General features: G+C 40.6%; 10 protein-coding genes and 2 long non-coding RNA genes across 13 annotated transcripts; 5 read left to right on the top strand and 7 right to left on the bottom strand.

Annotated features, from left to right (window-relative positions):
• Positions 1–3,787: 3,787 nt before the first annotated feature.
• prox2 (prospero homeobox 2) lies at positions 3,788–16,604 on the bottom strand. The gene is made up of 5 exons (XM_008400285.3): positions 16,334–16,604; positions 13,424–14,991; positions 9,087–9,194; positions 7,657–7,851; positions 3,788–4,923 (listed from the first exon to the last, which is right to left on the bottom strand). Exons 2-5 carry the CDS (start codon positions 14,969–14,971, stop codon positions 4,756–4,758), a joined length of 2,019 nt encoding a protein of 672 aa, XP_008398507.2. The 5' UTR covers positions 14,972–14,991; positions 16,334–16,604; the 3' UTR covers positions 3,788–4,755.
• Positions 16,605–18,248: 1,644 nt separating this feature from the next.
• dlst (dihydrolipoamide S-succinyltransferase) lies at positions 18,249–29,283 on the top strand. The gene is made up of 15 exons (XM_008400290.3): positions 18,249–18,405; positions 19,255–19,288; positions 19,371–19,410; positions 19,682–19,743; positions 19,845–19,919; positions 19,997–20,052; positions 20,638–20,746; positions 22,469–22,630; positions 22,805–22,890; positions 22,989–23,086; positions 25,868–25,998; positions 26,400–26,473; positions 26,549–26,632; positions 26,728–26,895; positions 28,600–29,283. The coding sequence occupies exons 1-15, from the start codon at positions 18,343–18,345 to the stop codon at positions 28,732–28,734; spliced, it is 1,377 nt and encodes a 458-aa protein (XP_008398512.2). The 5' UTR covers positions 18,249–18,342; the 3' UTR covers positions 28,735–29,283.
• A 526-nt stretch (positions 29,284–29,809) lies between these two features.
• rps6kl1 (ribosomal protein S6 kinase-like 1) lies at positions 29,810–38,495 on the bottom strand. 2 transcript variants are annotated; one of them, XM_008400289.3, is made up of 12 exons: positions 38,361–38,495; positions 37,064–37,183; positions 36,723–36,897; positions 36,382–36,506; positions 35,883–35,975; positions 34,890–34,937; positions 33,820–33,952; positions 32,337–33,740; positions 31,732–31,821; positions 31,510–31,592; positions 31,347–31,442; positions 29,810–30,959 (listed from the first exon to the last, which is right to left on the bottom strand). In XM_008400289.3, the coding sequence occupies exons 3-12, from the start codon at positions 36,856–36,858 to the stop codon at positions 30,849–30,851; spliced, it is 2,319 nt and encodes a 772-aa protein (XP_008398511.2). In that variant the 5' UTR covers positions 36,859–36,897; positions 37,064–37,183; positions 38,361–38,495; the 3' UTR covers positions 29,810–30,848. The 2 variants fall into 2 exon arrangements, with proteins under 2 accessions (XP_008398511.2, XP_081459364.1); XM_081603238.1 differs by lacking the exon at positions 34,890–34,937.
• A 1,244-nt stretch (positions 38,496–39,739) lies between these two features.
• On the bottom strand, positions 39,740–42,316 carry olfm4.2 (olfactomedin 4, tandem duplicate 2). Its single transcript, XM_008400288.3, has 5 exons — positions 42,257–42,316; positions 42,006–42,173; positions 41,707–41,919; positions 41,356–41,497; positions 39,740–40,666 (listed from the first exon to the last, which is right to left on the bottom strand). The coding sequence occupies exons 1-5, from the start codon at positions 42,314–42,316 to the stop codon at positions 39,870–39,872; spliced, it is 1,380 nt and encodes a 459-aa protein (XP_008398510.1). The 3' UTR covers positions 39,740–39,869.
• Positions 42,317–44,354: 2,038 nt separating this feature from the next.
• Positions 44,355–46,920, bottom strand: olfm4.1 (olfactomedin 4, tandem duplicate 1). Its single transcript, XM_008400291.3, has 5 exons — positions 46,629–46,920; positions 46,372–46,539; positions 45,619–45,831; positions 45,383–45,530; positions 44,355–45,305 (listed from the first exon to the last, which is right to left on the bottom strand). Exons 1-5 carry the CDS (start codon positions 46,908–46,910, stop codon positions 44,473–44,475), a joined length of 1,644 nt encoding a protein of 547 aa, XP_008398513.2. The 5' UTR covers positions 46,911–46,920; the 3' UTR covers positions 44,355–44,472.
• Positions 46,921–47,170: 250 nt separating this feature from the next.
• On the top strand, positions 47,171–50,611 carry LOC103459062 (uncharacterized). The gene is made up of 4 exons (XR_532665.2): positions 47,171–47,557; positions 47,707–47,869; positions 49,886–50,023; positions 50,176–50,611. It is a non-coding gene; the product is annotated as an uncharacterized LOC103459062 (long non-coding RNA).
• Positions 50,612–93,805: 43,194 nt separating this feature from the next.
• On the top strand, positions 93,806–94,589 carry LOC145550046 (uncharacterized). Its single transcript, XR_014085896.1, has 3 exons — positions 93,806–93,926; positions 94,013–94,077; positions 94,176–94,589. It is a non-coding gene; the product is annotated as an uncharacterized LOC145550046 (long non-coding RNA).
• Positions 94,590–99,081: 4,492 nt separating this feature from the next.
• lrrc74a (leucine rich repeat containing 74A) lies at positions 99,082–105,970 on the bottom strand. Its single transcript, XM_008399337.3, has 13 exons — positions 105,131–105,970; positions 104,100–104,275; positions 103,917–104,024; positions 103,747–103,840; positions 103,578–103,627; positions 103,417–103,498; positions 103,248–103,333; positions 102,976–103,170; positions 102,802–102,897; positions 102,007–102,150; positions 101,732–101,836; positions 101,295–101,380; positions 99,082–100,804 (listed from the first exon to the last, which is right to left on the bottom strand). Exons 1-13 carry the CDS (start codon positions 105,237–105,239, stop codon positions 100,195–100,197), a joined length of 1,941 nt encoding a protein of 646 aa, XP_008397559.1. The 5' UTR covers positions 105,240–105,970; the 3' UTR covers positions 99,082–100,194.
• A 435-nt stretch (positions 105,971–106,405) lies between these two features.
• On the top strand, positions 106,406–110,859 carry angel1 (angel homolog 1 (Drosophila)). Its single transcript, XM_008399333.3, has 10 exons — positions 106,406–106,531; positions 106,992–107,705; positions 108,211–108,437; positions 108,524–108,593; positions 108,685–109,127; positions 109,225–109,360; positions 109,462–109,572; positions 110,024–110,057; positions 110,231–110,394; positions 110,481–110,859. The coding sequence occupies exons 1-10, from the start codon at positions 106,441–106,443 to the stop codon at positions 110,639–110,641; spliced, it is 2,151 nt and encodes a 716-aa protein (XP_008397555.1). The 5' UTR covers positions 106,406–106,440; the 3' UTR covers positions 110,642–110,859.
• Positions 110,860–112,656: 1,797 nt separating this feature from the next.
• vash1 (vasohibin 1) lies at positions 112,657–119,401 on the bottom strand. Its single transcript, XM_008399339.3, has 7 exons — positions 118,517–119,401; positions 116,986–117,074; positions 116,642–116,698; positions 116,229–116,303; positions 115,430–115,811; positions 114,441–114,550; positions 112,657–114,005 (listed from the first exon to the last, which is right to left on the bottom strand). The coding sequence occupies exons 1-7, from the start codon at positions 118,730–118,732 to the stop codon at positions 113,936–113,938; spliced, it is 999 nt and encodes a 332-aa protein (XP_008397561.1). The 5' UTR covers positions 118,733–119,401; the 3' UTR covers positions 112,657–113,935.
• A 629-nt stretch (positions 119,402–120,030) lies between these two features.
• Positions 120,031–123,223, bottom strand: fcf1 (FCF1 rRNA-processing protein). Its single transcript, XM_008399341.3, has 8 exons — positions 123,102–123,223; positions 122,018–122,082; positions 121,820–121,891; positions 121,584–121,732; positions 121,393–121,465; positions 121,215–121,302; positions 120,364–120,458; positions 120,031–120,279 (listed from the first exon to the last, which is right to left on the bottom strand). The coding sequence occupies exons 1-8, from the start codon at positions 123,102–123,104 to the stop codon at positions 120,231–120,233; spliced, it is 594 nt and encodes a 197-aa protein (XP_008397563.1). The 5' UTR covers positions 123,105–123,223; the 3' UTR covers positions 120,031–120,230.
• Positions 123,134–136,901, top strand: arel1 (apoptosis resistant E3 ubiquitin protein ligase 1). Its single transcript, XM_008399340.3, has 22 exons — positions 123,134–123,240; positions 123,848–124,063; positions 125,323–125,491; positions 126,789–127,009; positions 127,531–127,602; positions 127,755–127,981; positions 128,669–128,906; positions 129,018–129,187; positions 129,363–129,543; positions 129,621–129,865; positions 129,964–130,041; positions 130,117–130,258; positions 130,355–130,476; positions 130,605–130,680; positions 131,103–131,212; positions 131,315–131,494; positions 131,762–131,887; positions 132,859–132,988; positions 133,095–133,153; positions 133,269–133,358; positions 133,460–133,635; positions 134,916–136,901. Exons 2-22 carry the CDS (start codon positions 123,916–123,918, stop codon positions 135,016–135,018), a joined length of 3,063 nt encoding a protein of 1,020 aa, XP_008397562.1. The 5' UTR covers positions 123,134–123,240; positions 123,848–123,915; the 3' UTR covers positions 135,019–136,901.
• Positions 136,902–140,290: the final 3,389 nt, after the last annotated feature.

The raw sequence follows: 140,290 nt of genomic DNA, 5'->3' as shown, positions 1-140,290 counted from the left end.
GAAAGTAACTGGTAGTAAATACACAATTTTTTTGTCATAATGACACTTATTGATAATAAAATCAAAGATCAATAAGGGAAGGTAGTTGTGCTTCATTTTATAGATGTAAATTCCGATGGTAGCTCTATGGCAGCATGAAAACATGTGCTGCACTAATTGTGGTATTTGAATTTAGGCACCTTTTCATGCTACTGTTTATTTGTAATCATTTTCCTGAAGGCAAAATTTCACAAGCTGGTATTTAAGTCGTTACTCACCTGCTTTGAGTCTACCACAGCTTTCACACTAACATCCAATCAGACTTTGTGCATCTCATACTTCCTCTGGCTGAGACAGACTTTCTCCTTTTGATTTCTCTGTTGTTTTCTCCGCAAATAACCTTATAGACCCGATGTAGAACTTGTTGGAGAATTTTCTTGCCAGTCGTCTTTGACTCAGTGTTGGCTGTCATGTTAAAAATGACTCAAAATATGTCTTGGATAGTTCCACTACGTCTGCCATTATAAAATGTGTGTTTGTCAGAGGTTTGTTCTTCATTTCAATTAATTTTCGAATGGGATGAGGAGCCAAATATCTTAGATATCCTTCCACAAGTTGCTATAATATCAACCCATTCTTTCAGACAGAACAAGCTGAGTCAGGTTTGCAGGCAGCCTTTCTCTCACACAACTTTTAGCTCTGCAATAGGGAACTTGAATTTGATGCTTCAAAATTAAAAATATTTAACAATTCAGTTTCTGAAACAGACATTTCTGAGTGTTATTTAATGTACCAGGTCTTCTAACAATAAACATGCTTTTTGAACATCAGTCTGTGGATGAATGGGAGATGCTGCTGCTGCTGTGTGGTACAGGATATGATACTTTATAATCTACATACCCCTGGTGGCAGTCTTGGTGCCACCCCGAAGCCTCTTTCTCCCTGGCGGGCCCCCAGTCCTGACCTTGCCCGCTGGCGGAGGAGGGGGGGCATCTCCCATTAAAACGCCGCTTTGTGATAAGGCCATTTCTTTTCCTTCAGCATCCCTTTAATGTCATCCCTGAAATATGAAGTCATTAAGCGATATTAAAACAGTGCTGACAAACTAATTAACAGAAGACATTATACGGGATGGGCTCGATTAATCCGCTTTAATTGCTCTTTTAAATGGGGGCTCCAATTAAAATTAATAAAGATTTACTGGTGATCACTCCAAACTACACTAAGAAGTGGTTGTCTGAAGGGCACCCTAAAGTCAGTGGCCTCCATTCTCAAGTTACATTCCCTCTTTGCTCTCGGCGCCCTCCCAGTTGCACAAACAGGAGCAAATCTATGAGCAATGAGATTAAAGCAGCATGTCATCCCAGTGCCCCCAGTCCCACAGCTTGCATTGTGCTGGGCTCAGTGGTGTTTGATCCGGCCTTTGTCTTTCTGGGACCCTGATAAGAAGACACCAGCTCATTTCAAATCTATAAATGTGGCACAACACATAATTACTGTAATGACCATGGCTCCTAAATATGTATAATGTGAAGATCTGAACACACAACATCCAATAGTAAAGTTATATACAAATTTACATTTTAAAAATTGGCTGCAGAAAGAATCTAAAACCATACTTGCAAGCTTTAAACTTAAACATGCATGACAATGAAGCTGCATTACAACAAAGATTCACTAGATGATGCTGTTACTCTTCTGTGAATATGTCCAAGCGTTCGCTTCTTGCACCAATGCAAACTATCAACATATTTCATATTGTGAATTTCAAAAAGGTCAAACAAGTAAAAAGAGCATCTGCCCAAACTGTTTTTCTTTTAATTTAGTCCGTTGCCTTTTACTTTTAATTTCATCTTCATTACAAAGGATGCTCTGTTTTATCAGAGAACCTCTAATGCAGAACATAATTTCATATCGTGCTGGAGGCAGTCGAACAACTGAAGGCAACGTTATTTGTTTTCTTTCATTATATCAGAGGTGACCAAGTTCTTGTTCAGAAAATGTCACACAACAAATTAATTCAAGCTAAGCACTTTGGTTCAATCAGAGGCATTTTAATTGGGTTGGAGAATGTAAATCAATTTGCTGAAGAAGACTGATGTAATTGAAAAGAAATGTCTATTAAAAGATTACTGAGGTTTATTTGTCTCCAGTCTTTGTCATCTGCTGGTCCAACCAATGTTTTAATTTCCTTAATGTTATCATTTCTGATGTAATTGGTGCTTGGGTGCCTAACAGCTTTTTTTAAATTAAATGTTTGGGGATAGGTGGTGATGAAACAGTGCACTTTAGCAGAACTACTCCATCCTGTGCATGCGCTAAAGTTTGCTTTATTTTATGTGTAGTCTTTTGGTAGAAATTTCAATTACATCTTTGCAGAGCAGGCCCAAAATTAAACTGGACCCTAACCAGAATTTGATTTAAGAACCCTCTTGCAGATCACACTGGTAGTCACCACAGCATCAGCCACTTCATTTGTTTGCACATTGTGCATTAAGTGTGCCTTGTAAAGATATTGACACTGAACTTTTTCACACTTTATCACCTAACAACCACGAACCACAAAGTGGAAAGAAAATGACGCATGGCTTTCAACGTTTCTTACAAATCAAGGCCTAGAAAGTGACATACTATGCAGAGCAGCTTTTCACTGCAAATACAGCTCTCAGTATTTTTTTCATATGTCCCTACCAGCTTTGAACATTTACAGACTAAAATTCTTGCCAATTCTTCCTTGCAAAAGAGAAGAAGTTCTTTGATTAATCCATTCCAGAACATGAATCTGATTTAATCTAAACCATTTTAATGTATCTCTTTCTTTAGGTTTAGGGTCATTATCCAACTGGAAGCTGAACCTCCTACTCAGCCTCAAATGTTTCATGGCTTCTAACAGGTTCTATACCTGGGATTGTCCTATGTGTCACGCTTCCCATCAGTTCTGACTACCTCTTCTTCGTCCTATCTGTATTATTGTGATTTAAATGTGATGCGCAATGTTAGTTTTCCGAAACCAAAAGCTTGTAAATGAAAGAGAAATTTTAAACTAGAATTCATGTGAGTTTTGTAAGATTGAATGAGCTGTAGTTATCTCCCCCTTCACACCTGCGCCGTGGATCTCTGCAGCTCCTTCAGAGTGCCTCTTGGATGCTTCTCTGATTTATGCTGTCCTACATGCTGCAATATTTGACCATGTCTTGTTAGGGTTGCACGTGATGCTATTTGTTCACTAATGTTCTCTAACAAACCTATTATAGCTTCAGAGAACAGATGGATTTGTATATAGAATAAATAGCACACAGAGATGGACTCTGATTACTAATTAGATGACTTGAATGAAGGTAGGTGCACTTGTACAAACACACTAAGAACTTTCTCTATTTTTACTGGCAAAAAGATCTGAAAACATGTATGAGTTCCCTTGTATGAGTTCACATTTGGGTACTATCTTAAGATGCTCTTTCATCAAAATACATTAAGGTGTATGGAGATATTTTTTAAATAAGAAAATATAAAAACACGCGTGAAAGCATTTGCAAGGTATACAAATATGAAAGCAGAGTTATTTATCTCAGATTGATACAAGTAAGTTTTGTTATCATCTTATTCATTTTGTTGAGCCGTCAATATTGTTGCTCTTGAGACTCTCGCAAATACTATATGTGCTTCAGGTGCAAAAAAGGCTTTTCATGTTGCGCAAGTTACCCTATGTACAAACATATAAAGAAAATTACACTAAATGTTTGTACTTACTTAAGTATTTGGAAGTTTGAGTCTAGAAAAACATATTTTTCATGTAAGAAAATAAAAAAATAAATAAAATCTGTGCTAGGTTGCTGCTTAACTGTGGTGTGGGTTTCAAACAAGCCGGAGCCTGGAAGAAAGAGCCATTGGGGTTCTGGAATTTTGCTTTGGTGGCACAACTGCGATATGAGGTCACCTCGGGCATTAGTCATGAGGAGGGAATGCATTGTGGCTGTTTTTAAGACATGGCGGCCGTCCACATCCGCAGCGGCCGCACAATGAATGCAGGCCTTAGAAAGTTGACTTGAATTGGCTCCGGTGAACAATGTGAACGGCATAGTTCGGGGAATGTTTAACAGCTGGCGGTTGGACGTGGATTAGAGGTACCTTAGGGGAACAGCAGCGGCACTCGTGACGCCTTTTCAGGCAAAAATAAAACCTTTAAATATGTGCTCATCTGAATATTCCTCAAAATGAAACTATAGCATTATTCTTGCTTTATAACTTAGTGCATCTTTAATTTCAGTAAAATCATCCAGTAAAATGCCTGTTTGCGAAATATGATTGTTCTGTACAAGACAAGAGTTTTACCTTCACACATCATTTGCATTTAATCAATAAAACACTAAACAGACGGGCTAATAATGTACAGACAGAACATTAATAAATTATGCAACAGAAAAACAGCACTGCATGTTTCTTTACACAAGATGCAGAGCTTTGGAATAAAATTGAAACCAAACTATTATCCATATTGACTGGTAAAAATCTACATAATGAATGATTACATCTTTGCATTTTGTTTACACAGCTACAAACACACAAACCGTCAAAACAAAAAAGCAAACATTATCTTTTTTAAAATTATTTTCTAATTTTAAGAAAGCAGAGCATAACATTTCACATTAGGGATCCATTTCCTCTGAAATCTCTTTTAAACTATATTTCACCTCACTAAATTACACTACAAGAAATGAACTAACACCGTCAAGTAACAAATCAAAATACATCTGTACAATTTTCCAAAACACAAATCTATAAGTAGGAAGATGTCTTGAACTCCTCTGGGATTTCGCTGTCGAGCTTACAGATCACCTTGTAAATAGCCTTTTTCCACGAGGAGTCTGAATCTTTGGTGGCAGAGATGGCGTTGTAAAACTCATGAAGGGTGATTTCAGCGACCTCCAGGAACCTGTCGGGAACCTAGAATACAAAACCAAAGCAGGTTAAATTATGAGTGGATCTCAGCGTTGAAGAAGCTTTTATGTAAAGCTTTGCTACAAAACTGACTCATATTTGCTTCTCCTAAATATGTGAAATGAGGACCTGTAGAGCATTTCTTCAAACACTCAAGCTGATGAAAGGGAGCTTTTCTCTTTGTTCTCTGAGCAGATACTACAAAAGCAACACAGCAATCATTAACCTTCAATTGTAAGTCTCTTTCATTATAAACTCTTGTTTTCTTGAACCTAAAGTAACTACCATTAAGGTCTAAGAGTTTATGCTTAGCTTAAAGCAACAAAACACAGCAATAAATAACCACTCTGACACGCCTAAATAAAAATCCAGGACAATATACTGCCTCCAGGGTTTATTTAATTGATAGTCTCTGTGTATGTAACACAGCAGACCAAATGGCTGTTGAGACTCTGGAGGAGCTGCAGAGATTCACAGCGAAGGTCGATTAACATGTTGGCAGGATATATGCAAAAGAAAAAAAAAAGAGAAAAGTCAAATGACGTCTTGCCTCAAAAAGTCTATCAGACACAGCACACACGTGGATGAAACTGCTCTGCTTACAACAAACTAAAGCTGAACTCTTTGGCTGAGATGTAAAGGAAAATGGATGCTGTACATTTCTCTGAAAATACATTTCTCCTGGTTAAACACTGTGGTTGTAGCATCTTGCCATACAGATTCTCCTCTTCTGCAAGGGCAGAGAACCATTTAGGGAGCTACATGCAGGGGGATCCTTGAAGAAAAGCAGTTAAAATGTGAAAAAGGCTTGATAGTAGGGAAGATGTTACCAACAATATAATGGTTTATAATGGAGTATAGTAATAGTGTATACATGTGTTAGAGAGGCCCTATCAAAGTCCATAACAAAATCCAAGTGAGAGCCTGGATCAGCACTTGAAAAATGACATTTACAGTCATGTGATGTACCAAATTACTTTAGAGTCTTGCAGCTATTATGTCATGTAAAGGTACAAAATATTGATTTAGAGGGACTGAATGTATTTGCAAGTCACACTTTTTTTTCAATTCTATTTGTAAAGAATGTTGAAAATGTATAAAGATCTAAGTGTGTGTATCCTGATCAAAGCATGGTTTATGATGAGTGAAACAAATCAAATATTGTGTTTGGTTATCGTTGCGGTAGGACAACAACTACTACAACAGAATCCGTTAAAGTTTAGATGCAAAGGATGATGGGAGAAAACCTCAACTCAGCACTTGTTTCCCGTCCGCTTGTCAGTTCAGACAACACTTGTTTGCATAAGTTATTTTTCTTTCCCCTCATCTCCTGACACAAAAGCATCCCTGGGAAAGGAATGTCTTGGTCCCAAGGTAAAGAAAACGCTCCCATCCCTTTCCCACCACACAGCCTTCTCCCTCGGAATCCACAGCATCTTTCTCAGCATTCCGCATCAGTAGCAATCTCTGCCCCACTCAGGCGTGCGGGCCCTCTAATCCTGAGTTGTTTTAGCAGGATTTTGTGGCTTCCTCTTCCCACAGTTTGATAAAGCGTCACTCTGGAGTTTAGATAATGCCAATAAAGGCTGGCCAGCCACAGGTGCAGTGTGACACAAATAGGTCAGGAACACAGTCAAACATGTGCACAGACATGCGACCAATGCAGTAAAGACTGATTTATGTTTATATTCCTTGAACCTTTTCACATGAACAAGCTAGAATTTATTAGTGAAATTTTAAGTTATAGACCAACATAAAGTTGGTCGGATTTGCTTCAGTCAACAGTAACCAGTTGAAGTGGGAGGAATGTGATAAATATGTTCAAACATTTTTTTTTTTTTTTTGCTAATAAAACTCTGAAAAGTGTGGTATGCCTTTGTATTCAGCTTTCTTTAATATAATACTCCTTAAAATCTATTGCAACTAACTGCCTTCACGGATACCTGCAGGGATCTACAGCAAAAACAGGACAGCTATTAGTGATGTAATCTACAATCTGGCCTTAATGGAAGAGAAGAAGAAAGTTATTCTTGAAAGAACAAAAAGCTTTCAGAAGCTGGAAACTAAATATGCAGCCAGAGTTATGGAGTGGATAGATCAATGCATGTTCATGAAGTAGAATCCAAGTTTGTTTTGAAATTTCAGTTCTTTTATGTGTAAAGATGGTAAAAATATGCCCCAGAGGACTTTCAGCTGTCTTGCAGTAAAAAGTGGATATACATAAAATATTCATTGGGAAATGTAGATCCTTGCCACACACTTCTAAATTTATTTGTGTATTTCTCCTTCCACTTGGTAATCATGCACTACATTGTGTTGCTATTTGATGCATATGTACATGTTTGGTCACATGTACTTCTTCAAATGTTGCTTCATCTAACCATTTTCTGTGCTTTAAGGTCACACAGGGGGTGGGGTTGCAGAGATCCAGGGAAGTCCCTCTCAGAGACAACACAGGGACAAATAAGACAAATAACCATGCTGACATAATCACACATATGTTCAGTGTAGAATCTTCAGTTAACCTAATTTTCATGTTTCAGGACTGTGAAAAGGACTTAAAAGTACCAGAGAAATCAAGCATTCAAATGCAAAAGCCTCAAGATTTAACCTTAAAGCTTCATTCTATAGGTGCTAACCACTATTTAATATTTTGAAGAAAAACAACAATTGGACAACAAACAGTCATACACGAGAAACCACAACATAACTGTGTGATGGCGGGTGAGTGGCACCTACGTGAAAATCGTTGGCTTTGTTGTAGTGCATGTTCAGTGCCCGGAAGAGCTCAGAGTCCCTGCTGACCGTAATATCTTTGACGTCGCAGACGCCTTCAGCGATGGCCTGGCGTGCAAACTTCTCCATCTGGATGTAGTAGAACTCCCTGAAGTTACTGAACCATTTGATCAGCTGAGAGGTGATGCAGCGATTGAACTGGGAAATTAACAAAAAATAAATAAAAAATTGGGCGGGGGGGTGAAGTAACAAATTAATTTGCCTGCGCTGCAACAGAAAGTCTCGCACTAACAAGTCTTTTAAGTTGGAGTGTGGCACTCTGAAATTTAAAGCTGCAAAATAAATTGAAAATGTAGCTTATTTGTTCAGATTAAATGTGTAAAACATTTTTCAAATTGTACACGAAAGTCTTCAGCATAGGTTTGCACAATTATTAGATTCACCGTAGTTGGAGGACAACATGCCACCAAACGGTCAGTCAGAGTGTAATATTAATTGCTCAGATCTTTTCCCACCAATGAATGAAACAACATCTGTCAGGGTTGTGTTTTTAAACTCAATCTTGACATTAGTCTTGTTATTCTATCTCATCATCCAGAAAGACAAGAAAAAAAAAACGCCTAAGGGCTGGGCAGGCATCAAAGACGCGTCTTCTGTCTGCTGTGGCGGATGAGAAAGCAGCAGCACATAAGGATAGAAGGAAGCTTCCCTCTCATTGACTCGGCTGATAGGATGGAATCAGACACTGGGATTATGTGCCCTTTTGTCCGGTGCCACTTCCCACCACTGGATTGCAAGCAAGGAGGAGACGTTCGCAGGGCTGCAGTACCAGCAGCACCAGCAGCATCCCCCCCTTCTGACCCGAGGGTCAGCGCAGACTGAGGGGCCGGGGCCCGCGTCGGCTCAGAGATCCCAGAGATGAGATAGAATAGGTAATGGGAGAGATGGCTGGAAGATGTTTTTGAGGAGATTTGAAGGAGATGGTCCAGGTAAAATGGAGGAAGACAAAAAAAACTCACTGAAGATGACAGAAAACTGAAAGAAAATATCAAAAAGGCCTAAAAAAAAAACACAGGATGTTGTGTTTAGTACCAGATTGCCGCCTCGTCGCATCTGCAAAGGTCTCTAATACCAACTCTGTGTTGACACTCAATAGCAATGCCTTGCCTAGAGAGTCCTTTGTCACTCCATTTGCTGACTGGAGAGGCTTTTTTTCCAAGAGAGAATGCCCCTGTATCTCCCTCTGCCCCCAGGACAAACTAGCAGATCAGCGGCTTTGTTATTTAAACCCTCTGCGCTTTTTGTCTCTCTCCTCCGACACACTGCTGATTATTTCTATCACAAACACACGCTGACAGGTAGACACTGGAGGTTAAATAGCAGGACAACAATTCTGTACATCTACCTTTTTTTTCTACTTGTAAGCATTTTACCTTGACGTCAGGGAAGAAGGTTTTCAGCACATTGGAGCTCGGGTAGCGGGTGTAGAAGAACATGAGCTTCGCCTTCTTCAGATGACTCGGAGTGAGGCCCTCCTGGATGTTCAAGTTGGTGTTAAGGAAAACCCACAATTAAAATCAACGACAGGACCCAGCGCAAAGTGATAGTGGACCGGAGGATCGTGTTGCCTCCATCTTGGGTCAAATTGGATTTCGCTAAAGAACAGCTCGGCATTAACTTGGAAGTCAATAATGACCCTAACTTGAGCTTATTGGCAAAACAGAATTACAAATTAGATTAGGGATTTTTAATTAGAGAGCCAAGCACTTCATGCCTAGGAGTTAAGACAGCTTGTGTTGAAATGTTTTGAAAGGAGATACTGATTGTTAGATTCAAGCGGGGAGGGGGATTTTAAGACAGCATATGTTGCTGGGGTTTTTTTTATTAAATAAAGTGGCCAAAATGTCAGCATGCAGACCATACAGTGCCTCGCAAAAAAGTATTTCTGTCGCTATGTTTTATTTTAACAAGATACAAAAATCAAGCTTCTGTCTTTTACAGTTTTTTTAATGATTGACCGATACAAAGCAGTGCATAATTTTGACATTTAACATTTGAACAAATAAAGAAACATGAAATTTGTATTGTTCATATGTGCTTATGATAACTAAAAATCTAATTTGATAGTTATCTAAGCAATAAATAAAGCAATTGATATCTAAGTCACCCAATTAGTCCGTTAGTCTAAATTAGTACAATTTAATTTCAACATAAATCCAGATTTTCTTCGAAGGCCTCTGAGGTTTGGTAGACAACATTAGAGAACAAACAGCGTCATGAAGCTCAAGACGGACAGGGATAAAGTTGTGGAGAAATTGAAGCAAGTTTAGGTTATAAAACAATATCTGAAGTCTTCAGTATTTGACAGAGTTCTGTTCAGTACATCAGTCAGAAGTGGAAAGAGTTTGAATGTCCTAGTCAAAGTCGAGACCCAAATTCAAAAGGTTTTCTGAGGCAAGACTTGAAAATTGATGACCTCAGACACTCTCCATTCAATCTGACTGAGCTGGAACTATTTTCTCATATTTACCCCAATAAAACAACTTTGCCTTAAACATGGCACGAGTTCAAGGGATATGAAATCTTTTGCAAGGCACCATATTTGCCAAATCCCGTCTTTCCTTGTGTTATTTATTGAAGGTAGGCATGACACATGAAGACAGACTAAGGATTTAAAAAGTTACTCTTTTAAATTGTGATTTAAAATCTTTTTAAAGAGATGCCAGACTGAGTAACACAAAACAGAGTAAAACAGAACTGTACCTCCGCAATTTCCAGCTGCACACTGCTGGTCAGCTGTCAGTGAAAACGCCATTGTCTGTTTTCTACACTTATAAAAAACTGAAATGTTTAAAATTTTGAATTTTTTGGCCATAAAACACTTTGGTAGTGATGTTGTGGACATTAAATGGAGCCAAACAAAACTCTTCTTGAGGCTACTCTGCTTTAATACTACAGCGTACAAGCTAATCAATCAGATATAACCTGATTAAATAACCAGATAAAAAACAGATTGTTAGACTTGTATTTGTGTTCAATAAAGATCATTATAAAAAATTGAGCTAAATTTAGCATATAGGCAGTTGGAATATTTATTGAGATGGCTGTTTTAAATAAAATTAATTAAATGATATATTTTTTATTTAATCTTAACATTAATTTTGATGTTTATTCTATTATACTGTGATAGTTGTTACTCAAAATTAACATATCATGATTGTCACAGATCTATTAAAGGTGAGTGCCTAATTCAATGTAGTTAATTAAACAATGCAAATAAAACACATGCAATTCTATCAGAAGTTCTTCTCCTGGAGGTGATTCTGACCATTTCCTATGTAGTTCACTGCCTTTAGGTCATAATATCTCTTATCGGGTCACAACACCTCACATTTATAAGGGAACCATGCCTTTGAAATAAGGAAGTATGGATGAAAGATTTATGTGGCATTGTTCAAAGAGGAGCAGAGCTCTTTGCACTGTAAAGATAAAGTGAATCCTAAGAGGCATCACGCAATATACCTCTCTAAATCCTTGGCAATACGACCATAGACCAAACTCATCACCTCTGGGATTATATTGAAGAAAATGTATTTTATTTTTGAGGAGACTTTAAGAAATGTCTTTTCCTGTGATCATGGAGTTCATGTAAATGGTCACACAAGTAACACAGCAAAACAAGCATGTTCTTCTTTTCCACAACACTAACTCTGTTATTTTCTTCTCAATTTCCATCAAATGTATTCAACAACAAATGCTCAAGACAAGAGCTCAAGTGCAACGGTTGGGAAGCACTTGTGGTTTCCACCAGCACTCACATGTGACCTTTTAGATGCACCCCTATCACTCTGATGATGGAGAAATAGATCCTGCACCTTTTCAAGTCTGAGGGAAAAAAAACTGATGCTTCCTGAAACAGAGACCGAAGCTTTCTCTGCCTTTGAAAAATTGGCTTTTGTTCCCGGCAATTCTTATCAAAGCCTTGTATTCCTTTTTATTTGTCTTTCTCTAGACTTAAAGTCATTACTCTGCTCAGATTAAAGAAGATGCTATAATTTTCTGTGGGGTTAGCAAGATCAAAGGGAAAATTCTCCTTGAAGTTTGTTGCTGGAACTGCCCACGTTGAAGTGAACCTCGACCAGCAATTGTTCAAATGGATGCACTAAAAGAATAGAAAGCCTAGTCTAAATAAAGGGAAAATATTGTGCATATGGAATTTTCTAATGTATGTTCTCCTATGTAAACAGGTGGCATCAAGATCTCCAAACGGCAACCATGTAAAACAAAATATGTTGATGGAAAGCCATGCCGTTTGGTGAAATTATTTTTTAAAAAAAGTAGCTTTACAATTGTAACCGCAATAATTCACATAAAAAACCAAAAATATGACTATGTTTGTATTTTTTGCTGAATTTTAAAAAAGTGAAATAAGGTACTATCTGGTGCCTGACAGAAAAATTTCTGCATCCTGAAAATGTTCACATTTCATCACAACACAAGGAAGAAGAGTTAATTATGGGTGAATAACAATTGCAAAAAATTGTTATTCACCCATAACAAATGTAATGTGCATTTATTTTCAAACCCTCTTAATAGCGATTTCCCACAATAAAAGTCAGTAGAACCAATGTTCTATAGAAGCCACCTAATTAATTCATATCCTCCAAATGATTACAATTAAATCTCAGAATACATCCAGCTGTTACGTGATGGTTTCACTGGTTTGTTGTGGAACATTGGTGAACAAACAGCATCACGACAACCAGCAAAAACAGCAGACAGGCCCAGGAGGACGTGGTGGAGAACTGTAAGCAGAGCTGGGTTATTAAAAAAAAATCTGAAGCTTTGAACATCACACAGTGTTCATTTCATTCCATCATCTGAGACTAAAAAGTGTACGACACATCTGCAAAGCATACCAAGACATGGCAGTGCACCAAACTGACAGGTTGAGCAAGAGGAAAAGTGATCAAACAAGCAGCAAAAATTGATCAAAGAAGCAGTAAAGAGGGAACTCTGGATGAGCTGCAGGGATCCACAGCTCAGGTAAGGCAATCTGACAGCTCAACCATTAAATAAACTTATATAGTGCTTTTCCAGTCATTTTGACTACTCAAAGCACATTCACAAACGTTCACGCATTTATAAACCAATATGCAGATTGATAGTCAACTTTCGGCTAAGTGCCTTGCCCACGGGCACATCAAACTTACAACCTTCTGATTACATGACTGTAACCATTGAGTCACAGTCACCCAAATGGGTTGTCTCTAATCCAACTTTATGGCAGAGTATCATTAATAAAACTATTGTTGAAAGCAAACTGTAAGACATCCGGTCCAGTTCTAAATCCAATTAACTTGAATCTGCTGCTAACAGATACTCTAAACTGATTTGACAGAGTTTGAGCTCTAACAAATAAGAAAAAGTGTAAGTCTCACTTTTTCTTCATTCAGAACTCATGTCTCTATGAAACTCAAAGTCATAGAGACAGAAGTTAAAAGAAGGTCCAGCAAGAGAGGTTGTATATGAATCAATACTACAGTTTACAGTTGTCTATTTTTTTCTCATTTAAAATCTATCTTTTACTTTCATTTTAGACACTGATTTTTAAAGTGAATATTACAAAAAGTCCCATTCAATATTTTTAAAAATTGTGGTTATGTGAAGAAATGTAAAAAGGTTCAAGGGGTGTGAATACCTTTGCAAGACACTGTAAATCAAGAAACTTAAAGCTGCTCTAGTTCAACCTTCTGGAAACAAAGGATATATTGAGAGACATGTAGGGGTTTCGTTCAGCCAGGCTCTGCAGTTCACCGCTCTCCATCTTGACATGGGGCAGACAAAGACCATCAACTCCCACCGCTCCCATGGAGGAGGGGCGATGGTGGTGGCCGAAGTGACTGGATGTCACCTTGGATCTCATTGTGACCGCGTCCCAGGACAGGTCCACCGAGTCCGGGGAGGTCCTGTCCATTGAAGGGGGCATGCAGGGGAGAGCGCCAAAGTTGGAGTGGGGCCCGTACTTGAGGAGGTGCTCCAGGATGTGGCTCTCGTGGAGAGGGGGTGTGTAGCTGAACTGGAAAGGTGTTTGATGAACGGGGAACGGCCTTTTCACTGTTGGAGTGACAGAGCTCACTTGGGTCGCTGGGGGCTTGCGGACAACTAGTGAAAGTGCTTCTGTCTGGTCCTGTGAGGTTTGAGCCTCCGAGCTCTCACAGAGCTCTGACGATCTGGATTTTGATATCTCTTCGGCTTGGGAGTGATCAGGGGCCAAGCTCTTCCTGTCTGCACCCAGGCTGATCTGCAGCTCTGGTGTAGAGCACACACGCTGCTGGGGGGATATGTCCATGTCTGTGGAGGAGGACACCTTCTTGAAAACCCTGTCGATGCAATCATTAACAGCTTTGGAGAGCTCCTGCTTCAAGGTTTCCTGAAGGTTCTGACTTTCTCTTTGGTGCATCAGGTAACTATCAGCTTTGATTCTGTCATTACAGTTTGCCATTGCTGTACTGTTGTTTGTCTCCAAATGCTCTTCGGGGCTTATGTAGCATACGTCTGTGCTATTTCCTATGATGTCATGCTCTGAATCAGTTCCTCCGGCTTCTCTCGCAACAAATTCTGGATCTTCTTGGCTGTAGACTTGCAGAAACTTTTCCTGGAGTTGACGCAGAAGCCTTTGCATGCTGTGCAGCTGCTCTTTCAGCTTGTGGCATTCCTCTTCCTTGGTGTTGCAGTTATCATTGCAGCTGCTTCCAGGCTTTCTGTTCATCTGCCATTCCATGGTACTGTGCTCTTGATGCTGAGGCAACCTTTGCTTACGTTTGTTCTCCCTGCACGATTCTCTGGCCTCCCTCATTTCTCGGGCATCTGTGTCGCACCGCTCCCCATCACAGTGCTGCCTGCTGTTGGGAGAGCCAGCCATGACTCTAATAATGTTCTCCACTCTAGCTCTCTTGGCTTGCAGGTGATCGGGCAAAGGGTGATCTCCTTCTGGGCTGACTCCTGTGGAGACATGATCGCTCAGGGAAACGGCCTCAACTGTGCTGTCCTTCGAGGAGACGCTGCTCTCGTCCTCTTGGCCAGAATCAGCAGTAGCCACAGAATTAGAGAGGTAAAAATGGTTGTCATCCATTGTCCTTTTGTTGTGAATCGTCTTCCTGAGGAGCTGAGAGATGATGGATCCGTTTGAGTAGGCGGCCAGCGGATCTTCGTGCATGTTTCTACGGAAGCAGGGCAAAATTACCTCAGGTTTGTCGTCCTCTAGGCAACTTTCACTGGAGCTGTGCATGGTCTGGTCAGGAAGACTGAGGTTCATGTTCACTGCCGATCGTCACACTGCAAATGTCAAAGAATTTGAATGGACAAGATGAAAATAATTGAAAAATGGGTTGCATTAACAAAAACATTTTTCACATCATATACATACAGTTTCATTGTTCTTCACTCCTTTGTCATTTTTATATTCCCTTACCCCACTTTGTAATTCAAAAACTCTCCACAGCCTTTAAATACAAAATTATCTGCATGCATTGTATTTTTGTACGGCAGGCTCATTCATCTTTGTGCAACATGCAATCTGAAAGAGTGTGTAAAACACTTTAAATTTCTTCAATTTAGCAAAGAAAAGTAAGAAATTACTAAATACCTTAAATAAAGGAATGTTAGAATTTTTTCATTCTGAGTTTGTTATAGTGGTTTACAGAAAGAAGCAAAGAAGGGCTCTCACGAGAGCCTAAGACCACACATTCAACACAGCAGCAAGAAGTGTCTAAATTATGAGATATAAATGAATTTACTTATTTATTTATTAAGTAGATTGATTGATTGTTTTTTTTTCAGAAAGTTGTGATGAAAAGCTCTATGTCCATATAACAAATACGTATGGAAACTTTTTTAATGGTAATAGGGGAAAAAAATTCTAAATTATTTTGAAACATCAATGTCGGAACTTCTGTATAATAAATTATATTGTATCTTATTTTTAATGGATTCAACTGAAAGATGCAATTTATTTTATTGATTGCCCAAAAAATAGCAATATTGAATTATAAATTAAGATATCTCATTTTATTTAGACTAATGTAAGAAAATCAGCCTGTCTTGCTAACAGCAGTAAACAAAATGTGAGATTTAAAGCAAGCTTTAGTGATAGGTGTTATGTTATTATTCCTATTATTCCTATTATTATTATTATTACTTGCAGGAGCAGAAGCAACAGGTTAATGACTCTAACATAATATAATATTGGAATTAATTCTAATTGAAGATTAGGTGTAGTAAAAGTATTATTTTTTTGTTGACGTATCAGAAGGCTAATAATACTAATATGTATAAAATTTTAAATTGAAGTTCAGCTGCAGAAAATTTGAAACGTTTCAATAGAAAATACGCAAAAAATCTGCCAAGAAAATTCCAATGACTGTTTTAAAAAAAAGTGATTTCAAATGGACAGCAAAACTAAATTCATAAGTTCAAAAAGTAAACACGTCTAGTTTATAGAAATCTTATAAACTAGTGCCAACATTTTCAGTACAAATAACATAGAACAACGATAGTAATAAAAAGCACGGAATTACAAGAAGGAAGCGAAGAGAGTTGCATGCAACCACTTTACCATAGTTATTCGTGTGTACAGCCTAACCGGGGTTGGTTCACAGCGGCGCTGATCGGACCTTACCTGTTGCGCTGGGACTTGCTGCCGAGCTGACGGCCTGCGCAGACTGCGAGTTGGCTGCGGGGAGTGCGGCGGAATCGATGCATCAAAGCCGGGGCGTGGCCATGCAGACACAGGGAGGTGGTCTGAGGGTCGCATCAACCAGAAGATACTCCTGCCCCTGAGATATATGACTGGGGTTGTTTTAGAAATGACGGACTGAGATCTGATGATAAAACTTCAAATAAATGAGTCGATGTGCACAAACTTATTTAATATCCTCCGTTAATATTTATCAAGCTGAAAAGTCATGTGAAAGAGACTCAAATAGAGTCATGTGTGTAAAATATAATATAGGTTACTTTGTATTATTATTTTTTTTAAATATGTAAATAAAGAAAACAATACTTGAAAAATAAATGTAAACAATATTGAAGTTGTGTATTCAATGTTAGACAGGAAAGATGAATTGGAAAAGCAGGTATTCTAAATGAAACATGCAGCTTTCTCTTTTCTTTTAGCATAAAATAATTTCGCAATCAATTCATCAAACCAAACAGTTTTAAAAAGTATATTGCTATTTAAGTCAACTGTACTGTGAAAAATAATCTTTACACTCTGGACTTTGATATACTTTGCACTTTTAAAAAACGTAATGCTGGCATTACGTTTTTCTTTCAAGAACTAAATAGCTCCAGGCCTAATCATACAGCTCAATGATATTCATGTGGCCCAATAAGAGTCAATATAATACAACTCATAATTTGTGGCAAGTCTGAAAAATGTATGTTCACAGATGCTCTGGATCTGAGCAACAACTTTTCTTTTTTTTAATTAAATTCAGACTCTATATGTGTAAAGCTATAAGATATAACCTGAAAAGACTTGCTAAGTGTAATCCTTCACAATTAAGCAGTGCTTTATGTTAATCTATCCCATAAAATCTATCTTTTAAGTCTGTAGCAGTATGTTGCAAATTCGAAAAAAAAAAAAAAAAAGCTAAATGGGAGGTAACACAATTATTTGTACCCCTCATGGTGGTAACATACTCCACTACTTTAGTTCTGATTTATTGTTTTTGTAGACTTCTGTTTATAATTTTTGTCTCTGGAGTAGCTAGAAGTAGCTCTGTCGTGCAACTAGAAGGATTTTTGCATTACTCTTTTACTTTTGGACAGTTGTAATAATGCTTAAGCTTGGCAACAAGATATTGCAACTGTGATTGCCCAATTAGCACCTCAAAAGCTCAAATAATGCCTGAAATAGGACACAATGAAGGCATCCATGAAGGAGACTTCATGGATGCCGAGCAGGACTGAAGAAATGAAAGAAAAGGAGGAAGTTCAAATAATCTCTTCTGTTGTTCTGAGCAAAAATCATCTTTTCTACTCCAACGTCTCCCTGCCGGGCAATCATACAGCCAAAGGGATGGCAAAACCAAATGAGGTGTCTAGGAGTGATTGTCTATAGCCGATGGTATAATTAAGAACATGTTACTGTGGAATACTGTTTTTGCTATTGCCTGATATGGAGCTGTTAGCATGTCATTTCACCAAGTCTTCAGTCAGAGGCCTCTTGTTGTCAGACTGACTGCTACTGCAGAAATTGCCCACTGAATCACCGTCAACAACTCTTTGAAGCTACTTGGATGATATGAGTTATGACAACATTTAATAACTCTTGGGGACATAAATAACAAAAAAGTATTCCGTTTCAATTTAAATTCAATACTTGTGAAACGCAATGAAGCAGTGACATGTACAATTTTATAATGTTACTTAACAATAGGCTAATCATTATTTATTTATTTTCAATCCGCTAAGTATATTTTTACAGATTACTAGCTGATTGTTATTTGTAGGTATTAAACATAATTTAGTTTGGAAATGGTCAGCTTTTCGCCCTGTCCCCCCTTCAGCCTGAGAACTTGGTTTATCCCACGCAGCTTCCTAGACTCTTGCCCGCGCCCAGTCTGTCTCATCGGTGTGACCGGAGTTCCTCTTCCGCTGACAGCCTGCTGTCACACAGCTACCATGTTATCCCATTCCCGGTGTCTCACCAGGAATTTCGGCCGCTCCCTCTCTGCCATCCGCCAGGTAGGTACAAAATTGACCAACTTTGGTCGCTGCTTAGCTCTACTTGCTTCTGGCTGCTGAAAAACCGCAGCTTCTGTGCGCTCAGCTCTATATCTGCTAGCATTAGCATTAGCTGCCCCCGCTTTAGGCCACGGCTAGGCCGGAACATTGCGAGCCAAGGACAGGGTGACACTTGTCAGCACAAACCAATACTGCAAACCTCATTAATATGTGGATATCAACACTGGAGATGTTTGACTTGGATATTTAATGTTCATGTGAGGTAGTTTTATTATATTCTCGCATCCCTGTGGAACATGCTAGTAATCCAAAGCTAAAAAGTACTCTATTGTTGGCTAATGCACTTAGCTGTCATTAGGCTGAGGTCATATTGTGAATGAACGCGAATTTTTTGAATATTTGGGCAATTTTCCAACTAATGTGTAAGTGTGACCGGCGACATTGTAAACTCGTCAGTTTCAGTCCAGGCTTATTGCCGGCGTGTTTATAGTTCCACACATATACTCAGGATTTAATGCAGTTGTTCGAACTTAAACATTCTTTTGCATTTATTGATAAGGTCTCCATATTAAACTTACATTTAATATGAAACTACTTAGAAAAACCTATTGCATAGTAATAATATCGATTGTGTCAAAGGTCAAAGTTAACCTGTAAAAGTGACTTTTGACCCGCAGCACGTCACTTCTATCCTGTCTTGCACTGTAGTCCCCAGTCTTCTGAGGAAGATTTCTGAATGCAATCAGTGTTGCACATTTGTATATGTTTTTAAAGCTGTGGCATGCAGACATAGTATTGATCACATGTATAAGTTTCAGGTATTTTGACTAGATTGTATCTTTTTTGCAGGGAAACGATGTGTTAGCTCGTCGGGCCACTGCAGGTATGCTTTGTTATTGCTTGAACCATAGGCTGACCACATACATGCAAGATGTTGTTTACATGGTTTTTCTATTTATTTTCAGTTCTATCAGCTTGCCATCCTATAACTGTAAACAACAATGTGTAAGTACATACTCTCTCTATAATAGGGATGTACTGTCAAAGTCATGAACATGTTGGATATGACAGATATGCCTTGGAGGGGGCCATATTTCATTGAGTAATATTTGGCTGCTAACCATGCAGTCCTAAATCTATTTTTATGTCAGACTGACAAACAATCATTCAGTAGTGACTCTCAATTTGTAAACTAATTTAAAGATTAATGATATTCTATTTAAATGAGAACTGTAGAGTTGTGCCTACACTCATTCTTGTTTTTCTTCCTCATCAGACCATATAATCCCCGTTCCAGTGTCTTCCAAATCCAGTACTTCAGGACATCTGCAGCTTACAGTATGCAATCTGTTTGTCCACCAGTTTTAAACTTATCTGAACATAAAATGCAATGGTTGATGTATAAAGATAATCCTTTTCCTTTTGACTTTACTCCGTAGGAGATGAAGTTATCACAGTCAAGACTCCTGCATTTGCAGAGTCTGTCACAGAGGGGGATGTAAGGTGGGAGAAAGGTAACACCTCTGAGAAGACTATTTTACTCACTTTTCAGAGGTTGTCAGACGCTAATGCAAAGATATGTGTTCCACAGCTGTTGGAGACTCTGTCTCTGAGGATGAGGTGGTGTGTGAAATCGAAACAGATAAGGTAAATTTCAAGTAAAGGAATTTACTTTTGATTCTTTGCGATTTCTGTTAAGGTCATGTTATAAATCTGCAAATTTGTACTTCACTTTACAAGTTCTGTTTTGTAGGTGTAATGAACTCCTGAGCAAACTTTTTGACACTCAAGAATCCTTGCATCAATTTGGTAGGAACCAAATCAGGGCTTCTATTGGCATTTTTGTCTTGCAACACCTCAAAAAGAATTGTACTTTACTTTGATCAAAAATCATGATTTGTTTCATACCATTTAATATATTAAACACTTTAAGGACTCTAAAACACATGTAGAGTGATAAATCAAACAAGAGAAAATCTTATAAAGCTGCCCTTTTGTTATTTATAAATTGCAGGAAAAAAGCCTTTCGGCTTGTTTGAGTGTCAAATACAATTTGACTGAAGTGGAAGTGACCAAAAATAGTTTTTTCTGTTACACGCTTTATTTAAAATATGATGGATACTGTAATATGTCCCCAAACAAATCGTGTCGGTATGCATTTATTTATGTACTATTAGTGAATTTTTTTTCTTGGTTTTTGTTTTAATTTTTGAGTATATGTCATCCTTTCAGACATCAGTACAGGTCCCCTCTCCTGCTACTGGAGTGATACAGGAGCTTTTGGTCCCAGATGGGGGGAAGGTCGAAGGAGGAACACCACTTTTCAAGCTTAAAAAAGGAGGTATGGAAATCCAGGCTTATAAAGAGTCTGATCCTACAAAAAGAATTATAAATTGAATTTCACTTTTAGAATATAAAAACATCTGTTTTTATGCCTGTTCTTACTAGATTACATTTAAATTTAAGCTCTGAAGAAAATAATAGTATTTTTTGGGAAATATCAGTTATATTACTCAGCACGAGCCTCTTTGTCATGCAAGATTATGTGTTTAATAAACGGGATGGAATAAAACCTGGGTCACCATTAGATATTCATAGTATGTTGGTCTATAAAAATACCACGCTGTCATATTACCTCAGAAATTTAATTTGGCTATATGTAACATGATCTAATAGCTTTTTTTGTTTTGCAATTGGAGATATTTCCAGAACACCTCATGTGTTTCTTATAAGAGATGAAAAGTTTAGTAGTAGAGGTGTGCCGATCGATCGGCCACCAATGATAATCGGACGATTTCCGTGAAAAAGTGTATAATCGATGATCGCCGATCACTGTCTCTTGATGCCGATCATTTGCGTCTCATTTCGCAGCCTGCCTGTGCAGCTGGTCTCCTCTTTCCTTCACACTGCGCAAACGCGCAGCAACAAATCCTAAGCAGTGTGGAACTATAACGCACTGAGTGAATGGGGAAGTTTACGTGTTGCAGCGGAAAATTATCTAGGGATCCGGAGTGAAGCACGTCAAAATGCATCAACACGACGAATCTAATTGCAGCGGAAAATTACCTACGGGTCCGGGGTGAAGCACGTCAAAATGCATCAACACGACGAATCTATAATGGCATAAAAACAATGCCATACTTAACGGAGTTTGGCTACATCGAGGCTCACTGCAGTAAAAAAAGACATATGGAGCGAACAGATAGCAGGTAAAGGAGCGCACAGTTACAAACACTCACCCGGATTAGCATGACGGTCAGAAAGCTAAACAAATAACCCGCAAAATTATTTAAGTCTTCGAGCTGCGATGTAAGACGCTGGTTCTGCTCTCGCTGTTAAACCGCTGCTACGCTACAGGTAATATTAGACAGACGGAGCGCCGCTTCTGCTCCACCTGGTAGTGACTCTCACACCGAACCTCTGCTTAAAGCTGCAGCATCTAACTTAAAAAAGTACATTTTATGCTCTGCCTGGTGAATGACAGTAATCAGCAACAAGTGAGGGAGGGGCCAGCTTTAAATCCAGGGTCTTCAGTGAAACCTGGAACTGGCCCATATCATAATTGTTATGAATTGTACGAAGAGTCTTAAACTTAACTGAAAACCAATTAAATTGACATAGTGGTATACACCTTAAGGCAGGGGTGTCAAACTCCAGTCCTCAAGGGTCACTGCCCTGCAACTTAGATGTGCCTCTGCTGCACCACACCTGAATAGAATAATTAGGTCATTGGCAAGGCTCTGGAGAACTGAGGAGGTAATTAAGTCATTTGATTCAGGTGTTTTGTACCTGTGGCACATCTAAAAACTGCAGGACAGCGGCCCTTCAGGACTGGAGTTTGACACCCCTGCCTTAAGGTATTACTCAAGTCAACGTAACTTGGGTGCGAAATTGCATTTGTTGTAGGACATAGATGTAAACACTGATCTTAAAAAACGGCTTAAATTTAATGCACTCTCCTTTTTTTTCTTTTTTTTTTTCCCTATGTATATTTTTTGTTGTTTGAAACATGCAGGAACCGTCTTATAGCATCTGCCTTCACTTTTTCTCTGTGCCCCTTTAGCTGGGGCTGCTCAGGCTCCAGAATCTCCAAAAGCTGCTGCGGCCCCTCCACCACCTTCTGCTGCTCCAACTCCCCCACCTCCTCCCTCCACCGTGGGGCCCATTCCCACCACCATGCCCCCCGTGCCACCTGTGCCAGCACATGCTATGGACACCAAACCAGGTTAGTTGTCATCGGACAGACGGTCCGTGTCATGTGAGAACTCATTTGCCTGACATCTGCGTTTGTGTCCTCCAGCTTACACAACTAATTGCTTTGCATCGTTTTGGTCAGCGTCTTTTTTTGCCATCTACGTCTGGAGGTGCTGACTGCTTCATTGTTTTTCTTGTCTTGAAGTTTCAGTCATCAAACCCACTGCTGTTCCAGCTGTGCCAGCAGCCCACGCAGAGGGAGGAGCTAAAGCAGCAAGGACAGAGAGCAGAGTAAAGATCACTTTGATATTTTATTTTATATGAAATCTTTTAGGTTAATGATGTTTTCTATAAAAAATGTTTTCTGTGGTGTTTCTTTCTTTTTGTAGGTTAAGATGAACCGCATGAGACTAAGAATTGCCCAGAGGCTGAAGGAAGCTCAAAACACCTGTGCTATGTTGACTACGTTTAATGAGGTCGATATGAGGTAGGAAATTCTCAATTAGTTGACCTACATTATTAAACCCTCAAAGCTATTTTGGATTATATGTGAAATGCGCTCTGCTGCTTACCGAGTACTGATTGGAAAAAGTCAACTTTTAATTCTTAAAAGATTCACACATCCTGGTTTCTGTGCAAATCTGCTTTTTGGTCATTTGTATTTATTCAGACTTCCTGTCTAAGTGCGGTTTGCATGCCCCCCTGTTAAAAGGCACAACAACACTTCCACAAATGGTTATAGATTGGAATCTGCCCAATAAAAAAAGCTTTTTGAAACCCAATATCCTCTTAAACACTGGAATGTAAATATTTGGTCATAATTTCATCTAAAACGAAGATAAGAATTGTTAAAACAGGTTTTATTAATTTACAAGGAAGCGTTAGTGTCTGCACTTGCCCCCCGTGCTGAAGAGGACACTTTGAGGATTTCTTTCTCCCCGCAAATGTGTGGTGTCGGCTTTCGGCTATTCAGGGTTTTCTGTGTATCCTAATTGGATTGACATTGACGGTCTGGAGGAAGACTTCCCAGTCCTGGGCTCATCTGGAGCCGAAGGAACTGGTCGGAACAGGAGGCGGGACCATCTGCAGAGGCCCGCAGAGACCTGCGCTCTGAGTGGAAGAGCTGCCTGCACTGATATGGGCTTTTATGACAGCCCAATAAGATTTACAGGCTCTAGAAAGTGAAGATTTTTATCGCTTCTTCTCTCCTTTCTCGGAGAGTCTGTGTCTTGGGAGGGGCTAATTATGTTAGCGGAGAAACCCTAGAGCTACAACAGGGTTAGAGACAGGAAAACAAACAATTAAAAAGAGAGATACAAGAGAGAAATGAGCAATACAGAAACAATTAGTAGAACAACTTCAATAGATGTATACCTCACTCTCTTCAGCACCATTATCAAAAAATAGAACCTTTGTCCAGATTTAATACTTAAATGTATTTCCAAATTATTTAAGAGCTTTAAACATCCATTGTTATTTAGGGAAAAAGTTTACATCAACATTTAATTTGAATAATTGAACCTCATTTAGATTTATTAGAAAAGAAGGTCATATGCAATTGAAACTAGAAGTTTCCACAAACTGAATAAAGACATACAGCTTTTTTCCTCATCATCTGAACTGTAATCAGACCGAAGTTACTTGTTAGGTTAGTTAGAATTACCTAAATTATTTCTATTGGCTACATGCCTCAGTGATGAGAGAATATGTCAGATTTGTCATCAAAATCAGAAGTGGTAAATGGTTTGTACTTGCATAGCTCTTCATCTAGTCCAGAGGACTCCAAAGCGATTTCACTCCTAATGCCACACCTGGAACACACTGCTTTCTTGCTTGACACGATGGGAAAGTCAAAGAAAATTAATCAGCAAAGGCATAAGGAAGAGAACTGTGGAGCTTCACCAGTCTGATTCATCCTTGGGTACAATGTCCAGATTCTTGACTGTGCTGCATTCATCTGTTCAGTTATATACATGATAGGAAAGTCCAACCATCACACTGATGAAATGAATATGAAACTGTTTGGTCGTAATGACCATTGTTATATTTGATGGAAAAAGAGGGACTTGTGTAAGCCCAGCTATGATGCAAAGGAGAGGCAGCATTATTTTGTGTGTCCGTTTTGCTGTAGGAGATGCTGGCACACTTCATAAAATGGATGGCATTATGTGGAAATATTGAAGCAACATCTAACAACATCAGCCAGGAAGTTATATCTTGGGCACAAATGATTTGTCCAAACGGACAATAACCCAAAGCAAATAGCCAAACTGCTTGCAAATGGCTTAAGGACATCAAATTTGTTGAGGCCAGTTCAAAGTCCTGATCTCAGTTCTATGGAGAAGTTGTGGGTAGATCTGAAAATGAATGTGGGAGCGAAGTAGCCTTCAAATGTGACTCAGTTCCTCCAGTTGTGTCAGGAGGAATGGGTCAGAACTGCAGCAAACTGTCATGAGAGGCATTTGGAAAGAAACTGGAAACATCATTACTGTGGCATTGAACAAATAGAAATAATTTTGGTAATTCTAACTGAATTATTGACTGTTCTATAACAACAGATTCCATGCAAGTTTTGGTCTGATTTAACTTCAAACTGAAAAAAAAAATAAAAATTATTAGGTTTATGTAAACATCTGGTTTTAGATGTATTCCATGCATTTACTGCTGTTATTTTTTGATTATGGGGTAAAGGTAATGTTAAAAAAAAATCAAGCTATCTGAAATTTAGAATATCTCATATTACCAATTAAAAATCAGGACTTTTAATTCAGAAATGTCAGCCTGTTGGAAGTAAGTTCATATCCTCTGCAGTTTATGCACCAATTCCTTCCTTCTGCATTATTGAGGCGTGGTAGAAAGGAAACTTAAGGAAGGTTTGTAGGTTTTAGCTCATCTAGTATTGCTCATCTTCCCCTAATAATAATCACAAACTGTGGAAATATCACATTGTTTTCCTTCCACTTAACTTTCCATTTTGAATACAGGCATAGCTTGGCCAGAATGGAACATTTCTGTTCACAAGAACTAATACAGTAGTCTAATTACACTTTTTGAATTGAATTATTTAAATAATATAGCTTTTTTTATGCAATATTACATTTTCAGATGCACTTTAATCTTCACATGTAAAATCTTTACGTGAACATTTATACGTTTCAAGATTTCATTCCCACTTTTATTCACATATTTGCAAAGACTCCTTTCCTTTTCAGGCTTCATCGTTGTCTTAATGCTGTGTTTCACTGTGACTTCCGCTTCATTTCCGCAGTAACATCAGCGAGATGAGGAAGGCTTACAAAGATGCTTTTCTGAAAAAACACAACATCAAGCTGGGCTTCATGTCTGCGTTTGTGAAGGCTGCCGCCTACGCTCTAGTTGACCAACCTGCTGTCAACGCAGGTACAGAATTAAACCTTTCAAGACTAGGAAACCGTAACGTTGTGGTGGATGTTTCACTCTGTCTTTGCACGTTTGGTTTCAAGGCGGGCCAAGTGTGTGTGTGGTGAAGAAAAAGATTTAAGTTTCATTGCCCGACCTCAAAACCAACTCCTAACTTATTTTCTTCCCCTAGACTACCCTGACCTATTTAGATAGACCACAGTGAAACTAGGGTGGGACGTGTTGCTGCCTTTTAAAGATCTATAATAGTCTGCGGCGTTGATTACCCACAACTTTTGACTTGCATGTGAGAGCGAGTGGTTTACAAGAAAATAGCTTTACCTTGATGGAACTGAAGCGAGAACTTGTAATTTATCCTGGACAAGAGATTTCTGTAACATTCATGTTATTTGTGTTTCCAGTGATTGATGACACAACCAAAGAGATCGTATACAGGGACTATGTTGACATCAGTGTTGCAGTAGCAACACCAAAGGTAAGAGAAGTGGAGCTTATTGTGTTAAAATACCTGCTTCAGAAGTAAAAGGTGTACTATATTTTTTTTTGTCAGGGATTGGTGGTTCCTGTAATACGAAATGTGGAGGAAATGAACTTTACTGATATTGAGAAAGCAATCAATTTGTTGGGAGAAAAGGTACGATTTCGTATCACTTCATTATTAAGCAGTTTTCTGACTCACTTTTGATTTATTTAATGTATTTATTTATTTTTTAAATCCTACATTCACAGGCGCGTAAAAACGAACTAGCTGTTGAAGACATGGATGGAGGCACCTTCACCATCAGCAACGGTGGCGTGTTTGGCTCCTTGTTCGGCACACCTATAATCAACCCACCTCAGTCTGCTATTCTGGGCATGCATGGCATCTTTGATAGACCTGTTGCAGTAGGTGGCAAGGTTGGTATTTAAATTCCTGTTAAAGATGCACCGCAAAGTTGGCGGTTTTCACACTTGATCAATGGCTAGAAATGTGCCACACCACACGCAGGTCATGCAAACAGCCCTTCAACTTGGCGTGGAAGTCATTGCTGAGACAAGTTAGCTGGCCATTTTCAGTAAAACTAAGGTTTAAATTGTATTGTCTGCAGAGGCTTCTTAGGTTTTCCTTAAGTAACTAATTTTAAAAACTAAATCTGAGCTTCAGCAAATGACAGAAGCTGACTATATCACAGCACAGTTTCTCCATTTTATCTGATTCTGTTGTTGATTGAGGCTGTATTTCTCAAATAGGAACAAGACCTTTTTTTTTCTTTTTTTCTCCAGTAGTTCTTTTTATTCATGTTAGAATGAGAAACAATCTTCCTGTCACTAGGTGGCAGCAGTGCTCAAAGTAAACAGGCCGTCTTTGAAATAGAATAAGGTAACCAATTTTGTGTCCCAGTTTCTCTAAAAATCACAGACTGAGTAGACTTGAATAAATGTTACAACAATTTTCAAATTCAGTTTAACCCAATTTGCAAGACTCAGTTTAACCCAATTTGCAAGACTTCAAATAATAAAATAAGCAACAACTTAAGTTGCTGCAGCTCATTTTATAAAATTTGTTGTGACAATTAGGTGCATAACAGAATAACTAAGGACCACTGGAATAGAGAAATGTTGAGGCTTTTGGTGATGTCAGAGCTGAGGTTTAGCTCGCTCACAGGGATCCGCTCTTTCCAATTGTGCGATAACATGGGTGAAAGTTGTGATAACCATATAAGTCAGTGTCAAATTTATTTACACAGCACATTTAAAAGCATCAGTTGACCAAAGTGTTTTACTATTACAACCGAAATTATAAGATAGCATAGCTCACTCATGCAAAATAATATAACGGTCCAGGCCAGGTTTTCTGACTTATGATGAATAAGTAAACGGTGTTCATTTCTTTCTGCTTGGTGTTCATGACAACGCTAAGCTCCAGATGATGATTGGTTACTATTAGCTACTGCTACTATTAGCTACGTGTACTGGGAGAAATACAAAATTCCTTATTTCCATCTCAACACAGTTTAATGAAATAAACAGCAAATGTTTCAAAATATATTAGACACAGCCTTAATTTATTGCAGTCCAGGCAATTGTTCATAATGCACATACTGCAAGCTGCAGTATTATGATAATGATACATTTTTTTATATATATTTTAGTTATAAGTTTCAGTTAGTAATTCCGCAGCCTGCCTGTGCAGCTGGTCTCCTCTTTCCTTCACACTGCGCAAACGCGCAGCAACAAATCCTAAGCGATGTGGAACTATAGTTTGATCGATTGAGCTGAAATCTATGCAGTTAGATATGATTAAAATGGGAAGAAGTAAAACAAATTTGATTTCACCAAATCTTCAAAAACAAATTTAGTATTCAGGGTTCCTGAGGTGAAATCTGAATCTTAGAATCTGATTTCTGTCTAAAATCAGAAATCTGTCTGATTGTAAATGGAAATCAGACAGAAATCTGTTTCATCAGATTTTTAAAAAACATCAGTAACCAGAAATCAGCCACAAAGTCTTTGTTTAGTGCATCTAATTCCAGTGGCACCTATTTAAAACTAAAATTTCTCAGATTTTTATTGACATAACTGAAAAAAAAGACTCCAAAATGTATGTATTCTTTTGCGTAGGTGGAGATCCGTCCCATGATGTATGTCGCTTTGACATACGATCATCGTCTCATCGATGGAAGAGAGGCCGTCACTTTCCTGCGTAAGATCAAGTCTGTGGTGGAGGACCCCAGGGTGCTCCTCCTCGACATGTGAGCCTCTGTCAACTCTGGGCCCACTAAACCAACCCCACGCCAACAGCGGCTGTACACACGTAAAAAAAAAAAAAACTTTACCATAACTGCAGTTAATGTATTGTTGTCTTGGTTAACTAGGGGAAAAAAAGGTTTGTTTTGAAAAGTTAAATTGTGAATGGACATTTGTAAGACCAGCTGGGCTGCACGGTTTGGCACTGGGCTCTGTGGTTTCAGGTGCTGGTCTCTTGATCAAAGAAACAAAAAATAAATATTCTATAACTTGTTCGCCAAATGTCATTTTCTACGCAATTTAATAAAATCCAGTTGTTGTGAGATGACAAGCAAGTAAATATGCAACTGCATAGAATTTTATTATTGTGGTTGAGAGATGAACAATGAGCACATATTGGGCTAGAAAACAAGGAACACTATGTTTTAAAAATCTCCAAAGTGAAGGAATCCTCAGAGATTTTATGCCATCTAGTTCATGAAAATCTCTTTTTGCTGTGTGACATAGACTATTTAAGAGAAAAGGAAAGTTTTAAACAATAAAAACTTCATTACCCCACTGCTGGTTATCTGCTGGATGATTTTCGTGGATAATTGTTGAATGTTTAATCTGTGGACATGAACTACAATTAACAAAAGGAAAAAAAATAAAAATTAGTTATTCTGCTTTAAAATGGTGCTCAGACGTTAACTCGTTTGACAAGCTCTGACGGTTTGTAGATTTTGCAAGTGTTTCCAGGTATGTCCCATTATGCTGACTATAGTTATAGAAAGGACAATGCAGCTCAAAACATGAATGTTCTCATTTAATGTGCCATGATTGTAGAAAGAAAACTGAACAAATTGATAAGTTTGTAAAACTGGAATCAAATGTTTTGGCTGCTTTCTCTCCAGCAACTGAGAAAAATGTTTCCAACCACAAAAATAATCTTAATGTGGATATTAGCATTTAAATTCCAGTTAGATTTTTATCTAGTTCTCTTGAAGCAAAAAAATAAAACATAGATTGCTTTATCCTGTGATGGCTTCTTTCATTGTTACATTAAGTTATTTTCCTGTCAACAATGATTAAAATCCATCCACAATTTTGATTTAAAGGGGATTTTATTCACATGCATGGCGATTATGAAGATATGTAAAACTTAATTATCAAAATTGCATTAAAACACATCCGAGTTCCCGTGGGATAAAAGTAAATCTGTGCCTTTATTTAAGGAACACAGTGCCTTGGAAAAGCATCATATTTTTCACATTTCCCCACATTCCAACCAAAAATTAATATACATGAGAAAATCGAACACGGATAAGTGCTTAGCAAAGTTGTGGTCGGTAGAAGATACATTTTTCCCCCTGATGGTGGTGGCAGCATCATGCTGGGGTGATGCTTTTCTTTCTCTTGGACAGAGAAACTAGTCAGAGTTAATGGGAAGACTGATGCAGCTAAACACAGGATCATTCTGGAAGAAAACTTATTAGAGGTGTAAAACATTTCAGATTGGCGTGAATGTTCACCTTTCATCAGGACAACGGTAACGGATCCAGAGCCGCAATGGAGTGGTTCAGATCAGGGGCACCAAGTCTGGTCCTTGAAAATTACTACGAGGCATATTTTAGGTAAATCCCTTCCCCAACACACCCGAATCAAATACATACTTGGTTACCAAGCTTGTTCAGAGCTAAATGACATGTTGATGAGGGAACTAAATCTTATGATTTATGTTTTTGTTGAAAACGTTAATGGTATAAAAAGTTTCCTGATAGTAGCTCTTGGAAGACTGGACCCAGGTTGTCCTGGTTTTGATCAAAGCCTATTTTCCATATGTTTATAGAATAAAGATGGTGTTCAGGGAGTTGAACATCAGTGCACTTCATATTCAAAGATTAAAATCTTGCAATTGTTTTGGAAACTGCTACTTTGAGTCACCCACATAAAATTCCAGTAACATGTTTGTAATGCGACAAAACTCAAGAGGTATGAATACTTTTGCAAGGCACTGGGTATTCCCAACCTTTGTTCAACCGTTTCTTTGGGAAGCTCCTGTAAAATTGCAGGATGTTTCAATCCAGCTGATCTGGTTTTTTTTTGTGTGTAAGTCCAGTATGGCACAAACGATGGGAGGTCTGCTAGCAGGACAGAGCTTTCCAGGAGACTCCGCTGAAGAAGGGGTGGCATTTGATGTCGCTCACTCCTCCACCTCCAGAACCCAAACGATAACCTGCATCAAACTGAAGCAGCTATAGAGAGAGAAAAAAAGAGTCAGTTACACATTTTCTTTTTGTAGAACCTTACAAAACTGTTCATGTAGTTTAAACTTAAGCTCTGAGCTGGAAGGTTGAAGATAACATTAGAGGTGGTGCAGCATTTTGAACTGGGACAGACAACACCAAACACAGAGTTAAAAATGGTTTTGATGAAAGCATATTTATGTTGGAATGGTCTAGTCAAATCCTGATCTAAATCCAACTAAGAATCTATGGCAAGACTTTAAAATTACTGAAAACAATGATCAAATATTTTAAGTCCCTAAATGTTCAAAGCTGGAATCTACATCTCTGTGTTATAGTCCGAATAAAATAGATCAATGTTTGTGGTGGGGTGTGAATACTTTTTTGAACTCTAACCTCAGTGAGCAGAGATGCAGCCGCAGCACTTAGGTGGTCAGGGATGAGCAGCTGGGTGTGGGAATGGATTCCCGCTGGATGGAGCTGCCAAAGGGGCTGGAGGAGCAGGAAAGATCTTTAGCTACGGAAACCAGTTTCACTACTTTCATTGCGTTCATCTCACCATTCCTGTTAGAAGTTCAAAGAGCAAAGCCCCTAGACTCCACCAGTCACAAGCCTCTGTAATCCTCGACACTCCTCCGATTTCTGGGAACGCACATTGTGCTGGGTTTAGTTATGCCCATGTTTAACATTCCTTCAGAAATCTCCGGTACCACCGGCTTGTTGCCACTAGATGGCAGGTAAGACTAAGGAGCCTGGAGCTTGAGGTGATGTGTGTGTTTACCTGGAGCACAGTACATCTGCTCCATGGCTTTGGAGCTAATCTCAGACTGAACCTCACTCCACTGGCTGAAAAACGTCAGACACACCTTTCCTGTGAAAACATGTCACTTAGTTAAACTTCACATTTCATTTTGTGCAGACTTGAAGTGGACATTCAAGTTTACACACCACTGTTAGAACGCCACGTTATTGGGATGTAAACAGTGAGACTCAGGTGATTACTTCTCAGAAATGTTTTCCTTGTTTAATGTGTCCTATAATTGTAAGAATTTAATTGAAAACCCAAGAACTGGAGATTAAAGTTTTCCAATCTCCCAGCCAGAGATCAAACCCGTTTCTGATTTAATATCTTTGGCAAGATATTCAAGACTGGTCTGAGTTTAAAGTGTTTTTGTAAACAAGAGTGGGCAAATAAAAAAAATCAACACGGGCTTCACCAAAAATATTAGTTCAAGTATGCACACAGTTTGCTGTTCAACTGTGTTGCACATGTCAAAGGTCACATTAAAGTTAGGGAAAGTTCTGAAATAATTTATCTGGGTCTCATTTTTTTACATCACTTAAACCTGGTCATTTGACAGTGGTGTGAAGACTTGTTGGTCTTACCGTTGCTGGTGAGCAAAATGTTCCTCGGGTTGAGATCCCGACACAAGACGCCTTGCTCGTGCAGACTCTCCAGGGCCAACAGAATCTGCGCCCCCCACACACGCACCTCCCCTTCTGGAAGCCCCCAGTAGCTCTGCAAGGCCTTCTCTGCAGGCCTGGAGGTTGTGGCAGGGAAACGTGGCAGGTGACACCAGCCGTCCACCTCAATGATCTGGTCTTCTTCATGCCTCTCTGGTCCCTCCGTGTTCTTTCTGTCGCTGTGGGATGTGGCTCCCAGTGGGTCGGGAGAGAACCAGCTTACATATGATTCCGCTTTTAGGTTCTTCGCTCCAGGACTCAGTACCTCACACGCCACTTCTATACCCTGTTTTCCACCTGTGGGATAATTGTCTCTTTTTTGACATACTCCTGATGACTCCACCTGTGTATTAACGCTTCCGTGGAAAAGAGAAGCAGGAAAATCACGAGAACTTTCCGAGATGATGGTTGTGTCCGCATGGTCAGAAAATACTGCTCTGTCCGTACTCCTGATGACTATCATTCCATTTCTTTCTTCCACTGGACTGCTTTCTTGCTTTGACTCTGCATTTATCTCTTCAGAACTTCCAGCAACAAAAGATCCCTGATGAGAGCCATTCGTTTCCCATGATGCCCTGCCACGGATTTGGGTTTGGCAATGGAGAGGGAGATGCAGAATGGCAGGAGAGGAACTCAAAGCGTCTTTTTGACTTTTAGGAGGTTCTGTTCTTTTAAACGAAATCTGATTTGTCTGAGGTGTTGCTCTTTGCAAATTAGTGCCAGTCACTGCATAGAGGTTGGTTTTGTTATAGCTGTGTGTTGGGTCCGCAGCTTTCCAGGCTGCCTCAAAGTCCCTACTGCACTCTACGAGTCCCATTCCAGCCTTCTTTTTATGGAGATCTGACATGACATCGAGAGCTTGGCTGACACGGGCACAAGAGAGAGGAAGAGCTGGCTTTTCCTGAGCTTTGTTGGAATGCAAATACAAACTAGGGGCTGGTGGATGGATGTGGGTGTTGACCTCTGTCCTCGTGAGGCCGGAGAGCAGCGTCTGCTGATCCAGCTTGGTGTAAAACGACGCGGCCGATCGGGTGTTCTGGAGACAACCGGTCTCCTCTATGTAGGAGTGAGTCCCGCAGCTTTCCAGCCGCTGCTGAGTCTCGTCCCATGAGTTTGGGAAGTCTGTATCCGGACTCTCGTCAGTCAGTTTGCGAGGAATCGCTGCTGCTGTGCTCCTGCCGTTGTGCTGGTAGTCTCTGCTGATTTCAGGTGAGGTGTGGCTTGTCTTCAGCTTGACGTTGTGGTGCCCAGAGGTGAAGCACGGGTCTGGGTGTTCCCTGGCTTTCTCACTTCTAAGTTTGTGCAACTTGGAGAAAAGCCTCCCACCTAGGAAAAGAAAGAAAGTTTTCCTTTATGCTTTTGATGTTTCTTGTAAGAAATACAGGGCCAGACGTAGCCACTTTACCCTTGACATGCTCCAGATGCAGGTACACAGCATCCTCACTGACATAATACCGCAGCAGCTTCACCATGTAGGGCACACCTTGAGGAATAATGGTTGTTTGGTCTCTGCTCTCCCAGCTCGATTTGACTAGGCTCTGTGAAAGCGCACACGTGTAATGATTTATTTAGACAATTACTTTTAGATACATTCTGGCTCATCCCTTTGGAAGTGTCTGACAGCAGCGTCTTGTCAAGGTATTAAAACCACGTCAGCTTTTTCACATTGTGTTACATTACAACCACAGAGCTCAATGTGTTGTATTGGAGTAGTGGAAGATACAAGATAGTGCAAAGCTGTGAAGACGAAGGAAAGTTAGACACAGTTTTTATTTCTTTTATCAACAAAAAGTTTAAAAATTAACATAAATTTTCAACTTTTGCCACAGATTTCACATTGGACTTTGTTTCTGACTTTACCTCTGAAGTTTTCACAGTACAGCTGTAGTTCTACTGAGTTTAAATTACACATAGGTGGAGTCTTTTTAATATTTAAGTGACTTCTGAAGGCAATCGGTTGCGCTAAAGTGGAAGGAGCACAAAAAGGTTCAATACAAATGTTAGGTCATGCTTTCCAGATCAATAATTGTAAAAAAAAAAACAAACGTTGAAACCATGTCTTACTTTCCTTCCACCCCACAATTATGCACAGTTTTGTGTTGGTCTGTCACATGAAACATCAATGAAATACTCTAAAGGTTTTGGTTGTATGAAAAGAAGGAAAATGACAAAGGTATTGATACTTTTGTAGGGCAATGTAACTATTACTTTAGCTGAAATATAAGTTGCACTTGCACCGTTTCAAATCATGAGAGCTCTCTAGCAGATTGATGCTGAGCAATGATGATGGAGAAAGGATGGAAAGTTTCCATCGACTGCTTTGATTACAGGAACAGGCCTGCTGCCAGGTGAAAACCTCTCATCATGTCCAATAATCAGCGGAAAGATGCTAGCAAATGAATATGTAGGTTTTATGTGGCGTATTGAAGTGGATGTGATCATTTATCGGCTTTTAATTCAGTAGAGCATCCTTACCTTTACAACAAACGTCTCTTTGTTGACCATGCTTTGCACAATCAGGACCTTTGGAATGAAAAATGCAACGTTCTCAAGCTTACACAGAAAAGCAGGTTGATTGTTGCAATTTTTTTTTTAAGTGCAGTGGATAATTCAAAACTTCATTATGTCGAGCTACAGCTCCCCTTCAGAGATTTTGGCCCTGTGGAAAGGACGTGACATTTCATTTCCGTATTAAATAACTGTTCCAACATTATTGGTGCTTCATCTATTAGCACTTTGAATACCAATACAGTGACCGTTCTTACTCTGTCACTCTTAAAATGAGAAAAACAAGAGAACGTTCAATTCAAGGTGGGCAGATTTTTTAAATAAAATCCTCAAACCTTTACCCTTTAACGATAAAGGTTTGCTTTTTCCCACCTCCAGGATCAGAGACTGTTGCTATGGTGAGATGAGAGCAGATTTGGGCTTTTCAGTTACAACCACTTTAGATGGGTCTGATGTGAAACAAAGGATGATCCTTCATCGTCACTGTTAAGTATGCTGGAGTATCTTTGATGCTGTGGGCCTATTACTATTCCAAAGGCTCTGGTTACCTTGTTGCACAAAATGGCTTCAAGGACTCTCTAAAGTACCAAACAGTTCTAAACAAAAGAAATCTGGTGGCCTTTACCAGAACACTCAAAAGGAAGTATTTTAGCAGATTGGTATCCAAAACACACAGTTAAATCAAAAGACAAGGTTCACTAGATGCAGAAATAAGCTTCTTCTGTCCGTTTGGCAAAGGAAGGTTGTTAATTAGCAGGACTGCCAGTCATGGGGAGCCAATAATTTCATAAACAAATAATTATTTAATGTGAGACTTGTTTTTCCCAAGAATGTACTCAAATTTATTTTTTTTTTTTGCACATCTCCACCTGGGGTCACAATCAAAGTTTTAAAGCTACACCGCAGTACTTAAGTAAACTATTTTGTTGTAATGGTTTACAGTGAGAGAATGACAATTACCTTATCACTGATTCCCACCACTTTACACATTTCCAGATCCTCTACTGGAGAACTCAGGTGTCGGATCGGGCGAAATCTCAGACTGCTGTAGCCCTGGGAATCAAACCCACAGATAAGACAGCAATGCCTTGATTGGACAATGGAAATGCTTGTTTAAATGCAAAAATCATGTGATTGAAGTAGCTTTGCGCTTTGAATTACCCTGTAAGATGTGAATGAGGCCATACAAATAATTTTGCCTTTCCTAATTTTAATTTATTCTGTGTATTTTCTGTTAAGATATTGCAAACATCAAAATATGTCTACGGGTGTCTGCAGCTCCCCTTAGCTTAATCTATTGAGGTAAAGGGTTTTAGATTCCTTAATTAAATCTGATGAAGGCAAGTTTTCAAACATTATATGAGACTCAGAGGTACTGCAGTGCTTTGCAGTACCTCTGAGTGTCTGCAGCTTATCATCAGGTTCTTTGTTGATAAGCTACTCAAGATGGTTAACTTACCCCTAAATGAGTGCCTCCTTTTCCTAGGTTATCCTGCAGATGGGTTATAAAGATTTCTTCGGCTCGCTTCAGATACTGGGTTGTCTTCCTCTTCACAGCCTCCCTCCTATCTTTGTTTGGGTCCACTATTGAAGAAGCACAATGTTGTGTTACCAATAAAAAATAAATAAAAAACCTTGCTATCTTACTATGTGGGGAAAAAAGCTTAACCATCAAATCAATCTGTGCTTAGCATTTGCCTTCTGACTTCCTGCTCTTTTTTTATGTCACTGTCACATGCCGGCCTTGTGAAAACCCGGTTATTCCTATCCCCGGCTGAATGATTCATGCCATCTACTCACACTGAACTCCATTCAGCAGCAAGTCCACTCCGTTCTTGTAGTAACTGAAGGCCGCCTCGTAGTCTTCGTTGACCTCGCTGTCCAAAGCCATTCGGATCTGCTTGGCAGCTTCCACCAGGTAATCTCTCTTTGCCATCTCTGAGATTCTTCTGGGTCTCTCAAGGTCCAGATGGGCCTGTTCACAGCGCAGATAGTTGGACATTGGTGCGGACACATTAAGACATGAACGACCTGTCTAATTAAAACCCAAACTGAAAATGACAGTGTAGCGGCTGTAAGTGAAATATAACAGAGGAGTTCTGTTTTTACAGACTATTCAATCACCATAAACTGGTCGTCACCTTTGCTCCTCCGTCTTCTTATCAGCAGTAGGAAACATCTTTGTCTGTTGTCACCGTGTTCTGTGCGTTTCGGCCCCCAGAGACATCAGGGCTCGGGTCTGTGTTGCAAGGCATGATCATCTGAGCCAGGGGAAACAAACGGTTAACGTCTCAAGCAGAACAGGAAGTGAAAATAGGCATGTGTCTTCTATTTTGGACGAAGAGAAAGAAAAAGAAGAGCATATGTTAAAGGCAGCGAGAAATGACACATGACAGCTGGATTAGGTTAAATCTGCATGGTGAAATTATTGAGGCACATGTCTTACACATCAATCTGACAGCATGCAACAAATGCACGAGAGCTACATCATAGCCATGTAAATTTCTAGTCAGTAACACACAAGTCATTTGAAATAGATCATGCATGAGGTCTCTTTCATATACTGCCTTGCCAAACATAGTCATATCTTTAAATTTCCATATATTTTTCATGCTACCACAACAAATCTCAGGGTATTTTTGAGGGTATTATAGAAGGTTCATCTCCCAGCAGGAAACATATGACCACAGATAGATTGGTTTAGATCTAAACAAATTAAATCTAAACCTAGCAGCCTAGTCAAAGTCCAGACCTGAATGAAATCGAGAGTATGTGGCAAAAAAAAATTATGTTTACAGATGCTATCCATCCAGACTTTTCAAACATGAACTATTTTGTAAATAAATGACTAAAGAATTTAGTCTCTGAATGTTGGAAACTAATAGAAACATACACCAAAAGACTTGGATCTGAAACTTTTGCAAATCTTGATACTGCAAAGTATTTACTAAGAGGGCCTGAACAAATTTGCACCCCACATTTTCATTTGCAAAACACAAAAGGCATCCACTTCACAAATGTCCACAACAAATTTTTAGTCAGTCACCTTAAATTCTCAATAAAATCTATTAAATCTTGGAGGTGTAACAAAATGTGACAAAGTGCCAGAAGTACTTTTGCAAGGCACTCTGCGTGGCATTGTGGGCTACGGCTAAAAGAGCACTGTATGAAATATTGTCGGTTTTCTCACAATGCTTTAACCACAACTGAGCCCCCTGGCATCTCACATGCAGACATTCAGTCTCTGTCATCAGAGCAGAACATTTTCAGCGACATGAGGAAACACAAAAAGCCATCTTAAGTGTCCTCCATCAGTATCCATCATCCCTTCAACATGGGCTTTCACAGCCAGTGAGCTAGCAATGTATCATCATCCATAATTACACTAAAACAACAGAAGACAAGTGTGCATGCAGATATAAGACAGAGTGTACTTACTGTAATGTAAGCATGGCCTGGGCTCTGCGACCCAACAGCAGCATCAGCACCAGAAGCGACCCGGATCATCAGCAGTAGGAACATACTCATCCTGCTGAGCAGGAGAGGAGGAGGGAGCTCAGCCGAGGCTGCTGATTGGCTGAGCATGATGTCATTTAAGGGTACCATTTCACACAAGGCACTCGCTTCTCCCCACTCCTCATCATAGACGGTGAAAGATTTAAAGAGACAGCGCTGCTTTGAGTGTGTAGACTGAAGAGACCATTTCAGCTCTGATTTATTGTAACAATGGAGTTCAGTGTTCACCCTGTAATCCCACCGCTAACTTGAAATAATAGTTACCATGTTTGGCTTTTCTCTGCTGTGGATTTTGGGATTTACTCCCCCCACCCCATCCTACTTAAATATAAGCATCAGTGCTCAGTACCAGAGGGAGTCAGGCTCCAACTAACAGCACAAAGAGGAGTCACCCCCAACCACGCATGAATCCTATGGGAGGGCAGGTTTACAGAAGGGGGTTAGGCACAGCAGCATGACTCTGAAATCTGATCCTCCAACCTTAGCCACAAAAATACAAGGATGCTCAATCTCAAATGAATCCTTCAGCGACTGTTTTTGTGTCATATGAAGACTTCTCCCTTTAATTAGAATAAAAACAGACATTTATCACGTCTGAATTTACTTGAGAAACAACAACCACAGCAGACTATCAGCAAGAGAGATATTTTTCAATGTGTTCATCACATTAGATGGAGACTGTTTCATGGGACACCTCTGATTTGATTATCATGTGTCATGCATTTTGGTTCTAAATAGTTACAATATTATCTGTGGCATAAAACATAACCCCAGATCTCTGTCATGTTAACCTGTTTCATCTCACCAACCACATTTTGCAGACTAAAAAAAGTCTTTCTCTAGAAGGGAAGCAAGAAAATCAAGAATTTCATCTTGATTTGTGTTTTTAATGTGTAAATGATGAGGAATTTGAGTCCTCTTATATTTAAATGATCAGTGTATCACAGATGAGATTGTACTCTCCATTCAAAAAACAATTTTTTTTGGTCATATGCACGTTTAATACATTGTTATTGGATTTATTAACCAATGGATTTGAAGTAATGTTTAATCTTTAATCATTCATTTGAAACATCCTAATAAAAATGCTGTTACTGTTTTTGTTTAATTTTCCCTTTAAAAAAATTATATTTAGCAGAGTGCAAATATAAATTTTATAATTTTGTTTTAATTTCAGTTAAATCTAAAGAAAACAATTGACTAATTCTGGATTTGTGCAGTTGTAAAAAAGCCTAAATGGGTCACCTTTCCCATGCAACAGATGACAAATATAACATACAGAACACAACTGACAAAATGTGGATGCTTCAGTTTGATTTATTCAGGAAATGGCAGGGGAAAATCAATAAAGGTTTTATAGAGATCTAAGGACTAAAAGTGGCTGGAGATCACTTGTATCAATCACAATACGAGGATCGAACCCATGTTGAATCACTCTTTGTTAAATTTCACATTGTACGACACATAATAGCCATTGTTGTACATGTAGAGCTTCTGATCAGAGGGGTTGTAGTCCAGGTTGCTGTATGACTCCTGGAACTTCTTGAATTGGATGCTGAGGTTTCTCTCCTGCTTGGTCTTGGTGTCGTAAGCGTAGAAGATCTCCTCAGTGTTGATATCCACCGTCCTGGTGGCATACATCACTCCGCAGACCATGAAAGCATTGCCAGCCGACTGTTTGTACACACCAGTATGCCACGTATTCTCAATGCCAAAAGACTTTTCATCGATTTTAGCAATGACGATTTTCCCCTTGTTCTCATCTGAAGCATATATTACCCACAAGCCTGTTTCATCGGTTGCAAAGTCCAGGTTCTGACTGTCCGAGTAAGAATAAGAGAAACTTGTGCTTGCGTCAGAAATCACTCTGTAGTCATACTTGGAAGAGGTCAGGTTAAATTTGGTCATGCTGAATGGGGAGTTGTGCTGGTAATAAATGGAATTACTGTGCACTATGTAATTGTTGCCAACACCCACCCAATCCGATGGAAGGGTAATGCGTTTGAAGTTCTTCCTCAGGAGCAAATTTTCATAGTTGGTGTAAAAGTAAAAGTCGTAGACACCTCCAGGACTGGTGTACGCGCCGTAGAAGTGCAAGTTCTCATAACCTCGGATGGGCTTGGAGTCTTTCCCCCAGCCACCGTACACATAACTTGAACTGAGATGACCATTGAACTGCACCACCAATGGATTGCTGAAGCTTAAGATTCCCGTGTGATTGCAGTTTCCTGAAAAAAAAAAACACACACACAAAGGATGTTGGCAATGCTGCTCCATCTCAGTAAATTAGAATATAAAAAGAAGCTTATTTCAGAAATTCAAGTAGTGTTTTATTTGATCATTACTGTTACAGTAAAAGAAAATCTAAGAATATTTAAATTTTAAGTAGAACCACTATGAACGGGTTTTTTAACAGAATTGCTTTACTGAAAAATGTAGGACACGCAAGAGAAACTATTTCATTAATGAGTGTCTCTTAAATGAAATCTTGCTTCGTGCGCCGTGGCACGGAAGAGACAATGATGAGGCCTAATTGTCCCTGCTGTTTGTAAACTTTTTTACACACAGTTTTTCCTCCCACTCAACATAATAAACTTTGAATCGACACTTTGAGAACTGCCAGCCTCCTCAGCAATGACCTTTATCTCGTTCTCTCCTGCTGGACACTGCATTAAAAATTATTTTTAATTTGATCATACTTTAGATAATGTTTTAATTTTCTCAGGAACTGAAACTTTTCGTGACCTGCAAGCAATAACTGTCAAAACTAACGGAAATGAGAGGTTAAAATATTTCTTGATATAATAATAGCAATATGATGGACGTTTTCTGAATCAATAATGATATTATCTACAAATATGCATTTTTATCTGTTGAAGTGCAAATTGTTATTGATCGTGTTAGGCAGAACTCTTACCGATATCTGGTTTGATTAGATCTTGGTCCTTCTGACACTCCTCTAGTTTCATCTGCAGCTTGGCAAACTGATGTCGGATCACCTCCAGGTTGCTCTTGTCGTAAGTCTCCAGCTGGTTCACAAGGAGCGTCATGTTGTGGATCTGGGGACAGAACAAGAATAAAACGACAATTACATGTGGGAAGGAAATCTACCAAAGGGTGTCAGGTCTTGAGAGGCGCATTTCAATACAAAGGTTGCTGGTTGCAATCCAACATTCAATCCTTTTGTAGATTTATTTGTAAGATGTTAAAGGACGCAATATCTATGTATCGTGAGAATCTTAGAAAATGTTTTCAATTTGTGTTTTACCTCAATGTACAGACTGTTGAACAGGGGTGAAGAAGAGTTGAGGGAGTCTTTGAGCTGAGACACCAGCGCCTCAAACTCTCTGAGTTCAATCCTGAGCATCTCAAAGTCCAGCTTGATGTAATCATCAGGACTGCTTTCCAGGATGGTCAATCTTGCCTCCAGTTGCTTCAGTTCTTCAAGATAGATCACCAGTTTGCCCAAGTACTTCACCATCTGAAAAAGACAAGATCAGCTATAATATGATTTAATCGTATTGCACGGTTCTAGGTTTTATTCTTCATGCTATTCCCTAAACACACCTTATTCTTCTGGATTTCCACCTCCAGGATCAGATCTTTGCTGACTTGCTGCATGTGCTCAACGCGGTCTGCGGGGAAGGTGGTGTCAGGGAGGAAAACATGGCAGACGCACTGGCCAGACGAATCCACAGAAGTCGTCACATTTCCAGACTCCCAGTCTTGCACTGGCTAAAAATGAATTTGAAATTTACATTCCTTAGAATAACCACAAATTACGCCATGAAGACATCATAGTAATAAAGATTACTTACTATCCAGGCCAAAGCAGGACTAAAGACGCAGAGGAGCAGAACCAGAACCGACAGCATCATGACCCACCTCACCTCTCAAATGCCTCTTCAGACTTTGTTGGAGTTTTTAAAGACTGCTCATATCAGATTGTCGTGAACACCTTCTCTCTTCACATGGCTATTACTGGACTCAGCATTCAAGTAGATGCTCATTTACAAGCGGCCTGTGATCGTCTTTGTTTACACATGATGTAGTAAAGTCTTGGGAATCCAGAGTATAGGACCCAAATAGGATGTGGATGAGAAAATCACCACATGTGGATGAGAAAATCCCCACATGTGGTGATATCATAAAACACTTTTTATGACTCCTTCAATGAACTGAGTATTTGTATTTGCATTTGGTGGAGCAAAGACGTGTTTAGACAGCATTAGTTAATTTCTAGACGTAGATTGTGTTAGTGTTCCTGTTTGCTTCCTCAGACAGGTGGTTATTTGCCAGTGCAGGGTTAGAACTGAACATGGAGACCGATTTGGTCATCTGTCATGACAGCTAAAACTTTTTATGGCCTGTTTATTGAAGCATCACCTCAGAAAGTTTCAGTCTGATTGTCAGTATTTAGCTTTTTATAAAATGTGTGGTTCAGTTTGCAATTTCAAAAATGTAACTCAGAGAAAGAAAAATAAAACTTTGTTCACTGTATAGCTTTAATGTACTGCATAATTTTATTTGTGCAAAGCCAGATTTAATTACAAAAAAAAGAATTCAAAACTAATGCCATTTTAAACATAATAAACTTTGACGTGTTTTTTTTGTTTCCTAGCAAATCAATCAATCATTCAAGTTTATTTTAATAGCTCATTTCAGCAACATCAAATTTGTTTCTGTACTCAGTGGCTGATGATGTGCAAAATTGTGATACTGTAACTTCGGTTTAATCAGAAATTATTCCATTAGATGCTTTAATTATTTATTATGTCATTTTAGCTGGCATAGTTGGGTATTATTGGTAAACTTGACTTCTTTTTTTCCTTAAAGCTATAATATGCAACTTTTACACACACACAAAAAAAAGGGTTTTTAAATATTTGTTTAAACTGCCACCATGTCGTAACAGTATAATATGATACATAATCTGTGAAAAAATGAGGCTCCTCCACTTCCTCCCTGAGCTACTACTGCCATCTGAAGAAATTCACCCCTCCCAATTTGTCCCGACCAAAAGCAACCAATCAGAGCCGAGAAAGGGTCTCAGGGGCTGTCAATCAATGTCGCATACACGCTGCTAAAATGTACTAATGGCAAAGAAACTACTGACCTTTGGCATTTTGTTGAGGCACTAACTATTGCTATTAAAGAGTTTTTTCAAATTTGCTCAAATTTATAATTTAATTTATATATTTGTTAATTTATTTAATTTATCAAAATCCCTTCAAAATGTAGCCTTTTAATGTTTTCTTTTGGGTATATATTTATTTTTGATTAAATGTAAAACTACTCATTTTCATATACAGTTTGAAAAAATAAAATTTTTGATGACTATACACAATAAAAAGTCCAAATTGATGTTGCTACTGATCTTTGATACTACCAAACTCAGATTATACCACTTTAAAAAAATTCTATAGACATATGATGCAAAAAAAAAACTTACTTAGTGGGAGAAACATTAATGGATTTTAGAAAATATCTGATGCAAGGTGGGAAGTGAATTTAATAGCTTTCCTGAAGACAATTTGGAAAGAAAATGGTTATAATATTAGTATAATATTTCTTTGATACATTTTTTAAACAGCATTTTTGTTTGCCAAAGGCACCCATGGCAAGAACAAAAGTCAAAGGACACTTGAAGGTCCAATTAGCTTATTAATTTTTATGTTTTGAATGTTTCTATTGATCTGTGTTGGTGCAACATTTATGATACAAATTTATTTTGCCTTCACAACAGGCCTTAACTTACACCTTAAACTGTTGCATAAGTGTTGTTGATAAAATTTAAATTACCAAACATTTATTTGGTTTCATTTGATTTTGAGTTAATTTTATAAATTATTGGTCTTACTTGTAGATAGCAGAAAACCAAAAATGAACAGTTGAATAACCAAACAACACAACACCTTTTGGATGCTTCAAATCATTTATTAGCAGTGAAGAAAGGGGATGGTACAAGAAAAACGAGAAAAAGAAAATCATTAATCATTCATATCAGATTTCTCTATGAAGGAGAGAAAATGATTTAAGTCGCCAGTAACATGGGTGGTGCCACTGTGGCTTCAACTGTGTTGTTAAACCAGAGATGGTAGCTCACATAGTAACCATCGTTGTACATGTAGAGCTTCTGGTCAGTAGGATTATAATCCAGGTTTGTATACCTGTTTTGAAACCTTTCAAAGGTAATGCTAATGTAGCTCTCCTGTTTAGTTTTAGTGTTGTATTTGTAAAATATCTCTTCAGTTAGGGTGTCCACTGTTCTGACTGCATAAAAAACACCACAGATCATGAAGGCATTAGTAACACCTGGCTTATAAACACTGGTCAGCCATTCCTCCTCAATCCCAAAGGAGGCCTCGTTTATTCTAGCTATGACCACCCGACCCCCGGACTCTTCAGTAGCATAGGTCACCCACAAGCCTGTTTCATCTGCAGCAAAGTCAAAGTTCTGATTTGGGGAGCTGCTGTATGAGAACTTGGAGGAGGCCTTGGAAACCACCCTGGACTCATATTTCATGGTGGTGAAATTCAGTTTAGCTAGTCCGAATGGGCTGCTTAACTGATAATACAGAGTGTTATCACGCATTATAATGTTGTTCCCGTTACCATAATAACTACTGGACAAGGTGTGATGGAGAAAAGGGGTTCTCAGAATAAGGTTCTTGTAGTTAGTGTAGAACCGGATGTCCGTCATGGAAGTGGAACTGTAACCAGCGTACCAGTACATGGACTCTCTGTCAGAAATAGGGTTTGAATCTTTCCCCCAGCCTCCATAATAGTAGCCAGCACTTAGATGGGTATTCAGATGGCTCACCACAGGCTTGCTGACCCTCAGTAGGCCAGAGTTAGCACAAGAACCTGAAGAGAAAGTGGATAGTCAGTTAAATAAGTTTAGTGATTGTTTCCACCTCATGTGACTGTGTGAATCAGCTCACCGATGTTGGGGTTGAAGAGCTCCTGGTGGCGTCTCTCACATTCCTCGAGCTGAAGCTGCACCTCTATGTACTCTCTGCGAGTTGAAAGCACCAAATTCTTGTCATAGGTCTTCTCCAGCCTGTCCAGGGTGGCCAACATGACAGTTACCTGTAAGATAACACATGCTTTTGAGTTAGTCAAAGACTGAAATTTTTTTTCCGGGTGACCTTCTGTGTGTCTACGGCGGATGACTCACCTGTACATGCAGGGACTCAATGACAGCGACTGAAGCATTGATTGAGAGTTGCAGCTCTACAATCAGAGCCTCTACTTGTTTAATCTGCACATTTATCTCTTCAAAGTCGGCTTCATTGTAGTCATCAGGATTCGTCTCCATAGATTCGATTTCCACCGTCAGCTTTATGATCTTTTCTGCATACTGTGTAATCTTAAGTTCATATTCCTCCAGCTGAAAATAACAGATTTAAATGCAAATTTAGGGATTCTTCTTGTTCATCACTATTAAGTTACAGTGCTTTTCAAAAGCATCCATACACCTAACTTAAAGTAATAACAGCTGCAAATCCTTTTAGTTATGTTTTTACCAGCTTTGTACATTTAGACTCAAGTCTTTGTCCATTTGTTTTGATAAATAAATCAAGCTCCAAGTCTGGATGAAGTGCATCCATTCCAGATACACAGGAATGGACTATGATTGGGGCATAACTTTGTAGCTCTGGCTATATTGTCCAGCTTGGATGAACCTTTACGCCAGTCTCAAGGCTTTTGCATCCTCTGACATGTTTTCTTCCAGTTATTTGACCGCCACACTCTTCATATTTATATTTGTAAAAATCTTTGAAAAGGTTGTGTCCTTATCCTTCCAGTTCACAATAATCCCTACTTTCAGTTGGTTTAGCTTATAAAATCCAAACTAAATACATTAACATTTGAGATGTGAATATATTCACAAGATCTTGGTTAACACATCGCACATATTCCTTAGTACCTTGCCCATTTGCAGTTCCAGCTTGTTTGAGATCTCCACAGCGGCCTGCTCCACCACCACCAAATCACCGACAGGAAAGATTGAAGTGGGCAGGAAGGCATTGCAGGTGCACCTCTCCTGACCTCCTGTCTGATTCCTTAAACTCTCTGCACTCCACAGGCCAACACCCTGAGATGAGGAATGAAGGAAACAGAGATCATCTCATGTCTAAATCAAGGAATGTACAAAAAATGATTTCAAAGTCCTGCCATACATACCCCCATGGCCACGGTGGAGCTCAGCAGTGCTGCGAGTATTAGAGTCTTGATCATTTTGCAGTCTGGGTCGTTGTGGTTGAGGTGGCTTGTTCTCCACCATTTATATAGACTATTGGAAGCCACTCCTGGATGCAACACCTGCCACAGTTCACAGCATTGTTGTCCCAGGCTGGTGACAGAATATGCACCTCTTGTCAGGTTTAGCACCCGGGTAATAAAATAATCAGATGTTTGCAGAAAATTATCCCTGTGCATGTGTTGGTGTCCCACAGAGGAGAACATGAATAGTGTACATACAGTAAAAGCAAAAAAGTGAAAAGATATTGTTGAGTAAATATGCAAGTTTATTTATAAAGCGCATTAAACATGATTCCAATTTAATAAAATATATAAATATAAAAAGTAATAATTACAGACATCATAAGTGTTGTATTTCATAATATGATATTTTATTTGGTTAAAAATCTGCATAAAACAGTTTTATTTTGTCAGCAGCTAAAACGGTTAAGTGTGAGTAAAAACTCTTATTTTGAAACGTCACATTGATGTGTAACCCATGTGACTAGCTCCAGCCAACCGGATTGCTATGTTCTCTGGCGCCAGAAGAAGAAGCAGAGAGCGCAAAGAAGAAGCAAAGAACGAAAAAGCACAGAGAGTTAAGCTGCGAACGAGAGAAAGATAAGGGAAATCGACGATTAAAAACATTTTTTCAATTTTTGGAGAAGGAGCGTTCGGCATTTTTTCAACCTGACTGCGTTCAGGATTGTGTTATATGTTACAGAACTGGACTTGGAGAGTTAAAAGGTGTATTTTATTTTCTGAGAAGAACGTATTTGTAAAGTATTTTTATTTAGTTGAAACGGAAAGCTAAAGTAGCGCATTTATGTTGTTTCATGTTCAAAAACTGTGGAAGTAACGGATGAGCAGAGGTGGGTGAAGCACGCCCCACCCCCCTCCCCCACCCCCCACACACACCCGCACACAATGTTCAACCGCCAAATCGGCGAGTATATTACTTTATTCAGTACCAATCAGAGTTAAATGAACTTTTGTTATGCTTTGTTGGTTATTAAACCAGGCCTTTCAAGTTCTGCTGGACATTGGACCAGGAAATTCCGAGTCGATTGCTGAGTTGGATTCCGCTAGTGAGAAACAAGATGGCGAGCCGTAACCCAGGAGCCCTGTAACCGTCTATAGCAGGAGCTACGCCCTCTGCTGGATACTGCAAATCATCCAAACTGGTATGACCTGCCCATGTTTCCTGCTGAAGTAGCACTGGATTCAGAGAAACGGGATTAACCCTTCAGGATAATGAGAGAAAAGACATCGATTTGAAGCACAAGTTATCCGGTCTTTTGCTGGATTGTGTCTGTTGTGTTTTATTGTTTTTTTTCCCTCTTTGTACCACATTCAATGTCTGGAATGTAAAATGTGTGGAATGTAAAATTGTTTGTTGGGTTTAAATTAGAAATAAATGGTTAAAACAGGAAATTAAAAACGTCTTAAAAGAACATTAAACTAAAATAGATTAATAGATTAAAACAAACTGTAAATTAAATAGATTAACAGTATCGACTGACCTTAAATAGAACTATAACCTAGGTTTAAATAAATAGTAACCTTCAATACCTAGCAATAGGTTTAAATTTCAAAGAAGGGATTAAATAAATTATTCTGAAAGAACAGGGAAACTTTTGTATTGAATTTGTGTCATTGTATGTCAACTGTTTGTATAATTGTTGTCTATTTTCTTTTCTACAAATTAATAAGCCGGCAGTTTAAACTTATTTTCTGGTCTGTGGTCATTGATACACTTGGACTTCTCCCGTAGCCGAACCTAGCACTGGTCCTATTCTGAGTTCTAGTACTGTAATCACATCGTAAGTGTTACACACAGATCTTACCTTTCTTTAAACTTGCCTTCCAAGTGACGCTAAAAGTTGGACAAAGTCCCCACCATCTGTGAAAGCGAAGTGCTGCTGATTTTACATGTCGATTTATGCAGCGCTATTACATTACTGACGAATAGACAGACGTCTTCTCCCGCTCAGAGGAAACCACTGCACATTTCTTGGAGCTCCGCGTGCGAGTAAAGGGGGAGGCAATGGGTGACAACAGATGCGTAAGTCACGTTATTGCTTGGATTTTACGGCGCCATCTTAAGTCCCTGAACTTTACATTCTAATGGGTAAAAAGCGCAATGCAACTTGGGTGTAATGAGTAACGTGACAGTTTTGTAGAAATGTGAAGTAGAAAGTACAGATACTGTAAAATGTAGTGGAGTAAAAGTAGAAAGTATCCATTATTAAATCCACTCAAGTAAAGTACAGATACACAAAAATTGTACTTAAGTACAGTAATGAAGTACTTATACTTCCCACCACTGGTGCCAGAGTCAACGCAGCTCAACGCCATTTAACCACTAGCAACAGAAACAGACAACTGAAGCCACAGGTACTCACGACTGCAGTTTCCCAGATGATATCGGCTCAGGCAGCTGGTTTCACGTCAACTAAACTACACCAACACATTCTCACTGCCATCACAAGCCCTGCGGTTAATCTTAAGCATGACCAAGCAAGCCAGCACATTTAGTACTACACCTGAGAGTGCCGAGGATACCACCCTGTGTCAAAGACAAGTTAAGCTACTATGAACTATTTCTGATATTATGAACTATTTCCGGTGTATTAAACTTGACTGACCGGTTAGCATGGTCAACCATAGGGTTGCCACCTTTCTTAAATTAAAATAAGGGATGCCCACCATAGTACGTCGTCCTACTCGTAGTGGGACGTTCGCTGCAGTGATAGACATTTAGTAACACTTTATTTGATTGGGGGGGATAAGACTGACATGACACTCATAAACATCAGTAAGTCTTCATAAATATGGCTGTTGTCATAAAATGTCATTCGGTAAATCATGACACTTTTAATACAAAGTTGACATTATTCAAAATGTCTTCGTTATGACAACTTGTCATTAACTAGACAAAATTATCTTTGTTATGACAACTTGACATTAATCAAGAAACATGTCATAAATATGTCATAATAGTAGTCATAATGATTTAATTGTTATTACACCATCAAAAGCCTTAACAAAACAGCGATTAATATTCCCACTACCTGAAATAAAGCAAAACAAGTAGGGCCAACAATAAAGATTTCATTAAGCTTTATTACACTGTCAAATGATTCAAGTTCTCCAAGTTGTCAACGTTCTTGTTCTAACCTCACGTCTTCTCATCTCAGGTTTGACCGAGTCCGGGACCAGTCCAGCCCGCTAGCAGGGATCTGGATCTCCTCGCCCTGGGTGTCCTGACGCAGCGAGCATCACCAAGTTGGCTTCCCTCTCTCTCTGCTTCCCCGGGCAGACATTCTTCGGACCCCGTAAGCCCAGCACGTTATTCCCCAAGCTCTGCCAGCCTTGTATACTCACCTCTCCAGATCTGTCCTGATCAAGAGGACCAGGACCGGCTGTAGGCTGGTAGACTCTGTAAGGCTTGTAAAACATTTTTTTTCCTTGTGTCACTGATGTTTAGGATCCAACAGACATGTGTGAAGCTGAAATCGGTGGAAGAGAGTTTACAAGCAGCACAAGCCAGCAGCTCCACCATGGAGAAGACGGTTGGGTGATTCTCACGAACATGGCGCAACTTATAGCAAAAATAAATTGTATACACACAAAAAGACACCTTCTTTATAAAATAGAATCTAATTTTATTTTTCAATGTAAAATTGTAACCTCTATGCATATTTTTTTAAGGTATTTTTAGACATTTTAGTCTGACTTTGAGGAAATAAATTCATTACCGTAGCACAATTTTGATGAAGAAATATGAAACCACAAAAACATTTTTACACTTTTTTTGGACACCAAGTCACAAAGGAGAATGTACCAACAAAGAATAGTCATTAATAACAAAATGTATTATTTTAATGTACACAATTATTTCATTACCGTGACATGAATACAATTTTTAAATTCAATTTTGGTTCTAATTTTGTGTTAAATCATTAAATTGAAAAAACAACACAACCATGATATAAAGAGTCTGACCATTTCATTGAGGAATTAAAAAGATCATGTAAATATTTTATTAATTCAAGATAAATTATCATAGAATGAGCATAGCGGTAATGAAAAATTGAATGTCTAATGAATAAGAATATTTAGGTAATGAACACTTTATAACTACACTAACATTTAACTACACATAAATAATAAATTTGTTAACCCTAACAAAACATACATCTGCAAATTAAACATTTGACCAACATTGAGCCATGGAAACAAACCCACAACTATTTTTCATCTCCGCTTATTGCTTGGATTGAAGGTTGGGCAATTGGACGGATTCATCAATCCTTGACAATAGGCTATGTCCTTCACTGGTTGGTCGTTTTTTTGTTTTTTTTATATCTAAGGGTGATTTATTTATTTAGGTGGCTCGGGCATCCTAACCAGATGACACAATATGACACAATAAAATGTGAATTATGATCAAAAGTGCTTCTCAAATTGATCAGAAAGATCCATAATCCCATGAAAACAACTAGATATTAAATACTTAATAAATTTTACCAATATTAAAATGAAGTGCTTCCATCTTTGTGCTTCAATCCGCGGTGGTCTCGTCCCTGAAAAGATAACACCCTGGGTGTTTGCCCATATTGCTCATGTCAAAAACTATCACTGCACCATTAAACAGGAATTGATGCAACGCCCTGACTGTAAATAATACTCAACTATGAACACTGACCAGGAAGCAACAAAGAAGTAACCAAGCACAAGGTGCTCACCGTGACTGTTTTCACCCTCTTTCCCGCTACATGAACGAAAACAATCATTGAGGGGGAGGGAGAGTAACAGAAACACGTTATTGCTTGGATTTTAATCGGTGCATTTTACATCCACCAAAAACAATGATGTTAACAATAAACTGGACAGTATGCTATACGTTTAGTGATATTTTCACATAGTGATGGGTAGATGAGGCGTCATGTATCGTTTCGACACAGCAAAACTGTCGATACTGTCACTCAATACTGACACCTGCTGGACATTAAAAATTCCTTCAGGCAACGTAGTGACTGCTCTGGAGCAGAAAAGTGCCATCTTGGAGCAGATAAACACTGCCCTAGAAACACACTGACCTGGAGGAGATAAACACTGCCCTGCAGCAGGAAAGCACAGTTTTGGAGCAGATAAACTCTGCCTTGAACAGAAAAACACTGCCCTAGAGACAGAAAACATTGCCCTAGAGAAGAAGACTGCTCTGTAGCAGAAAACCACAGTTTTGGAGCAGATAAACACTGCCCTGGAGCAGGAAAACACTGCCCTCGGGAAAGAAGATTACTTTGGAGCAGAAAAGTTCCATCTTGGAGCAGATAAACACTGCCCTAGAGATGAAGACCGCTCTGGAATAGAAAAGCACAGTTTTGGAGCAGATAAACTCTGCCTTGGAGCAGATAAACACTGCCCTAGAGCAGGAAAACACTGCCCTCGGGAAAGAAAAGATCACTTTGGAGCAGAAAAGTGCCATCTTGGAGCAGATAAACACTGCCCTGGAGCAGAAAAACACAGCACTAGAGAAGGAGAAGACTGCTCTGGAACAGAAAAGTGCCATCTTGGAGCAGATAAACACTGCCCTAGAAATGGAAAACACTGCCCTAGAGAAGGAGAAGACTGCTTTGGAGCAGAAAAGCACAGTTTTGGAGCAGATAAACACTGCCCTAGAGAAGGAGAAGACTGCTGTGGAGCAGAAAAGCACAGTTTTGGAGCAGATAAACTGCCCTGGAACAGGAAAACACTGCCCTAAAGACAGAAAACATTGCCCTAGAGAAGAAGACTGCTCTGTAGCAGAAAACCACAGCTTTGGAGCAGATAAACACTGCAATGAAGCAGGAAAACACTTCCCTCGGGAAAGAAAATCCCTTTGGAGCAGAAAAGTGCCATCTTGGAGCAGATAAACATTGCCCTGAAGCAGGAAAACACTGCCCTCGGGAAAGAGAAGATCACGTTGGAGCAGAAAAGTGCCATCTTGGAGCAGATAAACACTGCCCTAGAAACGGAAAACATTGCCCTAGAGAAGGAGAAGACCGCTCTGGAACAGAAGAGCAAAGTTTTGGAGCAGATACACACTGCCCTGGAGCAGATAAACACTGCCATTGAGTAGGAAAACACTGCATTAGAGAAGGAGAAGACCTCTCTGGAGCAGAAAAGTGCCATCTTGGAGCAGATACACACTGCCCTGGAGGAGATAAACACTGCCCTGCAGCAGATAAACACTGCCCTAGAGAAGGAGAAGACCGCTCTGGAACAGAATAGCACAGTTTTGGAGCAGATAAACACTGCCCTAGAGAAGGAGAAGACTGCTTTGGAGCAGAAAAGCACAGTTTTGGAGCAGATAAACTCTGCCTTGAACAGAAAAACACTGCCCTAGAGACAGAAAACATTACCCTAGAGAAGGAGAAGACCGCTCTGGAACAGAAGAGCACAGTTTTGGAGTAGATACACACTGCCCTAGAGAAGGAGAAGACTGCTGTGGAGCAGAAAAGCACAGTTTTGGAGCAGATGAACTCTCTTGGAACAGGAAAACACTGCCCTAGAGACAGAAAACTTTGCCCTAGAGAAGAAGACTGCTCTGTAGCAGAAAACCACAGTTTTGGAGCAGATAAACACTGCCCTAGAGCAGGAAAACACTGCCCTTGAGAAAGAGAAGATCACTTTGGATCAGAAAAGCGCCATCTTAGAGCAGATAAACACTGCCATGGAGCAGGAAAATACTGCACTAGAGAAGGTGAAGACTGCTCTGGAGCAGAAAAGTGCCATCTTGGAGCAGATAAACACTGCCCTAGAGAAGGAGAAGACTGCTGTGGAGCAGAAAAGCACAGTTTTGGAGCAGATAAACAATGCCCTAGAGAAGGAGAAGACTGCTGTGGAGCAGAAAAGCACAGTTTTGGAGCAGATAAACTCTGCCTTGGAGCAGATAAACACTGCCCTAGAGCAGGAAAACACTGCCCTCGGGAAAGAAAAGATCACTTTGGAGCAGAAAAGTGCCATCTTGGAGCAGATAAACACTGCCCTGGAGCAGAAAAACACTGCACTAGAGAAGGAGAAGACTGCTCTGGAGCAGAAAAGTGCCATCTTGGAGCAGATAAACACTGCCCTAGAAATGGAAAACATTGCCCTAGAGAAGGAGAAGACTGCTCTGGAGCAGAAAAGCACAGTTTTGGAGCAGATAAACACTGCCCTAGAGAAGGAGAAGACTGCTGTGGAGCAGAAAAGCACAGTTTTGGAGCAGATAAACTGCCCTGGAACAGGAAAACACTGCCCTAAAGACAGAAAACATTGCCCTAGAGAAGAAGACTGCTCTGTAGCAGAAAACCACAGCTTTGGAGCAGATAAACACTGCAATGAAGCAGGAAAACACTTCCCTCGGGAAAGAAAATCCCTTTGGAGCAGAAAAGTGCCATCTTGGAGCAGATAAACATTGCCCTGAAGCAGGAAAACACTGCCCTCGGGAAAGAGAAGATCACGTTGGAGCAGAAAAGTGCCATCTTGGAGCAGATAAACACTGCCCTAGAAACGGAAAACATTGCCCTAGAGAAGGAGAAGACCGCTCTGGAACAGAAGAGCAAAGTTTTGGAGCAGATACACACTGCCCTGGAGCAGATAAACACTGCCATTGAGTAGGAAAACACTGCATTAGAGAAGGAGAAGACCTCTCTGGAGCAGAAAAGTGCCATCTTGGAGCAGATACACACTGCCCTGGAGGAGATAAACACTGCCCTGCAGCAGATAAACACTGCCCTAGAGAAGGAGAAGACCGCTCTGGAACAGAATAGCACAGTTTTGGAGCAGATAAACACTGCCCTAGAGAAGGAGAAGACTGCTGTGGAGCAGAAAAGCACAGTTTTGGAGCAGATAAACTCTGCCTTGAACAGAAAAAAACTGCCCTAGAGACAGAAAACATTGCCCTAGAGAAGGAGAAGACCGCTCTGGAACAGAATAGCACAGTTTTGGAGCAGATAAACACTGCCCTAGAGAAGGAGAAGACTGCTGTGGAGCAGAAAAGCACAGTTTTGGAGCAGATAAACTCTGCCTTGGAACAGGAAAACACTGCCCTAGAGACAGAAAACATTGCCCTAGAGAAGTAGACTGCTCTGTAGCAGAAAACCACAGTTTTGGAGCAGATAAACACTGCCCTAGAGCAGGAAAACACTGCCCTTGAGAAAGAGAAGATCACTTTGGAGCAGAAAAGTGCCATCTTGGAGCAGATAAACACTGCCCTAGAGATGGAAAACATTGCCCTAGAGAAGGAGAAGACTGCTCTGGAACAGAATAGCACAGTTTTGGAGCAGATAAACACTGCCCTAGAGAAGGAGAAGACTGCTGTGGAGCAGAAAAGCAGTTTTGGAGCAGATAAACACTGCCATGGAGCAGGAAAAACTGCATTAGAGAAGGAGAAGACCTCTCTGGAGCTGAAAAGTGCCATCTTGGAGCAGATACACACTGCCCTGGAGGAGATAAACACTGCCCATCAGCAGGAAAACACTGCACCGGAGAAGGAGAAGACTGATCTGGAGAAGATAAACACTGCCCTAGATACAGAAAACATTGCCCTAGAGAGGAAGACCGCTCTGTAGCAGAAAACCACAGCTTTGGAGCAGATAAACACTGCAATGAAGCAGGAAAACACTGCCCTCGGGAAAGAGAAGATCACTTTGTAGCAGAAAAGTGCCATCTTGGAGCAGATAAACACTGCCCTGGTGCAGAAAAACACTGCACTAGAGAAGGAGAAGACTGCTCTGGAGCAGAAAATTGCCATCTTGGAGCAGATAAACACTGCCCTAGAAACGTAAAAAATTGCCCTAGAGAAGGAAAAGACCGCTCTGGAACAGAAAAGCACAGTTTTGGAGCAGATAAACACTGCCATGGAGCAGGAAAACACTGCATTAGAGAAAGAGAAGACCTCTCTGGAGCAGAAAAGTGCCATCTTGGAGCAGATACACACTGCCCTGGAGGAGATAAACACTGCCCACAGCAGGAAAACACTGCACCAGAGAAGGAGAAGACTGCTGTGGAGCAGATAAACACTGCCCTAGAGACTGAAAACATTGCCCTAGAGAGGAAGACCGCTCTGTAGCAGAAAACCACAGCTTTGGAGCAGATAAACACTGCAATGAAGCAGGAAAACACTGCCCTCGGGAAAGAGAAGATCACTTTGTAGCAGAAAAGTGCCATCTTGGAGCAGATAAACACTGCCCTGGTGCAGAAAAACACTGCACCAGAGAAGGAGAAGACTGCTCTGGAGCAGAAAATTGCCATCTTGGAGCAGATAAACACTGCCCTAGAAACATAAAAAATTGCCCTAGAGAAGGAAAAGACCGCTCTGGAAAAGAATAGCACAGTGTTGGAGGAGATAAACACTGCCCAGCAGCAGGAAAACACTGCAACAGAGAAGGAGAAGACTGATCTGGAGCAGAAAAGTGCCATCTTGGAGAAGATACACACTGCCCTGGAGGAGATAAACACTGCCCAGCAGCAGGAAAACACTGCACCAGAGAAGGAGAAGACTGATCTGGAGCAGATAAACACTGCCCTAGAGACTGAAAACATTGCCCTAGAGAGGAAGACCGCTCTGTAGCAGAAAACCACAGCTTTGGAGCAGATAAACACTGCAATGAAGCAGGAAAACACTGCCCTCGGGAAAGAGAAGATAACTTTGTAGCAGAAAAGTGCCATCTTGGAGCAGATAAACACTGCCATGGAGCAGGAAAATACTGCACTAGAGAAGGTGAAGACTGCTCTGGAGCAGAAAAGTGCCATCTTGGAGCAGACAAACACTGCCCTAAAGACAGAAAACATTGCCCTAGAGAAGGAGAATACTGCTTTGGAGGAGAAAAGCACAGTTTTGGAGCAGATAAACACTGCCCTAGAGAAGGAGAAGACTGCTGTGGAGCAGAAAACCACAGCTTAGGAGCAGATAAACACTGCAATGAAGCAGGAAAACACTTCCCTCGGGAAAGAAAATCCCTTTGGAGCAGAAAAGTGCCATCTTGGAGCAGATAAACATTGCCCTGGAGGAGATAAACACTGCCCATAGCAAGGAAAACACTGCACCAGAGAAGGAGAAGACTGATCTGGAGAAGATAAACACTGCCCTAGATACAGAAAACATTGCCCTAGAGAGGAAGACCGCTCTGTAGCAGAAAACCACAGCTTTGGAGCAGAAAAACACTGCAATGAAGCAGGAAAACACTGCCCTCGGGAAAGAGAAGATCACTTTGTAGCAGAAAAGTGCCATCTTGGAGCAGATAAACACTGCCCTGGAGCAGAAAAACACTGCACTAGAGAAGGAGAAGACTGCTCTGGATCAGAAAAGTGCCATCTTGGAGCAGATAAACACTGCACTAGAAACGGAAAACATTGCCCTAGAGAAGGAGAAGACTGCTTTGGAGGAGAAAAGCACAGTTTGGAGCAGATAAACACTGCCCTAGAGAAGGAGAAGACTGCTGTGGAGCAGAAAAGCACAGTTTTGGAGCAGATAAACTGCCCTGGAACAGGAAAACAATGCCCTTAAGACAATAAACATTGCCCTAGAGAAGAAGACCGCTCTGTAGCACAAAAACAACAGCTTTGGAGCAGATAAACACTGCAATGAAGCAGGAAAACACTGCCCTCGGGAAAGAGAAGATCACTTTGGAGCAGAAAAGTGCCATCTTGGAGCAGATAAACACTGCCCTAGAAACAGAAAACATTGCCCTAGAGAAGGAGAAGACCGCTCTGGAACAGAAGAGCACAGTTTTGGAGCAGATACACACTGCCCTGGAGCATTTAAACACTGCCATGGAGTAGGAAAACACTGCATTAGAGAAGGAGAAGACCTCTCTTGAGCAGAAAAGTGCCATCTTGGAGCAGATACACACTGCCCTGGAGGAGATAAACACTGCCCAGCAGCAGTAAAACACTGCACTAGAGAAGGAGAAGACTGCCCTGGAGCAGAAAATTGCCATCTTGGAGCAGATAAACACTGCCCTAGAGAAGGAGAAGACCGCTCTGTAGCAGAAATCCACAGTTTTGGAGCAGATAAACACTGCCCAGCAGCAGTAAAACACCGCACTAGAGAAGGAGAAGACTGCCCTGGAGCAGAAAATTGCCATCTTGGAGCAGATAAACACTGCCCTAGAGATGAAGACCGCTCTGGAATAGAAAAGGACAGATTTGGAGCAGATAAACACTGCCCTAGAGACAGAAACATTGCCCTAGAGAAGGAGAAGACCGCTCTGGAACAGAATAGCACAGTTTTGGAGCAGATAAACACTACCCTAGAGAAGGAGAAGACTGCTGCGGAGCAGAAAAGCACAGTTTTGGAGCAGATAGACTCTGCCTTGAACAGAAAACCACTGCCCTAGAGACAGAAAACATTGCCCTAGAGAAGGAGAAGACCGCTCTGTAACAGAATAGCACAGTTTTGGAGCAGATAAACACTGCCCTAGAGAAGGAGAAGACTGCTGTGGAGCAGAAAAGCACAGTTTTGGAGCAGATAAACTCTGCCTTGAACAGAAAAACACTGCCCTAGAGACAGAAAACATTGCCCTAGAGAAGGAGAAGACCGCTCTGGAACAGAATAGCACAGTTTTGGAGCAGATAAACACTGCCCTAGAGAAGGAGAAGACTGCTGTGGAGCAGAAAAGCACAGGTTTGGAGCAGATGAACTCTCTTGGAACAGGAAAACACTGCCCTAGAGACAGAAAACTTTGCCCTAGAGAAGTAGACTGCTCTGTAGCAGAAAACCACAGTTTTGGAGCAGATAAACACTGCCCTAGAGCAGGAAAACACTGCCCTTGAGAAAGAGAAGATCACTTTGGATCAGAAAAGCGCCATCTTAGAGCAGATAAACACTGCCATGGAAGAAAAACACTGCACTAGAGAAGGTGAAGACTGCTCTGGAGCAGAAAAGTGCCATCTTGGAGCAGATAAACACTGCCCTAGAGAAGGAGAAGACTGCTGTGGAGCAGAAAAGCACAGTTTTGGAGCAGATAAACACTGCCCTAGAGATGAAGACTGCTCTGGAATAGAAAAGCACAGTTTTGGAGCAGATAATCTCTGCCTTGGAGCAGATGAACACTGCCCTAGAGCAGGAAAACACTGCCCTCGGGAAAGAAAAGATCACTTTGGAGCAGAAAAGTGCCATCTTGGAGCAGATAAACACTGCCCTGGAGCAGAAAAACACAGCACTAGAGAAGGAGAAGACTGCTCTGGAACAGAAAAGTGCCATCTTGGAGCAGATAAACACTGCACTAGAAATGGAAAACACTGCCCTAGAGAAGGAGAAGACTGCTGTGGAGCAGAAAAGCACAGTTTTGGAGCAGATAAACACTGCCCTAGAGAAGGAGAAGAATGCTGTGGAGCAGAAAACCACAGCTTAGGAGCAGATAAACTGCCCTGGAACAGGAAAACAATGCCCTTAAGACAATAAACACTGCCCTAGAGAAGGAGAAGACTGCTGTGGAGCAGAAAACCACAGCTTAGGAGCAGATAAACACTGCAATGAAGCAGGAAAACACTTCCCTCGGGAAAGAAAATCCCTTTGGAGCAGAAAAGTGCCATCTTGGAGCAGATAAACATTGCCCTGAAGCAGGAAAACACTGCCCTCGGGAAAGAGAAGATCACGTTGGAGCAGAAAAGTGCCATCTTGGAGCAGATAAACACTGCCCTAGAAACGGAAAACATTGCCCTAGAGAAGGAGAAGACCGCTCTGGAACAGAAGAGCAAAGTTTTGGAGCAGATACACACTGCCCTGGAGCAGATAAACACTGCCATTGAGTAGGAAAACACTGCATTAGAGAAGGAGAAGACCTCTCTGGAGCAGAAAAGTGCCATCTTGGAGCAGATACACACTGCCCTGGAGGAGATAAACATTGCCCTGCAGCAGATAAGCACTGCCCTAGAGAAGGAGAAGACCGCTCTGGAACAGAATAGCACAGTTTTGGAGCAGATAAACACTGCCCTAGAGAAGGAGAAGACTGCTGTGGAGCAGAAAAGCACAGTTTTGGAGCAGATAAACTCTGCCTTGAACAGAAAAACACTGCCCTAGAGACAGAAAACATTGCCCTAGAGAAGGAGAAGACCGCTCTGGAACAGAATAGCACAGTTTTGGAGCAGATAAACACTGCCCTAGAGAAGGAGAAGACTGCTGTGGAGCAGAAAAGCACAGTTTTGGAGCAGATAAACTCTGCCTTGGAACAGGAAAACACTGCCCTAGAGACAGAAAACATTGCCCTAGAGAAGTAGACTGCTCTGTAGCAGAAAACCACAGTTTTGGAGCAGATAAACACTGCCCTAGAGCAGGAAAACACTGCCCTTGAGAAAGAGAAGATCACTTTGGAGCAGAAAAGTGCCATCTTAGAGCAGATAAACACTGCCCTGGAAGAAAAACACTGCACTAGAGAAGGTGAAGACTGCTCTGGAGCCGAAAAGTGCCATCTTGGAGCAGATAAACACTGCCTAGAGAAGGAGAAGACCGCTCTGGAACAGAATAGCACAGTTTTGGAGCAGATAAACACTGCCCTAGAGAAGGAGAAGACTGCTGTGGAGCAGAAAAGCACAGTTTTGGAGCAGATAAACACTGCCATGGAGCAGGAAAAACTGCATTAGAGAAGGAGAAGACCTCTCTGGAGCTGAAAAGTGCCATCTTGGAGCAGATACACACTGCCCTGGAGGAGATAAACACTGCCCATCAGCAGGAAAACACTGCACCGGAGAAGGAGAAGACTGATCTGGAGAAGATAAACACTGCCCTAGATACAGAAAACATTGCCCTAGAGAGGAAGACCGCTCTGTAGCAGAAAACCACAGCTTTGGAGCAGATAAACACTGCAATGAAGCAGGAAAACACTGCCCTCGGGAAAGAGAAGATCACTTTGTAGCAGAAAAGTGCCATCTTGGAGCAGATAAACACTGCCCTGGTGCAGAAAAACACTGCACTAGAGAAGGAGAAGACTGCTCTGGAGCAGAAAATGCCATCTTGGAGCAGATAAACACTGCCCTAGAAACGTAAAAAATTGCCCTAGAGAAGGAAAAGACCGCTCTGGAACAGAAAAGCACAGTTTTGGAGCAGATAAACACTGCCATGGAGCAGGAAACACTGCATTAGAGAAGGAGAAGACCTCTCTGGAGCAGAAAAGTGCCATCTTGGAGCAGATACACACTGCCCTGGAGGAGATAAACACTGCCCAGCAGCAGGAAAACACTGCACCAGAGAAGGAGAAGACTGATCTGGAGCAGATAAACACTGCCCTAGAGACAGAAAACATTGCCCTAGAGAGGAAGACCGCTCTGTAGCAGAAAACCACAGCTTTGGAGCAGATAAAAACTGCGATGAAGCAGGAAAACACTGCCCTCGGGAAAGAGAAGATCACTTTGTAGCAGAAAAGTGCCATCTTGGAGCAGATAAACACTGCCCTGGTGCAGAAAAACACTGCACTAGAGAAGGAGAAGACTGCTCTGGAGCAGAAAATAGCCATCTTGGAGCAGATAAACACTGCCCTAAAAACAAAAAAAATTGCCCTAGAGAAGGAAAAGACCGCTCTGGAACAGAAAAGCACAGTTTTGGAGGAGATAAACACTGCCACGGAGCAGGAAAACACTGCAACAGAGAAGGAGAAGACTGATCTGGAGCAGAAAAGTGCCATCTTGGAGAAGATACACACTGCCCTGGAGGAGATAAACACTGCCCAGCAGCAGGAAAACACTGCACCAGAGAAGGAGAAGACTGATCTGGAGCAGATAAACACTGCCCTAGAGACTGAAAACATTGCCCTAGAGAGGAAGACCGCTCTGTAGCAGAAAACCACAGCTTTGGAGCAGATAAACACTGCAATGAAGCAGGAAAACACTGCCCTCGGGAAAGAGAAGATAACTTTGTAGCAGAAAAGTGCCATCTTGGAGCAGATAAACACTGCCCTGGAGCAGGAAAACACTGCACTAGAGAAGGAGAAGACTGCTCTGGAGCAGAAAAGTGCCATCTTGGAGCAGATAAACACTGCCCTAGAGACAGAAAACATTGCCCTAGAGAAGGAGAAGACTGCTTTGGAGGAGAAAAGCACAGTTTTGGAGCAGATAAACACTGCCCTAGAGAAGGAGAAGACTGCTGTGGAGCAGAAAAGCACAGCTTTGGAGCAGATAAACACTGCAATGAAGCAGGAAAAACTGCATTAGAGAAGGAGAAGACCTCTCTGGAGCTGAAAAGTGCCATCTTGGAGCAGATACACACTGCCCTGGAGGAGATAAACACTGCCCATCAGCAGGAAAACACTGCACCGGAGAAGGAGAAGACTGATCTGGAGAAGATAAACACTGCCCTAGATACAGAAAACATTGCCCTAGAGAGGAAGACCGCTCTGTAGCAGAAAACCACAGCTTTGGAGCAGATAAACACTGCAATGAAGCAGGAAAACACTGCCCTCGGGAAAGAGAAGATCACTTTGTAGCAGAAAAGTGCCATCTTGGAGCAGATAAACACTGCCCTGGAGCAGAAAAACACTGCACTAGAGAAGGAGAAGACTGCTCTGGATCAGAAAAGTGCCATCTTGGAGCAGATAAACACTGCCCTAGAAACGGAAAACATTGCCCTAGAGAAGGAGAAGACTGCTTTGGAGGAGAAAGCACAGTTTTGGAGCAGATAAACACTGCCCTAGAGAAGGAGAAGACTGCTGTGGAGCAGAAAAGCACAGTTTTGGAGCAGATAAACTGCCCTGGAACAGGAAAACACTGCCCTAAAGACAAAAACATTGCCCTAGAGAAGAAGACCGCTCTGTAGCAGAAAACCACAGCTTTGGAGCAGATAAACATTGCAATGAAGCAGGAAAACACTGCCCTCGGGAAAGAGAAGATCACTTTGGAGCAGAAAAGTGCCATCTTGGAGCAGATAAACACTGCCCTAGAGACAGAAAACATTGCCCTAGAGAAGGAGAAGACCGCTCTGGAACAGAAGAGCACAGTTTTGGAGCAGATACACACTGCCCTGGAGCATTTAAACACTGCCATGGAGTAGGAAAACACTGCATTAGAGAAGGAGAAGACCTCTCTTGAGCAGAAAAGTGCCATCTTGGAGCAGATACACACTGCCCTGGAGGAGATAAACACTGCCCAGCAGCAGTAAAACACTGCACTAGAGAAGGAGAAGACTGCCCTGGAGCAGAAAATTGCCATCTTGGAGCAGATAAACACTGCCCTAGAGAAGGAGAAGACCGCTCTGTAGCAGAAAACCACAGTTTTGGAGCAGATAAACACTGCCCAGCAGCAGTAAAACACTGCACTAGAGAAGGTGAAGACTGCTCTGGAGCAGAAAAGTGCCATCTTGGAGCAGATAAACACTGCCCTAGAGATGAAGACCGCTCTGGAATAGAAAAGGACAGATTTGGAGCAGATAAACACTGCCCTAGAGACAGAAAACATTGCCCTAGAGAAGGAGAAGACCGCTCTGGAACAGAATAGCACAGTTTTGGAGCAGATAAACACTACCCTAGAGAAGGAGAAGACTGCTGCGGAGCAGAAAAGCACAGTTTTGGAGCAGATAGACTCTGCCTTGAACAGAAAACCACTACCCTAGAGACAGAAAACATTGCCCTAGAGAAGGAGAAGACCGCTCTGTAACAGAATAGCACAGTTTTGGAGCAGATAAACACTGCCCTAGAGAAGGAGAAGACTGCTGTGGAGCAGAAAAGCACAGTTTTGGAGCAGATAAACTCTGCCTTGAACAGAAAAACACTGCCCTAGAGACAGAAAACATTGCCCTAGAGAAGGAGAAGACCGCTCTGGAACAGAATAGCACAGTTTTGGAGCAGATAAACACTGCCCTAGAGAAGGAGAAGACTGCTGTGGAGCAGAAAAGCACAGTTTTGGAGCAGATAAACTCTGCCTTGAACAGAAAAACACTGCCCTAGAGAAGGAGAAGACCGCTCTGGAACAGAATAGCACAGTTTTGGAGCAGATAAACACTGCCCTAGAAAAGGAGAAGACTGCTGTGGAGCAGAAAAGCACAGTTTTGGAGCAGATGAACTCTGTCTTGGAACAGGAAAACACTGCCCTAGAGACAGAAACATTGCCCTAGAGAAGAAGACTGCTCTGTAGCAGAAACCACAGTTTTGGAGCAGATAAACACTGCCCTAGAGCAGGAAAACACTGCCCTTGAGAAAGAGAAGATCACTTTGGATCAGAAAAGTGCCATCTTAGAGCAGATAAACACTGCCATGGAGCAGGAAAATACTGCACTAGAGAAGGTGAAGACTGCTCTGGAGCAGAAAAGTGCCATCTTGGAGCAGATAAACACTGCCCTAGAGAAGGAGAAGACCGCTCTGGAACAGAATAGCACAGTTTTGGAGCAGATAAACACTGCCCTAGAGAAGGAGAAGACTGCTGTGGAGCAGAAAAGCACAGTTTTGGAGCAGATAAACACTGCCATGGAGCAGGAAAAACTGCATTAGAGAAGGAGAAGACCTCTCTGGAGCTGAAAAGTGCCATCTTGGAGCAGATACACACTGCCCTGGAGGAGATAAACACTGCCCATCAGCAGGAAAACACTGCACCGGAGAAGGAGAAGACTGATCTGGAGAAGATAAACACTGCCCTAGATACAGAAAACATTGCCCTAGAGAGGAAGACCGCTCTGTAGCAGAAAACCACAGCTTTGGAGCAGATAAACACTGCAATGAAGCAGGAAAACACTGCCCTCGGGAAAGAGAAGATCACTTTGTAGCAGAAAAGTGCCATCTTGGAGCAGATAAACACTGCCCTGGTGCAGAAAAACACTGCACTAGAGAAGGAGAAGACTGCTCTGGAGCAGAAAATTGCCATCTTGGAGCAGATAAACACTGCCCTAGAAACGTAAAAAATTGCCCTAGAGAAGGAAAAGACCGCTCTGGAACAGAAAAGCACAGTTTTGGAGCAGATAAACACTGCCATGGAGCAGGAAAACACTGCATTAGAGAAAGAGAAGACCTCTCTGGAGCAGAAAAGTGCCATCTTGGAGCAGATACACACTGCCCTGGAGGAGATAAACACTGCCCACAGCAGGAAAACACTGCACCAGAGAAGGAGAAGACTGCTGTGGAGCAGATAAACACTGCCCTAGAGACAGAAAACATTGCCCTAGAGAGGAAGACCGCTCTGTAGCAGAAAAACACAGCTCTGAAGCAGATAAAACTGCGATGAAGCAGGAAAACACTGCCCTCGGGAAAGAGAAGATCACTTTGTAGCAGAAAAGTGCCATCTTGGAGCAGATAAACACTGCCCTGGTGCAGAAAAACACTGCACCAGAGAAGGAGAAGACTGCTCTGGAGCAGAAAATTGCCATCTTGGAGCAGATAAACACTGCCCTAGAAACAGAAAACATTGCCCTAGAGAAGGAGAAGACCGCTCTGAAACAGAATAGCACAGTTTTGGAGGAGATAAACACTGCCCAGCAGCAGGAAAACACTGCAACAGAGAAGGAGAAGACTGATCTGGAGCAGAAAAGTGCCATCTTGGAGAAGATACACACTGCCCTGGAGGAGATAAACACTGCCCAGCAGCAGGAAAACACTGCACCAGAGAAGGAGAAGACTGATCTGGAGCAGATAAACACTGCCCTAGAGACTGAAAACATTGCCCTAGAGAGGAAGACCGCTCTGTAGCAGAAAACCACAGCTTTGGAGCAGATAAACACTGCAATGAAGCAGGAAAACACTGCCCTCGGGAAAGAGAAGATCACTTTGTAGCAGAAAAGTGCCATCTTGGAGCAGATAAACACTGCCCTGGAGCAGGAAAACACTGCCCTAGAGAAGGAGAAGACTGCTCTGGAGCAGAAAAGTGCCATCTTGGAGCAGATAAACACTGCCCTAGAAACGGAAAACATTGCCCTAGAGAAGGAGAAGACTGCTTTGGAGGAGAAAAGCACAGTTTTGGAGCAGATAAACACTGCCCTAGAGAAGGAGAAGACTGCTGTGGAGCAGAAAAGCACAGCTTTGGAGCAGATAAACACTGCAATGAAGCAGGAAAACACTGCCCTAGAGAAGGAGAAGATCTCTCTGGAGCAGAAAAGTGCCATCTTGGAGCAGATACACACTGCCCTGGAGGAGATAAACACTGCCCATAGCAAGGAAAACACTGCACCAGAGAAGGAGAAGACTGATCTGGAGAAGATAAACACTGCCCTAGAGACAGAAAACATTGCCCTAGAGAGGAAGACCGCTCTGTAGCAGAAAACCACAGCTTTGGAGCAGATAAACACTGCAATGAAGCAGGAAAACACTGCCCTCGGGAAAGAGAAGATCACTTTGTAGCAGAAAAGTGCCATCTTGGAGCAGATAAACACTGCCCTGGAGCAGAAAAACACTGCATTGGAGAAGGAGAAGACTGCTCTGGATCAGAAAAGTGCCATCTTGGAGCAGATAAACACTGCCCTAGAAACGGAAAACATTGCCCTAGAGAAGGAGAAGACTGCTTTGGAGGAGAAAAGCACAGTTTTGGAGCAGATAAACACTGCCCTAGAGAAGGAGAAGACTGCTGTGGAGCAGAAAAGCACAGTTTTGGAGCAGATAAACTGCCCTGGAACAGGAAAACACTGCCCTAAAGACAGAAAACATTGCCCTAGAGAAGAAGACTGCTCTGTAGCAGAAAAACACAGCTTTGGAGCAGATAAACACTGCAATGAAGCAGGAAAACACTTCCCTCGGGAAAGAAAATCCCTTTGGAGCAGAAAAGTGCCATCTTGGAGCAGATAAACACTGCCCTAGAGACAGAAAACATTGCCCTAGAGAAGGAGAAGACCGCTCTGGAACAGAAGAGCACAGTTTTGGAGCAGATACACACTGCCCTGGAGCATTTAAACACTGCCATGGAGTAGGAAAACACTGCATTAGAGAAGGAGAAGACCTCTCTTGAGCAGAAAAGTGCCATCTTGGAGCAGATAAACACTGCCCTGGAGGAGATAAACACTGCCAGCAGCAGTAAAACACTGCACTAGAGAAGGAGAAGACTGCCCTGGAGCAGAAAATTGCCATCTTGGAGCAGATAAACACTGCCCTAGAGAAGGAGAAGACCGCTCTGTAGCAGAAAACCACAGTTTTGGAGCAGATAAACACTGCCCAGCAGCAGTAAAACACCGCACTAGAGAAGGAGAAGACTGCCCTGGAGCAGAAAATTGCCATCTTGGAGCAGATAAACACTGCCCTAGAGATGAAGACCGCTCTGGAATAGAAAAGGACAGATTTGGAGCAGATAAACACTGCCCTAGAGACAGAAAACATTGCCCTAGAGAAGGAGAAGACCGCTCTGGAACAGAATAGCACAGTTTTGGAGCAGATAAACACTACCCTAGAGAAGGAGAAGACTGCTGTGGAGCAGAAAAGCACAGTTTTGGAGCAGATAAACTCTGCCTTGAACAGAAAAACACTGCCCTAGAGACAGAAAACATTGCCCTAGAGAAGGAGAAGACCGCTCTGGAACAGAATAGCACAGTTTTGGAGCAGATAAACACTGCCCTAGAGAAGGAGAAGACTGCTGTGGAGCAGAAAAGCACAGTTTTGGAGCAGATAAACTCTGCCTTGAACAGAAAAACACTGCCCTAGAGACAGAAAACATTGCCCTAGAGAAGGAGAAGACCGCTCTGGAACAGAATAGCACAGTTTTGGAGCAGATAAACACTGCCCTAGAGAAGGAGAAGACTGCTGTGGAGCAGAAAAGCACAGTTTTGGAGCAGATAAACTCTGCCTTGGAACAGGAAAACACTGCCCTAGAGACAGAAAACATTGCCCTAGAGAAGTAGACTGCTCTGTAGCAGAAAACCACAGTTTTGGAGCAGATAAACACTGCCCTAGAGCAGGAAAACACTGCCCTTGAGAAAGAGAAGATCACTTTGGAGCAGAAAAGTGCCATCTTAGAGCAGATAAACACTGCCCTGGAAGAAAAACACTGCACTAGAGAAGGTGAAGACTGCTCTGGAGCAGAAAAGTGCCATCTTGGAGCAGATAAACACTGCCCTAGAGATGGAAAACATTGCCCTAGAGAAGGAGAACACCGCTCTGTAGCAGAAATCCACAGTTTTGGAGCAGATAAACACTGCCCTAGAAACAGAAAACATTGCCCTGGAGAAGGAGAAGACCGCTCTGGAACAGAAAAGCACTGTTTTGGAGCAGATAAACACTGCCCTGGAGCAGGAAAACACTGCACTAGAGAAGGAGAAGACTGCTCTGGAGCAGAAAAGTGCCATCTTGGAGCAGATACACACTGCCCTGGAGGAGATAAACACTGCCCAGCAGCAGGAAAACACTGCACCAGAGAAGGAGAAGACTGATCTGGAGCAGATAAACACTGCCCTAGAGACAGAAAACATTGCCCTAGAGAGGAAGACCGCTCTGTAGCAGAAAACCACAGCTTTGGAGCAGATAAACACTGCAATGAAGCAGGAAAACACTGCCCTCGGGAAAGAGAAGATCACTTTGTAGCAGAAAAGTGCCATCTTGGAGCAGATAAACACTGCCCTGGTGCAGAAAAACACTGCACTAGAGAAGGAGAAGACTGCTCTGGAGCAGAAAATTGCCATCTTGGAGCAGATAAACACTGCCCTAGAAACGTAAAAAATTGCCCTAGAGAAGGAAAAGACCGCTCTGGAACAGAAAAGCACAGTTTTGGAGCAGATAAACACTGCCATGGAGCAGGAAAACACTGCATTAGAGAAAGAGAAGACCTCTCTGGAGCAGAAAAGTGCCATCTTGGAGCAGATAAACACTGCCCTAGAAACGGAAAACATTGCCCTAGAGAAGGAGAAGACTGCTTTGGAGGAGAAAAGCACAGTTTTGGAGCAGATAAACACTGCCCTAGAGAAGGAGAAGACTGCTGTGGAGCAGAAAAGCACAGTTTTGGAGCAGATAAACTCTGCCTTGAACAGAAAAACACTGCCCTAGAGACAGAAAACATTGCTCTAGAGAAGAAGACTGCTCTGTAGCAGAAAACCACAGCTTTGGAGCAGATAAACACTGCAATGAAGCAGGAAAACACTGCCCTCGGGAAAGAGAAGATCACTTTGTAGCAGAAAAGTGCCATCTTGGAGCAGATAAACACTGCCCTGGAGCAGAAAAACACTGCACTAGAGAAGGAGAAGACTGTTCTGGATCAGAAAATGCCATCTTGGAGCAGATAAACACTGCCCTAGAAACGTAATAAATTGCCCTAGAGAAGGAAAAGACCTCTCTGGAACAGAAAAGCACAGTTTTGGAGCAGATAAACACTGCCATGGAGCAGGAAAACACTGCATTAGAGAAGGAGAAGACCTCTCTTGAGCAGAAAAGTGCCATCTTGGAGCAGATACACACTGCCCTGGAGGAGATAAACACTGCCCAGCAGCAGTAAAACACTGCACTAGAGAAGGAGAAGACTGCCCTGGAGCAGAAAATTGCCATCTTGGAGCAGATAAACACTGCCCTAGAGAAGGAGAAGACCGCTCTGTAGCAGAAAACCACAGTTTTGGAGCAGATAAACACTGCCCCGAAGCAGGAAAACACCGCACTAGAGAAGGAGAAGACTGCTCTGGAGCAGAAAAGTGCCATCTTGGAGCAGATAAACACTGCCCTAGAGATGAAGACCGCTCTGGAATAGAAAAGGACAGATTTGGAGCAGATAAACACTGCCCTAGAGACAGAAAACATTGCCCTAGAGAAGGAGAAGACCGCTCTGGAACAGAATAGCACAGTTTTAGAGCAGATAAACACTGCCCTAGAGAAGGAGAAGACTGCTGTGGAGCAGAAAAGCACAGTTTTGGAGCAGATAAACTCTGCCTTGGAACAGGAAAACACTGCCCTAGAGACAGAAAACATTGCCCTAGAGAAGTAGACTGCTCTGTAGCAGAAAACCACAGTTTTGGAGCAGATAAACACTGCCCTAGAGCAGGAAAACACTGCCCTTGAGAAAGAGAAGATCACTTTGGAGCAGAAAAGTGCCATCTTAGAGCAGATAAACACTGCCCTGGAAGAAAAACACTGCACTAGAGAAGGTGAAGACTGCTCTGGAGCAGAAAAGTGCCATCTTGGAGCAGATAAACACTGCCCTAGAGATGGAAAACATTGCCCTAGAGAAGGAGAACACCGCTCTGTAGCAGAAATCCACAGTTTTGGAGCAGATAAACACTGCCCTAGAAACAGAAAACATTGCCCTGGAGAAGGAGAAGACCGCTCTGGAACAGAAAAGCACTGTTTTGGAGCAGATAAACACTGCCCTGGAGCAGGAAAACACTGCACTAGAGAAGGTGAAGACTGCTCTGGAGCAGAAAAGTGCCATCTTGGAGCAGATACACACTGCCCTGGAGGAGATAAACACTGCCCAGCAGCAGGAAAACACTGCACCAGAGAAGGAGAAGACTGATCTGGAGCAGATAAACACTGCCCTAGAGACAGAAAACATTGCCCTAGAGAGGAAGACCGCTCTGTAGCAGAAAACCACAGCTTTGGAGCAGATAAACACTGCAATGAAGCAGGAAAACACTGCCCTCGGGAAAGAGAAGATCACTTTGTAGCAGAAAAGTGCCATCTTGGAGCAGATAAACACTGCCCTGGTGCAGAAAAACACTGCACTAGAGAAGGAGAAGACTGCTCTGGAGCAGAAAAATGCCACCTTGGAGCAGATAAACACTGCACTAGAAACGTAAAAAATTGCCCTAGAGAAGGAAAAGACCGCTCTGGAACAGAAAAGCACAGTTTTGGAGCAGATAAACACTGCCATGGAGCAGGAAAACACTGCATTAGAGAAAGAGAAGACCTCTCTGGAGCAGAAAAGTGCCATCTTGGAGCAGATACACACTGCCCTGGAGGAGATAAACACTGCCCACAGCAGGAAAACACTGCACCAGAGAAGGAGAAGACTGATCTGGAGCAGATAAACACTGCCCTAGAGACAGAAAACATTGCCCTAGAGAGGAAGACCGCTCTGTAGCAGAAAACCACAGCTTTGGAGCAGATAAACACTGCAATGAAGCAGGAAAACACTGCCCTCGGGAAAGAGAAGATCACTTTGTAGCAGAAAAGTGCCATCTTGGAGCAGATAAACACTGCCCTGGTGCAGAAAAACACTGCACTAGAGAAGGAGAAGACTGCTCTGGAGCAGAAAATTGCCATCTTGGAGCAGATAAACACTGCCCTAGAAACGTAAAAAATTGCCCTAGAGAAGGAAAAGACCGCTCTGGAACAGAAAAGCACAGTTTTGGAGCAGATAAACACTGCCATGGAGCAGGAAAACACTGCATTAGAGAAAGAGAAGACCTCTCTGGAGCAGAAAAGTGCCATCTTGGAGCAGATAAACACTGCCCTAGAAACGGAAAACATTGCCCTAGAGAAGGAGAAGACTGCTTTGGAGGAGAAAAGCACAGTTTTGGAGCAGATAAACACTGCCCTAGAGAAGGAGAAGACTGCTGTGGAGCAGAAAAGCACAGTTTTGGAGCAGATAAACTGCCCTGGAACAGGAAAACACTGCCCTAAAGACAGAAAACATTGCCCTAGAGAAGGAGAATACTGCTTTGGAGGAGAAAACCACAGTTTTGGAGCAGATAAACACTGCCCTGAAGCAGGAAAACACTGCCCTCGGGAAAGAGAAGATAACTTTGGAGCAGAAAAGTGCCATCTTGGAGCAGATAAACACTGCCCTAGAAACGGAAAACATTGCCCTAGAGAAGGAGAAGACCGCTCTGGAACAGAAGAGCACAGTTTTGGAGCAGATACACACTGCCCTGGAGCATTTAAACACTGCCATGGAGTAGGAAAACACTGCATTAGAGAAGGAGAAGACCTCTCTTGAGCAGAAAAGTGCCATCTTGGAGCAGATACACACTGCCCTGGAGGAGATAAACACTGCCCAGCAGCAGTAAAACACTGCACTAGAGAAGGAGAAGACTGCCCTGGAGCAGAAAATTGCCATCTTGGAGCAGATAAACACTGCCCTAGAGAAGGAGAAGACTGCTCTGGAGCAGAAAAGTGCCATCTTGGAGCAGATAAACACTGCCCTAGAGATGAAGACCGCTCTGGAATAGAAAAGGACAGATTTGGAGCAGATAAACACTGCCCTAGAGACAGAAAACATTGCCCTAGAGAAGGAGAAGACCGCTCTGGAACAGAATAGCACAGTTTTGGAGCAGATAAACACTACCCTAGAGAAGGAGAAGACTGCTGTGGAGCAGAAAAGCACAGTTTTGGAGCAGATAAACTCTGCCTTGAACAGAAAAACACTGCCCTAGAGACAGAAAACATTGCCCTAGAGAAGGAGAAGACCGCTCTGGAACAGAATAGCACAGTTTTGGAGCAGATAAACACTGCCCTAGAGAAGGAGAAGACTGCTGTGGAGCAGAAAAGCACAGTTTTGGAGCAGATAAACTCTGCCTTGAACAGAAAAACACTGCCCTAGAGACAGAAAACATTGCCCTAGAGAAGAAGACTGCTCTGTAGCAGAAAACCACAGTTTTGGAGCAGATAAACACTGCAATGAAGCAGGAAAACACTGCCCTCGGGAAAGAGAAGATCACTTTGTAGCAGAAAAGTGCCATCTTGGAGCAGATAAACACTGCCCTGGTGCAGAAAAACACTGCACTAGAGACGGAGAAGACTGCCCTGGAGAAGAAAAAGGCCATCTTAGAACAGATAAACACTGCCCTAGACACGTAATAAATTGCCCTAGAGAAGGAAAAGACCTCTCTGGAACAGAAAAGCAGTTTTGGAGCAGATAAACACTGCCATGGAGCAGGAAAACACTGCATTAGAGAAGGAGAAGACCTCTCTGGAGCAGAAAAGTGCCATCTTGGAGCAGATACACACTGCCCTGGAGGAGATAAACACTGCCCAGCAGCAGTAAAACACTGCACTAGAGAAGGAGAAGACTGCCCTGGAGCAGAAAATTGCCATCTTGGAGCAGATAAACACTGCCCTAGAGAAGGAGAAGACCGCTCTGTAGCAGAAAACCACAGTTTTGGAGCAGATAAACACTGCCCCGAAGCAGGAAAACACCGCACTAGAGAAGGAGAAGACTGCTCTGGAGCAGAAAAGTGCCATCTTGGAGCAGATAAACACTGCCCTAGAGATGAAGACCGCTCTGGAATAGAAAAGGACAGATTTGGAGCAGATAAACACTGCCCTAGAGACAGAAAACATTGCCCTAGAGAAGGAGAAGACCGCTCTGGAACAGAATAGCACAGTTTTGGAGCAGATAAACACTGCCCTAGAGAAGGAGAAGACTGCTGTGGAGCAGAAAAGCACAGTTTTGGAGCAGATAAACTCTGCCTTGGAACAGGAAAACACTGCCCTAGAGACAGAAAACATTGCCCTAGAGAAGTAGACTGCTCTGTAGCAGAAAACCACAGTTTTGGAGCAGATAAACACTGCCCTAGAGCAGGAAAACACTGCCCTTGAGAAAGAGAAGATCACTTTGGAGCAGAAAAGTGCCATCTTAGAGCAGATAAACACTGCCCTGGAAGAAAAACACTGCACTAGAGAAGGTGAAGACTGCTCTGGAGCAGAAAAGTGCCATCTTGGAGCAGATAAACACTGCCCTAGAGATGGAAAACATTGCCCTAGAGAAGGAGAACACCGCTCTGTAGCAGAAATCCACAGTTTTGGAGCAGATAAACACTGCCCTAGAAACAGAAAACATTGCCCTGGAGAAGGAGAAGACCGCTCTGGAACAGAAAAGCACTGTTTTGGAGCAGATAAACACTGCCCTGGAGCAGGAAAACACTGCACTAGAGAAGGAGAAGACTGCTCTGGAGCAGAAAAGTGCCATCTTGGAGCAGATACACACTGCCCTGGAGGAGATAAACACTGCCCAGCAGCAGGAAAACACTGCACCAGAGAAGGAGAAGACTGATCTGGAGCAGATAAACACTGCCCTAGAGACAGAAAACATTGCCCTAGAGAGGAAGACCGCTCTGTAGCAGAAAACCACAGCTTTGGAGCAGATAAACACTGCAATGAAGCAGGAAAACACTGCCCTCGGGAAAGAGAAGATCACTTTGTAGCAGAAAAGTGCCATCTTGGAGCAGATAAACACTGCCCTGGTGCAGAAAAACACTGCACTAGAGAAGGAGAAGACTGCTCTGGAGCAGAAAATGGCCATCATATATCAGATAAACGCTGACCTAGAAACGTAAAAAATTGCCCTAGAGAAGGAAAAGACCGCTCTGGAACAGAAAAGCACAGTTTTGGAGCAGATAAACACTGCCATGGAGCAGGAAAACACTGCATTAGAGAAGGAGAAGACCTCTCTGGAGCAGAAAAGTGCCATCTTGGAGCAGATACACACTGCCCTGGAGGAGATAAACACTGCCCAGCAGCAGGAAAACACTGCACCAGAGAAGGAGAAGACTGATCTGGAGCAGATAAACACTGCCCTAGAGACAGAAAACATTGCCCTAGAGAGGAAGACCGCTCTGTAGCAGAAAACCACAGCTTTGGAGCAGATAAACACTGCAATGAAGCAGGAAAACACTGCCCTCGGGAAAGAGAAGATCACTTTGTAGCAGAAAAGTGCCATCTTGGAGCAGATAAACACTGCCCTGGTGCAGAAAAACACTGCACTAGAGAAGGAGAAGACTGCTCTGGAGCAGAAAATTGCCATCTTGGAGCAGATAAACACTGCCCTAGAAACGTAAAAAATTGCCCTAGAGAAGGAAAAGACCGCTCTGGAACAGAAAAGCACAGTTTTGGAGCAGATAAACACTGCCATGGAGCAGGAAAACACTGCATTAGAGAAAGAGAAGACCTCTTTGTAGCAGAAAAGTGCCATCTTGGAGCAGACAAACACTGCCCTAGAAACGGAAAACATTGCCCTAGAGAAGGAGAAGACTGCTTTGGAGGAGAAAAGCACAGTTTTGGAGCAGATAAACACTGCCCTAGAGAAGGAGAAGACTGCTGTGGAGCAGAAAAGCACAGTTTTGGAGCAGATAAACTGCCCTGGAACAGGAAAACACTGCCCTAAAGACAGAAAACATTGCCCTAGAGAAGAAGAATACTGCTCTGTAGGAGAAAAGCACAGTTTTGGAGCAGATAAACACTGCAATGAAGCAGGAAAACACTTCCCTCGGGAAAGAGAAGATCACTTTGGAGCAGAAAAGTGCCATCTTGGAACAGAAAAACACTGCCCTAGAGAAAAAAAACATTGCCCTAGAGAAGGAGAAGACCGCTCTGGAACAGAATAGCACAGTTTTGGAGCAGATACACACTGCCCTGGAGCATTTAAACACTGCCATGGAGTAGGAAAACACTGCATTAGAGAAGGAGAAGACCTCTCTTGAGCAGAAAAGTGCCATCTTGGAGCAGATACACACTGCCCTGGAGGAGATAAACACTGCCCAGCAGCAGTAAAACACTGCACTAGAGAAGGAGAAGACTGCCCTGGAGCAGAAAATTGCCATCTTGGAGCAGATAAACACTGCCCTAGAGAAGGAGAAGACTGCTCTGGAGCAGAAAAGTGCCATCTTGGAGCAGATAAACACTGCCCTAGAGATGAAGACCGCTCTGGAATAGAAAAGGACAGATTTGGAGCAGATAAACACTGCCCTAGAGACAGAAAACATTGCCCTAGAGAAGGAGAAGACCGCTCTGGAACAGAATAGCACAGTTTTGGAGCAGATAAACACTACCCTAGAGAAGGAGAAGACTGCTGTGGAGCAGAAAAGCACAGTTTTGGAGCAGATAAACTCTGCCTTGAACAGAAAAACACTGCCCTAGAGACAGAAAACATTGCCCTAGAGAAGGAGAAGACCGCTCTGGAACAGAATAGCACAGTTTTGGAGCAGATAAACACTGCCCTAGAGAAGGAGAAGACTGCTGTGGAGCAGAAAAGCACAGTTTTGGAGCAGATAAACTCTGCCTTGAACAGAAAAACACTGCCCTAGAGACAGAAAACATTGCCCTAGAGAAGGAGACTGCTCTGTAGCAGAAAACCACAGTTTTGGAGCAGATAAACACTGCAATGAAGCAGGAAAACACTGCCCTCGGGAAAGAGAAGATCACTTTGTAGCAGAAAAGTGCCATCTTGGAGCAGATAAACACTGCCCTGGTGCAGAAAAACACTGCACTAGAGAAGGAGAAGACTTCTCTGGAGCAGAAAAATGCCATCTTGGAGCAGATAAACACTGCCCTAGAAACGTAAAAAATTGCCCTAGAGAAGGAGAAGACTGCTGTGGAGCAGAAAAGCAGTTTTGGAGCAGATAAACACTGCCATGGAGCAGGAAAACACTGCATTAGAGAAGGAGAAGACCTCTCTGGAGCAGAAAAGTGCCATCTTGGAGCAGATACACACTGCCCTGGAGGAGATAAACACTGCCCAGCAGCAGTAAAACACTGCACTAGAGAAGGAGAAGACTGCCCTGGAGCAGAAAATTGCCATCTTGGAGCAGATAAACACTGCCCTAGAGAAGGAGAAGACCGCTCTGTAGCAGAAAACCACAGTTTTGGAGCAGATAAACACTGCCCCGAAGCAGGAAAACACCGCACTAGAGAAGGAGAAGACTGCTCTGGAGCAGAAAAGTGCCATCTTGGAGCAGATAAACACTGCCCTAGAGATGAAGACCGCTCTGGAATAGAAAAGGACAGATTTGGAGCAGATAAACACTGCCCTAGAGACAGAAAACATTGCCCTAGAGAAGGAGAAGACCGCTCTGGAACAGAATAGCACAGTTTTAGAGCAGATAAACACTGCCCTAGAGAAGGAGAAGACTGCTGTGGAGCAGAAAAGCACAGTTTTGGAGCAGATAAACTCTGCCTTGAACAGAAAAACACTGCCCTAGAGACAGAAAACATTGCCCTAGAGAAGGAGAAGACTGCTGTGGAGCAGAAAAGCACAGTTTTGGAGCAGATAAACACTGCCCTAGAGCAGGAAAACACTGCCCTTGAGAAAGAGAAGATCACTTTGGAGCAGAAAAGTGCCATCTTAGAGCAGATAAACACATCCCTGGAAGAAAAACACTGCACTAGAGAAGGTGAAGACTGCTCTGGAGCAGAAAAGTGCCATCTTGGAGCAGATAAACACTGCCCTAGAGAAGGAGAAGACCGCTCTGGAACAGAATAGCACAGTTTTGGAGCAGATAAACACTGCCCTAGAGAAGGAGAAGACTGCTGTGGAGCAGAAAAGCACAGTTTTGGAGCAGATAAACACTGCCATGGAGCAGGAAAACACTGCATTAGAGAAGGAGAAGACCTCTCTGGAGCAGAAAAGTGCCATCTTGGAGCAGATACACACTGCCCTGGAGGAGATAAACACTGCCCATCAGCAGGAAAACACTGCACCGGAGAAGGAGAAGACTGATCTGGAGAAGATAAACACTGCCCTAGATACAGAAAACATTGCCCTAGAGAGGAAGAACGCTCTGTAGCAGAAAACCACAGCTTTGGAGCAGATAAACACTGCAATGAAGCAGGAAAACACTGCCCTCGGGAAAGAGAAGATCACTTTGTAGCAGAAAAGTGCCATCTTGGAGCAGATAAACACTGCCCTGGTGCAGAAAAACACTGCACTAGAGAAGGAGAAGACTGCTCTGGAGCAGAAAATTGCCATCTTGGAGCAGATAAACACTGCCCTAGAAACGTAAAAAATTGCCCTAGAGAAGGAAAAGACCGCTCTGGAACAGAAAAGCACAGTTTTGGAGCAGATAAACACTGCCATGGAGCAGGAAAACACTGCATTAGAGAAAGAGAAGACCTCTCTGGAGCAGAAAAGTGCCATCTTGGAGCAGATACACACTGCCCTGGAGGAGATAAACACTGCCCACAGCAGGAAAACACTGCACCAGAGAAGGAGAAGACTGCTGTGGAGCAGATAAACACTGCCCTAGAGACAGAAAACATTGCCCTAGAGAGGAAGACCGCTCTGTAGCAGAAAACCACAGCTTTGGAGCAGATAAACACTGCAATGAAGCAGGAAAACACTGCCCTCGGGAAAGAGAAGATCACTTTGTAGCAGAAAAGTGCCATCTTGGAGCAGATAAACACTGCCCTGGTGCAGAAAAACACTGCACCAGAGAAGGAGAAGACTGCTCTGGAGCAGAAAATTGCCATCTTGGAGCAGATAAACACTGCCCTAGAAACAGAAAACATTGCCCTAGAGAAGGAGAAGACCGCTCTGAAACAGAATAGCACAGTTTTGGAGCAGATAAACACTGCCCAGCAGCAGGAAAACACTGCATTAGAGAAGGAGAAGACCTCTCTGGAGCAGAAAAGTGCCATCTTGGAGAAGATACACACTGCCCTGGAGGAGATAAACACTGCCCAGCAGCAGGAAAACACTGCACCAGAGAAGGAGAAGACTGATCTGGAGCAGATAAACACTGCCCTAGAGACAGAAAACATTGCCCTAGAGAGGAAGACCGCTCTGTAGCAGAAAACCACAGCATTGGAGCAGATAAACACTGCAATGAAGCAGGAAAACACTGCCCTCGGGAAAGAGAAGATCACTTTGTAGCAGAAAAGTGCCATCTTGGAGCAGATAAACACTGCCCTGGAGCAGGAAAACACTGCACTAGAGAAGGAGAAGACTGCTCTGGAGCAGAAAAGTGCCATCTTGGAGCAGATAAACACTGCCCTAGAGATGGAAAACATTGCCCTAGAGAAGGAGAAGACTGCTTTGGAGGAGAAAAGCACAGTTTTGGAGCAGATAAACACTGCCCTAGAGAAGGAGAAGACTGCTGTGGAGCAGAAAAGCACAGTTTTGGAGCAGATAAACACTGCCATGAAGCAGGAAAAACTGCATTAGAGAAGGAGAAGACCTCTCTGGAGCTGAAAAGTGCCATCTTGGAGCAGATACACACTGCCCTGGAGGAGATAAACACTGCCCATCAGCAGGAAAACACTGCACCAGAGAAGGAGAAGACTGATCTGGAGCAGATAAACACTGCCCTAGAGACAGAAAACATTGCCCTAGAGAGGAAGACCGCTCTGTAGCAGAAAACCACAGCTTTGGAGCAGATAAACACTGCAATGAAGCAGGAAAACACTGCCCTCGGGAAAGAGAAGATCACTTTGTAGCAGAAAAGTGCCATCTTGGAGCAGATAAACACTGCCCTGGTGCAGAAAAACACTGCACTAGAGAAGGAGAAGACTGCTCTGGAGCAGAAAATTGCCATCTTAGAGCAGATAAACACTGCCCTAGAAACGTAAAAAATTGCCCTAGAGAAGGAAAAGACCGCTCTGGAACAGAAAAGCACAGTTTTGGAGCAGATAAACACTGCCATGGAGCAGGAAAACACTGCATTAGAGAAAGAGAAGACCTCTCTGGAGCAGAAAAGTGCCATCTTGGAGCAGACAAACACTGCCCTAGAAACGGAAAACATTGCCCTAGAGAAGGAGAAGACTGCTTTGGAGGAGAAAAGCACAGTTTTGGAGCAGATAAACACTGCCCTAGAGAAGGAGAAGACTGCTGTGGAGCAGAAAAGCACAGTTTTGGAGCAGATAAACTGCCCTGGAACAGGAAAACACTGCCCTAAAGACAGAAAACATTGCCCTAGAGAAGGAGAATACTGCTTTGGAGGAGAAAAGCACAGTTTTGGAGCAGATAAACACTGCCCTGAAGCAGGAAAACACTGCCCTCGGGAAAGAGAAGATCACTTTGGAGCAGAAAAGTGCCATCTTGGAGCAGATAAACACTGCCCTAGAGACAGAAAACATTGCCCTAGAGAAGGAGAAGACCGCTCTGGAACAGAAGAGCACAGTTTTGGAGCAGATACACACTGCCCTGGAGCATTTAAACACTGCCATGGAGTAGGAAAACACTGCATTAGAGAAGGAGAAGACCTCTCTTGAGCAGAAAAGTGCCATCTTGGAGCAGATACACACTGCCCTGGAGGAGATAAACACTGCCCAGCAGCAGTAAAACACTGCACTAGAGAAGGAGAAGACTGCCCTGGAGCAGAAAATTGCCATCTTGGAGCAGATAAACACTGCCCTAGAGAAGGAGAAGACCGCTCTGTAGCAGAAAACCACAGTTTTGGAGCAGATAAACACTGCCCCGAAGCAGGAAAACACCGCACTAGAGAAGGAGAAGACTGCTCTGGAGCAGAAAAGTGCCATCTTGGAGCAGATAAACACTGCCCTAGAGATGAAGACCGCTCTGGAATAGAAAAGGACAGATTTGGAGCAGATAAACACTGCCCTAGAGACAGAAAACATTGCCCTAGAGAAGGAGAAGACCGCTCTGGAACAGAATAGCACAGTTTTGGAGCAGATAAACACTACCCTAGAGAAGGAGAAGACTGCTGTGGAGCAGAAAAGCACAGTTTTGGAGCAGATAAACTCTGCCTTGAACAGAAAAACACTGCCCTAGAGACAGAAAACATTGCCCTAGAGAAGGAGAAGACCGCTCTGTAACAGAATAGCACAGTTTTGGAGCAGATAAACACTGCCCTAGAGAAGGAGAAGACTGCTGTGGAGCAGAAAAGCACAGTTTTGGAGCAGATAAACTCTGCCTTGAACAGAAAAACACTGCCCTAGAGACAGAAAACATTGCCCTAGAGAAGTAGACTGCTCTGTAGCAGAAAACCACAGTTTTGGAGCAGATAAACACTGCCCTGGAGCAGGAAAACACTGCCCTCGAGAAAGTGAAGATCACTCTGGAGCAGAAAAGTGCCATCTTGGAGCAGATAAACACTGCCCTGGTGCAGAAAAACACTGCACTAGAGAAGGAGAAGACTGCTCTGGAGCAGAAAAATGCCATCTTGGAGCAGATAAACAATGCCCTAGAAACGTAAAAAATTGCCCTAGAGAAGGAAAAGACTGCTGTGGAGCAGAAAAGCAGTTTTGGAGCAGATAAACACTGCCATGGAGCAGGAAAACACTGCATTAGAGAAGGAGAAGACCTCTCTGGAGCAGAAAAGTGCCATCTTGGAGCAGATACACACTGCCCTGGAGGAGATAAACACTGCCCAGCAGCAGTAAAACACTGCACTAGAGAAGGAGAAGACTGCCCTGGAGCAGAAAATTGCCATCTTGGAGCAGATAAACACTGCCCTAGAGAAGGAGAAGACCGCTCTGTAGCAGAAAACCACAGTTTTGGAGCAGATAAACACTGCCCCGAAGCAGGAAAACACCGCACTAGAGAAGGAGAAGACTGCTCTGGAGCAGAAAAGTGCCATCTTGGAGCAGATAAACACTGCCCTAGAGATGAAGACCGCTCTGGAATAGAAAAGGACAGATTTGGAGCAGATAAACACTGCCCTAGAGACAGAAAACATTGCCCTAGAGAAGGAGAAGACCGCTCTGGAACAGAATAGCACAGTTTTGGAGCAGATAAACACTACCCTAGAGAAGGAGAAGACTGCTGTGGAGCAGAAAAGCACAGTTTTGGAGCAGATAAACTCTGCCTTGAACAGAAAAACACTGCCCTAGAGACAGAAAACATTGCCCTAGAGAAGGAGAAGACCGCTCTGTAACAGAATAGCACAGTTTTGGAGCAGATAAACACTGCCCTAGAGAAGGAGAAGACTGCTGTGGAGCAGAAAAGCACAGTTTTGGAGCAGATAAACTCTGCCTTGAACAGAAAAACACTGCCCTAGAGACAGAAAACATTGCCCTAGAGAAGGAGAAGACCGCTCTGGAACAGAATAGCACAGTTTTGGAGCAGATAAACACTGCCCTAGAGAAGGAGAAGACTGCTGTGGAGCAGAAAAGCACAGTTTTGGAGCAGATAAACTCTGCCTTGGAACAGGAAAACACTGCCCTAGAGACAGAAAACATTGCCCTAGAGAAGAAGACTGCTCTGTAGCAGAAATCCACAGTTTTGGAGCAGATAAACACTGCCCTAGAAACAGAAAACATTGCCCTGGAGAAGGAGAAGACCGCTCTGGAACAGAAAAGCACTGTTTTGGAGCAGATAAACACTGCCCTGGAGCAGATAAACACTGCACTAGAGAAGGTGAAGACTGCTCTGGAGCAGAAAAGTGCCATCTTGGAGCAGATAAACACTGCCCTGGAGGAGATAAACACTGCCCACAGCAGGAAAACACTGCACCAGAGAAGGAGAAGACTGATCTGGAGAAGATAAACACTGCCCTAGAGACAGAAAACATTGCCCTAGAGAGGAAGACCGCTCTGTAGCAGAAAACCACAGCTTTGGAGCAGATAAACACTGCAATGAAGCAGGAAAACACTGCCCTCGGGAAAGAGAAGATCACTTTGTAGCAGAAAAGTGCCATCTTGGAGCAGATAAACACTGCCCTGGTGCAGAAAAACACTGCACTAGAGAAGGAGAAGACTGCTCTGGAGCAGAAAATTGCCATCTTGGAGCAGATAAACACTGCAATGAAGCAGGAAAACACTGCCCTCGGGAAAGAGAAGATCACTTTGTAGCAGAAAAGTGCCATCTTGGAGCAGATAAACACTGCCCTGGTGCAGAAAAACACTGCACTAGAAACGTAAAAAATTGCCCTAGAGAAGGAAAAGACCGCTCTGGAACAGAAAAGCACAGTTTTGGAGCAGATAAACACTGCCATGGAGCAGGAAAACACTGCATTAGAGAAGGAGAAGACCTCTCTGGAGCAGAAAAGTGCCATCTTGGAGCAGATAAACACTGCCCTAGAAACGTAAAAAATTGCCCTAGAGAAGGAAAAGACCGCTCTGGAACAGAAAAGCACAGTTTTGGAGCAGATAAACACTGCCCTAGAGAAGGAGAAGACTGCTTTGGAGCAGAAAAGCACAGTTTTGGAGCAGATAAACTCTGCCTTGGAACAGGAAAACACTGCATTAGAGAAGGAGAAGACCTCTCTGGATCAGAAAAGTGCCATCTTGGAGCAGATAAACACTGCCATGGAGCAGGAAAACACTGCATTAGAGAAAGAGAAGACCTCTCTGGAGCAGAAAAGTGCCATCTTGGAGCAGATACACACTGCCCTGGAGGAGATAAACACTGCCCACAGCAGGAAAACACTGCACCAGAGAAGGAGAAGACTGCTGTGGAGCAGAAAAGCACAGTTTTGGAGCAGATAAACTCTGCCTTGAACAGAAAAACACTGCCCTAGAGACAGAAAACATTGCCCTAGAGAAGGAGAAGACCGCTCTGTAACAGAATAGCACAGTTTTGGAGCAGATACACACTGCCCTGGAGGAGATAAACACTGCCCAGCAGCAGTAAAACACTGCACTAGAGAAGGAGAAGACTGCCCTGGAGCAGAAAATTGCCATCTTGGAGCAGATAAACACTGCCCTAGAAACGGAAAACATTGCCCTAGAGAAGGAGAAGACCGCTCTGGAACAGAAGAGCACAGTTTTGGAGCAGATACACACTGCCCTGGAGCATTTAAACACTGCCATGGAGTAGGAAAACACTGCATTAGAGAAGGAGAAGACCTCTGTTGAGCAGAAAAGTGCCATCTTGGAGCAGATACACACTGCCCTGGAGGAGATAAACACTGCCCAGCAGCAGTAAAACACTGCACTAGAGAAGGAGAAGACTGCCCTGGAGCAGAAAATTGCCATCTTGGAGCAGATAAACACTGCCCTAGAGAAGGAGAAGACCGCTCTGTAGCAGAAAACCACAGTTTTGGAGCAGATAAACACTGCCCCGAAGCAGGAAAACACCGCACTAGAGAAGGAGAAGACTGCTCTGGAGCAGAAAAGTGCCATCTTGGAGCAGATAAACACTGCCCTAGAGATGAAGACCGCTGTGGAGCAGAAAAGCACAGTTTTGGAGCAGATAAACTCTGCCTTGAACAGAAAAACACTGCCCTAGAGACAGAAAACATTGCCCTAGAGAAGGAGAAGACCGCTCTGGAACAGAATAGCACAGTTTTGGAGCAGATAAACACTGCCCTAGAAAAGGAGAAGACTGCTGTGGAGCAGAAAAGCACAGTTTTGGAGCAGATAAACTCTGCCTTGGAACAGGAAAACAATGCCCTAGAGACAGAAAACATTGCCCTAGAGAAGAAGACCGATCTGTAGCAGAAAACCACAGTTTTGAAGCAGATAAACACTGCCCTGGAGCAGGAAAACACTGCCCTCGGAAAAGAAGATTACTTTGGAGCAGAAAAGTGCCATCGTGGAGCAGATACACACTGCCCTGGAGGAGATAAACACTGCCCTGGAACAGGAAAACACTGCACCAGAGAAGGAGAAGACTGATCTGGAGCAGATAAACACTGCCCTAGAAACAGAAAACATTGCCCTAGAGAGGAAGACCGCTCTGTAGCAGAAAACCACAGCTTTGGAGCAGATAAACACTGCAATGAAGCAGGAAAACACTGCCCTCGGGAAAGAGAAGATCACTTTGTAGCAGAAAAGTGCCATCTTGGAGCAGATAAACACTGCCCTGGTGCAGAAAAACACTGCACTAGAGAAGGAGAAGACTGCTCTGGAGCAGAAAATTGCCATCTTGGAGCAGATAAACACTGCCCTAGAAACGTAAAAAATTGCCCTAGAGAAGGAAAAGACCGCTCTGGAACAGAAAAGCACAGTTTTGGAGCAGATAAACACTGCCATGGAGCAGGAAAACACTGCATTAGAGAAAGAGAAGACTGCCCTTGAGCAGAAAATTGCCATCTTGGAGCAGATAAGCACTGCCCTAGAGAAGGAGAAGACCGCTCTGGAACAGAATAGCACAGTTTTGGAGCAGATAAACACTGCCCTAGAGAAGGAGAAGACTGCCCTGGAGCAGAAAATTGCCATCTTGGAGCAGATAAACACTGCCCTAGAAACGTAAAAAATTGCCCTAGAGAAGGAAAAGACCGCTCTGGAACAGAAAAGCACTGTTTTGGAGCAGATAAACACTGCCCTGGAGCAGGAAAATACTGCACTAGAGAAGGTGAAGACTGCTCTGGAGCAGAAAAGTGCCATCTTGGAGCAGATAAACACTGCAATGAAGCAGGAAAACACTGCCCTCGGGAAAGAGAAGATCACTTTGTAGCAGAAAAGTGCCATCTTGGAGCAGATAAACACTGCCCTAGAAACAGAAAACATTGCCCTGGAGAAGGAGAAGACCGCTCTGGAACAGAAAAGCACTGTTTTGGAGCAGATAAACACTGCCATGGAGCAGGAAAATACTGCACTAGAGAAGGTGAAGACTGCTCTGGAGCAGAAAAGTGCCATCTTGGAGCAGATAAACACTGCCCTGTAGCAGGAAAACATTGCCCTAGAGAAGGACAAGACTGCTGTGGAACAGAAAAGCACAGTTTTGGAGCAGATAAACTCTGCCCTGGAACAGGAAAACACTGCCCTAGAGACAGAAAACATTGCCCTAGAGAAGAAGAAGACCACTCTGTAGCAGAAAACCACACTTTTGGAGCAGATAAACACTGCCCTAGAACAGGAAGACACTGCCCTAGAGATGGAAAACACTGCCATAGAGAAGGAGAAGACTGCTGTGGAACAGAAAAGCACAGTTTTGGAGCAGATAAACTCTGCCCTGGAACAGGAAAACACTGCCCTAGAGACAGAAAACATTGCCCTAGAGAAGAAGAAGACCACTCTGTAGCAGAAAACCACACTTTTGGAGCAGATAAACACTGCCCTAGAACAGGAAGACACTGCCCTAGAGATGGAAAACACTTCCATAGAGAAGGAGAAGACTGCTGTGCAGCAGAAAAGCACAGTTTTGGAGCAGATAAACTGCCCTGGACCAGGAAAACACTGCCCTAGAGAAAGAAAACATTGCCCTAGAGAAGAAGAAGACCGCTCTGTTGCAGAAAACCACAGTTTTGGAGCAGATAAACACTGCCCTGGAGCAGGAAAACACTGCCCTCGAGAAAGTGAAGATCACTCTGGAGCAGAAAAGTGCCATCTTGGAGCAGATAAACACTGCCCTGGTGCAGAAAAACACTGCACTAGAGAAGAAGACCACTCTGGAGCAGAAAAGTGCCATCTTGGAGCAGATAAACATTGCCCTGGAGCAGGAAAACATTGCCCTAGAGAAGGAGAATACTGCTCTGGAGCAGAAAAGCACAAGTTTAAGAATGATTAAATATGCATTTCTATTTATGTTTTAACCGCTGACACCCAGGACGTTTGTTGTCTTTTCGTTAGCTCCAATAGCTTAGCCTCCTCGCGTTTTTTCCAAGCTGGAAAATAGTGAAACGAAAGTCCGTTTTCCATCTTTTTACCTTTTCGGTCGTGTGATCGGACATTACGTGCAATAACGCAGCAAGTTCGTGCCATAGCTAAAATATCTGTGAGACAGTCGCTTTTGTAGGTGGCAACAAAGATGGCACTGATACCCCTCCGACTAGAACAGACGTCATAGAAGATGGTGGACGCTGTTGTGTCCGCCGTCTTCTATGTTGCAGCAGAGCGATCAGAGCTCGTTAGGTCCTGTGCTGTGTAGACTTATTTCAACCAGAAATTCGTTTCTAAAAAGCCTTTCTGAATGTGAAAGAAATATATATGTATTTTCTTTTATACTTTTGGGTAATTTCTCTTTTGTCCTTGGCTTTAGCCTGTGTACTAGGACATCTCAGAAGTCATTGGAGTTCTCCCTGTGTGACCAGCAGACTGAAGCTCTGTCTGTGACCAGTGTTCCCAGTATAATAAATAAATGTTTTATTATTTCACTTTTTGTGTATTTTTAAATATCTCAATCTGAAGTATTAGTGCAGGGGTATTAAACTCAATTTCACGGAGGGCCACTTCAGCATATTGGCCACCCTCAACGGGCCACATTGACTTTACAAATCAGGAGTGCCCAGGTGCAGTCCTCCAGACTGCAACTGTTACCGGCACCAGAACTAGGGGGATCTGAGGTCAGTATCAAGTGGTGAATAGGCAGATGAATCCTGTGCAACCAGGTCTGTGGATCACAGGAAGCGAGTCGTAACAATGTATCTCTGGCAAGAGCTTGTTTATTCTGATTACAGAAAAACAAATAAAACATAAATAAAATACAATTCAAATTCAATCAACATCCATAGTTTCCACGAAGAAATAAAATTCACAAATAAAATAACAGCAAAAAATGAAGAAAATCTAATCCTAAATTAACAACCAAACTGAAAAAAACACTCCACCTAACACAGTAGACACCAACGTCGTCAGTTATAACGGTTCTCTTGATCATTAACGTTGGGTAGTTAAAACCGTTACAGAAGTTATAAAAGAGATCAAGCCCACCACAAATAAGTACATAAGTACTTGAGCACCTGGCTTTTTTGGTCCTTGCCCCCAAGTACCCTTTTTGTCAATTATTTATTTAACTATTTTATTATTTTTTTGGGGGGGTATTATTATTTCCTCAGCCCTCTTCTGACACATCAAAACATGTGCTAAAATTATTTGCTTTTTTGTTTCTTTTTTGTACAACATAATAAGCCGGTTACCTTTGACCTTTTGCCCGTGACGCATGGCAGTTGCCTCTCGCGCAGTGAGATAAGGCGGCTAACTGGAGCTAAACGTAGCGAACGTTCCAGATTACAGAACAGTTTTTGGTGAATTATTTTAAAAAATAGTTTTTGATGAATAAAGTGGAGTAGACTTGCTACTTGTCAGATGATGGAAAACGTTGAAGTATCGTTTCTGCTTCAGCTCGGAGTCGCGGTTTAAGCAGAGAGGTAATGAAATACAACAGACACTGATAGGCCTCTGCGTCTGCCTTTCTCTGAAGAACTACTGAGCGGGAGGAGACAGCCAGGTGAGGAAAAACTATTCTTATCTATCGATTCAGTACTTTTATCATACAGACATTAGGCTGTTGTTGTTGTGCTATTAACTAGCTGCTAGCTAACAACTTTGCTAGCAAAACGATAACTAAAAAGCTTCTCCCCTGCTTATGCTATAAGGGCACATCGCCCGTCCAAAACCGATCATCTCCATAATGGATATATGTCCGATCTTCTAATTTCCTTTGCTACATAATGTACATTTCATTTATTCCAGCATTAGGTGAAGGAGAATAACACTTAAAGTCCAAGAAGGATATTCATTTAGAATTAAAAATAACTCACCCTGAATTACCATGATAGATATAATGAATGTAATGAAAGTGTCATTAATGAAGGGGAAAAACTCAACCCAGACTTAGTATGAACTCAACTTCATACTCTGGTTGACAGAGTATGAAGTTAAATTTGTTTCCCAATTATTCAATGAAAAAAAACTAACCTCAATTAAGTAAAATAAAATTGTAATCAAAACTTTTGGAATTGTAATGATTGCTTTAAAAAAAAAAAGTTTTGTTTAAAATACTTTTTTTTAATTAACTCATTTTTATCAAACATAAACCTTTTTTTGCACACATCAAAAATCTTTTGTCTTGATTTTAGGCCCTGCTCGTGATGTCATGTGAGAATCACAAGCAAAACTTTGAGTCACAAACAAAAACATAGAATAGCAAGAAAAGATTTCTGACAAGTGCAAATAAATTTGTTTTGCAAAAAAGTTAACTTCATGAGTCAAAAATGTGTGATTTAAATTTTTTTTTAAAAATTTTAAGCAAAACTCTGCATGCTTTTCTCGTGGTGGCATGCATTAACAATTCAATTCTTGCTTTTGTTTTTTTGTTTTTTTTGCAGTTCCACGTTAAAGTTTGATGCAGCTCTGCTGTCCTGAATGGACCATCTTCATCTCCACTGCAAGTGCAGCAAACAGGCAGCTCTTTTATAGATTACAGTCACTAAAATTTTGCATTGTGCCCTTGTTTATATTTTTAATAGTGTAATTCTGTAAAGACAAAATATGTCTGGTTGTCCAGCTCTGATTTGCATATCTTGCTAAATTGCGGGTTTTAATATTGCAATGCTTTCCTATAACAAAATAGACCTGCAGAAAGAAATTACTAATAAAATATCTTACATATGCATAGTTGTATGCTCTGTATAGAGATTCTCCTTAGCTTTGATTGTATATCTCACAATTTTGTAATTTATCATTGTTTATTAAACTTTGAAAACTTAGAGGCTTTGTTAATATTCTGTCCTAGAATGTGGTTAGATGTGCCCTTTTTTTTTTCTTTTTTCTTTTGAGCACCTGCCTCTTTAGTGGTCTCTGCACGGCCCTGCCAACAACAATAATAATCTCAGTGATTATTGTTTCAACAAGGTTTTGCGCAATTGCCTTTAGGTTCCATTACCAAAATAACAGAGCAGGAGTTTAAAATTAACTAATTAATCACCACTGTGTTCAGGGAGGCTTATTAATGATCGCAAAATAAATATCAAGTCTGCAAACTTCACCAGGGAGGCGTCCAGGAGGCATCCTGACCAGACGCCCGAGTCACCTCAACTGGGTCCTCTCAACTTGGAGAAGCAGCGGCTCTACTCTGAGTCGCTCCCGGATGTTGGAGCTTCTCACCCTATTTCTAAGGTCGAGCCCAGACACCCTGCAGAGGAAACCCATTTCGGCCGCTTGTATCCGTGATCTTGTTCTTTTGGTCATGACCCAAAGCTCATGACCACAGATGAGGTGGGAAATCGAGAGCTGTCTCTGTTTGACTCGGCTCTCTCTTCACCACTACAGACCGGTACAGCGCCTGCTTCACAGCAGGCACTGCCCCAATCCGCCTGTCAATCTCCTGCTCCCCTTTTCCCTCATTTGTGAACAAGATCTCCAGATACTTAAACTTCTCCACTTGAGGCAGGAACCCTTCTCCCAATCTCTCCCAGAGAGGAGACATCCCATGTCCCAAGAGCCAGGTTCTGCAACTGAAGATCAGGTCGACGGGAACCCCTCCCTCAAGCACCATCCAGATTCAGAAGAGGACAGGACAGTTTAGGACAGGAGTTTTGTACACACAATCAGAGCAATGCCTGCAGCCGCTCCAAAACCCAGGCCAAAACTCAACCCGCTCACAAACGACTCTCCACAATTGGATAAAAAGCCCCACACACTCCAGCTCGGACGCTGCCTCTCTTGATTAAATTGTTCAAGAATAGTTTCCACCATTTCATCTTCTTCTGACGAATTTAAATTGTAAGATCTCATCAGTTCTGCAATTTCATCGAGTAACTCCTCTGTACTTAAATATCCTAACCTCCTTCTTTGAACCCTGATGTAAAATTCTTTAATTTCTTCAATGAGATTATTGTCCATGTTAAAAAGTTTTCTTCAGTCTTTCTTCAGTGCTCGAATGAAAGATCTTCAATCTAATGAAGAGTATGTAAGGAAATAAAATGTTAAAGTGTTAAAAAAATAGTTAAATGTTAAAAAGAATAAAATATTAAGATGATATGTGAAAGTTAATGAGCCGCAAAAGAGTAAAATATTAAAAGAATATTTTAAAATTAATAAAATGTAAAATAGATCAAATGTCAGGACAATATTTTAAAAGTTAATAAAATGTAAAATAGATCAAATGTCAGGACAATATTTTAAAAGTTAATAAAATGTTAAGATAATCTTAGAATTAATGGGTATTTAAGGGTATAGAATATAAAATGAATACAGTGCTAAAATTTCAAACCAATAGAGTAAATAAGCATTACATGCAGTCCGATAGAAATATTATGAGATTAATAAAGTCAAATCAGTTCAGTCTTTGTTACAGCAAGACCTATCAACGTCAGATCAGTTTCTGCGTGTGTCCAGATGTTGAGGCGGTGCAGCTAGATAGGAAACCCCGACAGCGTCCGCGAGGCTTCAGTGGCATTTCAGCTTTAAATTGGTCCACAGTCTCACATCCTGTCACACCCAGAAAGGATTGGACTTTATTCTGCGACACAAAAACAACAAAAGCACAATTAATGGATTTATATAATGAATACTAAAGGAAAAATATTTTTTTTTTTATCCTAAATACTAGTACTGCCTTTATACTCTAGAAAGCCAGAGTTCCACGATCGTCTTTTGGTTCTGGGAAACCATCTGATAGACAGGTGGGGTTCTGTTGGTACCACTACCCTTCACTGTGTTGGAAGGGATGCACTGAACAGCCAAGGACCTCAGGCAGGGAACACAGCAGCATCCACAGGTGATGAGGAGAGCAAGGAAGATTCTTTAAGATTGTGTATCATCTGATTAGTAAACATGTTCTTTTTTTTAAGGCTGCTCCTTGAAGCTTTTTCTTTTTTGCTAAGCCAATAGACCATCAATATATCAATAACATCTGTTATTTATTTAACCAAATTACCCTCTTTCGTAGGGTTTATCATATTTATCAATGTGTTTTTGGCAGTTTTGAGGAGAAGTTTGATACAACTAAATTTATTAAATGATATAAATGCTCAGGTTAGACCAGGGGTGTCCAAAGTCGGTCCTCGAGGGCCGGCATCCTGCATGTTTTCGTTCTCTCCCTAGTGGTTGTAACAACCTCCTCAGCAAGTCAATGTTCTCCTTAGGCCTCTAATGAGCCATCATTTGATGCAGGTGTGTCAAACCAGGGAGAGAACTAAAACATGCAGGATGAGGGCCGACTTTGGACACCCCTGGGTCAGACCTTTCTGCATGACATTGTTAAAAAAAACCTATTTTTTCAAATTATAGCAAGAGACAGAGAGGCAGCAATCAAACAATCCGTTCCATATTTTAAGAAACACTGTTTTGTAAAATCTATTTGACACGTGATCATTGTTCATTTTAATGTATTCAATTCGGAATATTCAGTATTAACTCCAGAAGTATCTGTTACTACACATTAGAAAACATTTCATGTAAAAAGTCTGTTTTAAAGCAAACAACAAGTAAAAGTTTCAGCCATTAAACAAGGAGCATTTTTAATGACACTTTAGCATTTTTGCCTGTCTCCCTGCATGAGGACATACGGGTTCCATGTTGTCACATTTTGTAGATGCGCCACCAGGTTTGTCCCAACCTGATGGAGAGAGAAGACAGAAAAAACAGGCTATTAGTGATGCACTTCAGGCACGTGCAGAAGGGGGGGCTGGGGGTGCTTGAGCACCTGGCCTTTTTGCTCCTTGCCCCCAAGTACCCTTTTTGTCAATTATTTATTTATCTATTTTATTATTTTTTTTTGGGGGGGGGGGTATTATTATTTCCTCGGCCCTCTTCTGACACATAAAAACATGTGCTAAAATTATTTGCTTTTTTGTTTCTTTTTTGTACAACATAATACAAAAAAAGAAACAGGTCCGTGACTTTTGCCCGTGACTCATGGCAGTTGCCTCTCACGCAGTGAGATAAGGCGGCTAACTGGAGCTAAACGTAGCGAACGTTCCAGATTACAGAACAGTTTTTGGTGAATTATTTTTTTTAAAAAGTTTTTGGTGAATAAAGTGGAGTAGACTTACTTGTCAGATGATGGAAAACGTTGAAGTATCGTTTCTGCTTCAGCTCGGAGTCGCGGTTTAAGCAGAGGTAATTAAATACAACAGACACTGATAGGCCTCTGCGTCTGCCTTTCTCTGAAGAACTACTGAGCGGGAGGAGACAGCCAGGTGAGGAGAAACTGTTCTTATCTATCGATTCAGTATTTCTATTATACAGACATTAGGCTGTTGTTGTTGTGCTATTAGCTAGCTGCTAGCTAACGACTTTGCTAGCAAAACAAAATAACTAAAAAGCTTCTCCCCTGTATCGTTAATGATATCAGTCATTCTTTAGTATTGCTTATCCAATAGGGGCACATCGCCTGTCCAAAACCGACCATCTCCATAATGGATATATGTCCGATCTTCTAATTTCCTTTGCTGCATAATGTACATTTAATTTATTCCAGCGTTAGGTAAATGTATCTTGAAGGAGAATAACACTTAAATAAAAGTCCAACAAGGATATTAATTTAGAATTAAAAATAACTCACCCTGAATTACCATGATAGATATAATGAATGTAATAAAAGTGTCATCAATGAAGAGAAAAAACTCAACCCAGACTTTAAGTTTAGGGTCTGGTTCGCAGAGTATGAAGTTAAATTTGTTTCCCAATTATTCAAAGGAAAAAAAAATTACCTCAGTTAAGTAAAATAAAATTGTAATCAGAACCTTTGGAATTGTAATGATTCCTTAAAAGAAAAATGAGCTTAAAAGACGTTTTTTTAATTAAATAACTAATTTTTACCAAACATAAACATTTATTTGAACACATCAGGAATCTTTTGTTGTGATTTTAGGCCCTGCTCAAGACGTCATGTGAGAATCACAAGCAAAACTTTGAGTCACAAACAAAAACTTAGAATAGCAAGAAAAGATTTCTGACAAGCGCAAATAAGTTTGTTTTGCAACAAAGAAAGTTAACTTCATGAGTCAAAAATGTGTGATTTAAATTTTTAAAAAGTTTTTTTAAGCAAAACTCAGTAGACTTTTCTCATGGTGGCAAGAATTAACAATTCAATTTTTGCTTTTTTTTTTTTTCAGTTTTTCTGCAGTTCCACGTTAAAGTTTGATGCAGCTCTGCTGTCCTGAATGGACCATCTTCATCTCCACTGAAGATAAAAGATTGCATTGTGCCCTTGTTTATATTTTTAATAGTGTAATTCTGTTAAGTCAAAATATGTCTGGTGGTCTATCTCTGATTTACATATCCTGCTAAATTGCGGGTTTGAATATTGCAATACTTTCCTATAACAAACTAGACCTGCAGAAAGAAATTACTAATAAAATATATTACATAGGCATAGTGTTATACTCTATATGGAGATGTTCGATTGTATATGTCACATTTTTGTAATTTATCATTGTTTATTAAACTCTGAAAGCTGAGAGGCTTTGTTAATATTCTGTCCTAAAATGCGGTTAGATGTGCCCTTTTTTTGTTATTGAGCACCTGCCCCTTTAGTGGTCTCTGCACGGCCCTGGTGCTGATGCATCTTCTGCTGTTTTGGTTGAGCAAAGTCAAGTACACCTCGCTGCAGCAAACAGAAAGAGGCGGGGACGGACCACTGTCAGCCTCTTACCTTATTTGGAAATGGAACCATTGCACTCCGGAAGTGAAGGGGGCGCTATTTCCCATATTATCCCCGTTCTCCCGTTTAAATTTTCTTTTGAAATCTGTGATATAGCTTCATCTTTAGGAAGGAGTTTCACTCTCAGCATGTACTTCAACTTCTCTTTTTTATTTACTCCAGCGCAGCTCACAGCTTTTAACAAATTCCGTAGCTTTCTGTGTACTTCTAAATCTGCTTCTTAGTCGCATCTTTTCGGGCCTACTACTGCCTCCAGTGGCGTGGGGTGGTAACACAACTAATAGAATTATGTCACTAAACGAGAATACCACAAAATCTTTATTATTTACTATTTCGCCATTACTGGCAACGTGAAAGATAAATTATCTTCTAAAATACCATATTTTTCTTCAGAATGTAACATGTGGAACCACCAGGGGTCGCTCCCATAAAAGGGAGGCTGTCAGGCTGGTGGCCAATTGTCAATCTCCTCTGTGCTCGTCCAGGTGTGTTGGCCCACGCGTTTGTGATCAGGTTTGTGTGTGTTGTTTTTTTGTTGTAAAGACAAAACTCTTTTAATTTGATTATACTAAGTCAGTGTTTGTGGTGTTTCTATATAGGGCCACATTTCATGTTTTGATCGGACGATTGCTCTACCTGGGCGTGCGGTTGATCGACGCTGCAGGTAGGCGTTGTATATTTTTTAACTGGATTGAATTGCATGTTTTTTATTTCAAAGATTTAATAGGCGTTTGGTAATTTTTGTTTTTTGTTTTTTTGCAGTTGTCGCTGCACCCTGCTGTTCCTTTAGAATTTGATTTTCTTTTTCTATTGTTTTTCATTTATTTTGTTTATCTATTGTTCTTGCAAATACACATCCTCTTATTTTGTAATAATAAATATTGTCCCTTTTTTATACTGGTTGTTTTTATTGTACTATAAGTGGCCGTAACAAGAATGTAAAGCTAATTAGGTGACATAAATAACACCTTTATACATTATAAATAATATCTATATATCTCCATCACTTATAGGAGGAAGAAAAGAAAATAAGACACGAAAAACATTATCAACAACAATAAAAATACCATATACAATGTATGCATAAAAAAATTTTTTGAGCAAAAGTCAATAACAAACAAATTAATTAGGTTCACAGATGAATAACCAGGATTGTTAAACAAGCAATAATCCACATGTCTGTTTTGTTGGTAGAGTACATAGGAAAAAATATGATTAAACTATTTAGTCTTCCAAGGTGGAAATTTTTCTTTGACTCTAAAACAATAAAATAAAACTAATTAATAGAATCATAATATAAACAATTAGTGCATCAAGTAAACACTTAGCATTTTGCAGGTAAATGTTATCATTTATTTTGGCTAAGAATAATTATTGCACTCTCAGTGAATGACGTCTAATAGATGTTCTATATTTACCAGAGGAACAGAGTAAGGCCTTCATGAGCTCAAACTGGGGAAGAAAAGAGGATGGATGATCTAAACAGTTTAGACAGAGTTGTTTTTGGTTTCACCACTATTTACTATTTTCCCTGCTATTCCAAGTATTCTTAAAAGATTGTCTATTAGTCAGCAGTTCATGTGACCAAACCAGCCAAGGAGATGAAAAGCTAAAGCCCTCAACAGTTAAAACTTGAGATGACTTAAAACTTAAGTTAAATTTTTAAGTTGTAACATTTTAACTCATTTTTAAAATGTTGACATTGCTTAACTAGAGGTAATGTTAGCCAATGTTACCTCTAACTAACTAGAGGTTTTGCGCGAGTTGCACTTGTTAGGTAACCCCTAACAAGTGGGTCTTCTTAAAAGTTAAAGTGACGTTTCTTAAAAATGTAGCCAGTGTTTTCAGCAAAGTTGAGCTGATTGTCCAGGAATTATCCAAGGTATTTAAAATTTGCCATAGTTTCAACAGGTTGGCCATCGAGTGAAACTGGAACCACTTTCAGATCTTGTTTATGTCATTTAATTAGCTTAAGAAAATTAAAAAGTATGGTGTTTTGTGAGGGACTTTATCTTTTGCGGTTCCAGTAATGCCAGAATTAATAATAAATAATAAAGACTCTGGTATTCTGACTTAGTAATGTATTTATATTAGTTGTGCTACCACCCCCACGCCACTAGAGGCAGTAGCAGGCCCGAGAAGATGCGAAAAAGGACCAGATTTAGAAGTACACAGAAAGCAATGGAAATTGTTAAAAACTGTGAGCTGCACTGAAGTAAATAAAAGAAGTTCAAATACAGACTGAGAGAGAAACTTCTTCCTAAAGATGAAGCTATATCACAGATTTCAAAAGAAAATTAAAACGGGAGACCGCGGATAATATAGGAAATAGCGCCCCCTTCACTTCCGGAGTGCAATGATCCCATTTCCAAATAAGGTAAGAGGCTGACAGTGGTCCGTCCCCGCCCCTTTCTGTTTGCTGCAGCGAGGACCTTCTCAGCAAAGTAGGAGGGACCACCGCTCCAAGATGGCCGCCATATTTCCTGCGCCTGAGCAGGCAGTGCGGGGTCTACTCTTATAGTATGTCTATGGATTTGCCCGCCTGTCCCTCCACCTGGGACCTGCAACAATGACATCGTCAAGGGCGTAGGAACGAGTCTGTCATTGGGGGGACGCATATCGGAAACCTGACGGATCAGTAAATAGCTTGAGCAGAAATGTCAAACAATTATGCCATCAACACGTCAGTAATGCGTTACTCTAATCTGACCCTTGTTTCAGTAACAAGTATTCTAACATGTTATTATTTACAATCCAATAATCAGATTAAAGTTATGCATAGTATAATGACTGTCATTCCAGGATGAACACTCACTTTAGAATTTGCCTCACAACTAACAAGCTAAATACTCTGGTAACACAGACAGGCTACCAGATTCTGATATATCTTATTGGTCAAAAGACATTTGATTGTTGGTCAAAATGCACTGATATAAATTGACTCGTAATTGAATTGGTTCTACCTCTTTCTAAAACCAAAGTAGTAAACAGCTCATAAAATAGGACTCGGCAGTTTTAAACTCAATACAACAGTTTGACCAACAAAAATAAAATCTAAAAAACAAGTTTTGTTCTTCTTGAACAACTCTCTACATCAGTGCAACAGTTTGATCTACAAAATAAATAAAAATTATACTTTTCACGTCTTAACAGACCTCCAGTCTCACTTTCCAGCTCTGCATTCAGTAACTTACCAAACATGAGCCATAAAAACACTGAGGCAAAAAGCCTAAATGTTTTTTTTCCTGTCATTTTCAGCCGGAAACATTTAACTGGAATATCGAGTTATGTGTTTCTGTCTCTGCCTCCCTCTGACTCTCTGCAGCCTGATGTTCCTGCATGGATTCATGGATTTACAACAGACACTACAGTAATGTACAGTGTCAGAATGTGAACTAAAGATAAAAAGTATGTTTTTATCATACAGAATGAGAATTTAAACAACTTAATTTTTAGATGTATACATTATTATACATCTCAACTTTATGTACTGTGTAGCAAAAATTTTCACTAATTTATTTTTAAACCTCTCCTCAAGCACTTTTCTTATTGTCTCCTAACCATTACCCTTACATAATGAACAAAATATGGAAATAATGGAAATAATGAACAAAATATTGAAACGTTGAAAGAAATCAACCTGACATCAGTCTTCACCTGTTTTCCTTTCTGGTTTTATTAAAATTAATATAATTTTTATATCTTCACTCTCTGAATCTCCACCTGACTCTCATATGTCTTTCCTGACCTGCTCCTCTCATAATAAAATAGTTTAGTTTATTTAAAAATTAAAAACAGTTAATACATATTTCAATAAACTAAATGAAGAGCTCACCAGAGCTTCCTCGCCTTTCTTCATCATTCTAGCACTGCTGTTCGCCTAATTATCTAAATAATATAATATAATAATATATAAATACATATTAAGTGGTCAGTATGATCAGGTGTTGCTCACTTTAAATAATAAACAGGCTCATTTCGCTGCTGTTTCAGTCTCATTCTAAATCATTGTGACTAACAGCAGTAAAATTTTGAACATGTGACTATCCCAGAATTAAAACCGCTTAACCAAAAAGATTTAGTTCTATATATGAAAGTAAACTGACAACAAGATGTTATAAACGAGCGATATTCATGGCAACATTCCTGACAGATCGTTTGTCTCATTCAAGCTGAGTTTCTCTGACTCGTCTGCTGCTGCCTTTACTCTGAGCCGTTCAGAGGGGGGAGGGGGAGGAAGCGCTCTGCTGAATGCGCTGTTGTGCGCCTTCAAAATAAAAGCATGCGAGTTGAAGATTTAAAAATTCTTGGCAACTGCGGTGAAATTATTGGGGGGGACGAATGTGACTGTCTCCAATATTGGTGGGGGGGGGGGGACATGTCCCCCCCGCTTTTTACGCCTATGGACAGTATCAAACCTCATAAATTACGTTATATTTGCAGATGATACAAGTATCTTCAGTACTGGGGAAAACATTCAACAACTCAGAGGTGGTCAATACAGAAATGGAAAAAACTACAACATTGGTTCAAAAACAAATTATCAGTAAATTTAGATAAAACCAAATTCATGATATTCGGAAACGATAAAAAACAGGAAAATAATCAAATTAAAATATCTATTGACAGTGTTGATTTACAACAAGTACATGAAATAAAAATTTTAGGTGTCAGATGATAAATTTAGCTGGAAACCACAAATCAGCCTAGTAAAAACTAAAATAGCCAAATGTTTTGCTGTTCTGAGGGGAATTAGTTTCGTACTGGACTACAAATCTTTGTTTATTCTATATAACACACTCATTGTACCACATTTAACATATTGTGTGGAAGTTTGGGGAATACATACTGTAAGGTTGGAAATACATTTTATCCCATATATACTAACTTTAATTCTAAAAACTATAACATTCTTTTGTGTGTCTTTAACTCTGTGGTCTTATGTTTACTGCTTTTGATGTGTGAAGTTGATTTAATCGTGCTTTATATCAACGTTGTTCTGTGAGTACATCAGTTCCAGCATTGCAGCTACAGGAGGAAACAAACAGGAACCGGAACTGGACTCTGCACTTACACTCTACACTACTCAGATTGGAGGTGCAACAAGACTGTGACTCAAGATAAAACAACAGAAGAAACATTAACACTATGTAATTAATTCAAGATAATGGAGTAAGCTATGTAACTGGCTATATTGTCCAGCTTGGATGAACCTTTACGCCAGTCTCAAGTCTTTTGCATCCTCTGACATGTTTTCTTCCAGTTATCTGACCGCCACACTCTTCATATTTATATTTGTAAAAATCTTTGAAAAGGTTGTGTCCTTATCCTTCCAGTTCACAATAAGCCCTACTTTCAGTTGGTTTAGCTTATAAAATCCAAACTAGATACATTAACATTTGTGATGTGAATACATTCACAAGATCTTGGTTAACATATCACACATATATTCCTTAGTACCTTGCCCATCTCCAGTTCCAGCTTGTTTGAGATCTCCACAGCGGTCTGCTCCACCACCGACAGGAAAGATTGAAGTGGGCAGGAAGGCATTGCAGGTGCACCTCTCCTCACCTCCTGTCTCATTCTTTAAACTCTGCACTCCACAGGCCAACACCCTGAGATGAGGAATGAAGGAAACAGATCATCTCATGTCTAAATCAAGGAATGTACAAAAAATGATTTCAAAGTCCTGCCATACATACCCCCATGGCCACGGTGGAGCTCAGCAGTGCTGCGAGTATTAGAGTCTTGATCATTTTGCAGTCTGGGTCGTTGTGGTTGAGGTGGCTTGTTCTCCACCATTTATATAGACTATTGGAAGCCACTCCTGGATGCAACACCTGCCACAGTTCACAGCATTGTTGTCCCAGGCTGGTGACAGAATATGCACCTCTTGTCAGGTTTAGCACCCGGGTAATAAAATAATCAGATGTTTGCAGAAAATTATCCCTGTGCATGTGTTGGTGTCCCACAGAGGAGAACATGAATAGTGTACATACAGTAAAAGCAAAAAAGTGAATAGATATTGTTGAGTAAATATGCAAGTTTATTTATAAAGTGCATTAAACATGATTCCAATTTAAAACTGAAATACTAGCTGAACTTAAAAAACCAAGAAAGAAAACACAATAAAATCAACAAAATAAATGACATGGAAATATTACAAGAGATAATATATTTATAGAGCAACAGATTAAGAAAATGCTATGTATATGGTTTTCAAGACTTTTAAAACTCCATTCTGTATATACTTATGGCTCTTTGCTTGAAATCAACATTTTTATATAACCTGGCAGATTTAACTGTGACAGAAATCCCAAACTGACTAAATTTGTAACAGGGAAATACTTTTCACAGAATAAAGCAGACTATCAAAGAAATTCAGTAAGACTCCATATTTAGTGTGAATGATGAAGGTCAAGATGTTAGTCCTAGAGGCTATCGTTTGTATTTCAGCTCGCTTTAGCTTTTTAACTCATTTTTGCCTATAAACTGTTGTGACCTTACAATTAACTTTGTAAAGAATATTCTGAACAAATTTCTATTACTCTGGGTGGGATTTTTGCATTCACTGAAAGTTTTCACTCCTCTTCTTCAGTATTTTGCGTTTTGCAGGCTTTTGCTTCATTCTTCTGCCTATTTCTCGCATTTCCGCTAACTTGACTTCTTATGCGTCTGCAATTTTCACAAAAAAATATTCAGCTTACAGCTTTCACACCGCATTGTACATTGCAAATTTTTGTAAGTTTTTAAATATTTTTTTATTATTACAAAGCCAATGTTACTTGATGCTTTTTGTTGGATTCTGTGAGCCTTTGACACCGTGCTTCTTCACTTTTCGTTTCTTTAATTTCTTAGTTTTGGCCTTACTCTCTGGCTGCTGTGTGTTTAGAGCAGGCCTGGACCTGGTCAGGCTGTTGCCAGTAGGACTTAGCTTGCTGTAATCTGTGTCTAGATCGGAGCGAATGCCCTGAGCAGAGATGGATTTGCTTGCTGGAGAGCTGGAGGAATCAACCAGGAGGTTGGGTTGAGAGTAGGACCGCATCGCTGGAGAACTGGTGGGACGGTAAGGGGAGGTTCCTCCCAACATGGGCAGATGAACAGGGTCGCCGCTCATATTAGTGACGGAGTAGCGACTGCTGTTTGACATGACGATGTGGTGCCAGGAACTAAGAGGGGTAGCAGAAAAGGGCTGAGGGCCGCCTGAATCTTCCTTGGCGCCTCCTGGGGAGAAGATCATGGAGCTGCGAGGCGTGACAGCTTCCACTGCCGTCTGGAAGGTCTTCAGTATGCGGTCACTCTTCTGCTTTTCTTTCTTCTGGCGGGACTCCACCTTCTTCAGCTGACGACGGTGATCTCTCACCATCTGTTTTCTTGTATCTGCCAGTCCCCTGAAGGAAAGATTAAATACATAAAAAAACAATCTAATTACTATGAAAAATAGAATAGAATAAAAATTATATTTATTGTGCCCCAGTGGCGAAATTTGGAAAATATGAAAAAAATTAAATGTGACATATTTAATAAAAAATTTTTATTACTATAGTATGAAATAAAGCATAGATTAGTGATGTGGTGGTAGTTGGGTTCAAATGAAGGAGGGACCCACAAATTGAATTCTGTTTAGGGCCTCATATAATCTTGGACCGACTCTGAGCAGATAAATTGAATGTTGTGGCTAAATGTGGAAAACCTCCAAGGGAGTGGGTACTTTTGCATGTCAACATGATGTAATCCATATTTGATATCTAAGTCATGTTGTCTTCAAACAATAAACCTCATTATTGCACAGACGTCTACATACTGTTACACAGTGTTCGTTTCCCATCCTTAAATCAATAAGGCCTGTCAGTGAACATAATCAGGGTGGGATAACCTCACCTGTAATCTACCATTCCTGTTCGGCCCCGATCAAGTCTATGAATCAGCTCCTCGATCTGAAATCGACTCAAAGGAATGCTCGATTGCTAAAATTTTCACACACACATACACACACACAAATGTTATAAGGAGATATCAGGAACATGTTTCATTGTCTGATGGATTACTTCAAAAGAGTCAAAACTCGCTGTAATCATTTAATGTATATATTTTCCTGTCTTTCCAAATGTCTTTCAATGTACCTTTTTCATTTGTTTAAATGGGATTATATCAGAAAAAGGTTTCAGAAAGCCAAGCAAACTGCTGCTCAAACCATTTAAATACAAGAAAGGTCTACTTGCTCTAAGCAAAATGAAGTATAACTGAAGGCTGTTGGACAATAATGTATGAATCTGCCACATTATTGTTGCACGTGATTTATTAATGGGCTTGGAAACCTGAACTGCTTTCCTGAAGTCAGTGACAGGGACTCGCATGGTGCCATCTTTGTCGATATTCCGAAAGAAATCCCACAAACGCAGCTTGCGTTTATCAAGATAATCCTGCCAGAAGTAACGGGAGAAAGGGGTTTAATGATTTTAATAGCATCGAAATATGTATTTTTGTGTAACTTTAATTTTTGTTTTTGTTACGCTTTAAATTAACATACTTTTTCCAAAAACTATTATGAAAAGTTTGTAGAGTTTCTTATTTAAAACAAACTGCAGCCAACCTGAATGACTTTCATTGGGTCAATCCGTTTGGGTGGCTTTTGAGCTATAAAACCTCCGACCCCTTCATACTGCACATCCAGGCCAGGATGCTCCTGACACGTCAGTTCCAAAAGGTTCACAAAGTACTCATTCACTAGAACGTTCTGTTCAGATGAAAGACACAATGGACAGATATGTATTTTGTGTGTGATTTGACAAAATATGTTCTTCATTAACTTGAACCTAAACCTTTCCTGCAATAGCTAATATTACGCCATATATAAAGTACAGCACCCTTCAAATATGCTGTATTTGAAGGGTGCAAATACAGCGTCCTTCAAATGTGAAGGGTGCTGTATTCACATTTGAATACTCTGTATTACTCTGTATTCAAATGTGCTACAACCACAAAATTCAAATATGCTACAGCCACAAAATTGCATGGATTTCATGGGTGTTTTATTTAATGGGACAATACAAAATAGTGCATAGCTGGGAAGTGGTATGAAACTGATACAATCGAAATTATTATTTTTTAAATCAGAGAAATGTGTTGTGCACGTTACTCTGATATTCCAAAACAAAACCCAGAGCACAGAATTACCTCCAGCTGTCACTTAATTACTAAATTAAGTTGTTGAATGCTTATTGTTCTGTGTTTTATGTTTATTACATAAAATGTTGAAGTTTGTAGCTGTAGCTTAACATTTAAAAAAAAATAATGATAATAATCAAGGGTTATGAATTCTTTTGAAAAGTTTTCTAAATGTAAATCTTATTAGGTCATCTAACATAAAAGAGTCAGAATCACTCACACAGATGTTGATCTGCTCCAGAGCCGTTTTGGGTGAGTTCTTCACCACATTTACCAGGGCAAGAGCTCCCTCTACTGTTACAGCGTTATAAGCCAGCTGCAGAGGTAAAGGAACAAAACATCGTCCTACAGTGCATCTCCAGTGTGGCCACATTAACCCAGATAGTTAACCCACCAGGAGCACTCGTAGCGTTTCATTATAATCCAGACCTCTGCAGAGCATACTGACTCCTTCATTGGTGATGCAGTTGTTGCTGAGGTTTAGATGCACCAGAGTGTTGTTGAATTTTAGGGCCTCGCCCATGGCTAAGGCTCCCTCATTTCCAAAACCGTTCCACGATAAATCGAGATGTTTCAGCATCGTATTGACCTATACATATAAAATGGAGTAAGATCTTTTATAACCGCTGAACCAGAAAGGAAATGCTGTTTGTTATTTAGTCAAACCTTAAGTCCAGCAGAAAAAGCCACGGCCCCTTTCATTCTAAGGTGATTCCAGCTGAGATCCAGAACTTCCACGCCTTCGTTGTTTGCTGTTGAAGTTAGGGGGATGTCTTTTCTGTATTCTTTTCAACTTTCTAACCACTACAAATTAGACACATTTACTTTACCATACCCAGCAGCTGTCCCAAATATTCTCCTCCTTTCCCACAAAACTTATTATGGCTCAGATCCAGATCCTTTATTCTGGAATTGGTCTAAAAAGAAATGTGAAGTCAATGTGATCATTTTAATAAATAACCAAAATTGTGTTTTCTTAATTTATTGCCAACTTACTGACAGTGCTTCTGTGAAATGCCTAGCATCATCATCTAAGAAACCATTTCCTGAAAATAAATAAACAGCTAAATAAGTAAATTAATAAACTTTGTCTCAATATTAGTCGCAGAAATGTTTCATTTCAGCGTCCAACAAAAACACACAAATTAATTAAAGTTTAAATTACCTGAAAGTTTAATAGACTTCAAAGAAATGCTGTCCATCAACATTTTAGCTACATGCTCAGCTCCTTCGGATTTCACATGATTGTTGGATAAATCCTGAAACAAACACTAATTGTTTTAAGGAACTCTGTTTTTTGCACCCTCTAGTGGTTAGTTTTCAATTTTTACATACCAGATGCTGGATGGTAAAATTAGCCCTCAGCAGCTCTGCCAGATATTTGACCCCCTCAGCTTGAACGTGATTGTAGGCCAGCTCAAGAGTCCTGATCTGCACATCAGACTGGAATAAATGCAGCTCATGAGATTTATCTTTTGAAAAAAGTTGTGACAACATGAAATTGCATTTTGAACTCACCACCAAAGCAATAGCGAGTGCTTTGCAACCTAAAGGTCCGAGGCCATGGTAGGTGAGTGTCATTATTGGGGAGCTATGGTTTCGAATGAAGTAGGAAACTGGAACCACACCCACCAGTTTGCAGGCCTCCAGGTACACCTCAGCAACAGACATGTGTTTGCTGAATTTCTTTTTCCCTGAGTTTAAATGACACCGTAAAAAATAAGTCCAGCGGCCTCTTTCATGTGGAGACAATGTCACTCAGAATCACATTTGAAAACATGGATGTTTTTTTCTTTAATGTATTCCGGTGCGTCTTAAATTCATTTTCCACAAATAACTGTAAAAAATCAAATTCACAATTTCTATAGATTCTTATTTGACTTTTTTATTTCAGTTGGTCTTGCTTATTTTAGCTTACAGTTAATAGCATTCTCTTTCCTTCTTTTAGTTCTTTTTCTGAAAATTGTAAACTTTAATAGAGAAACGCCCAGCTTCTGTAGTACATCCAAATAATGCATAATGCATTTAATTTTGGTTGGAGCTCCTTTTGTATGAATTACTGTATCTGTGCAGTATGGAATTGGGATAGTTGTAGCCCAGCTGCAGCCCATGCCTTGTGAATATCTGTAAAACTCCATTGTTTGTGAAATTTTTTTCTAACACACTTTTACCTTCCTCTCGACTTTCCAGCAAAAAATCTTGGATGCAGCAATTCCACAGCAGTAACGTTTGTGGTTTTCTCCTCTTTGGGGAGAGTGTCAGTGACTGCAAATGTCTTCCCCGTGATTATGTAAGCCAAAATGCATTTCTGTGTGAAAATATTTCCATTTATTGGTCTTAATCTTTGTCTTCAACCTAATATAAACACTTGAAATAAAATCTGGAGCAGGGTTCCGCTTTTGTATTTAGTTACAACAATAAATGATTTTTGTAAAATGATGGATGGATTTTCGATGTATTGAGACTAACCTGAAAAGCATCCCATAAGTCTATTGTTTCATAGCAGTGAAAGCTTTTTAAAAACCAAAAAAAAAATTTCAGAAACTCACCATCAGACTCCAGTTCTTGGTCAGACTCAGTGTCTGTGGCTTGTGACTCAATAGGTGAAAGACAGTCTTCATCTTTCAAACTTAGTTCTTCAAAGGAGGGTATTGACATTAGAGCTTTACGTCCAAACTAATGTGATATGCTTCCCTTTAACAACCTTTTTGTTTCTGTTGCAAGAGTTTATACTGGGAAAAAACATTGGCTAGAATGTAATTCTACCCTTGAGATTACATGTCATGCAGAGAGCTATTAACAATTCATGCATCAGCTTGGTTCCCATCCTCTTCCTGCAATACTAACTAGGCGTTTCAAAGCAAAGCAGCAAGTTCATGTTTTCTAATATATGGTATTTATAGTTAAAAGTAAAAAGCAAAATTGTTTAGCCTCAAAAGAGTTAGGGAGTTAGGAGTTGAATTATTCTACCATAATGTTTGTAGCAGTTGTTTGGTTAATTAAAAGCCATAGACGTTGAGGTTATGCCCCAACATGCATGTCCCTTAGTAAATAGTATTTTGTTATGGGCCACTGAACACCTTAGCTTATGTTTTAACAATCCAAAAACCTTTCCTCCTAATTTTTCTCCTTCCTGAAAACCTGACACACCTTTAATTAAACTTAGCAAAATCCTGTTTTACACATATCCTATTTTTTAAACAAATTCTGCAGTTTGTCTTTAATATGTTATTTGTATTTTTTTTCTAAATCTTTCTAAATAATATGTCATAAAATCTTAGCTTTAGCTATATTTTAGATTGTCTAATTGGATGATTATTTTATCCCCTGCTGTTCTCATTTATGATTAAATTATGCTTCCTCAGTTCAATATTTTATATGCAGTTTTATTCTTATTGCCAAATAATTACAAATACAATGATACTTACTTAGTTTAGCATTTTTTGGGGGTGTTGTGGGGTTGATTGTTTGACAGACTGATTTTGGTATTAAATCTTTATGTTACAAATGAATACATTTAGCAAGGAGCTAAACTCCTAACTGGTTGTTTTTGGTCGGTCTGACCAAAAACAACCAGTCTAAATAGACTTCATTGAAGCCTATTTCTTTAGAGGCAATAGTTATGACATGTGGACAGTTTTGACACATATGTAAAAAAAAAAAAAAAAGCGTACTTTTTAAAATAAAAATTACATGCTGCACTTTTAAAGTAAGAGAGCTTTGTTGGTGACAGAATGTTCTGCGCTCTACAGTACTGTATGTAGTACAGAGGTCAACAAAATTGTACATGAATCTCCGCGAATTATATGAGAATTTGGCTTGCCATACCTTGCGTACCAACACCACCATCAAAGTACGCATGCGCAGATTACATTTCATAATCATGATTGGTGTTTTGCTGTTTTACGCGTTCTATCCGCTAACTTGGTTCTTGTTCCGTCGACCGTCAGGTACATCTAGCTATAACTTTTATGAAGGCTTTACTTAGACTTGTTTTACCCTGCTGCTGTTGGCTAATGGTTGCTAAGGTTAAGTTTGCTGCTGACCGAGCAGTTTCTTTTCAGTGTACAATCTGAGGAGGTGTTTTTTTTGTGTTCATAACTCGGTCTAACACAAATTGCCTGGTTTTAAAGGTCAACAGACATGACTTCTCTCCTGAATTTTCTTCCGTGTTGCATATTTTGTTTTAAACTGCTAACTGGCGGTAGTTGTTTGCACTTGTTCTTACGCCCCCATGTGACGTCTAAAGCATAACACGTGTTTACATGTTTTGCTGTTTACTGATAGCTGAGCTAAAGCTTCGCAGTTTTAAAAAAAATAAATTACTGTAACAAGAAAATAAATGCAACATATTAAATTATTAGTAGAGCATGAATTCACCTCTGTTCTGTTTTTTATTCTTTCTTTCAGAGGCCTTGAAGAGAAGTGTTCCTCAGTCAGTTAATGGCACAACAGTGTGGGATGGTGATACTGTCACACTTAGGAGCATGCAGTCTGAAACAATCATGCAGGATCAGAGTGGAGAGACGAAGGAAAGGTTAAAAGAACCAGTGCCTCAGGAAAACACTCCAAGTCCCAACATGGATGAGCAAAACCTGCCAGCTGTCCTGCAGAAGGACATGAGGAATGACGCAGCGGCAGAGACAACTGAAATGCAGACTACAGTGGAGGAGGAAAGAGAAGATCCCAAAATGGGAGATGGGGAAAAGGTTGTCCCCCATGACGTTATGTATGACAATCAGAATGAGAAAGAAATAAGCACTTCTTCAGGCGATAATGTCGATGTTCTGTTAAAATTCTTGACGTTGGAGGGAAGCATGGAAAAAACCAACTGCCCTGAACAGAATCAAAGCAAGACTGAAAACAGTAAGGAAATGCTTCAGGAGTCCAACGCTGACACGTCAAAGAGTCCAGATGAGTGCTGGGATGATTATATAGTTACCACTGGTAACCCCCTTCTCTCCAACTCCCAAACATATCTTAAAATTGATGAGCAACATGATGCACAAACCGGCTGGCACTTTCCCGTAGGACCTGGTCTAGGACAAGAAGTTTTCTGCCCACGGTGGAGCTTTCCTGCTGCAAGTTATTACACCACTGTGGAGCCAACTGTGCCCTTTGAAGGTAGGAGGGATTCTTATTTTTGTTTTAAGTAACTTTAGGCTAGAGCTTAATACCTTCCGGATCACTCAGATGATCTGGTTCTGGTCTGCATGTTTGACTAATGAGTTGGATTTTATCAGCTCAAAAGTGTTTATTAATTATATACCATGCATTTTTCTTCCACTTATTTTTCTGCCAATATGTTTGGATACAGCACTCTGTATGCAGCAAGCATCTTCAGCATTGACTGTTTTTGGCGTATGCTAAATGTGGAGTCTGCCAGGGGCTGTTTACTAGATTTTGGAGGCCATGACATATAAAAATTGGTCATATAGCATTTTTTGGAGGAAGTGGATTTCAGGTTTTATTTCCTGTAAGCTATAATAATTAATATGGAAAAAAAAATCAGAAATATTAAAATATATCTTTAACTTTTTGAGTCATCATATTTCTGAAATGAACTTGCCGATATTCTAATTAAAATTCACCTGAAAGTGGTTCGGTGTGTGTTTGTTTTGTCACCCAGTGATGTGGAGAGTGTGGGAGGACTTGGATGCTGATTCTGAGAGCGTTCTGACCCCGATCACAATCAAAAAGGCCTCTCTGGACTTCACTGTCATGTCCTACAACATCCTTGCCCAAGACCTTTTGGAGCTGAACCAGCATCTGTATGCACACTGCCCCCTAGAGGTGCTGCAGTGGAGCTACCGCTGCAACCTGCTCTTGATTGAAATCAAAAAATGGGCACCAGATGTGAGTCAGATCCGTGTGTCTTCTTATGTATCTGATGTTGTACAGCAACTGATTGTTTTTGTGTGTTCTTGTCCTTCTGTGTGTAGATTTTGTGTCTGCAGGAGGTTCAGGAGAACCACTACCATGAACACCTGCATCCTGTCCTTTCTCAGATGGGTAGGGCAGCTAAGTCGACACAGATGAGCTGTATTGTTCGATGACGTTGCGTCACAAATTTCATACATGCTCTGCTCATGTTTTCCCCCAGGCTACACCTGTGTGTACCAGCGGCGTACAGGAACAAAGACCGATGGCTGCGCTGTTTGCTATCAAAGCTCACGCTTCGCCGAAGCCGCCGTTTCCAAGCTGGAGTTCTTTAGACCCGAGACTGGGCTGTTGGACCGGCACAATGTGGGTGTTGTCCTGCTGCTTCGCCCACTGGTCACCACAGAAGCAGAAGTCAAGGAGGCCGGCCCGCCCCTCTGCGTTGCCAACACGCACCTGCTCTTCAACCCCAGGCGAGGTGACGTGAAGCTGGCCCAGTTGGCAATAATGCTGTCAGAAATCGGTGCCATGATAAAGTCCTGCAAGGCCAGAGGTGAACACTGTAATGTTGTCTTCTGTGGAGACTTTAACTCTATCCCACACCTGCCTCTGTACCAGTTCATCACCACTGGTGAGCTCAGCTACCAGGGTATGCCAACATGGATGGTGAGGAAACAAAACAGATTAATAATTGTGTTCAATCTGAGCGTGGATCATCCTCCTGCTGATCCTTGTGTGTGTGGATGTGTGTTGTGTCCAACAGATTTCCGGCCAAGAGGACCTGTCCTATAAGCCCAGTTATCACAGGCTGTTTGCTCCTCTGTGGCCCAGCTCTCTGGGGATCTCAGACACCTGCCAGTACACAACAGATATCAATAAAACACGTGGTCAGAATTCAGGTCTGTGATTGTTTTCCTTGGTGTATTTGATATAATGATCTGAATAGCAGGTTTACATCTAGTATAACTGTTTCCCATGATCCCCTGCTCTCCTCGTGTAGGGACTCGTGGCTACTCGCATGAATTCATGCTGCAGCTGCGCTTCTGTCCAGCCGCATGCGTTCGTCCTGGGAACCTGGTACTGATTCCTGGAGTGACCGACATCAAACCAGGTTGTGCACACAAGCACACAAAAAAAAATTAATAAATAAATTTCTTCTGGGCTACAGTGGGACCTGTGCAGAAGTAAAAAAAAATGTATATGCTATTTTATATGTAGAACCAAGCAGGACAGATGGATAATTTTGTTTAAATTCTCTAGCGATACCCTTGAAGTTTGTGAAAGTGAGACGTAATGGTCTTGAATAAGGGTTATATCATCTCCTTCCAAAAGGATTCAGGTCTCTTAAAGTTTCCTATATTTTGTCTCCTTGTGCCCACAAAGTTCATTTTAACAGAATTTAATTTTTAAAGAACACAAAGCAATGCTGAATAGTGAAGAGGAGGGAAATGTTTTTACGAATGTCATAAGTGAAGTGTGGCATTTATTTTGTATTCAGCCGTCTTTACACACCTGCTATCCTTGAATATTGAATTTCTTGTTTATCTTCTCTTTGAGCTCAGATACTTCAGAGGACGCCCAAAATTATGAGAAAAGGTTGGTTCACCAGATATTTTGGTTTCCAATATAATAAATATTACATAAAGTGTTTTTTAATCTTTAAAAGTCACAATCATTGTCCATTTTAGAATCACACTTGCAATAGAACGTGTAATTTACCGACAGGATATTCAAAAGCAGAATTAAGCTGGGTGCTGAATGTGTCGCAGGTTCAGAGACCGTCTCAAGCATCAGGTGGACTTGGAGTCCGTCTATAAACACGTCCTTCCTGGTTCTGGCTTCCCAGAGGTCACGACCCTGCACTCTGAAGGTGGAACTACTGTTGACTACATTTTCTATTCTCCACAACGTCCTTTGACCAAAAAACAGAGAGGTAAAAGGACAGGATTGGAAGAAGCCTGCTACTAGGCGTTGACTTTAAATTGCTTGTATTGTATTTATCTTTTTATTTTCTCCTAGCTTATAAAACGTCTGCAGAAAAAGGCCTGAAGCTCGTTGGCTCTCTCTCTCTCCTGTCTGAGGACCTCTTGTGGTCACTGAACGGACTTCCCAACCACATATTCCCTTCGGATCATCTCAGCCTGGTGGCTCGATTCCAGCTGGAGCTTGATGACGCATGAAAAAAAATATAAGTTAAATGTTGAGTTGTAAGAACTCACTCTGTTTTTTAGTGTAGAAATAATGAACCATTTTGTTCATAACATACGTTTGTAGTTTTTATTTTTTTTGTACAATATTTTCCAATGAATGGAAATAGAAGTTTGAATAAATATTTTTCAGGTATGCGTGGCTCGTGATTCGGCCCGTCGTAAATAAACCTGCTGCTGTTTAATCCTCAGGATCTCTGTGTGATTCAGAGCTGGGAATGTGACCTCAATATCTGCTCTCAGGCATTCAGTGTGCATGTGTGTGTGATTAAAGCTTGAATGAATAAATGATGTGTACAGTTAATTTATGTATGTTGGCCCAGAATAAGAGCTTCTCAAGTTTCTTTAACCATATTTTCTAAATATTGGTGCATACATAGATTATTTTCCCCGTGATTAATACTACAGAAACCTAGATCTTCTGGCATTTACGGCTTTAATGGAACTCTACGGCTCTCACAAACTCTTAAGCTAATTTCCCTTCAGCAAGTTGCAGAGAAACGACTTACATTTTTGAGCCATCAAAAAGCTGCTGGGATATTTGTGCTTTTACGATTTGGATGTGCTCCCTGATCTTAATTCTTGCAACCACTAAAAGTTATCAATAAAACCCCTCAATATGAGGAAGGCCAAACCTATTGGTGCTTACCATGATTACAGGATGCTGCCATCAGCATGCAGATGAAGTTTTGAAATGGATAAACTTGAGCCTCTGAAATAGAAATGTATGACACAGGCATAAAATGCAGGGCATTAGGCAATTCTTCCTTTTCTAATGAGAAATGCAGTTAAATATTTGGTCTGAATTATGACATAAATGGACCCTGCAACATGAGTCAGAATATACTTAAAAATCTAAAAAGACTGATTCATAACTATGAAATGGACGGTTCTGGTCCAAGTCAAAGTCCAGATCTTGATGTCATTCAGCTGCTGTGGAGGGACTGAAAACAGGCTGGACATGCAGGACACTTGTCAAGCTTCTGACAGCTGAAAGTGAAGAGTGGGACAGAAACTGATAAATGAATACAAGCATCACACAAATTATTTCAACCAGTAGGGACGAGACTTATTGGGAGTGAGCATCCCAATTCTATAATAATATTTTTTTTTGTAGGTGTCTTTTGTTTAATAATAAAAAATACATATGGTGATTAGCTGCAATTAAATCACTTTAATTTCCAAAGACAAATAAAAAAGCTTATGTAACAGTAGGTGAACATTTTGAGAATAAATATTTCAAGCGTTGTCCTAATTTTTCCACGATTGTAGTTTACTTAACTTCACCTTCTTAATCTTAACCTCATGAGTTACTGATGTCAGGTTTTAGCCAACTATTAACATCTGTTTTCAGGCCAGATTTCATCAAATGCACATTTTTCCCATGATAAAGCTGCTAGTGGTGGATACGGTAACATGCATGTTTTGATTGTACTTGCAATAAATTTTGGACCATAATTTTGCTTCTTGCAAAAAAAAAACAAAAAAAAAAAAACAAAGCAATCCATAAAACAAACAGATGTTAAACATAATTAAATGCCTAGTATGCAACATCTGGTGAATTGCAAGACTAATCTAAAATTGAGATTAGTGAATTTCACCCTGATAATCATGATAATCTGTTAAATTATAATGTGCTGAAACCTAACACTCCCTTACACCCCGTCAGTGTTTTTATTCTCTGGCTCTTCTGCTTTCATTTTACAGAGTTAGTGGCTTTGAGTTTCTTTTCCATAAACGTAAGACAATACTGGAACTTAGACTTCGTTTATTACTACACTGAAATATTTCTTGGTTTGTTTTTAACAGTTCTCAGCCTGCTCTCATTATTGTGTTGCCCTGAAATCCTGGTGAGTGAGACACATTCCCAGCCTGACATCCAGGATACTTATACTACTTCTAATAGTTCAATTAATCTCATTAGCTAAGGGATTTGGAAACACAGTCTATTCCCACAAGAAGTAAAAGAAATCTAACAGAAACAGAAACAAACTGATGTGACTCTTTATTGTGATTCTGTAAACTGTGTTTTTGACACAAAACAACTGCATTACAGAGCACTGAAGAGAAAACGGAGAACACTCAGCGAGCAGATCAAACTGTTGATGGTGGCGACATTCAGGAGAATGTGCAGTGTTTACTGATTACAAACACTGTGGGCACCATAAAACGATGTCATTTCCAGTAAAAAATACAAAAGCCCAGATAAAAGTGCTGTAAAAATTTCTTTACACCTAGTCGACACCATTTAAGGCAAGAGAAAGATGCTACAATTAAAATTTAGACACAAATAAAAGCTGGTATACCATGTGTGCAGTTTGAGTCAGAAGTTTACATGCTGGGTTTTTGCAATGATCCCAAAAATGTACCAAAACTGTTTTTGGAAAAGACCAAGCGGGGGGCGTCAAGATTCTGCAGTGAGAGAAATCTGAACCATATAAATTTGTGGAATATGCCCAAAGGCTGGGCTCACGCCGGAAAATAAAGCAATGATGAGCGTCTGTAAACTTCTGACCAGAACTGTACTGTGACGAAGATTTCAAATAGTTGACATCTATATATTGAATGCTGTGTTTGTTAGTTAGCTATAAGGAGAATCAATTTAATAGACAGACTGACAGATTTTATATCCTCAAAGGTTTTGGATTGTTCATTAAAGCGCCTTTTTACACTTGGAGATATACATTACATGTATATAGGTGAAGAAAATCTTTATTTCTCTGGAGACAAAACAGGTTTTGGGGTCACTAAAACCATTTTTTCCTATCCCATTTTTAAACAAGGCACAAGGGCAGCAGGTATAAACAAGTTACTACACATGTAGCTTTTGTCTAGTTGAATCTAAGTGATGTTACACTACGCAATCTGTCTTAAACTTACAGTACAGTGATACAGATTGTAGAAAAGCCTAACAGCATAGAGATGTGATATGTAAATTAATGCGTGTACACTTAGCAGTACTTATTCAAACATCATTTTGGGTTAAAGTAGCAAAACTGCAGTTATTTATTCATGTAAAAAAGCAATCTGCACATTTACTCCCTTTCTTCATAAACTGGGAGCTTTGCCAGCACCAATTACTGGAACGGTTACAGAAAAAAAAGGCCTGTAACAACGTAAGGAGAGCTGAATGAGGTGCTTGTTTCAGGAAGAACAGTTGCTGGTGACCTGTTCCAGAATGCATTCAGAAAACAGGCCAATGTCTACTCAAAGGAAGTAACCCGGTAGGTCCATCATGCAGATGTGTAGTAACAACAGAATCCTTCTTCAGACTCTAATCTGGTATCCATTAATATCGCTTGGTTTTTGCTCCAAACCCTTCTTCTCTCCAGAGGGGCTGGAACAAAAACAGAATCGCGATGATTAATTCTTATGCTGTTTCTTTAGCCTGATTCTATGAGCAATCCTATTATTAATACAGTGGAAAGTCTGCAAACCCATCTTAAAATGCCAGGTTTTTATAATGTAAAAATGAGACTTATTCCAAAAGTTAACTCTGTTTAAAAAAACAAACATCTTATGTCTTTTCAGGGAACAGTTTAAAAAAAAGTTGAAGAAAGACTGATTTCTTTTTCTACTAAGTTCTACAGGTTTTAAAGTCACATTAAAACAAGAGAATGGCTTTAAAATAATATATTGCCTTCTTTTTTTCAAAAATCAATAAAACTTGCAATTTCACCAGGTCTATGCAGGTCCTCTCTGTCTACTGTACATTAAGTGGCTGCATTGTTTTTATGAGAATGGATCATTAAGCGCATGTGATCAATCCTACCGTCTCTCAACTCGGCTGATCCTCCGGATGGGGCTCCCTGGTCCTTTGAGAGGAGAACCCATGCTGTTTCTCCTGTCCTTAGTAGGAGATGGAGGCGCTGGCTTTCCAATCTGCAAAAAAAAATAATTATATCACTTATTAAAAATTACATTCGAACATCAACAGTTCTTCTTTTAAAATGATTGTGCAGAGCACTCAGTAGGAAGGCCTCTTACTGATGGATGGAGCCGTTAGTTTTATTATCCACAATGTGCTGTATCATGGATACACTCATAATCTTGGCATGAGAGGTGATGACAGAGAAACATCTTGGAGAAATATACTCTCAACCAGCAAATCAGCTCAGAGTCACACTGGAGCAAAAGATCGAAGGAAATTCTGGCGCATCTTAATTATTATGATGAGTACGTTAATCACCTTCAGCAACTGAGTCCAAAAGGAGATTTAATTTTTAATACAAATCCAAAACTAATTTTTGGAATGATTATAACCTTACATAAGACTAATATAACGTTTTTTGTTTTATATTTATGAAGACATGTCATGGTGATGTTACGGTCAACGCAATCACAGAGAAGACTGTTGACTTTACTCCAGTTGGATCAGAATTTGTTATGCTAAACAAGAAAATGTAACTTCTCACACACGGAACTGCAGATAGACACTAGGTGGTGCTAGAGCTCCTTCCCTTTTTCCTCTGGGACAAAAAGTGCCCTTCTGAAATGTTTTTTTTTCCACAATGTTTTGTGTGGCCTGTAATAAATCTCACACTACTAAGCCGGCAATTTCATGCATCACACAAGGTGCCTTTTTTTTATACTTGAGCACCCCTGCCCCCCACCAAAATATCTCTGGACATCTCTTCTCTCAAATAACTTTATGGATTTCTAAAAAAGCTAGCTTCAGGATATAGCATAACACTATAAAAAGTAATCACCATCAGTAATATATCAAAATACACAATCAAGAAATTTGAAGCCCAACTGTACCTTCAGCCTCATGTCTCGAGTGTGTCTCTCCAGCTCCTTCCGCAATTCCTCCTTGCTCAGCTTGTCCACGTCCAGTATGGAGTGTTTCCACTCTATCTGCTCCACACTATGAGGGTCATGTGACACGTACTGGCCAATTTTAATCTTGCGCAGGGTGTGCCAGTAACCCCTGTAGGCTCCTTCAAATTCCTGAACCAAGTCCATGAGTGTTCGAAACTCCAGAGGCTTGAACATGAGGTCGTCCCTTCGGCTCATGCCCAGGGCGCCGAACCGCCCCCCGCTGTGAACCCCGAGCACAATGTGGTAGAAGTGGTTCCCTGAGAAGTGAGATTTAAAGCTGAGCGGGAATCGCTCCACACCGGCCATGTTGTTGGTGAGATGGCTACATCATTACATGTCAAGGAACTCGACGTCTGGAATTCCTTAAATATGGAGGCAGTGGCGGTTCTAGACCAGATTTACCAGGAGGGTGAGTGTTTTTTAAGGGGGAACAGAAGAAAAAAAAAAGCATCTTCTGCTGCCAGATGAAACTCTTGATTCTATCTCAATATGGCAGAAGCTAAAAGTGCAACGCCTTAATTTTTTATGTCATTGTTAAAGTAAAACTTTAAAAGTAGGAAATCAAATTGATCCAAGGGACCAATTATTTTTCGGTTTTTGTGCCAGCGCATCATAAGAAATGATTTAATAATATGTTTTTTTCGTCATTTTCCAAAGCTATTCCTGGGTCAAAATCACAACAGCAAATACATTTAACACAATCTGAATAATGCAACACGCTCTACAGCTTTAAAGATACATGGCCAGGATCACCGCCTCTAAACATTTAATCGGCAGAGCCTCTCTTGTCATCTCTTTAGCGATGTCCATCAACCTGTGAAAAAAAAAGAGAGTTGTTTATGTTATATTTATGTTTGCACAAAACATAAACACTAAATCTACATGTAACATGTGCAAAAACTGTTTTTGTCTTCACCAGGTCAACATTATTTCCATGAGTCAAGGAAATGGGATCTAAATCTAATAAAGCGAGGTCAGGAAGCTTGTTTCAGGCATCTGCTGACTGACATTAGCAGCTACTTGCAAAGCCCGGGGGTAAACAAGAGACGCAGCTAATCCGAATGCATCCCTGGCAGACGCAGCACCATCCCAGTTACCCTCCGAGGACGGAAATCTGTTTGTGTCTTTTATTCCAGAGGAAGAGTAACTCACGCAGTGAGAGGACGGCTTTTCTTAATCTCAAAAAACTGTGTTCCTGTGTGATTGTACCTGTAAGATACAGTTAAGGTTGAACTGTTACACGGGCATGAAGAGCAGCGTGAACAGAGACGAGGGCGCAGCTCTTTAGTGCTTTGTTATATTCATAGGCTGCTGATTAATAATGAATGACTCTCTGCACTAAGTGGAAATCATGGTTTTGGTACAGAGTGTAGAGTTTACACTGGATAGACTATATTGCACAAAATCCTTCATTTAATTTTACAAAACAAATCCCCAGCTAACTCATTTAGCATTAAATGAATGCAATTAAGCACTGTAAATGCATGGGAGGATACTGTAGTTCCCTGATGTACTTCTGTATGGCTTCCAGGCGCTGTGGGATGGTAGTCGTAGGTTGGTATGAAGGCACACTTGGTACTGGAATCTGTAGGGGGGGGAGGGTCAAACAACTGCATGACAACAACAATCACAATATTCACAGCAACTGAAGTCAGTTTAACTGGGTAGAATCATGAATATGAAAGCAAATTCAAAGAGCTTTAGAAGAAACTTGAACAAAAAAACTACTCAATTTCAGCATTGCATAAGAAGAAAGAAACAGAAAGAAATGAAATGTAAAAGAAATAAATAGCAGAGACATAATAAAAACGACTTCTTAAATAATATTTGACCTCAATGGGAAGGATATTGCCTCTTCAGTAAGACAGACAACACTCTGATCACAAGAGGATTCTAAATGGTTCACACCTGACAAGCAGCTTTGGAATGCATTTAGGCCCAACACCATTCAATGCCTTATAGACAGATAACAAGAGAAACTGTTTAGAACCAGGGGGGGGCAATACACTGATTTAAAGAATTTTATTCCATTTTTCTTGTATTGGTCAAGACCCTGCCAGCAGTGACACACAGAGACGTCTTAAAGACAGGGTGACAATAATTTCAACCAATGAAATTAAAAGCTGATTGTATTATCTCCGTGTTTGGATAGAAAACTCTGTATTCTGGAAATGTTTTGAAGATGATAGGAGGGTGGCGTAATAACAGACTTCACTTGGATGTTAAAATGTAGGTCACCAATGTTTTATGCATCCTTTGAGGATTTTAGCCTTATTCAGTCAAAAGCTTATAGCTTTATTTCTAACCTTGTCTTTTCTGCCTTGAGTTTGAACAAATGTTGCTGTATTCACCCGCTGACAGTATGAGCATAATAACTCAGCGATGGCAGTTAACTGTGGTCATGCAGCGGCGCTGATGCCAACCTGTGTGGTGTCAGCATCATTATGTTGTAAAAGATCCTACAACATTTCAAAATCTGAGTTGGGGGAAGCAGGTAAATGTTGAAGTAAAAGTGGCATTAGAACTGAGCCAGGAGGAACACCACATGTGGTCTTCACTTTCTCACATTAATAATTGCCAATTGACACAACGTAGTCTTAGTCTGCAAAGTAATCATGGAGCAAATTTAACAGAGAACCAGACAATCCCACACATTTTCCCATTCATTGCAACAGTCAGCGTGTTGTGATGTCAAATGTAGAACTGACATTCAGCAACACCAACAAAGGTGCTTTTTGATGAATCACCAGCCATTAAAGTTTTATCAATACTATCTCCTGGTTGCAACTTATAGAAACTATTTACCAAAATGGAAAAGTTTAGGTATGGGCATGTCACACTCTTTTCAAGAATGCAATTTTGTTTAGACTTTGCACTCCTCTCAATTTCATACAAAACAAAAACAATATCTTGATTTCTCTCACTCCCACTTTAGTGAACTGTGAAATAGTATGACAATGTCTATACTTTATTTACTTGAACAATTACAATTGATGAAATGTCTTGTAAGTTTGTTTTTTTGTTTACCTTAGGCAGGTCAGTGGCACCCCTTATCTCCTTGGCCAGAACTTCACCACCTGGGTGGATTCTGGCCACATGGCGCCACATCCTCTCCCATGTCTCCTCATCCATCGGGAGGCCTCCTCTGTTGACGTAGAAAGGCACCCCTCCATCCCTTAACTCTTCCTCCCCTTCGTCCTCCTCATCCCTCTCCTCTGCGGAGCCCACGGTGGCCCTCAGCATCCCTCCTTCAGCAGGCAGCCACACAGTCCAGATGCAGAAAAGTCCTGCCTTCGGTTCTGTCACTGGTTAATCAGCTTGCAGGTCTAAAGCAGGTTCCAGCAGCAGATGGTCATCTCATGACCTCCAGGAGATTATGGCATCAGTGTCTCACAAAAACAGTCAGTGAAGCTGTTATTAAAGGGGATGGCAAATCTCTCTTTGGTTCCTCAAGTTGAAGCAGACATTTAAAAATTGAAAAACAAAATATATATATTTTTTATTTTTGCAGCAAATGTTTTACACCTATCAAGCAGTCTGGAGGCCTTCTAGTAAACAGCTATCCATGCTTAATAAGACAGTAAAGGCGACTTAATCATGAGAATGATCCCCATAATGAATCTGTTCATCTTTCTATAAGTATCCATATTCTCTCCAATGCAACACCGCTAACGAGTCTGTCAGGTGGTGGACTTTGCAGGCAACAAAGTATTAGAAAATCCTAATTCCCTGTACCGCTGGAGGTCATTCACGCCTCAGATTTGCTAAAAATCGATGTCCCTTCGAGGTCCCATTTCTGCGACTTCCTTCATCCTTTCAGTCTAGGCTCAAATTATAAAATCCTTTCCTCCCAATCCAGCCGGCTCATTGTTCCTGCAGATGCTCTTCTACAGTGGTTTCTGAGTCCAACGAGCCGCTCAGACACTCCCCGAACTCCAACTACTGCGCATGCGCCAGTCTCAGAAAATGATCTCAGCGGTGACAAGTGCTGCATTCAGGTGCTCTTCGTAAGAAATCCGCGAATTATATTTGCAGGTGAATCTGAATTAAATAAAACCTGTAAAAGTTGATATATTTCAAACCTTAACTCAAGACGTAAAACTTATATATTCTACAGATTCAATACTGTTATTTCAGCTAAATCTGATGATAATGGATTACAGCTAGAAACCACAAAATTCAGTTTGTTATTGGTATTAGAATGTTACATGAGACCAACGAAAGGTATTTTCACACAGAGAGGTTTGGCTCTGGCCATGTTTTGCACTATATAATCATGAGGAAGTCTGCTGTCCAAAACATCATTGCTGTCTAATCTGGCTTGCTCACACCGTTGTATTGAAGTGGAAGGAAAAAGTGTGGTAGGAACAGTTGTACAAAGAAATAAACTTTTTCATTACATTCTAATTTACTGAAATGAACCTGTATGTACATAGGGTTGTGCAAGAATGTTATTATTATTTTTGGACACTTTTTTGGTCATATTTATTCTCAAAAAAACAAACAAACAACAAAACAAAAAAACAAAAAGAAAAAAACAGTTCAGTTAGTGATTTATTTATTCAGAAATTAAATGGCAACAAAATGTTTGAAGGTCACAAGAAATAATACAATATGAAAAGCAGAAATATTACCAAGCCCACTCCAGCAGTAAGTCAAATCTAAACACCTCTGCACTTTTACGACAGCAGTTGGTAGGAATCCTTAATTTATTTACACGACTAACTTTAGGGCAGAAATATCAAAACCTTGGGGCTCCATAGTCATCAGGCATCCGTTCAATATTATACCTGCAAACAGAATAAAAACGTATTAATAAAAACATCTAAAACATGCAAAGTGTCCAGATTCTGAGACAATTTGATATTTGTTACCTGTGATTTGAGATGTACATAATGGGCACTCCAGGTATCTTTCTGACTCTTCTCTTCAGATCTCTGTCCACAGTGGCCAGGATGTAACACTTGTGCTGCATAGAAAGTTGCATCTAATCAATCTCTATATTCATAAACATCACCACAATATGATGCATTTAACTGATTTAGCATGGTATCACCTAAAATAATATTATTCCAAATAGATTGTCTTTTTATTCTGTAAATTGCAACAGAATATGACATTTAGCAGAAGCAACTGATGGGACAATTAGCACTTCTGTTACTTAATTATAAAAGCGGTTGTTTGCCAATAATTTGACCATGTTGTTTTTTCTCCATTCTCCAACTGTGTCAACAGCCTCATTCGTTTCTGTGGCTCTTCAGGAGATTAAGGTCAAATCACATTTCACACTTTTCTACACCAACTTTCAGAATAATACCTACAAGGCAAAACTGCTCACATCTGTTCAACCTGTAATTTTACCCTTAAATAATTTTTTCATACACAAAAGAACCTGTCATTTGAAATGTTCCAATTTATGTTTTACAATATTGCGATTGTTCTTAAATTGATTTATTATTCCTCTATAATCAGAGCATAACCACAATTGGTTCCTGTGCCAAAAAAAAGGATATGCACAGCCCACAAATCAAAATGTTTTCATGTCATGCTTCCTAATAAAAGGGCTTATCATGAAGTTTATTTTACTGATCAATGTTTTGTTTTTCATAAGTTTTTTAATTTAGTTCACTTGCATTCACTTTAGCAGCTAAAAAGGCTAAAGTTAGACATTTTACCAATTTAGCTATATTCCTCTGGACGTTTTACTGCGATGCATTTATTTTACCTGGGTCACCCTTTGCACCAAACAGTCGTCAGCATATGTGCCCTTATGTGCGCATGGCAGACGCTCAAAACGTGGATCCTTGGCTATCCTGTCAAACAGAAAACATTGTTCAGATGGAAAAGAAGAACTACATACATGTTGTATGTCTGCAGAATTAAATGATTGCTGGAGGTGATACCTGAGAGCCACTCTGTATTTCATCCCCAGCTTCTCGATCTCAGCCATCACACAGTCTGTGATATAGGGTATACCTGAAGCAAATCACATAGCAGGGGGGAAATGATTTAATTTTATCTGTCATAACCATTAAATAACATTCTCTAACAGAGCATGCATTAAGTCTACATTTAGAGTTCCAATACTTCTTACATTTGGCATACAGGCAGTCCATCATAGACTGAACAACGTCCAGCTTGGCTTTAATGGAAAAGTTGATGAAATTGGTATCAACAAGAACATGGTATGGTGGGCCAAGTTGGGTGTTGTACTGGAAGAACATGCATGACGGATACTTGGTGCTGCAAGGAGAATGAAAAAAAAAAGGGTCAGAAACAGCACAGACCACAGGTTAAGATACAGTTTAGTGAGTTGAGTGGCTAACGTACACTTCCCGCTCCTTAAGTTCTGAAGGATCTTTCTTCTTCTTGTCTTTCTGTTTAGCACGGTCCTTTTCTTTTCTATAAAGCAACGGCAAAGTTCAAATGAGCTAGTTTTTTATGTTGAATCCAGTGGTCAAAGAACTGAAACAGGAAATTTATCAGGAAGATATGCAACCAAATTAAACTGCAGATTTTAGGACTTACATCCTAGGATCTCTGAGATTAATCATCCTTTTCATTGCAGCACATTTTTTTGTCTTCTGCTTCCCCTGAAAGAAACACACACATAGATATCAGATGAAATAAAATAATTGGTATCAAATGTTTAGAGCATCAGTTCCCAAATAACTAAGAGCAAAACACTCTAGTGACAGTTGTGTATTGAAACATATCAGTAAATCAATTAAATTAACAGCAAAGTATTGTTTTGCCAACTATTTAACATTGTTTTTCTTTTTATCAGTTGTAACATTTACAGTACATATATTGTTATTATTATTATTTTTATTTTGATTTTTGAAGGGGATTTCAAGGCTCCACACTTGATGGCTCAATCTTAAATTTAGAAATGACTAATTTATAACATCCCTTTGATTTAAATAATAATAATAACAATAATAATAATAAACATTACCAGAGTTTTTGTATTGGTTCTTGTAAAACTAACTCCACTTTATGCTTTATGAATCCCCCCTACACACTAGAATGGGCATTTCTTCACAACCCTCTCAAGGCTGCAACCACCCCATTACTTTTTCCTTCCACTCGACTTTCTAATAATATGCTTGAACAGTGCACTGAGTTAGCATCCAGCTCCTTTACTAAAGATTATTGTGGCTTACTTTTCCTGTGAAGTGTGATAACTGCGTAGGTCATGACATTAGAATTCGTCATTAACTTTTTTTTTTACTTGCTTGTGCTATATTCAGTTTTTCTGAGAAACTTTCAGGTTTTCCATAGCTACAAAGTTATTCATCAAATTAACAGAAAGCGCCTGAAACATATCGCTCCCTGTGCAATAAACAATCGTATGCGATTTTAAATTACATTCTCAATGATACCCTGATTTATGAATTTAGATTAATCTTATGTTTATAAGGTAGGTTTGCAATGCTGGCTTTTTTAGATGCTAGGCTAACTGTGCTAAAGCTAGTACTGTATATCTCAAAAGCATGTCTCCATAAAACACTGTACCAACAAACGGTGTAAAAGTGTAACAACCGAATTAAAAGTATTTCAACTCGAATGTTAACAGGTTAAGATGAAGTCGGAAGAAGTCCTTATTTACCATATTTCTGCGTTTCAGGCTTTTAGTCTCTGGAATCAGCTACCTTTCCTCTCCTCGTGTGTCGATAGTAAGACGTCATAAGTAAGCGACGACTCTGTCCGAACGTTCCGGTTGCTATGCTAACGACTGACAGGCGAAGGTAAATGCAGTGTTTATTAAACATGTATTACTTGCATATTTTATTGGCAAATGTAATACCTTGTTTCATCTCTGAAGTTGTATGTAGTTTTCTGTAAATATATTTGATTGTGCGACTTGATAACTACCTGTTATTGGCTCAGAGCTTTCTAAAAGGACGCCTGGCTAACCTGCTAGCTGTTAGCGCTGTGTTTTCTTTCTGAATGCTGCCGTCGTAGCAATCAGCCTCTGAGCGAGAATTGATTATGTTGCAGTTTACTTCATTGTTTCTCGCCCTTATTGATTTTTATTTGTCAGCCTACACGTTAAAATATATATTTTTTTCTTAGCTGTCTGCCAGGATACCTTTAATATATTAAGCTAGCTCAGACATCTCTTCAGTTTCAGTGTTGTTTCGAATAGGATTGTAAACACAATCAGATTGAGCTCGTTTTCCTGTGGTTTTCCCTCACTATTCATTATATTTACAAGATAATTCATTTACCTAGTGTTTCCATTCATTGACAAACTTCATGTTATACTGATTAACAAGCTCAAAGCTAAGCAGTACTTGTTCAGTCTTGCGTACATTTGATAATTTTGCCTTCACTTTTCTCATTCCATGGCAGGAGTTTGGGCTTGCCCGGCGGTGTGTGGCAGTTGTGAGAGCACGGAGGAAAGGCTGAAAGATGGTCTGATGGACCGCCGCTTCTTCCTGACTCTGCTTTTCTGCTCTGTGTCGTGGATCTTGTTCTGGGAAGTACGGTGGAAGAAAAGAAAAGAAGGTCAGATTGAGGAATGGCTCCAAGTACATAGCCTTTCTCAATACAGTCACTTATTCGAAGGTATGTTGTTTTTAGACTAGTAGTATATACTAGTATGAGTTGCAATATACAGTGTTTGTTTTCAGAAATTTCTGGGAAAATCTTTCTGACATGATTTTTGTGCATGTCCATAGTTCTCAAAATGTGATAAGCATCAATTGCATATCAGTATTTGGGTGCTCAAAATAGATTTTGGTATTTTCAAGGTAAATGTTGCATTAGCACATTACCTGTGCTTTATAGCTAAAAATATTAATGTTAAGTAGTTACTAAGAGTTCTCAGTCAAAAGAGATGATGTTGCCAAGGTCCTGTTTGTAGGTTAACAATAATTACAACTTCATTGTTTTAACAGTAACAAATGTGGTGTAATTTAAGTCCCTGAATTTACATGGAAACCAGTAAAAATCACAAACGATATTGACATCAGCCATTCAAAAAATGTTTATTTCATGATTTTCATTTTATTACACCAAAAACTGACATTCCTTACTGTAGACTACATTTTCACCAACAGAGAATATTCTGAAAATGATTACAGTGATAATATTTAGTATTAGTACAGTCAGCCGAAAATTTAATTACAATTGACAACATATTTAGTGACACTGCTTTTGAAAAAAAAAATCAGATTTGACATCAATGCATCATCTCATTGGAGGAGATGTGAGCAGCATGTAAGCGTGGATATTTAAACACCAAAGAACACCAAGTATGACATGTGGCAGAACTTTAAACTTTGCATCTCTGCAAGGATGGCTTTTTTAACATATTTTTTCAACACTTCATGCAGAGAGAAATTACAGTAACAGCTGCAAGTAGCTGCCTAAAAGGTATAGTAAGTTAACATTTAAGTGGTCGCTTGGGCTCTTCAGAATGGTCTGTTTAGCTGGTCCAAAAACTCATCAGTCATTGAACTACCAGCATTGTATCCGAGGGTTTGATTACACTCAGCAAAGCAGCGAAAATAATAACACAAGCGTTTTTTGCTCTATTTATGGTGTTAATATAGCAGATCCTTACAATTAAAACCTCATACATCCGAAAGGATGATTAAAACTGCTTAAAGTATCCTGTTTCTCATACAAGCACAGCAGTCTGAATGCTTGGTGCATTGTGTGTGATTTTTTTTTACATTGGGATTCCCAAGTCTGTGTAATTTTCAAGGAAACCCCCTCTGTTTGTTTTTGGGGGATGTATATTTTAAAGAACAGACATCAGCAGAGACTTGAATATTCTTGTACTTTTGGACATTTCTATGTGGTTTTTATGTGTCGCACAGATGTGCAGACGCTGGAAGAACTGAGTCTGAGTGCGCTGAGTCGTCTGGAGGAGGTGGTGAAAGAGCAGCAGCACTGGAGGGAAATTGCAGAAGCTCACATCAAGCTGCTTCGAGACTTTGCCTTCCAGGAGTGGCTTAGCTCGCAGAACCTAGAGCACTACCACCACATGTAAGCATAAAAAGCTGTGTGACATGAATTCATGAACACACTACTTGGGGATTAGTACTTTAATGTCATCAACTTTTTTATTTTAGGCGCTGCATATCTTTATGACTTACCTTGTTTTGGTTGTTAGGTTAAAGTTTTCTAGATGCTAGAAAGGATTATATTTAGATATTCACATAAAGGTAGTGTTTCCAGTCTGCTGACACTGACCCATTCAGACTTCTATGTATTATGCACCACAAATCTGGAACAGACTTCCAGAAAACTGCAAAACTGCTGGAACACTGAGCTCCTTTAAATCAAGGTGAAAACCAAAGTTGTTTAGAGTTGCTTTTGATAAATAATAACTGGGACACCGATTAATTCTAGTCTGCTTTACAACTTTTTATCAATTTATTTTTGGCCATTGTAAAGTTTTATGTTTGTGTGTGTGTGTGTGTGTTATCATTTTTTTTATTGTGAATCACTTTGAAAAGCCTTGTTGCTGAAATGTTATGAATAAATTTAACTTAACCATTTAACAGTAAAGAAGGCTCTAACTTCTCATCTTGATTTACTCAGAGTTAAATTTAAGTCTTTATTAATCACATATTTCAATAAAATGTTCTGTTCTCACAGTCAAATTAGTTTGATAGAATACAATTGCAAAGCAAAATGTTAAGCTCTGACAAACCTAACCTGAGTGATATTGTGGCCCTAACTCCCTACTCAGATTGGTGTTGACTGTGGATAATGTAGCTAAATGAGCTTCAAAATACTATGGCAAGTAAGTCTGCACTGTCCAACACAATTAAAAAAGGGAACAATGGTATAATTCTAAAATTGCATATCATGGGGAAGGAAGTACAAACACTACCTTTTTTGGTTTTTATTTCAAATGTCATCTTGACCACAAACTTGGAACTCATAAGTACACACGCAGCAGCTGCTTACGCAGGAGTTTAGACCGACTATTAAAACTTGCAACAGGAAATTACTGTTTAGCCATAAACAGTTAATCAGTTTGCAGAGCATTTTTTTCTCTCTCCTTGTCTAAAAAATATATTTAGAATGCATACACTGGACAAGCTGCTTCTTTGCCTCGCACCTTGTTTATCTGAAAACACTGGGGATTGCCATCTTGCACAATTTCACAGAAACTGGTTTTATCCAAAGGATGTGCAATAACAGCAGCTGTGTGGCTTAATAGACGGTAGCGTACAGGAACAGCAGCAGGTGGAGTGGTTTTGCAGTAGAATGCTATCTTTAGTTATTTATCTACCCAAAATACTTTCATTTTTGTTTTTTCTTCTCACACCAGACTGAAAACCTTGGGTTGTATGAATCTGGATGACCTGTCTCGATTCGACAGTCAGCTGCAGCTCTCTTTAGCTGCCTGGGGTTACTATTACGACGACTACATAAAGCTGTCCACAGGCATCAAGATTCTGCAGACCTCTAGAGGGAGTCGAGACCAGGACTACGAGATCCGGCTGGTGCGCAGCCTTGCTGAGAGGCGCCTGAATGAGAAGTGGTCAACTGGTGAGACGGATTATTTTTCTGTTTCTTTGAGCTGTGGTTGCTTCCCTTCAGCTTTTACAGTCAGGGTGTAAATAAGGGACAGGTTGCGTTTGAGTATTTCTGTCTGTAGAAAGTTCACTCGTCGAGTGTGACTCAGTAAGGCAGAACAAAAGTTTTCCATGATGACACTCGCGCATGTGTAGCCTCCGTCAACTTAAGTGTTGCTTTACTTGTATGCAGAGCACAGAATTTTCTCTCAGTAAACCGTAACTTTTACGTTCACAGTGATAACAATAAGTTGTTTTAAATAATAATGTATTACAACTAAATGTTGTCTTGTTCTTGATGATTAGCTATTACTCTTGTTCCTCAACATTCCTTTCTGTAGGTGTGGTTTTCAGCATGCCGTAGCTTAAGACAAGTCATATGGAAGATCATGATAAAATGCAAAAGTATAAACATTAAAATTGAATTTGATGCTTTAGAAAAAAAAGTTATGTATAAATGTAATCATTATTGTATTTTTTTTTTGTGTTCCTCAGCGGGAGCTCTCCTTTTTGGCTGTACTGTGGCACTGTGCTTTTTGATAAGGGACCTCATGTTTTACGTGATTGGTGAGTTCAGGATACGCTGTTGGGTTGATTGATGGGTAGAAAAAAAACAAACAAAATAACAGGCAAAGCTGCACAAACACATTTACTAAATGTGTTTGTGCAGCTTTAATATAAAATAATTCTGCCCAGTAATTCCTCCTTTCTTTTGGCAGGTGGAATTACTGTTTCCATCATAGCGTTTTTCTTCACCATCAAGTTCCTCTGTGAACTCGCAGCTAGGATCGTTAGCTTCCTACAGAATGAGGATCCTGGAAGAAGAGGCGACCGCAGCATCTATGACTATGTCCGCGGCAACTACCTGGACCCTCGTTCCTGTAAGGTGTCGTGGGACTGGAAGGAACCACAGGAAGTCGGGCAGACGATGACCTTTAGAGTTCAGGTAAAACAGATTTTGTAAAAGGCATTAAGACTAAAAATACACAGTGTTTTCAGCATTTTATCCTGTCACATCAGTGTTTGTTGTTATATTTTAAATGGTTTTTACTCATTGTTGTTTGTAGTCAAGCTTAAGCTTTGGCAGGTGGCATGGGAAGCATCAGTGAACATCAGTCTTTAAATCTCTTTGTTGTAGTGCTGGCTGTGTGGTTCAGGTCATTTCTAGGTGATTCTCCACCCCAGTGACAAGCCTATCACAGCTTCTAGCAGCTTTTCTTACTGGATTGACCTGAGTTTAGCTCCACCTATCAATGCAAAAACTGCCACCACAATGTGTTACTGAGGTGTTAACATCTCAGGGCAGTTTGCTCCACTTGTTTTTATTTCCTGGTAATAGAATAAATGGGGCTGAATACCAATGTATGTGAAACCTTTGAGATTTTTATTTGTTACACATTTCTTAAGTTGTGCATTCCTTTTCCTCTCTCTTCCTAATTATGCAAAGCCTTGCATTGATCTGATTCATAAAGTCCACCAAAATGAATTGAATGTGTTGCTGAACTACTGCAAACTGTGAACAATTTAATGGGATATCAATAAACATGAAAGACTCTGTATCTACTATAAAAGCCATAATATCTGTTGATAAATATAAAGTTGTTGTTCTCACATGGTGCTTATGCTGTTTCAGCTTTTTTACAAGAATGGTCAACCTTTCCCTGCGCATCGGCCTGTGGGTCTGAGGGTGAACATCACCCACATCGAACTGGCTCTGGACATCCCGGTCACCCAGGAGGTTCTGCAGGAACCGGAGTCCAACGTTGTGAAAGTGGCCTTCACGGTGCGCAAAGCTGGACGCTACGAGGTTGCTGTAAAGCTGGGTGGCCTCAATGTGGCCTACAGTCCTTATTACAAGATCTTCCAACCAGGTGTGAAGATAGTTTAATTTTCTTGGGCTTGATTTATGTTTTTTTTTTTTTTTTTTTTTTTTTTTAAAGATATCTCATAATTTTTTTTTATCTTGTAATTTCTTCTCACAGGTACAGTTGTTCCATCTAAAACCAAGATAGCCTACCATTTCTCCACCCTGGTGCTAACCAATGGCCAGCAGCACACTTTGCAAATTGAACCCAGGGACGAGTACGGAAACCCCACCAGTAACTCCACGTCACTTACAGATGAAGAAAACTACAGTGTCCATATTCACTCTGTAAGAGAAAACGTCTTGTTCTTTTTCTGACAAAAAGTCAAGTAAAAGTGAAAATCTGAATTTATTTTCAAGCCCTGTTAATTATTTTTTTTTTTTTGCCTACTTTCTTCACAGTGAGTTAAACTTTGCCGGTGTTCATGCTACTGTTTCCTGTTTTTTTTTCTTTTTTCTCCAGCTTGGTACTGTGGACGATGACTGCTCAGATGATTTCTACAGTAAGTCAGTTTCACTCAACAAGCAGCAGTGCCAGGTTTTACTGAGACTCACCCTTAGGAAGACGGGTTGTTTCAAGGCCCGGATCTCTTATAAGGATCAGCCGCTCAGCAACGGGGAGTTTGACATAATTGTTCTCAGTGGTGAGCTTCCTCTTTTTGCCCAGTAGGTCGTTTTTATTAGCCTGTGTCTTCAGAGCCTAACACTCATATCTTTTCAGAGAATGAGAAGTCCTGCGTGGAGAAAAACGTGTCCACTCCAGGCATTAGCATCTACTTCGAGGCGTATCTTTACAGCAGTGGCAACTACAGCAGTTCATCGTGGCAGTTACCGGCCTCCTCTCTGCTGGCTCCTCAGAGGAGGCCCTCTATGGGCGAGGAGGACGAGGAGCACGACTCTCCTGTGGAGGGACAACCAGAGAAGGTGAAGAAACCAAAAAAAGTCTACTGCTACATATCGCCAAAGGTGAGTAGTGGACCTTAAACATTATGTCTGCTTTTTCCTTGTTTTGTATTGGATGTGTTTAAGTTCACTGCAGTGATTTTTGGACGTTTGTCAAACAGCAACTATCTGTAAAGGAGTTCTACCTGAAAATTATTCCATGGCGCCTTTTCACCTTTCGAGTATGTCCAGGAACCAAGGTAAGTAAAACGAGACTCCAATTAAGGGCCATTTTTACTTTCTGTTAAAGCTAATAGTAGCCTTTTTCTTTTCAGTTTACCTATTATGGTTCAGACCCAGTTCATAAGTATTTAACTCTAGTGGTGGACGACGGCATACAACCTCCTGTGGAGCTCAGCTGTAAAGACAGAAACATCATGGCTGCCACCTTCATTCGCTTCCTGCACAAAAACATTGGTTTGTCTCAGCCTGGCAAGGATTTTATTGCTCCTGGGAAAAAAAAAAAAGACCAATGACGATTGTGTGGCAACAATGTCATGTTTTTGTCTCCAGGCGGCTCTGAGACCTTTCAAGATAAGGTAAACTTCTTTCAACGTGAACTCAGGCACATTCACTCCAAGAAACCTCGCACCAAAACCTGCCTAAAAATCACTCGACATGCTATTCTTGAGTCGGTGAGTGCGTTTTCCTTTTCTTTGATAATAAAAGCAGTCTTCAAAAAATAAAATAAAATACAGGAGTAATATAATCCCAGCACTCTTGTGACAGCTGAGGTAATTTTGATTCTTGTGGTATTGTGCAGTCGTTGAAGGTTACAAGGAACTTCTCTGTGTCAGACTGGAGTAAAAACTTTGAAGTTGTGTTTCAGGATGAAGAAGGTAAAAAAAAAAAAAAAAAAAGCATTTTTATGTACAGTGTCTTATGAACGTATTCATACTCCCTTGAATCAAATTAAAAACACACTTTATTATATTGATATTTTATGTAACAGACCAACACAGTCAATGTCTGGAAGTGGGAGGAAAGTGAAGCATGATCAAGTAGACATCTGAAAAGTGGGGTGTTAACAGAGGGTTTAATTTGTGCTGCACTCTACTTTTCATTCTACTGCTCCTTCACACACTGCTTTGTGTTGGTCTATGACATAAAATCCCAACAGAATAGACCATTAACAATGTGTAGTGTGATTAAAAAAAAACATTTAACAGGTATGAATACTTTTGCAAGACCCTGTAACTATCTAATTTATCTAAGTTAAAGTGACGCATGGAGTTGATGACCATATGGTTTGTTTCTTCAGCTCTCGACTGGGGTGGGCCTCGCAGGGAGTGGTTTGAGTTGATTTGTAAGACCCTCTTTGACACGTCCAACCAGCTGTTTACCCGTTTCAGTGAAAATAACCAGGGCCTCGTGAGTTATTCCTTCTAAATATTTCCATGCTAAACCGTTATATTCCAAGTTGGGCAATATATCGCTATAGAAACTACAATGAGACCATCCTTCATTCTCCAGGTGCACCCAAACGCTGACAGGCCGGCCCACTTACGCCTGAAGATGTACGAGTTTGCTGGTCGAGTCGTCGGAAAATGTTTGTATGAGTCCGCTCTGGGCGGAGCCTACAAGCAGCTGGTCCGAGCTCGCTTTACGCGTTCCTTCCTGGCCCAGATCATTGGCCTTAGGATGAACTACAAGGTGGGAAGATCGTTGTTTTCATTGTTTACACTGGTCTGTCATTAGGGGTGTCTCATCATTTAAACATGCTTCACAAAGCCAGGAGACGTAATCTGGTTCTTGGGATTATTTATAGAAATCCAGTCAGCATGTTGTGGTGTTTATCTAACCTGCTACGGGTTTCTAAAACTCTCCCTAGCCTTTAAAATCTGTTTTTGAGAAGATTACATGGTTTGTTTGTTTTGAAAATGCAAGTTTTCTGTGTTCTTGATCTGTTTTTCGGCTTAGTACTTCGAGACAGACGACCAGGAGTTCTACAAAACTAAGGTCTGCTTTATCCTAAACAATGACGTGAGTGAAATGGACCTGGTGTTTGCTGAGGAGAAGTACAACAAGTCAGGCCAGCTGGAAAAGGTGAGGCAACACTTTGGAAAGGAAGCCCCCTTCTAATCTTTAAAGCAATTTCATCTAGATAGAGGCAATAAACTAAATAAAATTAACCAGATTGCTTGTTTGGCAATAATGTTCTTTTGCTTATGAAGTGGAAAGTGGTGGTTTCACACAGTGGAATTTCTTACATGCTTTTGCTTTTGCTCCACGGTTTAAAAGCAGCTGCCAAATAAAATGAGCTTTAAAGTCCTGTGGCTGAATTATAAACATCAAACTTAACTGGATTAGTTTCTGAAAACATCAGTTTTTCACCAAGTCATAAATCAGAAGACGAGCATGCTGCCGTATTGGAAAAATGTGTTGCATAGGTCTAAACAGAAGGAATTGAGTTGTTTCATGTGAAACATTTAAGTTTCACATCGTTTGTGTGTGAAGATGAAAGCTGTAGAAGACACTGTTCTGCTCATTCAGGGCAGGCCACACTACTTTAAATGGGACTTTGCTGCCTTGTTTTATTTATTTTGCATATTTAAATATCAACTGATCATTTTATAAGTTAATGCTCTTAGTGTCCTCAAAGGGTCACATAATTGACAACTAAATTAATTAGAAAGTAGGCCAGTCACCTTAAAAGTTTAAGCAGTCAGCATGCAGAGGTGAGTGAAACTACTTCAGTATGTCATGTCACTGCATTACATGACATAAAGTAATGTTATTGGGTGGTGCAGGGAGGCATATATGCTAATTAGGCATAACAGATATATTAAACAGCTTGTGAACATTTTGTCATTAAAGTTGATGTGTTAGAAGCAAAAAACAAATAAAATGCTGAGCAGTGCACCTTCAGGTGTTTACTATAATCCATGCCTTTCAAAGGTCCTTTGGGTTATTTCACCAGGACATGATTCATGTATGAACCGGTGCTGTGAACAGTAACGTGATCGGGCTGCTACATCCAACACAAGCTGATGTTCTTTATTGGATTCTGATTGCAGGTGGTGGAGCTGATTTCAGGAGGAGCCCAGATCGCCGTCACCAATGACAACAAGATTCATTACCTCAACCTGCTCGCTCAGTACAGACTAGCCAGCCAGGTGCGGGACGAGGTGGAACATTTCCTGAAAGGTTAGGTGATGTCTGCAGCCACACTCTCACTGTTTGCGCAAGCTGCTTTCATTCGATCTTTCCAGTTGCGCTTACATCTAGAGTATAACTTCCTAATTCATTGCAGGTTTAAACGAACTAGTTCCAGAGAATCTGTTGGCCATATTTGACGAGAATGAGTTGGAGGTAGGTGTGTTTTGTTTTGGGACATGATTTAAGATTCAGCCTGACTTGTTGTTCTTCAAGTAATCTTTAAAACGATCATCAGATAATCATGTCTGTTTACCTGTGCTCTCATCAGTTGTTAATGTGTGGAACGGGTAATATAAACGTGCAGGACTTCAAAGCCCATGCTGTGATTGTCGGAGGATCATGGCACTTCAGAGAGAAAGTATGTTAACGAAGTTATCTCTCTGAATTATGTTCCGCCAGCAGAGTGCTGTCTGAGACAGTCATTTATTTCTTCCTGTTTCCTCTATTTTTCCCCAACAGGTCATGAAGTGGTTCTGGGCGGTGGTGTCCAGTTTCACCCAGGAAGAGCTGGCTCGTCTGCTGCAGTTCACCACCGGCTCCTCCCAGCTTCCCCCCGGAGGATTCAACACGCTCTGCCCCTCATTCCAGATCATTGCAGCCCCCACACACAGCACATTGCCCACTGCACACACCTGGTAAGGAAAGATGCACAGTGCGGCAGTGTACGTTTCATAAATATCAGCAGTACAGTAGATATACAGTATTTGCAGTGATCCATCTGCTAAAAGCTAAGCTTTCAGGTAATGGATCCAAGAGAATGACCTTGTTGCTGCAAAGTTACTGATTTAAATGTCAGTTTCATTTCAAAGTTGCATGCTTGTGCCCAGTTCCTCTTGCATAGTACAGAAAGAATCTCCTTTTTTTTTCTGGATTCTAAAGACTTTTTCATTGGCTGCACAATATGCTAAAGGTGTGTCATTATCTCATTACTGAATGCAGTGTACCTATTGCAGAAAACACCTGCAATAAATGTTATTTACGTCCCATGCACTTGGGTTCTCTAATACCTCTGAAGACACTTGTTTAATGCAGCAGAAAGTTTTATAAAGTGAAAAAGTGACAAGGTGGAAAAGTTAATAAGAAACTATAACTGTGTTTATTATTAAGGTCATGGCTACTCTTGCATCATAATTAACTCCAAAGAATGAATGTTTCTGAGGAGCTCTCCATTCACTAAAAAATTAAATAAAAAGCACTTGGGGGGAGGTTTCTAGATTTTTATTTATTTATTTTTAAAAATCTTTTAATGTCTGAAAATGACAGAAATATTCTTCTAATTGACTTCATACAAATTAATAAGCTAAATGTTATTTTGTGGTAAAAAACAAAAAACACAAACAAAAAGAAAACAGACCAACATTAGCAGCTGTCTTTTCTCCTGTAATTACAGCAGGAGGCTGACCTGACTAAATACAAAATAATAGGTAATCTACCACCAGTAATTATTAGCATCATGTTGGATTAGTGAGAACATTTATCATTTAGCAAATAATTAACCTGTCAAACATGTAAAGGAGCAGTATTATATGTTTTCCAACCCATAGTGCCATTTTATAGCACAATCAAGTGTCTGTCGCATTCAATTGTTATATAAATGCTGTATATATCAAATTTGACATAAACATGACAGGAATTTGACTTTGTAATCTAACGCCTAGAAATTGGCCCTTTGTTTCTTTGACAACTCCTGCTGCAATCAAGTGGTCATGACATCGCTACTCTTTTAACACTTTAGCAACAAGCATTGCACTTTACCAACAAATCTTGTTAAAGTGTTTGGGTTGTAATTTTACAAAATGCGTAAAAGTCCAAGCATCATGAATAATCTTGTAAGACCACTGAATATGATCTGCTTTTAATCACTGCTCTGTGTGAGACTGCTGTAAACTTCACCTAAATCTGTCGTTGTGTCCAGTTTTAACCAGCTGTGCCTCCCGACCTACGACTCCTACGAGGAGCTGCACAAGATGCTGAAGCTGGCCATCAGCGAGGGCAGCGAAGGCTTCGGCATGCTCTGACTCCTCCATCACTGTGGCTCCTCTCATTCACATGAGGACCAGCACTGCTCCACTGCCCCGGTTTCCTGCATTCATCACCATCCAACAGCCCCAACATCTCGGCAGTCCCAGTGCGTCTCCATCAGGAGGAGTGAGATATTCAGGAAGTCCTGTTAAACTGAGAAAAAAAAAAGGACTGCGGCTTCAGTCATATGAACCTTGTTACTACTGTATGTACATACAATTGAATTTAGAAATAGAAACTGGGGGGGGAAAAAACGGTGATATTGGGAATAGTTTTATTTCTGCTTCCCAGAGTTTGCTTTAGCTTTATGCGCTTTGAAAGACATGTTACAGGAACAAAGGCCTTGAGTTTTATTGTATAATAACTGCTTCTTTTGCATTTTGCAAACAGAGGAACACTTTAAGTGCAACATCAGCCTCTACATGCTGTGGGTCATTCATCTGCAGCACTTTGGCCTTAATCGATCAGGGACTGATATGTGTTTTATGTAAATATATAAGCTCATTCTTTTAATTCAGAACCTGTACAGAGTAATGTGTGTGTGTGTGTATAGACATTTTCTTTTGATGTGTCGTTTAAAGAGAAGGGATTTAGTTGTCACTGCATGTGTGCTAGAGTTGTATTTTTTTGTTTGTTTGTTTTCATTTGCCTGCTGGATGTGAAGAAGGGGTTTTAAAGGAAGCCAAGTAGTTTCTATTTTCTGTTTTTACCTTTTTGAGTTTTGGGAAAGTAGCTTGTTGACCCATGTTTAATAACCTGCCTTATCCAGTCCCTTTGCCTCTGATTGTAACCAGACAGTTGCTCTGGTGAAGGAAACATATGTGACAGTAACAGAATATGAATGAATGAAGGAAGTTTTTGTTCAATCCCTATGTAAGTTTTATTTTATTGTTTCTTTGTAAGTCACCGTCTTTCATGCGTTTACCTCAGGATGTCCTCTGACACCTATGCATCAACTGCTCAGTGAGTTTCCACCCTCACTCTAACACCTGTAGCCATGTATTTTTGCATTCTGGGTAATTTGTTGGACAGCTTTGTACTTTTTGGGAGTATATGCTGCTTTTTTTTTTTTAAGTTATTGTGAAACTATTTATTTTAATACTTTGAGAGTTGGCAGTACTCTGAGCCAATGGACGTTGTTGGTTTGATGTTTCTGTGCGTAGTTGTTGCATTTGTTGCTGTTAAAGAGTTTACATTATCATTAGTCATTTTGTAATAATATGCCTGTAGGGGTGTTTGTACTGCATCGAGTCCATGAGAGGATTTTTAAAAATTATTTCAATATTTTTAATGTTGTGTGTAATTCCCACATACAGACTAATTAAGTTTTACTCTCTGTTGGCTCTGAATTCAGTTTAGCTTTTGAGAGGTTGAGCTTTTCAGATGGTAAAGACACGTCAAGTAATTTTTAACATTTTTTTTTTTTAGCTGGCCTTTTGAAACGATAACTACAGATTTGTTGTTTTTTTTTGGGTTGTGCAATGTTTAGAACAGAGGTGAGAACTGAAATGTGAATATTTCATCAGGGCAACATTTCAGTGTGAACACCAATGGCTGAAAACGTATTTCTCTGTACGGAAAAGAGAGGTTTAAGCATTACTCGTGTCATATGAAGCTTCGAAACAACAGTGAACAAGGTTTGCTTTGTTTTTAATATTTTTTTTTTCATGGTTTTACTTTTCTAGTCGATATAATGCTTGAATGGACTTCTGGGTGAGATGGCCTGAGCGTGACTTTTACTGATGTATATATTGTGAATTGGGGATGTACTACTTCTGTTTTTCCTTTTTTAAAGACAAGCCTCTGCGGATGAATGTTCAAAGATTGTCTGGACTGCAAGTCCCTCATGTATTGGAATAAAAATATTGGGATAAATTTATCTTTTGAGCATGTATTACAAGCAGATTGGGTGTATATAGTGAGGGTTCCTATTCAGCCAGAAAAATTATGGCATGGAAAAAGAAAATGTAGTATTGAAAAGTTTGTTTCGACACTTTTATTCTTTTTGTTCTGATTCATCTGCCATTTCATTTTTTTTAATTTGTCCATCTATTCCTCTGTTCATTATCCATCAGTTTGTCTGTTGCCTTTTATCCATCAACCAACTAACCTGCCAGCCATGTATACATCCATCTATTTGTCCATCACACATTTCAATTTTTGTACCAACAAAAAATTGGTTTCTGTAATTACTCATTTATTGCTCTCTTCAACTGTTCATCCATCATTTCTTATCTATCCATTTGTCCATTTTCTTTTCTCACTTTTCTGTAAAACTGAAGGAACCACAATAACATCAACTTGTGTATATTTTAACCACAAGGGGGCGCTGACTCTGCATGTGACACCACAGTAGGTCAACATTAAATGACAAGAGCCTGTCCGCCTAAAGATCTGTGTTTAATATTAACTCAGACTAATCCATATAAAATCCTTCCTTTTCACACATTCCTTAAACTCTGATTTAAAAGCCGTGTTGACACCAGGCTTACTGAGGTCAACCTTTGCACACGGCCAAGTGGAAAACAACTGGCTCCCTTTTGAACGCAGGGAAGAAGTGGCATAACTGACAGCCTTATCAGCACAGGATGTGATGGCATCCCACTGTTGCCTAACTAAATGTTTTATTCCTGAGTAAGTGTCTGAAATCATTCTGGAGGGAGAAAAATAACACTTTGCTGTGAACATTCATCCCTCATGACCCTCCTGCTTGCAGCACACCCACATGCACAGGGGAGGTTTCCATACGGTGTGGTCTGAACATTAACAGCAGCCACCAGAAAGGCATCTTGAAGCACTTGGAGGCAGGGGTATACTTATTCAGCTTTGGCATGCACCTGTTGATTTACATAATGGTATTTCTCAAATTACCCCTCAGAAAGTCATTATCCTGAACTACAGTATCCTGCATGCTGGAGCTGTAAATTAACATATATGGATGCATGGTGCAGCTGCAGGGAAAGAACCGGCAACAAATGAATGAATCCATCTTTTATTACCAACACTACTGCAGTTGGTCTTTTCTTTTTCTCTAACGGAGTCCAGGTCCAGGCCTTAAAATCTACTCTCCTGCAACTTGTAGATGTCTCTCTTCTCCAACACACCTGAATCGAATGGCTCATCAGCATCTTTTAGATCTGCAGAGGCCTGGTAATGAGCCATTCGTTCGATTCAGGTGTGTAGTAACAGATGTACATCTAAAAGTTGCAGGATAGTAGATCTTCAGGACTGAACTTGTAGTTTTCTACAGGATCTGAGGAGGACAAGGACAATGATGTGTGACCAGTCATGTTTGTGCAAAGTTTCTATAACGTCCAAATTGCTGGGTCCCCTGCCATGCTTTTTTCAGATCATTACAGGTTTTCTGAAAGATTTAGGTCTGAGGACTGGAATGGCCATGAACAAGACTCCTTCTATTTTGATTTAGACTATATTTTTTTTCTATCATCAAGCTGTTAATTATTTTTATTTGATATTGTCAAATAAAAGGATGCATTTTTCAAACATTTTTAGTAAGACATTGCTGAAATAAACCGATTTATTTTAAGGCGTTACTATGAGTGCCAACTATGAGTGGGGATTTCCTGAGAGCACATCACATCACTACACTTGTTTACGATTCTGTAAACAACTTCAACACTGACTGAGGTTTGTGTTTGTAAAAAAAAAAAAAAAATCTTGGGTTGCACCTAATTCTCTTCTTCTGAATCAGACACACAACTTTTTGTTGGATGTCCGTCAGCTCCTCTGATTAAATGTAATTGTCTGCAGACAGTGGGGTTTCCCTGTGCTGCTAACAGGACCTCTCCTCCAGCTTCCTCCCAAACAACCGTGGGCTCTGTCTGCTTTCCATTTCAAAACTCAGTTTCTTATTACCTGATTGGATGCCGCTGATTAACTGCCAACTCGATTGGCTGAAGTTATTTATCATCTGCGGTGATTGGGCCGGTCTAAAGCCCGGTTCTAATCAGGGCCAGTCAGACACAGGGGAGTCTCATCCAGCAGGGGTTCTGGATGTAAATGTACTTTTTTTTTTCTCTCTTTCTCTCGTTCCCGGTGTTGTTGTTGATAACTTGAAGGGAAAACAGCTGGAACTTGAAGAAGTGCATTTTATAGTGATGACAATAGTCTGGCAATGAAGCACAGCACAAGATCTTTATCAGTGAGATACCTTTACTGATTCAATTTTTTTTTTTGTCTTTTGATCTCCTGATATTTCACAGATTTCCTGCTGTTGTTATTGATTTTATTTATTTATTTTTTTATAATCTAAGGCTCCATAACCAAGGACTCGACATCCAAAGACGGAGATGGCGCACATTCAATGCAGACAGCATGCTTGAGGTATTGGGGGGAGGGGGGCAAAAAAAAAACTTTGTGGATGTCATTAATTGTGCTTCAGCTGATGACTGTCTGGGTTACATATAAGTTGCTGTAGAGAAGATTCACTGGGCCAGTCTTCCTGCAGGGATTTACAGTGGTATTGTTTTCATAGACATTGGAAACATTTCAATTCTTATATTCTCTCTTCAAAGTCGGGGCCTCTAATGTGGATTGCCCAAATGTTTGACAAATACCCACTCCACCCTTGCTGTCAGCGGAGTGTCACTAAAGAATATATAAACATGCTTTGTAGTGGGAATCACCCTCTTGCCTAAAGTGCAGCAACAGACGCCATAACAGCAATGTTTTATCTTTGTTTGCTGTTTAAATGTGTGCATTTTAATCTGGACCAAACCGTCTCAGATAAGAATTTTTGCGTCTATGATTATTTTAGACATTTGCTATCATTTACAATTATTGCTTTAGTTTGTATTTTTCTGTAAAAACCATGACATTATTGTTCATTCACATCATATAAAGAACAGATGTTTATGTTGTTAAACTTGACGTACTTTATATGTCTTGCTGCAAATCTAGAATATTTGCTTTTTCTTGGAAGCAGAACTGGCCCTTTTCATTAACATTTACAGTTAGACATATATATTTTATGTCACGGCTTGTGCTTCTTGCAGCATAAAAATGACGACTGACTTCTCCCTGTGTTTAGGATATCTTTTAGACCAGCTTGACTTTGTTGTGGATTTTCTCTAACTCACACAAGGTTACAGAGTCCACTGAACATTGGTGAACATTCCCAGGGTTCGCCTGTCGAACAGAATTACTCCAAGATTGCACTGACAGCTCATCCAGGAAATCTCAGAAGAGCCCAAAACATCTAAAGAACTTAAGAGCTTAATCATCTCAGTGAAGGTAAGGTTTATGATT

The sequence above is a fragment of the Poecilia reticulata genome, chromosome 22 (genome assembly GCF_904066995.2).
Source record: "Poecilia reticulata chromosome 22, P_reticulata-male-v2, whole genome shotgun sequence".
Taxonomy (NCBI): Eukaryota; Metazoa; Chordata; class Actinopteri; order Cyprinodontiformes; family Poeciliidae; genus Poecilia; species Poecilia reticulata.
Note: the sequence above shows the minus strand (reverse complement) of the source record. Positions and strands in the feature narration are given on the sequence as shown.

Coding starts and splice junctions, on each gene's coding strand:
- rps6kl1 (XM_008400289.3), bottom strand. CDS start 36,858: ATGGCAAAGAGAGATTACCTGGTGGAAGCTGCCAAGCAGATCCGAATG. Junction 36,507..36,722: donor GCTGCTGAATGGAGTTCAGT/GTGAGTAGATGG, acceptor CTTCTTCAATAG/TGGACCCAAACAAAGATAGG. Junction 31,822..32,336: donor CATTTTGCTCACCAGCAACG/GTAAGACCAACA, acceptor ATGTTTTCACAG/GAAAGGTGTGTCTGACGTTT.
- olfm4.2 (XM_008400288.3), bottom strand. CDS start 42,316: ATGATGCTGTCGGTTCTGGTTCTGCTCCTCTGCGTCTTTAGTCCTGCT. Junction 41,498..41,706: donor TCAACAGTCTGTACATTGAG/GTAAAACACAAA, acceptor TTCTGTCCCCAG/ATCCACAACATGACGCTCCT. Junction 40,667..41,355: donor TCTAATCAAACCAGATATCG/GTAAGAGTTCTG, acceptor TTTTTTTTTCAG/GAAACTGCAATCACACGGGA.
- angel1 (XM_008399333.3), top strand. CDS start 106,441: ATGCGCAGATTACATTTCATAATCATGATTGGTGTTTTGCTGTTTTAC. Junction 108,438..108,523: donor TCAAAAAATGGGCACCAGAT/GTGAGTCAGATC, acceptor TTCTGTGTGTAG/ATTTTGTGTCTGCAGGAGGT. Junction 108,594..108,684: donor TCCTGTCCTTTCTCAGATGG/GTAGGGCAGCTA, acceptor GTTTTCCCCCAG/GCTACACCTGTGTGTACCAG.
- dlst (XM_008400290.3), top strand. CDS start 18,343: ATGTTATCCCATTCCCGGTGTCTCACCAGGAATTTCGGCCGCTCCCTC. Junction 20,053..20,637: donor GTGAAATCGAAACAGATAAG/GTAAATTTCAAG, acceptor TCATCCTTTCAG/ACATCAGTACAGGTCCCCTC. Junction 22,631..22,804: donor TGCTATGGACACCAAACCAG/GTTAGTTGTCAT, acceptor CTTGTCTTGAAG/TTTCAGTCATCAAACCCACT.
- prox2 (XM_008400285.3), bottom strand. CDS start 14,971: ATGAACCTCAGTCTTCCTGACCAGACCATGCACAGCTCCAGTGAAAGT. Junction 7,852..9,086: donor CCTTCTTCCCTGACGTCAAG/GTAAAATGCTTA, acceptor TTAATTTCCCAG/TTCAATCGCTGCATCACCTC. Junction 4,924..7,656: donor ACAAAGCCAACGATTTTCAC/GTAGGTGCCACT, acceptor TTTGTATTCTAG/GTTCCCGACAGGTTCCTGGA.
- lrrc74a (XM_008399337.3), bottom strand. CDS start 105,239: ATGTCAATACCCTCCTTTGAAGAACTAAGTTTGAAAGATGAAGACTGT. Junction 104,025..104,099: donor CACTCGCTATTGCTTTGGTG/GTGAGTTCAAAA, acceptor CATTTATTCCAG/TCTGATGTGCAGATCAGGAC. Junction 103,628..103,746: donor GAAGTCTATTAAACTTTCAG/GTAATTTAAACT, acceptor ATTTATTTTCAG/GAAATGGTTTCTTAGATGAT.
- fcf1 (XM_008399341.3), bottom strand. Junction 121,892..122,017: donor AATCTCAGAGATCCTAGGAT/GTAAGTCCTAAA, acceptor GTTGCTTTATAG/AAAAGAAAAGGACCGTGCTA. Junction 120,459..121,214: donor TGGTGCAAAGGGTGACCCAG/GTAAAATAAATG, acceptor CTTTCTATGCAG/CACAAGTGTTACATCCTGGC.
- olfm4.1 (XM_008400291.3), bottom strand. CDS start 46,910: ATGTTCTCCTCTGTGGGACACCAACACATGCACAGGGATAATTTTCTG. Junction 46,540..46,628: donor GCTCCACCGTGGCCATGGGG/GTATGTATGGCA, acceptor TCCTCATCTCAG/GGTGTTGGCCTGTGGAGTGC. Junction 45,832..46,371: donor TGGAACTGCAAATGGGCAAG/GTACTAAGGAAT, acceptor TGTTATTTTCAG/CTGGAGGAATATGAACTTAA.
- arel1 (XM_008399340.3), top strand. CDS start 123,916: ATGGACCGCCGCTTCTTCCTGACTCTGCTTTTCTGCTCTGTGTCGTGG. Junction 129,544..129,620: donor TGACATAATTGTTCTCAGTG/GTGAGCTTCCTC, acceptor ATATCTTTTCAG/AGAATGAGAAGTCCTGCGTG. Junction 131,213..131,314: donor GTGAAAATAACCAGGGCCTC/GTGAGTTATTCC, acceptor TTCATTCTCCAG/GTGCACCCAAACGCTGACAG.
- vash1 (XM_008399339.3), bottom strand. CDS start 118,732: ATGCTGAGGGCCACCGTGGGCTCCGCAGAGGAGAGGGATGAGGAGGAC. Junction 117,075..118,516: donor GTGCCACTGACCTGCCTAAG/GTAAACAAAAAA, acceptor CCCCCCCTACAG/ATTCCAGTACCAAGTGTGCC. Junction 116,699..116,985: donor AAGTACATCAGGGAACTACA/GTATCCTCCCAT, acceptor TGTATCTTACAG/GTACAATCACACAGGAACAC.